At 39.4% G+C, this 144,179-nt stretch overlaps 2 protein-coding genes across 3 annotated transcripts; one reads left to right on the top strand and one right to left on the bottom strand.

Annotated features, from left to right (window-relative positions):
* Positions 1-30,596: 30,596 nt before the first annotated feature.
* Positions 30,597-31,190, bottom strand: LOC145985551 (uncharacterized). The gene has a single exon (XM_083119620.1). It carries the CDS (start codon positions 31,188-31,190, stop codon positions 30,597-30,599), a length of 594 nt encoding a protein of 197 aa, XP_082975746.1.
* A 28,822-nt stretch (positions 31,191-60,012) lies between these two features.
* LOC145985806 (venom allergen 5-like) lies at positions 60,013-100,264 on the top strand. Of its 2 annotated transcripts, none has more exons than XM_083119894.1 (7): positions 60,013-60,092; positions 85,018-85,130; positions 88,060-88,197; positions 89,942-90,047; positions 91,570-91,711; positions 94,840-95,045; positions 99,537-100,264. In XM_083119894.1, exons 1-7 carry the CDS (start codon positions 60,083-60,085, stop codon positions 99,680-99,682), a joined length of 861 nt encoding a protein of 286 aa, XP_082976020.1. In that variant the 5' UTR covers positions 60,013-60,082; the 3' UTR covers positions 99,683-100,264. The 2 variants fall into 2 exon arrangements, with proteins under 2 accessions (XP_082976020.1, XP_082976019.1); XM_083119893.1 differs by lacking the exon at positions 60,013-60,092 and adding an exon at positions 80,926-81,032.
* Positions 100,265-144,179: the final 43,915 nt, after the last annotated feature.

The raw sequence follows: 144,179 nt of genomic DNA, 5'->3' as shown, positions 1-144,179 counted from the left end.
TTGTGTTTTTGGGTATGCTGAATCCTAATATTATGTTTTGTAATCTGAAATTTTAAGATATTTGCTCCAAATCGCTAAAAAACAAAATGGCGGCAATACGAAATGAGGTCCTAATAACTTTGAAGGAGCAGAAAGAAAATAGTGTTCTTGGTGTCAAACATTATGTTTTTGGGCATATTGAATCCAAATATTATGTTTTCTAATCTGAAATATTAAGCTATGTGCTCCAAATCGCTAAGAAACAAAATGGCGGCCATACGAAATGAGGTCCTAATAACTTTGAAGGAGCAGAAAGAAAATAGTGTTCTTGGTGTCAAACATTATGTTTTTGGGCATATTGAATCCAAATATTATGTTTTCTAATCTGAAATATTAAGCTATGTGCTCCAAATCGCTAAGAAACAAAATGGCGGCCATACGAAATGAGCTCCAAATAACTTTTGAAGGAGCAGAAAGAAAATAGTGATCTTGGTGTCAAACATTATGTTTTTGGGTATGCTGAATCCGAAAATTATGTTTTCTAATCTGACATTTTTGAAAATTGTTGTTGTTTTTTTTCCTCTTTTTTAAACAAAAGAACCATAAAAATGACTAAACCTATAATATCTTTTTTTATTTTTTTTACTTTATTTCAGAATTATAGAAACATAGAACCATGGATCCACTTATAAATTTGAAAAGACCTGCACCTGTGATCCATCATCTTCAGTTGTTTCTAATCAGTTCCTCCAGAACATTGCCACAAACAAAGGATTTAGCTACTTCAGATATTCAAGATACTCTACTCATAGCTGAAACACTGGGCCAGGTAAAGCTAGACACCTTCGTGAAGGAAAGGATGATGGCCCCTGGTAAAAGTCACACACAAGTCAAGTTAAGTGATCCTCTACATAAGTCAAATGCAAAGACATTCAAGTCCCTCTATGAAGTTAAACTGGTAGTAAGTGGCAAGGAAACCATTTTGAAAACTGACAGGAATATTCTCCAGCGCCTCGTAACTGCCTATGAGGCAGGTTGTAATGTGGATCTAAATCGCATTTTGTTTCATGAACTAACGCCAATTCCAATCTCCCTTGCCAACACAAACAGAAGTCTGAGAACAGGAAACAAAGCCATTCTAGCTGATGTGATGACCAAGGATGTAATTTGTCCACCTGATATATCAATTCCTTCTGCGTCATGCCTTATAATAGATGTTCAAGCATTAGTTGTAGCACTTGGAAAGCCTGCAGGAGTTTTAAACTTTGGTCAACTGGCAGATGTATTTCTTAACCTTGTTCTTTCTATGGGAAGAAGCTTTAAGAGGATTGATGTCACCTTTGATCGGTATAACGAAACTTCAATCAAGGCTGGAACAAGGGATAGGCGCTTGAAACATGCTCATTTAGTAAGGAGAGTAATAGAAAATGGATCCGTGCCAATCCCCAACAAATTCGGTGACTTTCTTGCTACCTCGGAGAATAAAAAAGATTTGGCCTGTTTTCTCTCTAATCATTTGATCAACAATGCTCCTGAAGACAAAATATGTGTGGTTTCCGGTGGATTTCACAAGGAGGATGACGTACGAACAAACAATCGTGATTTGTCTATTGAAGGATTGCAGGCACGAAGAGGCGGACACGCGCATTGTAGTTCACTGTCTTAATTCTGATAACATTGTTGTCTCAGCACGTGATGCAGATGTATTAGTGCAATAGGTAGATTATATGTACGAAATTGTGGTTGCGAGCAGGAACATACATTCCAGTGCATGAAGTCAGGCAGAAGCTTTCATTTACGGATCCTGTCTTCGAACCTCTCATCCCATTCCACGCCATAACAGGATGCGACAGAGTATCCTACATGGCTGGGATCAGTAAGAAGGCAGCATGGAAAATATTTAACACTACTAAATCTTGGTGTTGACGAATTGAAACAAGAAACAGCACACAAGACAGAGAAGTTCATATGCAAGTTGTACAAAGCACTGCCCCCCATCCCCCACTACCGATGCTCTACGGTTACATGTACAACGGGTCCACTATCAAGCCATGGTGTGGAGGCAGTCGGTCATACCAAAACCTGTGTTACCACCACCTACTATCTTGGGATGAAAAATGGTTGATGGACAGCTCGTTCCATAACTGCCACCAATTCCACAACCCTGCTACGACATTATCACCTGTGGATGTTTGGGTGGTTGTATATCCGCTACATGTTCCTGCAGGAAAAGCCAGCTTGTATGTACTGCAGCTTGCAAATGTGCAGATACTGGCACTAAGGAGTGAATGAATATCCGTGACTAGAAAAATGTTATATTATTTTTGTAGGCAAAATAAGGTTGAATAAGGATAACGTGCGGATTTATCATACACTGGTACTGTTAATATTTCAATATGGTCTCATGCTTTGAATAATATTATTATTTTGCATCTTTACTTCAGAAATGTTCTATACTTTTTTCTACATTAAAAACCTACTGTTACACTGTTTTATTCCTAGTTCAAAAGTATGGATACGAAACATTGCATGGATGCACGTAGCCGCCATTTTGTTTTTTAGCGATTTGGAACAAACAGCTTAAAATTTCAGATTAGAAAACATAATATTTGGATTCAGCATACCCAAAAACATAATGTTTGACACCAAGAACACTATTTTCTTTCTGCTCCTTCAAAAGTTAATAGGTACTCATTTCGTATGGCCGCCATTTTGTTTTTTAGCGATTTGGAGCACATAGCTTAAAATTTCAGATTAGAAAACATAATATTTGGATTCAGCATACCCAAAAACATAATGTTTGACACCAAGAACACTATTTTCTTTCTGCTCCTTCAAAAGTTAATGGGAACCCATTTCGTATGGCCGCCATTTTGTTTTTTAGCGATTTGAAGCATATAACACCAAAATCGAGAGTGGCAAACAAAATATTCGTAATCAGCACATCAAATACATTCAGAAAATGATGTTTGCCCGCTTTTCCTCAAAAATGCTTCCTACAGTCAGAATTTTCGAAAATTGTCCCAGTCTATAAAGAAAATTTGCAGTCTGCTACAAAGGTATTTTGAAACGTCTGCCAATGGGTTCCACGTGTGAGGCTAGAAGTTTCAGGGTTAAACCTAGAAGTAACGAAAGGGATGACCTTCAGCCATTCCGCATGTTAATATGTAGATTATTGTGAAATAACTCGTGACGTAGGTCAAACAAATGTCAATGATCGAAAACATAGCTTTTATGCGTAAGAATGTAGACATACAGATCAATAGCGATAAATGCAACCAAATGCCTAAAAGGGGCATAACCTCGTTTTGAGGTATAAATAAAATGTTTTGACTGATTTCGAAAGCTTATGTTATGTACATTTTAGATCCGATTGATACCACTCTGTCAACATTGAGCAATTTGAGTAATTCAAGATGGCATCCAATATGGCGGACATTCCAGTTAATGGCATATATCTGAGTAACCAATGGTCGTAAACAGAAAATCTTTTTTAGTCTTGATCCTCATTAGATGGACTACGAAAATGATTATGTTTGGTTTCTCACTAATGTCAGTAGTTTTACCGTAATTAAAAAAAAGTAATCCTTAAAATATGTAATTTTTCTAGCACTTTTTGAAGTTTCTTGCCTTGTAACCAGTGGCGCAACCACGTGGAGGCAGGGGGCCATTGTCCCCTCAACCTTCGTCGGAAGTCAATTCTAGGGGGGCCAGGGGTCAAATATTGACGGCCAAGGGCACCTGTAGGGGGGGCCACAGAGGAGCAAATACCCCTTTCGATTTAAAATTTTATGCAAATAAAAATACATTTTGTAAGATTTACTTGCTGGTTTTGCTCGCAATAACTGGTTTTCTAATTTTCGTCAACTTCAGAGCCGTAGCTAGGGGCCGCTGGGAGTCGGCCATGGGCGCCGAATGATCTAAATGAAAAAAAAAGTTGTGAAACAGATAATGCCATGGCGTCCAGTGAAATTATTGGCACCCTATTAAATCAATATTGCTTTCAATTGTAAAACTTGAATATAAAAATTACCTTGCTCGCTTCGCTCGCAATATAATTGTTTTTTGTAATGTACTTAAATAATATATGTTGTATACGTGTGAACTAACTTAGAATACGTATACAATTTAGTGTTAGCATGTTGCATATGTGTTTTCTTATTTTATGTTGCTACATGTTGCATATGTCTAAAACATATGTTGTACAGTGTCTCTCAAAAGTTTTAGGACAACGACATTTTAAACTAGGCAACCCAATTTACACAAGGCGTTGGTGGGTTGCGTGTAGAGTTAGATTCAATTTCAGGGTTGCCACATGCACAATAGATTTTTATAAAATACGCGAAAGAAATAAAAACAAGTAATATTGTATAAAATTATTAAAAATATCACTATTATATCGCAAGTGACAAAATTCTTTCTGAAAAAAAAAAATAGGTTTTCTAGTATTTAATCGCTGATGAGTCTACAGAAAGGAAAGGAGGTGAGACAATACGAAAGGTGACAAAGGAGAGGAGAAAGAGAAAGCGAAAGGAGAAGAGGAAAAGTAGAAGAGAGAAGAAAGATAGGATAGACGACGAGAGGAGATGTAGTGAGGAGAATGGAAAAAGATTCTAGGATAGATGGGGAAAATGGAGCAAAGAAGAGAGAAGAGGGGAGTGGAGAGTAAAGTAAAGGAGAGAAAAAGAGAAGAACGAAAAGAAGAGGAGAAGAGTGCAGTGGAGTCGGAACTCTAAGAGACAGGAGATACGAGGAGTGGAAATGAGTGGGATGGAGATAAGATGCGAGAAAAGTAGGGAAGGCGATATGAGATAAAAGCAGAGCGAGCAGAAGGAGGGGAGAGGAGAATGAGAAGAGAAGAACAGAAGGGACTGAAGAGAAGAGGTAGTTGCAGAAAATATCGTATCAGCGTCAAGAATTGACGCATTGGTCAAATTATGGACATGAAACATTCAATAACATTTTGAAATGTATTGGAGAATGTATTAGATCGGTTCGAAATGCCTTTTGGCTTAGTTCAGAGCAAGGTAAAATCTTCCATGTAAGATCTTTGATTTTACCACTAAGAACATGAATGTAATTTGAATATTTATAAGAATTATCCAATTTTCGTCCACTTCTCGGTTCGTTGAAATGGATATTTTGTAATTTAATTAATATTTCCCCTCCCCCCATCGTTAATTCCAAACTGAATCATTCCGTTTCACATGGCGTGGACAATGAACACAATGGGATATGTCTAAAACTTACGAAAATTTTCTGCTACCAGAAGGGTTTGAACCTACGACCATCAGATTGACAGTCCTAAACGGTAAACACTACCCTACAAGCTTTCGCTCCTGAAAGTAAGTAGAAGGAGCTGACCAATGTGATATGTAGATGCAACTCTCCTCCTACATGTCATGTGCGAACAATACTTGTTTCTAACAAAGAAAACGAAAGTAGTACGACTCGGCGAAAACATTTAATGGAGGATTGCACATGATGAAAACTTTTCATTCGATATTTGCGGAGGTATCCTTGCAATGAACTCGAGTGGGAAAAGGGGTAAAATTAGTATGTTCTGAATTTCCACAAATGTAAATAGTTATTTCATTAATATTTGTCAAAGTCTTTGAAGCAGTACACAATTATCGTTAGAGTATCATAATTCACGATCTTATACATGAAAATATCCCTTTGAATGTGTGTAAATTCATTTATTTGTTTATTTTTTTATTATAAATTCCACATGCAGAACAATGTAGCCACTATACACTGCTATTACAAATAATGTTACCATGCTCTCCACACCTAGTATGGAGGATCGAACCTGGGACCGCTAGCAACCCAATCGAGAACTCTAACCACTACACCACGCCCTTACCTTCGATTGCAACAACAATTTTTAAATATTCTGTCCCTCCAATATTGTAAATGTCGTGGGATATTCTTGTAGTATAGCAGATATCTTCGAGAAATAATTTTCGAAGTGATGAAAAACGAGAAAATTGGTAGTTGTGAAAATGCGAGTAATTTCTTCTAACTTATTATTATGATTAGACATTATTAATGGAAAATATCTAGAGGCTTGAACATTGCAGGACGATATTATTTTCCTGTGATACTGCAACAGACAAAATGCTGTTAACTAACGCAAGTGTCGTGTTGAGAACAGTCTTATGAAATGTATTTGCTGTTGCGTAAGGTAACACGAAATAATTACACCGCTTGCGAACTACCAAATCTGGGCAACGTTAGACGTAAACAGACGGAAAATTTTATTCATAAAATCACTTCACATTTGACAGTATTAGTCAAGAGAGACTCGTGGGACACTGTGTTAAGGTGCTGGAGTAAATACTTCTTATTATCCTTCCTCGAAGAACAACAATTTTTAAAGTAGAGTAACAGTCGTTCTGCTCTTTCTTATTTCTTTTAAATTCTTCCACATTCCTTTAATTGGGTTAAAAATAAATAAAAATATTGCTTGCATTTCTGTCATTGACGTAGACCAGGTCCACACGCAGGATTTATATATATATATATATATATATATATATATATATATATATATATATATATATATATATATGAATGGCTTATTGCAGAGAGGGACCTGAGTCACATTTTTGAGGTATCGGAGTTAATTTTTTCATCTCCACTGTGTCTAGCAGCATACTGCAGGGGGGCGCATTGAGGGTTGCAAAATTAACTATTCATTATGTTGAATATTTGAGCCAACAACGGCACATTTCTTTCTTACACTATTAATATTATACGATTTTTCATTGTTTTTCTCAGAATTGTGCAAAAGTGACTCAGGTCCCTTTCTGCAATAAGCCATTCATATATATATATATATATATATATATATATATATATATATATATATATATAAGAGAGAGAGAGAGAGAGAGAGAGAGATTACAAAATAGTTCAAATAGTGCGATCGCCATTAAAAAGTCATGATAATTCTATGTTTAGAAAATAATATATTTATAAATTAAATATTGCGTACTAGGAATTATTATTAGAATATAGAACATGTATAATTGTGAGTTAAGGAAAAGCAATAATAAAGAGACATTCTCGCATCACGATTGTAGTTCGAAAAAGTCGGGACAGGGATTGAAAGTAACGCACTTTCCTGAAGTCACTGAATCGGACGTCTGGTAGCCTTGCATCAATGATTATAAAACTAAAACTACCCAATATTGCAGCGTGAAGACTTTTTCGCAAGAAACAGATTCATTTATGTAAGAACAAAATTGAAATTTCTACACATCTCTAAAATTGACGATGTTATTTTCGTAGTTATTGATAAGTTCACATTTAAATATTTTTTTCAGGGTTCGAGAGGGGTATGGCCCCCATGCCCCCCCCCTCGTGGATACTGGCCTGACGTAGACAGTGGGAGAGAAATTTTGGAGAATCTTTCTATTAAATGTATTATTTACATCCACCTTATGCTCAGATAGGTTTATTGAAAATCGTGAACTTTTCTTTTAATAGATAATATTTGGTTTTAAACGACAGGAGAATATTGGTCTAATTTTTTTCGTGCTCTTTTGAGAGAATATATACTTCTACAATAGCAATCGCGTTCGGAAACGGTGAAAAAAATGGACTTGGTTTTCAAAGGCAGACAAGGTTGGTAGCGTAGCTTGCTCGCGTTCAAAGTGACTCACTCGCGCTATTCAAGGCCGCTTCTTATCGCAAAAGTCTGCACCCAGCAAGTTACAAGTGACCAGAGTCGAATTTGAAAGAGAATCTGAAGAATGATAGATTTCATCAGAGGCGGCTAGGTGCGCACTAGCTCAACATGCAATAGTTTAAGTCATAATTTCTGACAAACAAGAAAACATTAATGAATAAGTATTGGGATAATAATACGTGTATCCGCTCCTTTTAACAATGTAAGCTCGAAGACAATCCGTATTCCATTTGTTTATATTGGCAACTTGGTCAACCGGAGGTTATTGTAAGGAACTATTTCGTAGATGTTCATGTAACCGTTATAAAATTACAAATAAAGTATATTCACAAACTTAGATATACTAACAACGAAGAAATAATTTCAGAGTTAAATTTCAAATGCATGTGTATAGAGTAATTCTAGAAGTACAGAGCTATATCAGAGTATTGAACTTCTTTTTGCAGGATAACGTTTACAATATTCACGCGACAGAATAATTAAGAACTGTTTCTCCAAGCGAAACAACGGGCGTAGTGTATTGGTTAGAGTTCTTGAAAGCATTGATCACGGTCCCAGGTTCGATCCTCTATACTAGGTGTTCTTTTTTTAATTCTCCTTTTATTATAAACAAGAGCATGGTAACATTACTTGTAATAGCAGTGTATAGTGGCTACATTGTTCTGCATGTGGAATTTATATTAAAAAATTAAACAAATAAATGAATTTACACACATTCAAAGGGATATTTTCATGTATAAGATCGTGAATTATGATACTCTAACGATAATTGTGTACTGCTTCAAAGACTTTGACAAATATTAATGAAATAACTATTTACATTTGTGGAAATTCAGAACATACTAATTTTACCCCTTTTCCCACTCGAGTTCATTGCAAGGATACCTCCGCAAATATCGAATGAAAAGTTTTCATCATGTGCAATCCTCCATTAAATGTTTTCGCCGAGTCGTACTACTTTCGTTTTCTTTGTTAGAAACAAGTATTGTTCGCACATGACATGTAGGAGGAGAGTTGCATCTACATATCACATTGGTCAGCTCCTTCTACTTACTTTCAGGAGCGAAAGCTTGTAGGGTAGTGTTTACCGTTTAGGACTGTCAATCTGATGGTCGTAGGTTCAAACCCTTCTGGTAGCAGAAAATTTTCGTAAGTTTTAGACATATCCCATTGTGTTCATTGTCCACGCCATGTGAAACGGAATGATTCAGTTTGGAATTAACGATGGGGGGAGGGGAAATATTAATTAAATTACAAAATATCCATTTCAACGAACCGAGAAGTGGACGAAAATTGGATAATTCTTATAAATATTCAAATTACATTCATGTTCTTAGTGGTAAAATCAAAGATCTTACATGGAAGATTTTACCTTGCTCTGAACTAAGCCAAAAGGCATTTCGAACCGATCTAATACATTCTCCAATACATTTCAAAATGTTATTGAATGTTTCATGTCCATAATTTGACCAATGCGTCAATTCTTGACGCTGATACGATATTTTCTGCAACTACCTCTTCTCTTCAGTCCCTTCTGTTCTTCTCTTCTCATTCTCCTCTCCCCTCCTTCTGCTCGCTCTGCTTTTATCTCATATCGCCTTCCCTACTTTTCTCGCATCTTATCTCCATCCCACTCATTTCCACTCCTCGTATCTCCTGTCTCTTAGAGTTCCGACTCCACTGCACTCTTCTCCTCTTCTTTTCGTTCTTCTCTTTTTCTCTCCTTTACTTTACTCTCCACTCCCCTCTTCTCTCTTCTTTGCTCCATTTTCCCCATCTATCCTAGAATCTTTTTCCATTCTCCTCACTACATCTCCTCTCGTCGTCTATCCTATCTTTCTTCTCTCCTCTACTTTTCCTCTTCTCCTTTCGCTTTCTCTTTCTCCTCTCCTTTGTCACCTTTCGTATTGTCTCACCTCCTTTCCTTTCTGTAGACTCATCAGCGATTAAATACTAGAAAACCTATTTTTTTTCTTTCAGAAAGAATTTTGTCACTTGCGATATAATAGTGATATTTTTAATAATTTTATACAATATTACTTGTTTTTATTTCTTTCGCGTATTTTATAAATATCTATTGTGCATGTGGCAACCCTGAAATTGAGCCTAACTCTACACGCAACCCACCAACGCCTTGTGTAAATTGGGTTGCCTAGTTTAAAATGCCGTTGTCCTAAAACTTTTGAGAGACACTGTACATGAAAGTAATATGTTCAAAAAAATTATCTTCGGAATGCATTTATCATTCATTTTCTGCCATTCAAAAATACAGTTTGTGTGCTTGTTTTCCATTATTAGCTACTGTCAATTGCTGCGACTAGGGAGCGAGGGGGGCAGTTGCCCCGCACCTTTCGCCACTTTTGCACCCGCACTATGCTAAATCGTATATATAGAAAATAAAATATACTGTCTTTTCCCCCTGCCCCCAGTTTTGGCACCTTGCCCTCTCCGGTTTTGGAAGCCAATCGCCGCCACTGGCTACTGTGAAATTGACGGTGTTGAAAAAATATTTCAAATCGTTCGTTCCAAACAAATGCTATAGCACCGACTTCTACCCCCCTTTTGCGTAATTTATAGTGTTGCCCACGAGACGAGACTTTGGCCTATCTCGTCTCGTGGAGTCTCGTGGAAATGCTGTCTCGTCTCGAAAATATTCGTTTGTCTTATGACACATGGTCAATCTCGTCTCGTCTCGAATTTTTAAAAGCCTGTCCCGTCTCGTCCCGTGGGCAACACTAGTAATTTAAGAGGATAATAACTTCTTTGATACTGCTACTATACCACTAGTAGTAGTAGAAATAATAATAAGTAAAAAAAGTAAAAGTAAAAAGTAAAGTGCTCCCCTGTGCTTAGCACCACGCCATGAAGGCGTATAGGGGGTGTGGGGGTAACGCCCCACACTTTCTTGATCCGGTCGTGAGTGGGGGTGATGTGATCATAATGATAATAATGACATTAATGTTTATGTTGTTATTATTATATATTATTATAACATTATATATATAAATGTCATTGTTAATGTTTTTGTTGTTATTATTAATAATATTGGTGCATTTATCCTGGTACTTGCCCGCCCCCAGCCCCAGACAAAAATTCGTAGTTGCGCCTCTGTTCTAAGCAGCACCAAATAGACAATATATTTGATATTTTGTTAATAAAAAGACCAAAGAGAATGTTTTTTAAAAAAGGAAAAAAAGGGAATGTAGGCTAAAAAAAAACCTAGTCAATAAAGGGACCAGAATGGAAAATGTTTTTGAAAAAGGGAATGTGGACTGAAAAAGGGGGGGAAGAAAAGTCAAAACCATGTTAACTTGTTGGTGGAAGATAATTATCAACACATGCTCTTTATTCCATGATGCATGTTGAAAGATAAAAACGGAATTCCCTTCAAAATGCAGTCTTTACTTATGAGGGGAGGCAGATTCCAATTTGGGGTTTAACTTGGTGGGGATTCAGAACTATTTTGCTAAATTACTGTTAATTTTACGAAATCATAAAAAATATCCATTACTTTGCTTCTCAGAATCTCTGTTCCGAGGAAGTTTAAAAAAAGAAGTACCATTAACTTGTACTTTCAATAATTCTGCAATTTTTTTGAGGGGGGGGGCAAGTGCCTATTTGCCCACGGCAAGTTACGCCTATGTGCTCGAATTCTGTTCGAATCTGCATTTATCGTTTTGAATATTTCTACGAACCTATACTAGCCTAGATCATGTTAACGTATATAACTAACAGATGGCAGGTTATCATTTAGTACGAATGAAAATAAAAATGGTACTTACTGAAGCCAGAGTACTCTACAAGTCGTAATCAAATAAATGTATAATAATACAGTACATTAAAAAAATATACTCTGTGTTTAAGAAAAGGTATTGAACAAATGTTATAAAAACATATGAACAACTTCTCACAAGTAAAATATTCACCTTTTTCAAGTAGGGTACGTGTTTGTCCATCTAATATCGATTAGCCTAAAAGTGAAATTATTTTCATCATTCATCCTCTCTTTTTGTAAACCACTGTTGTTTCATCAGTGGTTAATATATGAAATAAACAAAATTCCAATTAACGAGACCATAGTGTCCATTGTATAGAAATCACGTGGACGCGAATCATGAGTTTTCAAAATGTTGCTAAGTCAGGCGTCAAAAATTCTATCCCCTCAAGACTGTGGCGTAAAGGCCGCAATGTGTAGCAGTGGCGCAACTACAGAGGGTATTGCCCACCCCCAACCCTGGACGGAAATCAATTCTAGGGGGGCAAACATTGACGGCCAAGGGCAATTGTCTCCCCCCTCGATTTTTAATTTTATGCAAATTAAAATACATTTCGTAAACTTTTCTTGCTCGCAATACCGCAATTTTCTCATCAAGTTCAAAGCCGTAGCTGGGGGTGGGGTGGGGGGCTTGAACGATCCAAATAAAAAAAAGCTGTCATCGAGAGAGTGCCTTGGCGCCCCCTGAAATTATTTACGCCCTATTAAACCAATATTGTTTTCAGTTTGCAGAAAATTGGATCGCATCACTCTCAATATATGGCTGTTTTCTGTAAGGCATTGTAAATTACCAGAGAGAGAAGTAAGACTTCTCTTAATTGGTTTTTTCACAGATATCATTATTTGTGGTTTTATCTTCAATGCATGAACAATTCTTTTGAGGAAAAGGAGCGTGCACATTTGAGAGACAATTTATGTAATATTATGAGGTGAATGAATTGATTATTTAATGTATTTAAATAACATATGTTGTATAAAATATGTATGTATTAAAGAAACTTTGAATACGTATACAATTTACTGTTGTATGTTGCGTGTGTATTAACTTATTTTATGTCGCTCCATGTTGCATATATGTAAAACATATGTTTCACATGGAAGTGATACATGTTATGTGTAAAAAATATATTCGAAATGTATTTGTCATGCATTTTCTGTCTTTCAAAAATACGGTCTTTGTGATTGTTTTCCATTATTAATGTGAAATTGAAGGTATTGAAAAAAATATTTCAAATACTTTGTTCCAACACAATTGCTTTAGCACAGACTTCAGCCCCCCCTTTCTTGCGTAATTTACGAGGATAATAACGTCTTTGATACTATTACTACTACTACTACTACTATTATTACTATTATTACTATTATTATTGGTACGTTTATCCGGGTACTTGCCCCCCCACCCGACAAAAAATTGTGGTTGCGCCTCTGCTTGTAACTGTTGAATAAATTAAATGACAGGAAATTGTTTGGAATAAAAGTGATAGCCCAATTCATAACCTTTACAACAATATAAGACTTAATGCATTTGAATGTCCCAAAATTGAGGATACTGCCCAAACTGTGCATCTTCATCACAGGCCGGCGGCTAAGCCCAGAATCAGTGATTTTTTTTATAAAAGCAAGAGACTTGGTAGGATTAATTGTCCAATCGATATTTGCGCTCCGAAGGCAGTCATCTTGAAAATAATCCACCATATTGGATATTTTTTGATTTGATATACCGTATCTCTGGAACAGTGTCCTCCATCAACGTCCGGTTTCCTCACAAATATTCCAAATAGTGCAAAACTTTCATAATAAATCAATAAATCCATTTTTGAAAAATAAGAAATAGAAGTTTTGCAGAAAAACTACAAAACATTTTATGAGAGAAACTGCGAACTGAAAGTCTTAATAATTCCCTACCAAACAATGGTATTTTCTATTTTGTAAGATTACGAAGTGTTTATTAGAAGTCTTTCGATGAACTGAACCCCTATTTTTTCTTTTATAAATTTACCTTAAGTAATATTTTAAGATAAATACAATTTACAAACAAGTCAACAAAATTTCTGAAAAAGAAAGGAGTAATTGAAATTTATACAGTATTAAATTGTTGTATTATTTGAAAGAAAAAACACATCTTTATTATAATTCATGATACAAAAATACCAAATTATTTTGATATGAATCACTCTTTGGATCTATTTCCATCCCTTATTAGGTCTTCGTACCCTTCACATTTAGGTAATATACAGGATGTCCACATGAGACATCCCTGCTTTTAAACTACAATTGTGAGGAAATTCTTCGACATAGAGCCTTGCTGTTTGTGGCATTATCTAAAGCAACTCAAAAAGTTTTTTTTATAATTTTTGACATAGTGCGCTTCTATACGTGGGCTCCTTTCCTAACCTTCAAAATGTCTAGCCGGTACTCGATCTGGACTCATGTGCGCTCTAGCATGTCAGGGGTGATGGAGTTGATGGCATTTCCAATTCTCTTTCGGAGATATGAAGATCACATACAGGTGAGGTGTAGATTCGTTTTTTGCATAACCCCACAAGAAGAAATCCAGAGGGAGTTATGTCCGGAGATCGCAGTAGCCACCTGATTTGTACATCACGTCCTATGCATCGCTGTTGGAACGTTCTGTCCAGAAACTCACGAACATCCAAACTCCAGTGCGGTGGTGCACCATCCTGCTGGAAGATCACATTTGGCTGCAGAGGAAGGAGCTGAAGGACAGCAAATTCCTCAAGCATGTCCAAATAACAGTTCCCGGTTACGGTTTGCTCGATGAAGAAAAACGGTCAAAACCATTCTGTCTTTCATCAGTGCACACCACACATTCACCTTTTTGCTTTTCCTGACATGCTTCCGAACACTATTGGGTTCCGGTAGTCTGGGTCTTGCTCGATTCGGTCCAGCATCTCGATAGCGAATTGATCTCCTTGTGGTCTGCCTTGTGGCTGCAGCGCCTGATCAACCTTCGCTTTATATACATGCAAAACAAAGACGTTTATGCATCACCTTGTGAACTGATGATCATGGGATGTTCATCTCTCGTGACGCTCTGCGAACTGACCTTTACGAACTTCTCTCGCAGGTCTCCCTGATCACCTCTACCGTTTCATCAGACGTGCGTTTTCTGCCAGAACCTGACTGTCGGTTAGCACTCCCAACGGCTAGGAACTTCTCATGCCAAACCTTAGTTGTCTTTACATCTGCCTGTACCACCTCACCCACAAGGCTAAAAAAAGAATTTCTTTTTATTGAGATAGTCCACCATATTGGACGCCATCTTGAATTACTCAAATTGTTGGCAGAGTGGCATCAATCGGATCGGATCCACTTGACACCTGGACTAAGTCCCTAGGCAGGCGTCATTTCGGCTAATCCTGAACTGTTGTTCCGTATCGTGATGACACTCAAGGTATGATTCTTTATGGCGAATATTTACATCTTTTCCCAAGATATGTTAATCGTAGATACAACGCTGATGGAATGCGTGAAGATTGAGCTGTGCGTCACTTTATATAGACTCCGTTGATGCTCAAGTGTCATACTATGAGGTATTTGCACAACGCATCTTTCGGTATTATCCATAACTAAAGATTGCGTGTATATAATTTATGTAACCTTGCAGCGAGATCGAAAATAATTTGTACAAAGGCTTATACTGTATGTATATTTTTGTCAATAAAGACTAAACTTAAATAAATCACTTTTCATTGTAATTGCGACCCTACTGGCTTTACAGAACGTAGTTCATTACCTGAATATTTCCCTTGTTGCTAGTAAGATCTGTGACATTAAATAAGGAGATTTAGACATATAAAGCATATAAACTTTTCATTGAAAAAAACAGATCTGAATTTTGAACTACATTGTAGATGCTCACGCACACTCATTGAAAAAAAAAAAGATCTGAATTTTGAACTATATTTGCTTAGACTGAAGTTACACTGTTCCTTAATCCAATTATAAAGAATTGTTTTATATAAAATCATGTCTATTAAAATTGATCGAACTAATGGATCAAAATTAAGAACATGGAAAATTTACGTACAGAAGAAAAATAAAATAAAATTGTACTTAAAACAAATCTAAAAGGTGACCGCATTTGAGGTGAGTCGTGAGGTTAATATCAATTAAGTGCATCCGGTCTCGTCTCAAGTTGCAAACATCTGTCTTATTCTCAAACAACACGTCTCTTCTCGTCTTGAAATATATACGTAGTATCGACAGCATATGCGCAATATTATCACCACGAAAACTTCAGAATTTTTCGGTGTCTCCTTTCGAGCTTCGAACCTTCGGAAAAACTATATTATCCTGAATTTATGCATAACATACTTCCAAGTAGTACTAATGGATTAGCTTTGTTATTACTATAAACAAAGTAATTAACTTATGTCAGAACAATCGGGTCAATAGATATCAGTTTGGTATGTCCAAAGAAGTTGCATTGTTAAGTAGGTTAGGTTCACGTAAAATTTTTAAGTATCGTATCAAAGCTACAGGCACAAAATCGCTCTCGTCTCGATTTGCAAAGTCTATCGGTCTCGTCTCTTTTTTTTTTTAGGTCGAGACCGAGACCTGTCTAGTATTGGTACCAACCCTAGTCAAGTGTTCGACTCAAGTTCTTGGCACTGAAGGTTCCGGATTCGAGTCTCGGTTTGGGCACGGTTGTTCCTTTGTGAGTGTCCCTTCATCAATACCAGCCAATCACAATTCATTCTCAAATTTAGCCTATAGAAAGATGAAACCGGCGTGTTGTACTGCAGCGAGAAAATTGCTCGAGGAATTCACGCAGGCTGCAAGCGTCCGCCTGGCCCCTCCGTGTTTCCCGATAGGTGATTGCAATTACCGTCGCCCCTTCTGTTATTTCTCCACAATGCACCCAGTGTCAGGTATCTCCATGGGAACAGACTCGATGCACGACGGTCACGTGACCTCTGAGTCATCTGCGACCGCACAATGCAACTTCTGATGTAGTGTTGTCAACTGCATGTGATTTCCTCTACATAAGAAGGCCAATTTTTTCGCGTGCTTCGATCTCTCTAGTGTTGCCCACGGGACGAGACGGGACAGGCTTTTAAAAATTCGAGACGAGACGAGATTGACCATGTGTCATAAAACAAACGAATATTTTCGAGACGGGACAGCATTTCCACGAGACTCCACGAGACGAGACAGGCCAAAGTCTCGTCTCGTGGGCAACACTAGATCTCTCGTTTCGACAATGCACGCTACCAATTTCAAATCTCCGTGCGTACAGTCCTTGTTGGGATATAGCATAGCTGCTTCCAAATAGTTAGCACTCTCACCTTTTGGAGCGAGCTGTCTCGTGCTGGATTTCCTCAGGAAGGTCCTCAAAATTTCGAGAGGAGGAGGGGGAGAAGATATAGCGGGCTCCGGCCTTGTAAGCCAGGAAACAGCAACAAGGGGTCTCGATACGCTGACCACGCGTAACTAAATTAAAAAGGCAGCCGGCATATTTGGCGGAGTCTTTTGCATAGCGCGCTACAACGCCAGAGGTCCCGGGTTCGAAAGTATGGGTGTTCTTTGTAGTGGCCCTTCGCCGTATTTTGTGAGGTCACTTTCAAAATCGAAGGACTCTCCAATATATAGTGTTAAAGAAGGCTGGTTAACGAAGCAGAATAAACCATAAGTATAAAAAATCAGCCCAAATCAGTGGCATCAGTGAAGAATGGCGTTTGTGTGGCTCAAAGATGGGCAACGTCTGGATGAACCCCAGAGCCGTTCAATGCAGGGACATTGAAAAATTCCCCGCTGAAATCACCCACTCCGGTGATCGAACCCAGGCTTTCCACGTGGCAGTCAGACGCTCCACAGACTATACCACCGCGGTTCTTAAAAATAACAGAAAAGGAACGCTGAGTGGCAATATTTAAAACATACAATGAAATTTAGTACATGCCCTTTAATTCCTGTTTAATTTATATAGAGCATTGTATATCATTGCACTTAGGTGCTCTGAGATATTAGCGTTTCCGCGTCACCTTTTCATGTCAGTCCCCCACCGCAAACTCTTCTCAATTAAAAAAATATTATTTTCTTGTGGGAGCCAGGATTTATACGAGTCGACCAACTGGTGGTTGCACCATGACAACGCTCCATCGCATTCGTTGCACCTGGTTCCAGATTTCTTGAACAAACACAAAATTTCAAAGACTCTCGAGATTCATCAGGCTCCTTACTCTGTACACATGGTCACCTATCGTCCCAAAGCTGAAAAATACCGTTAAGTATACAAATTTGACAACTGAAGGAACATCATGGAGATGATTCCAGAAATGTTCCCAGCATTGGAGGAACCTGTGAGGTGAGTCACTAGGAGTCATTTCGAAGGAGATCAGATTTGAAACACAAAAGGTAAGACTACCTTTTCCAGATTCAAAGTTGGAATACTTTTTGAACCACCCTCGTATATTCTCAGAGGGCAGAAAACTTTATTTCGCCGGTTAGAAATGAAATTAGAAAGGAATTTTGGAAGGGGAAATTTCCTAGGTTCTCGACATTATTTCGAACACTGTTATGGCTCTTAAAGAATTTTATTTACTTGGAGTCTTTCAGTGGGAAATTAGTTACGTCACGCTCCTTGCTCTCCCTCGCCACTAGTGTACCTGAATGACTCAGTGGAAGAGGAGTTGCTCCAGCAGACAGAATTCCTAGTACAAATATTCCTTTCTCCTGGCGTTGTCTTGCACTCATCGTGAGAAGAAGTAGTGTTTCCATATCAAAAATGATAAAATCCCAATTTGCTATGTAATTTTACAGGTATACAACAAGATTATAGTTATAATTATCACAGTGAAATGTAAAAATATATCAGATTCATTTTACGAACAGGGATATGCTCCTGGTTTCTCTTAAGTATGCAGCTACAAGTCCTGTTTTCAAAATCAATGACGTACTTAGGAACATCTACAGGGGACTGTTATAAACTTAGGGGAACGGAGAATTTGCCACCAAAAAATGGTGCAAGCTGATAATTTACCATCGGATAAATTGCCACAATTTTATTTTAATGTAATGATTACGAGTTCATGAAATTAGTTGAAAGATAGATTTAACGTGGAAGCACCTGTGGCTAATTGAGAGTAGAATATTCAGCGTTCTGACGTCGAGTTTGTAGATAGCACTACATATTATTAAGCATGGAGACTGATTTAACCACAGGTTAGTTGGCCAACGATCGACTTTAAACTGTACGTCCAATCCCTATTATCCTATGTGCATAGGGCGAACTTTGTGAACATTTTCCCAAGGAAGTCTTTCAAACAAGTTCATAACCAAATATGTAATCCCGCACAACTTTGGTGTGAGTTTGGTTTCCTGCGCACAGGGGTAGCGGCGATAATTTTGATTTCATGCACATCTTATAAATGCGAAGATTTATCCAAAATGATGGACTGATTGGTTTGCTTCATTTTAATACACTTTTTTGTCACTTTTGGCTAATCGCGAAGATGAGGATGAGTGATGGTATAATGAAGTTTATGTTCACCTGTGCCCAGGCCGGGATTTGAGCTCAGGACCCCTGACGTCGTGGTCGGCCACGGCGATATCAAAACCGCAGTTTTAATTGAATATGTACAAAAATATATAGAGTAAGTCAGTACAGACCTAATATGTAAAACATTGAGAACATGCAATAATATTTTTCATTGACTTCGAACATTTCCTTGATTTCCTTGTTGTTTTTTTTTTTTTTTTGTTCGGGTTGATTTATTGGAAATTCCGTGAGGTGTACTAGAGAGGATGACTTGCAGTCGCTTTCCTCGAAATGGGTTATTCACGAAATGCAGTAATGAATAACATGGTGCGTACGATGCTTTGAATTTTTGAGGTATTAATTTCACGATTAAAACGAGATTAAGCGAAAGTAATAACAGTTGGGCTGAAAAGTTCGTAGGCTAACATAGTAAAAAATATTTTTTTGACAAAATTCGATTTTATTATTCAATATAGTTGCCTTCGAGGGCGATACAACGATTATAGCGGTCATACAATTTTTCGATGCCATTTTTATAGTACGATTTCTCTTTAGCCTCAAAATAGGCCTCAGTTTCGGCGATTACCTCTTCATCAGTGCTAATATTCTTTCCAGCGAGCTTTCTTTTAAGGTCTGTAAACAGGAAAAAGTCACTGGGGGCCAGATCTGGAGAATATGGTGGATGGGGAAGCAATTCGTAGTCTAATTCATATAATTTTGCCATCGTTTTCATTGATTTGTGACACGGTGCAATGTCTTGATGAAACAGCACTTTTTTCTTCTTCAAATGGGGCCGTTTTTTCGTGATTTCATCCTTTAAACGCTCCAACAACGCTATGTAATAATCGCTGTTGATGGTCTGGCCCTTTTTGAGGTAATCGATGAATATAATACCATGCGCATCCCAGAATACTGATGCCATAACCTTGCCAGCCGACTGTTGCGTCTTTCCACGTTTTGGATTCGGTTCATCACGTGCAGTCCACTCGGCTGACTGTCGATTGGACTCTGGAGTGTAGTTATGGAGCCATGTTTCATCCATTGTAATATATCGACGGAAAAATTCGTGTTTATTACGGTTGAATATGGCTAAACATTGCTCCGAATCATCAAAACGTTGTTGCTTTTGATCGATTGTGAGCACGCGCGGCACCCATTTTGCACACAGCTTTCGCATGTTCAAATATTCATGCACAATATGTCCAACACGTTCCTTTGATATTTTTAAAGTCTCAGCTATCTCGATCAACTTCACTTCACGATCATTTAAAATTATTTTGTGGACTTTTTTAATGTTTTCGTCGGTAACAGCCTCTTTGGGGCGTCCACTGCGTGCATCGTCTTCGATGCTCATTTCGCCTCGTTTAAATTTAGCAAACCACTTCTCAACGGTTGATTTTCCTGGTGAAGAGTCCGAATAATGTTTATTAAGCCAAGCCTTGGCCAAAAAGCAATGCTTTATTAACACACGAAATTCTTTTTTATCCATTTTTTCACAATAACAAAAGCTGCTTCACTCACAATGCTATATCTCACGAACTAATTATCCGGCAGCTGTGAAATTTATACACGTGTCTTTTGAAGGTTAGTACTAAGTAAAAATCACATGGATTTAATTCTAGTAACGCCATCTATGAGTCAGCCTACAAACTTTTCAGCCCACCCGATAAGACGGGCCTCTCACAACCAGTTAAAAATTACCGAACTATTGGCGAAATCATGTTTTCTAATGTTTGCCTCCACAAATGTATATCTGCATTACTCAATGAACTGCCGCTTGCCGGCCTCACGAGTTACGGAGTGACGATTGGTCAGCACGACGAACCCCCACTCGTTCTTGTTGGTTATGACCGGGTTACGCTACTAATTCGTAGTTGTCCAGTGGTTGACCACCGGTCCCATACACAGACCGAAATCTGAAAAGAAAAGGTGTTAGCTTCCCTCAGGAGACTCGAACCTGCGACCGTCCCGTAGCCAGAGCCCAAAGCATGGCACCTTAGATCGCATGGTCATGGAGTGGGACCTTAAATACCTCATGATAGGTAAAAATATGTGCTCTAAACGGAAAATATGTAATATACCTCGAAATATGTAACAAGAAATTCACGTGCAAGAGTAATTCGTCGATGGTTGTCATTTTTGGTTGCCTACGTACGAAGTAAGACATATGTAATTACATAAAAATCCAGAACCTTTTAATAAATTGTATTTAATAACACTCGAGTGTATTCATATTTGTCCCTTTATCTCTTTATTAATCAAAATATTCGCCTTATTTCGCCGTCTTAATGGCTCTTATCCCATAACGTTGTACTTCTTTCCACACCATTATCCTGATGAAAACTTCCGTGTAGCAGAATTCTTCTTGTCACGTGAGGAGGTCGTTTCTGACGCTCCCGGCGCATACCTACAGGCAACTAAGATTTCCGTGTTTTGGCCTCACATGCAAATGAATAATAGGAATAACGCATGGCTGAATTGTCACAGCAATTTCTTTAGTGTTTTATGTTATCTCCAATTTATTAGTGTCGCGGAGTCGCATGCGAAGAATTTTTACGCGAGATACGGAATCTGGAGCAGCATTCGGTAAATTTTTCCTTGTCAGATTGCCTGGAACACGCAGAGCGCGGTTTTAATTATTGCCTACGTGGCGACACTCTGTTTCGTTCCGTAACGTCGGCAGCGAGATAAAACGGCGCGATTTAGTGATTTGTGTGCGTCCTGGATACGCGTGTCGCCTGAAATGTTTTCGGAGCAATCGCGAAGGGAACTAGGTGCGAAAGTCGTTTCTTCTTTGTGCTCAGGGACGGTGCCGACACAAGGCGCTGTTTCATCACGAAATACGAGACCAAACCATGACACACTGGCACTGTGAGAGTTAAGCTTTTTGCTTGCGGGTGGGGGGGGGGGGGAAGGTTGCCCACTCGGTAGCATTATTTGCGATTTCATTTTGGGATGTAGTTATTATGGTTGATTTAGTTTATTTTTCTTCGCTTCTTTACCACTTTTGGCTAATCGCGAAGATGAAGATGAGTAATGATAAAACTGATGAAGAGACATTCATAAAGGATGCCCAGGCCTGAATATAAGTTATTTTGAGTATGTAAGGCTAATCGGGACTAGACCTACAGTTTAAAGTGGGATCCGAACCACTTCTGCCTCCACCGGGTATCGAACCCGGGACCCCTTGATTACAAGGCTACGACGCTACCACTGCGCTATTGGGGAGGCCCTTTGGGTATGTAAAGTTGTATATGTTACCAATCAGTAAATTAAACGACCCGGTGGAGGCACATAGTGGTTCGGATTCCACTTTAAACTGTAGGTCCAGTCTCGCACTTAAGAACTCAAAATAGAACTCAAAATAAAATAAACTTTTGCCTTGAAATTGTAAGTATTTTAGAACAGTGGCTCTAACCTGGGTCATTAAATTTAGTAACATTTACATGGAATTTAGAAACACTTTGGGTTTTCTTAGAATATAAATACACTAAGTCATACACAAAAGAGCTATGGAACTAGCAACACCGAAAACTTGACCAAATTTCTATTGCCAAGTTCAAACTTAACGTCCATCTAACCTACATACAAGTTGCTTGTGAACAATTTAATATATGCAAAGTATCATCACTATGTCATGAAAACAAATGGAAAAGATCTTCCTCCTGCTGTTGGCTCGGTGAGGTTGTTCAGTTGCAGAATGGTTCTCCTCTATTCCATGCCGGACCCTGTGGCCGAGTGGTTAGCTCATCGCGCTGCAACGCTAGAGGTCCCGGGTTCGAATCCCGCTCGGGCTTGGATATTTGTGTTTGCCCATTCATCAATTTCATCATTTCATCGCTCATCCCCATCTTCGCAAATTAGCCAAGAGGCACAAAACGCGAGTAAAATAAAATCAATCAATCCTTTATTCCATAAGGCTGCATACTTTTCGGAAGGGAAATCTTTGTGATTTTTCAGATGTTTCTGTTTTGTAGTTAAGAAGTGCTGCACTACAGTATATGCTTTCAATTTCATTTTCTTTGAGGGGTATAAAAACATCCCTGGCAGCAGGGGGGCGCGAAGGTGTGCTTGCGCACCCCGAACCTTTCTTCCGCACCCCCTTCAGCACCCCCTATTCAAAACCTATGTTGAAAACATGAACTCTTACAGTGTCATATGTCGTAGTCACATTGAGCCCCCGAATGTTACGCATTGTAGTGAGACCGCTCTTATTGTATACAACAGCCAAGCATAGACACTGTCGACAGTCTCTATAAAGCCGTCCGCCGTAGCGGATGGTTAACACAACGCACTACGACGCCAGGGATCCCGGGTTCGAATCCCGGCGTGCTCATTGATGTTTGTGAGTGTACATTCATCAATTTCATCACTCATCCCCATCTTCGCAAATTAGCCAAAAGTGGCATAAAAAGTGCAAGAAAATTATGCAAATCAATCAATCAATCAGTCTCTATAAAGATCAGAGGCGGTTATCTTTTCTTTCGTCAGTATTGTTCTTAAGTATTGTTTCTTCTTTTTGCTTTTTGCTTTACGAGGATAATAACGTCTTTGATACTACTACTACTATACTACTGCTAATAATAATAATAATGTTATAATTATTATTGGCACGTTTATCCTGGTAGTTGCCCCCCCCCCCCCGACATGCATGCATATTTCATGCTTTCTTTATTTTCAACATCGCACCCCCTTAGATTTTATTCCGCACCCCTTCAGCACCCCAGGTGATTAATCCTGGCGCCACCACTGCCTGGCAGGGATAAAAATAATTATCTTTTGCCGGGGATGAATTATTTTGTGTGTGGGGGGGGGACGGATCTCCGGCACACCCCTGTTAATTCACACTCTGTCCTGTAGTGGCAAGTCCGAAAAATATCGATCAGTTGAATCCAATGGTGTGTGCTCAAAAAAAAAATCTCATAAAACGTGTGTTTGTGTGTCTATTGTTATAAACATCAGCACTGAACTTTCCTAACTTACACATATCGTCCACTGACAATGTAAATGTCCTATGTACATTTTTTCTTTCTTCAAGAGGTGTGGCATGATACATTTATTGGACCTTTGTCACGATTGTGCTGAAAGTTTGTGCCATTCCAAAGGCTGATATATTGAAGCCTCTTTAAAAATATGTTGTTGTTTTGTTAGGTATTTATTCTGTAATTCATTATCGAAATTTCAGATAGCTGGTGTTGCGGGCAATCGTTCTATGATTTCAGATTGCCAGTATTCTATCTATCACATTTAACACTGCATTCTGGAAACGAGATGGCGATGAAACAATTTCATTATAAATTTGTCATTGGTAGCAAAGTCATATTTTTGTAAATCAATCAACTACTTTGAATCCACTATTATTACAAATTCTTGTCTCTTAACCACAAAAGCAAAACCCGAAGACCGTTACCATTGCTAAGCATATCCCACAAGTGACTGAGGTTAGAATGCGAGTGGTTTATTTCATACTCGGATGGCGCTTGTCGTTGGTTTAGGAAATTGTCGTAAGGTTTCATTGGCTGTTGGAGTTTGCATTCTCGTGGCTGTTTCCAAATTCTGCACATGGACCAAAAAGACTCTCAATATATCAATATTGGTTGTATGTAGGCACCAGACGATTGCAGAGATGGAACAATTACATCCTAAATAGACTACTGCCAAAAGATCTCCATTTGTTTACAATTTGGAGATAGAAAATTTGCATTCTCGATGGACGATATGTATATGTTTATAAAAGAAATCTAGATTTCAACATACTTTTTGTTCCTGTAGTGATTGTTTTCCAGTTTCTGAGTGAAAGAGCTGCATTGCCAACTATAAGATCCTGACACTACATTTACGATGACTTCATATTTCATATTACAATGTACAATGATGTACGAATACTATAGTCTTTGAACAATACGCTAAATGTACAGTCTACAATTTAGCAGTACTGTGGATTTTTTCTCTTCTCCCCCTTCTCTCTCCATATCTTTATATCTCTCTCTATCTTGTACAGTTGTTCTACCCTTCACTCTTTCTCACTCTCTCTCTCGTCAACATTTCGTAAGGAGTAAGCGAACTACCTTTTCTCAACAGGTTCCCGCCATAAAAATAACTTTACTAATAGATACGTTAATGACACCTAGTTTTAATTGAAAATATATGAAAATATATTTTTGCTATTACATTGTGGGCAATATGTTGTTATGTTCAAACACCTGCGGGGTGTGAGTCCACTCAACACTGTGTCTGTAAACAGACACCCGCAGGTGAGGATACTCAGAGGGGGCGGGGGCCACTCCGCGACTTGCACGGTATTGGCTAGAACTTGTAACGTCACCAAGAGGACACGAGCGGAAGAAAGTTATGCGGAGAATGTAGTTAAATGCTGTGTTTTCATACATCTTTTGATATTATACACCAAAACTGTTAATTTAATTTGATAACAAGAGATTAAATGCGCGATAGGAGAACACATTTATTCCAAAACAATGCATAGCTTATTTTTGAGACATTATTTCCGTGATATCTTGTCCCTGTAGGCTGTAGTCCACTGCCGGCTTTTCTTTCCAGCTAACCTATTGCATTTATTTTAAATATCTAATTCTGAGGTAAGTTCTTGTCCGGGCATATTGTGATATGACTTATTCCTGAATATCCTGGAATTTCCCTTTAATATTTTACGTTACTTTTCAGATTCTTCAAGTTGATCGTAACGATGAGGATAAATTTGTATTTGTGTGGTTTTGTAATTTAGCGTCGCTTTTCTTTCACTTTTGACTAATCGCGACGAACAGGGTGAGTGATGATTAGTTTAAATTCATGAATGGACACTCGCAGAGAACACATATCCCCACGCTGGGACTTGAACCGGGGAACTTCGGAGGCGAAATCTAAAGTCGACAACTTAACGTCCTCGGCTACCGAGCTGGTGAATGAATTAGATGATGGAGAAGTAAACGATGGCTTGTCGGGAAACATTCAAATAACAATATTTTTTCCAGGTAATATATCCTAGGAACTTCATTCTTGCCGGATAACGAGGCTCTGGCATGTGGGCCAACGCTCGTTGTCCTATCCACAGGGATTTGAGATCATCCCTTCATCTATTTCATCTACTCGCCATTCATTTTTATCGTTGCGATTAGCCAAGTGGTAAATTATACGTAAAATAAAGCAAGAGCAATACAAATTCAAAACAAAAATTATGGAACGAACATGCTGTTACGTCTTCCTGTATTTTAGGCACGTCGCACTTATCAGCCAACAGTCAGAGATTGCATTTCAATGAAATGATACTTCTAATAATGGAAGGTAAATGCAAGCTGAGAATTATAATTTGGATTTTATCCAAGTCAGTTTGAGGATCTTTATTTTTAGATTTTACTTGTAACAACATTTTAAGGTAAATACTAATGCGAGGAATTAAAGAAACGTAAGGCTAATTTCGGCACTGGCTTCCTATCATATTCTGTAATAGTTACATTTGTTGTAAGAAGATAACTAATACAGTAATTAACTTTATATAAATACTACCTGATTGCCCAGCGTTTCCCGGGTATTTATTTATCCCAATCTTCTCTTAGACAGGAATATAATGAATTCTAACTATAGTGTGAAATTAACTTGGAGTTGAACGTTATTGGGAGTGTCACTATTCATCTCAGCGGCCCCGAAAACTAAGGATTCCACACTAATATTGGTCGTTTTACATGTCACCCACTTCCCACCCCTACCCCTAGGGGTGCCAGGGGTGTCTTGGAATTGAATGGCATTGGGAGTGTCACTATTCATCTTAGCAACCCCGAAAACTATGGATTCCACACTAATATCGGTCGTTTTACATGTCACCCTGTAACGAGTGCACTCACGGTCTCCAAAATGACGTGTCATTCATACCCCGGCACGGGGCCAAACGTCGTTATGGGTACGGGAAACCGGTCGTGACTCACAGTCCAGGTTTCAAGTTCGGTACTGAGACGGTCGTTTATTGTCGTGCTATTGCGAGGCGGAGATAAATACCTTGAAATGTTACACTGTTTTGTTTACCTTTGATATGTAGATTCGAACAATCGTAACACACTAATAGCATAATATCCGGTACCTGAAAAACGTCAAATAACAACACTGACGAACGGTAAAAAGTGAATATATATATTGTAACAACAAAAAAATATTGCAATCAACAACTGTTTACAAAGCCTCCTCAAACGCTCACTCATTCACTCTTTCTCTCTTTCACACCTCTGAGGTATTTTTACATGTGAAGTATATATACAAATCACGGATCTCATTAACATATAATTCCTTTTTTTAAAAAAACCTTAATGTGAATTTAGGGCATTTGTCTGCCAGCTCCTGTGCTCTTTTAAATTAACTTAAGTGCCAGCCCTCGGAAAGCGGTTAACTAAGACAATTGGGTCGGCGTGGTTAAATCTTTCGTTCGAATGAACGTATGCATCCAGTCGTAAGCACGACATTTAACAAGTTTCTCGGACGGGGGTATTACATATAAGCCTCTCTCGTCCAATGAGAACAACTACACAATTACATAGTGATGCAAAAACTTAATTGGCTCCAGCTGCCGGAATACACAAATCAATCGTCGGCGCGAGCAAAAATTACCTTAATAACCACTATGCAACAAATAATACTATTTCACGCGCACGACCTTGCAACAAAAAAAAACTACGCTTTCCACAATTAAAAAGGACTCATCAGTCAAGTATTGACAAATTAAATGGCGCGACGGGGCGGTCGGTTACACAAAAAATGAAGCACACTTTGACAATTTACACTAAATATTAAAGAAAATGAAATGGAGCTTCTAACCCTGAATGCAGACAATTAAATTAGAACATCGGGACATGAAATGACGCTTTTTTATAACAATACCAAAAAATTATCAGACGGGGGGGTTAGGTTCGGGGTTCCTGAGTCACTTTGCAAATAAGTGAGACTTCGGCGTTAACAGTACGGTGTTGATACTAACGATGCACGTTTACATGGACATAGACCCTCTGAAGTATACTCTACCGGACTCTGCTACATTGCGTGGTCATTCATCTCTCCTGTACACGGGACTTGCACATGGTTCCTTTCTGGCGAAATTGTTCTCCGAGGTCGATTGCGACGAAGAATAATTGCGACGATACGGTGTACTTGCAACTCCTCAGTACTTCGGGCGTTCCTCTTGTCACTAGCGTCGGGTGTACGTGGTCACGCGCCGGTCCGGAATCTCTCTAGCGTCGGGCATCAATTGGGCGTCAATCTGCAATCATCTCTCTCTGGTAACGGGCTTCGATTGGGCGTCGTTCTGGAGTCGTCCTTATCTCTCTTTCTCTGGTAACGGGCTTCGGTTGGAACGTCGATCTGGAAACGTCCTTCGGGCTTTAAGCAGTGGTTGGTTTTGGCGTCGTCTAGCTGGCTTCTGCGTCGTTGCGGGTGCCGGGGAGGCGACGGCCCCCTTCTCTATTTTCTTTAGCCCTCCATTATTATGTAGTCCACGCTTGGCAAAAACAAATCACCGCGTAATCTTCACCAAAATAAGGCGCACACTGGTAACTCTCTATCTGCAATTCGCTCACGGTACGTAAGGAAACAAAGTTCACGGATACAAACAATAATCACGCGAGAGTGTAGCGCGGAGATGCTCTCTCTACGAAATCCGGGTAAAAACTGTGTCTGGAATCGTGGTACTCTTGTTTATATGTCACTTTCGAATTTGTCCATTGGGAAGGACGCTAAGGTGGCTTCGCTTCGGTTTCCCAGGGGATGCGAATGACCTGTGTCCATTGTCTTGAAACGCTGCCACCGAGGCGTCTTCCATCCTTGCAGGCTTGGGCTCCAGCTGATTCTCCTGGTCATCCGTGAAAATGGGTTAGCCCGGTCTCGACGAAAATAATCTTTCCACTTCTCCGTGTTGGTGCAAATATGTCATTTTCTAAGCGGCGGCTGTCACTCAGGAAAAACCCAACTCCCGACATCTGCCTCGGATACAAATTTATCCACAAAATAAAATCAAACCTCACACTTTCATGTTTGTGCATAAAATGAATTAATAAACAAAAATAATTTATATCGAACTGCGTTTCACATGTCACTAGATACCGTGACAACCCCTTCCCATCCCCCCTAGGGGTGTCAGGGGTGTTTTGGAGTTGAACGGCATTGGGAGTGTCACTATTCATCTTAGCGACCTCGACAACTATGTATCCCACACTAATATCAGTCGTTTTCGATTATTTTTACATGTCAGCCCTTTCCCACCCCCACCCCTAGGGGTGCCAGGGTTGTCTTGGAGTTGAACGGCATTGGGAGTGTCACTATTCATCTTAGCGACCCCGACAATTATGGATTCCACACTAATATCGGTCGTTTTCGATTATTTTTACATGTCACCCCCATTCCACCCCTACCCCTAGGGGTGCCAGGGGTGTCTTACCCCCACAGTATTTCTTTCCAGATTGTAAGGCATATGTGTATCAAGTTTGGTCATCGTGAATGTCACCAATTAGCTTAGAGACTTCGAAAACTATGGATTCGACACTAATCTATGTCATTTTTGACATTTTATTTTTCACCCCCTCTCACCCTCCATCCCAATAGGTGATGAACTTGGAGTTGACGGCATTGGGAGTGTCACTATTCATCTTACCGACCCCAAAAACTATGGATTCCACACTAATATCAGTCGTTTTCGATTATTTTTACATGTCAACCCCCCACCACCACCCTTAGGGGTGCTAGAGGTGTCTTACCCCACAGTATTTCTTTCGAGATTGCAAGTGATACGTGTACCAAGTTTGGTTGAGATCGCTCCAGGCGTTCGAGAGTTATGCCGGAACAAACACACACACATACATACACACATACATCCATTTTTGTATACCGGGTGGTCCAAAAGTCCCGGAACGGTCAAATATCGTGAGAAATACACATCGAATTGGAAAACGAAAAAATACGTGTTTAATAAGTGAAAGAAAGCTATTCAATGATATCACACTAGATTCCCCACACCGGCTCCCTGAAATTTGAAATGGAAACCCCCATTTTTTATTGTAGAATCGGATTCTACGTAAGAAAATAACCGGATTTCTGTACTACATTTCGCGTAACCCAGGAACAACGACGTGGACGTAGTAGTATTTTCTTCCCATCGGGGTGCTTGTTTTAGGTGAGTCCCCTCGCCTCTCACCATTCGGTGTTCTCGCCAACCTCAATTCATTTCCTGCTCAAATTGGTATCCCCCCTTTTCTTGGCACAGTCCCAACCAAAGATACACACCATTGGAAACATTCTGTAACATCTCCAGACTAATTGCATTTGACACTGTACGAATTCTGTCTTTCAATTCCTTGATATCGTTGGGTTTGGTTTCAAAAACTTTGCTTTTCAAGTATCCCCAGTAGAAATCGGGTGACCTTGGTGGCCACTCTATGGTGCCCCTTCTACCAACTCACCTATCAAGGAAAACGTTTTTCAGCACATTGCGAACAATTAAAGCAAAATGAACTTGAGCTCCATCTTGATACCAAACATTCGCGAATGCATCCCCAACGATAGTTTGTATTTCAGGTATTATCTCATTGGTCAACGAATTTACGTACTTTTCAGATGTCAAATTGCCATCAATGAAGTATGGCCCGATAATACGATTACACAATATTTTGCGGGTACTGTGTACGATCCTCCCTCATCCAGTGAGGATTCTCTGTGGCCCAATACCCCATGTTATGCCGGTTGACAGATCCGCTCAACTCAAAGGTAGCTTCATCGGAGAAACAAGTGCACGACAGAAATAGATTATTTCTGTCGAATCGTAGCATCATTTCCTCGCAGTATTCAAGTCTACGATCATAGTCGTCTCCGATGAGTTCTTGCAAGAGTTTTAATTTGTACGGATGATACCGATGCGACTTCACAATTCTAAGGATAGATGTTTTAGTTACTTCGGTTTGTTGAGCAACTTTTCGACTCGAAGTATGGGCGTTTTCTTGGAAATGCATTAGAACTTCCAAAGATTTCTCGTCGTTTGTAGCAGTTTTCGGTCTTCCACATCGTGGTTCATCCCTGACTGCTCCAGTTCTTTCGAAGCGATCAACGGTTCGATAAACAGTAGATTTTGAAATAGGTGTACGATTCAGGAACGTATCGTTGAATAAATGCGCAACGTCTCCGTATGATCGTTCCCTATCACCAAACCCCCGCATCATGAGAACTGTTAGCCTTTTCCTCTCTGACAATGCCATCATTGACAGAATACGAACAGTAACGGATTTTCTATTCTTTCGTAGACCTATTAATACTCCAGTACGATTCCCCCCTTCCCCACCCCCTTTGCGAGTTGCAAAGAATGCACACAGGGTTACTGAAACTAAATTTGACCACCCACTTTCACATTCTGTAAAATCTCCCCTCTTACACAACGATCGCCTTAAGCACGCGACCTTCACCGTGGTAGATTACAGGCAGCTCCTCACGCAGAACCGACCCGGTGGCACGATGAGTAAGCCCACTGTGTGTGTATCGTTGTTGGTTGGGAACTGCTCACGCAGCGAACTGCCGACGCACGTCAAGGTAATCGCATGCCCGCATAGAGTCGCCAGATTTCAGACCAGTCGCCTTCGAGCGGCCCTATGGGAGCGCGGAAGAAAAACAAATCTGGCCGTGACGTAAACAATGAACAATTCAGACGTTTATGCTTTTCGACGTTGGGAACGGAAAAAAGGCGGTGGTGAGCGGGTATTTAAGTTCCGGTCACCACAGAAGCGAGGGGACTCACCTAAAACAAGCACCTCGATGGGAACAAAATATTACTACGTCCACGTCGTTGTTCCTGGGTTACGCGAAATGTAGTAAAGAAACCCGGTTATTTTCTTACGTAGAATCCGATTCTACAATACAAAATGGGTGTTTCCATTTCAAATTTCACAGTTGCGCCCTGCCCCACCCTCAAGGGGCAGGGGTGGGGGATCAAGTGTGATATCATTGAATAGCTAGCTTTCTTTCACTAAACACGTATTTTTTCGTTTTCCAATTCGATGTGTATTTCTCACGATATTTGACCGTTCCGGGACTTTTGGACCACCCGGTATATAGAGATTACATTATCCGTTGCTTCTCCTAATTAAATGTCATACCATATCCAACAGACACATAAAATGTGTTTTATTAATAATAATAGCTGTGCGCAATATAGAAAATAAGGATTGCGAAGCAACACAAATAAAGCGCCGTTGCTTGTAATAAAGGGGTCCCGGGTTCGATATCCGGTAAAGGCACATGGCACAGTGGTTCGGATCCCGCTTTAAACTGTAGGTCCAGTCCCAATTAGCCTTTCTGTGCTTGAAGTGGACTTTAAGTCCACCAATTCAATCAAGCAACACAAATATGAAATATTAAATGTACTTCACAAACATACATACCCAGGCCGGGATTCGAACCTGGGACCCCTGGCGCTAACCACTCTGCCACGGAGGCCGGCTATCAAATCTACGTGAAAACAGTTTCTGCAGCATGTTTGAGTCAAACAAATTTCATAATGTGTCAGTATTCTCGCGGCATGTATCCAAATATGTACTAATACAGGGCTCTCTCTCTCTCCCTCCCTCTCTCTCTCAAAAAGAGAGAGAGAGAGAGAGAGAGCTAAGGCCTACCTAGCGACTGCCGGTCTCACTTCCACCTACCGAGGCGGGAGATCATCGAACCTGTTACGAGGTGACGTGTGGTCAGCACGACGAACCCCCAGTCATTTTTGTAAGTTTTCATGACGCTACTCATTCGTATCTCCCCAATTTCCTCACAATGGTAGGTGGCCATTAGTCCCATACACAGTCCGAAACCTCAGAAGGAAAGTTGTTACGCTTCACCCTGGAGACTCGAACCTGCGCGTTCCGTAGCTGGAGCCAAAGCATGACGTCTTTGACCGAACGGCCAAGGTGTGGGACTAAATATGTACTAAGTATTAAAAGCAAAAGCACCTTCTGCGCATTACCACATGCCATGAATGAATATAGAGATTATGATTCACAATCTCAGCCATTTATGAAGGTGGTGTTAGCATCACGTTCCGGTCTCCTCCTTTACCCCAAAATACTATTTTTTTTAGACCCGTGGTGAACCTCAAAGCAGTTTTCGTGCGATGACGTTGCTGAAAAAATCCGACTGAAGACCAACCACCTCGGGAACAGAATCCGCGCCTCCAGCGTGACAGTCAGACTATTTACCGACTGGTAAATAGTATTATATTTGTACGATATCTTTAAATATATAGACGTGTTTATAAAATATCATATTGATAATACAAAAATTATTGATAAAATTTTCCTCGCTTTGATAAGTATACGTTACATTGAATTGCTTCTTTAGGCATTATTTACGTGACAGCTGTTCTCATTGTTTGACGAGAAGGTTGAAAGGATGTGCAAGGGCAAAACGTCTATCTTGTAAGTCGTACATTACATTTACAGTACTATTTCTCAACAAACCCACATAAAATAAAGTAACACAGTGCAAGTGTTAATTAGTGTTGCCTACACACGAGATGTTCAAAGTATTATTTTCGCGGGAGATGTTTCAACTTCAAAGCTAAGAAGATCGCATCTTTCTCTCAATATTCAATAAAGCAATAATTAGAAACTGAGTTACGATTGTGTAATGGTTTTTGAAAGTTGCACACGTGATGATGCGGAAGGCCAGTGTGCAAGTAAGTCCGAAGTTTGGAGGAATAAATTGAATCAATCCTGCGGCGGAAGTGGATTTTGTAGCGGAAGTTTGTTGATTGCGTTGCTAAGCGACTTTCAGCTGTTTGAGGTAACCAAGGAGAAAATTTAGCTTTTAGCCTTTCTGGCTATTCATAATTTGCAAGTAATATATTAAGGTTATTCTTTAATTTTTATCAATCCTTTTAACTTTTAATTTTCTTTAATATCTGCAGCGTTATTTGTTTTATTAAAATATACGTAATTTCTATGTGTTCATATTGATCTCCATAACATCCTGAGATTTGAAAAGCGCCCGTCATATAGGAGCGTCCTGAACATATAAACTTGATAAAGCGGCGTTCCTATAGGTGAGTCCTTGTAACTATTGACATTAAAGTAACTCTCATAGAGGGGTACCTGTCAAAGACTAGATAAAATGGTTAGAGTGGAATACTTACTCACTAATGTTATTCAATAACTTGAACAACTTTCAATAATTAAAATTTTCAAGCATCGGTATTGGTTCAAAGTGATATCGTCTCAGCCATGAAATACAAGCATTTTTTACAAGGCATAATATTATTTTTTCAAATAATTACCTTATCACAACTACCTAACCAACTCTCTGTCATTTCTAAACCCGAAGGTTCATTGTCGCAGCAAAGTAAGTTTTACATCTACTTATCATGCGAAAGATAATCCATTCTATGAAGGTGATATGCTTAGACTTGGATTAGATACCCCTATTATTATCACTGTTAATTTAGCATGAGTAGTATTTGGCGGTGCTTTATGCTATTCAAAGGAACCTGCTTATTAATAGGTGGAGGTGGGTTACATTGTGCTGATTTGGATAATATATTGAACAATATATTTGAAATTGGATTTGATTGTACTTTTGTTTTAGAAGAATATTTAATCTTAATGCTGTCAATTCATCTTCGTCTTCCCACAGATCAGTTGCCATCAGGTTTCAAAACAACAGGCTCGTAAATATTTATATCCTGTCCCATGGTCTGCCCACCGAAGTCGTCTTGATTTAATTATTCTAATATATAATACAGATTATGCAGTTGCATATAGAAAGCTAAATCCATTCCACGAATAGTATAATTCAAGTTTTAAAGGAATAAATACAGTAGAATGGGAAAATGCAGTTTAGTTCAATAGATCCTTCTCCACTCCCCTGATCTTTCATCTCTTTTAGACCGAAATAACCTTCTTAAGATTTTGATTTCAAGCCTCTCGATCGTGGCGCTGCGACGGAAATAATTGCAAACGCTACTTATTTTCTGAGTACACCTCGTACTTTACATGGACATTGTCACGATCGGCTGAAAGCTGTAAACAACTACGACTCTTTCTCCCTCTTCCTTTCTTTCTTTCTTTCTCCGACTCTCTCTCTCTCTTCCTCTTTATCTCTTTGCCCTCTTTCTCTTTCTTTCTCGATCTGTTTCTACCTCTTCCTTTCTATTCTGTTTCTCTCTTTCCTTCTTCGTTTATCTCTCTCTCTCTCTCTCTCTCTCTCTCTCTCTCTCTTTGTTTCCTTCCCTTCTTCCTTTTTCTGTATCTATATGTCTTTCTTTCGCTGATCTTTCGTTTCTCTCTCGTTTATTTCTCTCCCTCTCTCATTTCTTCTTTTCTCTGATTCTTTGTTTCTCTCTCTTTCGTTCTCTCCTCTCTTTCTCTCTATCTCTGCTTTTTCTTTCTTTCTCCAATTCTGTCTTTCTCCACCTTTGCCTCCCTCGTCTGTTTTGATCCTTCTCTCTCTAATCTTCTTTCTCTTTCTCTCTCTCTCTCTCTCTCTCTTTCTGTATTTCTCATGTTGAGTTCGTGCCTCCGCCCGGTTGAGTAGATTTGTATTCCTAATTTTCTTAATTTTCACTTGTTTTCACAACGAACATATAAGAATGACGACGATTAGATTAAATTAATAGACATTTTGAAAAGACCATCCTTTCTAGGTTCGAACTCCAGCTCGGATCCTCCAATGGCGAGATCGTCAGACAAGCACCCAACGTCTGATCAGACTGTAGAGCAAAATGAAACTGCAGTTAGTTCAATGTGCATATCACTACGCCGTAAACAAATGTTCCTAATCGTACGTAACCATCTGAAATATTTCAGTTACTAAGTTCTCATTCGTTACATCTTATCAGCACCACTTAGAGCGTCAGCGCAATATTTACGTTCATATGCGCGTGATAGATGCGCAGAAAATCTCGAGGCATTTATAAGCACTTGATGCTCTAATTGATATGAAGGCCTTGACATGGAGATTGCGGTACATGGAACGTCCATTCGAGCTGTGTAACGTACAGAGTGATACGACTCATTCTTCTTCTTCTATATTTATGATAGGCCAAAGTGAGTCTAGAAAGCCTCCATTGCAATAACCTTGAGGTTTGTTCTCCCATAAAGGCCACAAGGTAAGGAGTGCTGCACAATCAACCTCAAACGAACTGTACATTGTCGCGAGCTGCTGAAAGCTGTAAACAACTACGAATCTTTATTTCTCTCTCTCTTTGATTCTGTTTCCATCATTCTCTGATTCCTTGTCTTTTCTCTCTCCCTCTCTCTCTCTCTATCTATCTTTGCTCTACTGCTTCTTTCTTTCTCGGATTACTTGTCTCTCTATCTCTTTCTTTTTCTTTGATTCCTTGCTTCTCTCCCACGATCTCTCTGCCCCCTTTTTATTTCTCGATCTGTTTCTTTATTTCTTCGTCTCTCTCTCTCTCTCTCTTTTCTCCTTTTCGCTAATTCTTTGTTTCCTTTCTTTCGCTGATTCTTTCTTTCTCTTCTTATTTCTCTCCCTCTATCTTTTCTCCTTTTCGCTGATTCTTTGTTTTCTTTCTTTCGTTCTCTCTTCTCTCTTTTTCACTTGCTTTGATTCTTTGATTTTCTCTGTATCTCCCTCCGTCTGCTTGTCTCCTTGGTTCGTTGATCCCTAATTTCTCTCTCTCTCCTTTATTTCTTTCCCTCTCTCTTCTTCTGATGCTCTACCTATCTCTCTCTCTCTCTCTCTCTCTCTCTCTTATTCCTTTGTGAGTTATTCTAGCTCTACTGTAAATGGTTCTGAAAATTCCTCATGTAGCTATTTCGACTAAAATGTAGGCGAAGACAATTTCAAGGTAGGCTCTACCTTGAAGCAGGGTTGCCAACCTTATGATCCTGACCGTATATGTACGGTAATTTTCTGTTCCATATGGATGTACGAACTAGTCTCTTAACCGTACGCTAAATGTACGGTCCTAATTTTAGATATACTGGAAAAATTGGCACGACGTCCTAATATTGAACCGGCGATACGAAAGTTTTATTTTTACCAGATGATGTGAGCGAAGCATCTGTAAACCTCAAATGGTGTCAACAATGAAGTCCTCTCAACACAAGAACATTTAAAAATTATTGTCTGCCTGCATAGAAATGCAAAGTACGTCAATCAGAAAATAAAACAAACTGTTCAAAATTTATCGAACACTATTCCACAATTTAAACGTCATTTGCATTCTGACAGCAACTGTAAGTTTGATCCTGTACTTCACATTCCAAATTTACATATTCTGGTGTTCAATACAGTAACAATCTCTTCAATCAGAAACGTCGTTATGCGGGGGGGGGGTTGTCCTTGGAAACTTCCACGTGCGCCCCCTCCCCAATTTCCTTTGGTTTAACGGAAATTTTACTTTAGAAGTTTTAAAACAACAAAGTTTGTATGTAGCTCAAAATCTGTTTCATCATTTCAGTCATCGTACTTTTTAGGATCAATTTTTTAAGTCCCCCATCAGAGATATAATGGTTCAAATTTTGAAAAGAAAAATGAAAATCGAGCATTTTCAAAGAGCTTTAACTAAATGAGGAAACCAGTAGCAGAGCTTAATTATTTTCAGCCAAAACTTTGGATAGGGTCAAGTCCTGTAATACGGCCAGTCTTGTAAAATGGCCAAAAATTATATTTAGTAACGCTGTGGCTCGACGACTGAAGAGACATCTGTTCAGGTACTACCGATCTGTTAGTGAGAGTTATGGCGACCGTCCTGTGGCAGTGAATATTGAGTTCCGTGCTTTGTTCAGCCCTACACGTGTTTTGATGAAACAACTGTGTCTGAAGGTGATTAAAGAACAGCCATATTGTTTTGTTTTTTTTTGTTTTTTTTGTTGTTGATTTATATTCTTACGTAGCATTAGTTTTAGATGTGTGTTGCAAACGGGAGCGTTCTGTGTCGGTAACGGTGCTCATTGTAGTATACAAAGCCACTGTGTCAAGGCAATAGGTGCTGCCATCTATGAGCCACAAACGAAACTGTGTATTGTTACATAGTCTTGTATAATGGCCAGGCTTATGCCTTATTCCTTCAATACCCAGAAAGAGAGATGAGATATACCAAAGAGCAGTAGCCCTGACGTCACCAGACCACATAAGGAAGATGTCAGAGAAGAAAGTGGATAAATTAAAGAAAAAGAGTAACAGAAAGCAGAAAGGGATCGAAAAATTTACCCAAGAAAAATCAAAAGATGGAGATAACGATTCACAGTGCACTTACTGTAACAGGTTTTACAGCGAATGATCATGGAGGTGGGTTTCTTGTACACGCTGTGGGAACTGGCGTAACGAGAAATGTGCACATGCTGAAAACGTGAGCATTTTCGTGTGTAAAGACTGTAATACTCGTTGAGAACATCACATGTAATAAATACCTTGGCCACATTGAATGACTGTTTTGTAAAATGGCCAATTTACTGTTTTTGTGAAAATATTAATATTAGTGTGTGTAGAAAAAGTTCAACATAAACCCTTTTCTCCGATTTATTACTTACTGTATTGGCTTTCATATTAAACCTAAATTCAAGGTATTTCCGATTATAGTTTACCATGTATTGTGGAAAGAAAATTTACATGGTCGTATTACAGGACTTGACCCTATATATGTTTCCTCTAAAAATTATAGCTCTGTTATTATATTACTTCCCTACTAAAAAAAAATCCTAAACTTTGATGTTTGTTTAAAATTGAATATTAATGTTGGCCTTAAATTTCAGCCATTTTCATTAGAGATGGTGAAAAAAGACACAGGACGTAAAATAAAGCTTGAAATGTACTGAAAACAATATTGTTTATCACAGCTTTCTATCAATGTTCTTAGCTGAGTTATCATAATTATCACAACTGTCTGCAAAGGTCAAAAATACCCGAAGTCATGAAACAGAAAATGGCCACCATTTTTAAGCAAAGTCAAGTTTTAGAAAATATAATGTCTGCATAGGGGTTAGAATAAAAAAATATTGAAATTTAGAAAATGGTCAAGCAACCAGAGCTGGACCATTCGGTATTGACTGACCCATATGCATTCTGGACAAAAAATCTGGTTTTGGTACAATTTCTGTGAACTAAAAGTGGATACACAACATAGTAATGCTTTTCCGACTTATTCAACATTTCTAACAATATTATGTGAACTCATATTAGTGGTAATTTGTGAGTGTTTCAGGACCATTTGTCAAAAATATAGCTGTATGCCAGTGGAAACATTAGTTCCACCCAATACTGAAACCTGTGATATTTTTACTATGAAAAATATTACCTTTCTGTTTTTTATATTATGTTTGACATGTATTGATTATGCTTGTAACAATTTTCATTGTGGTAAAACCTGGGATTCCCTATCAAACAATTACCCAAAGTTGAGTGCCTTTTTCATCACAAAAAATTTCTTTCTTTAAAGATTTTTCTACTTTCTGAGTAGGTAAGAGTGTCAATACAATCATTTTCTGTTAGGGCTGTCCTTCTTCTCTCCAAAAATACCTAAATCATCACAATGTTCCACATAGTTTCCGAGATATGACATGTTTTGTGTCACATGGTGCGTTTGTTTGTCCCAGCAATTTCTGAAAATCCTCAAATTTTCAAGGATTTGTAACTTTTAAAATATTTGTTGGACAAGTAATATTACATATTTGTCATACTGGACAAAGTATTAGAAAAAAATGGAAGCAAATCCGTGACTATGAAGCAACTTTTTGTCTTTCAATTGGATGATTTCACGTGAAATGACACATAAATGGTCAGTCTCGATTCGATAATTGGCAATTTTGCTTTATTGAAAGCAAGAAAAATTGAATTCTAATTATTTATTTCTGATATGGGGCTGAAGTGTCCCGATCGAACTGAAGCAGTGTTTCGGGCGAGGGAAATACACTGCTTGCCCCCTTAGAGAAATCCCTGCGGAATAATCTAGGAATGGGAAAGAATAGCCCGAAATGGCACATTCTTTAGTTGCAGCTTTGGCAGGCATTCCTTCCCGTTACTCTGCACTCATGTGTTCCCTTACGTCACGTCTTGGCAGTTACGTCACAGGCAAGGAAGACAACGCGCCTCCATTCTCAGCCCCCCACCTTTCGGTTTACGGTCCACGGCATCATAACGCCAGCCGCTCCATTCTATCGCCCCAGCTGCCTGGCACGCGACGCATAACCTCACCTGCCGATCTGTCGCCCCTCGCTTTTATCCCTCCTCCCCCCAACCACCGATTCGTACGGGGAGCAAATATGCAAAGTAGTCTGTGCCTGTGTGGGTCATCGGGCAAAGCGTGGCGTTGTTTGGTTGCCATGGCTACGCAGCTGCCGACCAAGCGGCTGAAGGGTGAATAAAACGGGACACTCGTCGCTGTCAGTGTTGCCACATGAAGGGAAATTTATCTTTCTGAAGGGAAATTCCAATCAAATTTAAAGCCAAAAGGGACAAGGGAATTTCGATGAAAAATACGAAAATTTCAGGGAAATTTGAAAGATATCAGACTGAATAAAACACATTATAATAAGATCTACTTCCACATTCACATTTTTTTTTCTGTCACTTCTTATTTCCACTTCATTGAGTTTAAGCCTTTATGGGCCTGGTCTGATTACGCAGTGCAACAAATTTGAACTTTGTGTCTTCCCGCGAGATGAAAGAAGGTGTTATTTACTATATCAAATACGCTGATTACGAAAATGAAATCAGAAATGTTTCATCACGTACCAATTTTTCTGGAAAAGATATGCCACATATACCACTTAGCCTATATTTCATGTAGTTAGCAATATATTGTAATTCATGAAAGACAAAGTAGCAACTTATACAGACACTTGGAAACTACTCCATTACAGTACAGGAGCATCCTGTAGCTGGATTAAATACAGATCATGGAACAAAATTAATTGTTTGTATTACAAAACATAAAAAAAAGGTACGAGAAAGCTGCAAAAAGCTTGAACTGTACCTACAAGTTAGGAACGTGTCCTGGAAACTTTCCGTTTGTGGGTGGATGGTGAAACTTCTTGTAGGAGTGTCCAGCAGTAATCTGCCAAAAAGTTTGGTGACCATCTTCCCGTATATCATCTTTCCATGACAGCGATATCTTAGTGAAATCGCTCACCATGTTGGTCACTTACATCTTCAAGATTAGGCGAGAAAAAGTCCAAATGAGAATGCAGGAAATGTACGTATTTTCAAAGACATGTTGCACCCCATAGCCTTGTAACAGTCCAGCACGTGTTCAGTCAGATCCCTGTAATTGTCAGACCTGTCGTTACCCAAGAAATTGTGCATACATCTTTGAAGACAAGACAAGCTGCCTTCTCCGTATGTCAGCAACTCTTCAAAGGTTATGTATTTCATCAAGTCACGAATCTGGGGCCCAATGAAAATACCTTCTTTAATTTTTGCAGTTCTAATCGCAGGAAATTTGGACAGTAAAAATTGAAAACCCCTCCCATCTTTGTCCATTGCTTTCACAAAATTCTTCATGAGGCCCAATTTCAGATGAAGCGGTGGTAACAGCACACTGTCTTTGCCAACAAGGGGTTCATGCGACACATTTTTTTCACCCGGATTGGAGCTTTCTCTCGAAGGCCACTGTTTCTCTACATAATGGTTTTTCCTTACCCTACTGTCCCAGTGACACAAGAAACAGCAATATTTTGTGTAACCAGTCTGCATTCCCAGCACAAGCCCCAGAACTTTGAGATCACCACAGATTTTCCATTTGTGGTTTGAATAGCCAATATACGTCAGAAGTAGTCTCATGTTCTGGTAGGTTTCTTTTAACTGAATGGAATGGGCCAATGGTATCGAAGGTTTCTCGTTTCCGTTATGCAAGAGAACAGCTTTCAGACTACTTTTTGAGGAATCTATGAATAGGAGCCATTCTTCCGGATTGTGAATCATTCCAAATTCTGTAAGCAGCCCATTTATGTCATTACAGTATACCAGACTCTCTGCCATTGAGAAAAAAGTGGAAAGACCAAGCTGTCGTGTACGGAATGATATACTAGTGTTTGGTTGTAGCAGGTTTTTTTCTTGAAAGATTCCGATCTCTTACAAGATCGTTCAATTCTGCCTGTGACAATGGCTGTGGTTGGGGCTGTGATGTAGATGGCGTGTAATCAAGATCTTCGTGATCATTACCATCGTCTGTTTCATCTTCCACTGGTGGTTTTGGAACTGGGAGAGAATCAGAAAGCAGAACTGGGCGCAATGCAGATTCCAAATTTGGATATGAAACTGTGCATTTTGATTTACTTGAGATTCCTGTTACTTTCGTTAAACAAAAGTAGCAATCTGTTATGTGGTCTCTAGGTTTCTTCCACAAATGTGGTACGGCAAATGGCATAGATGGGTGGGTTCTATGCAACCAACCTCTTAAATAGCGTGAGTAACGTGAGCAACAGTTCTGTGGTGCCCAACACTTACCCTCATCTACCTTTGATTCAAAATACAACTCGTACGCCTTTTTGACGAGCGGGGAAAGAGGATGTCTTTGCGACTTCGTCGCAAACTCACCACACACATAGTAAGAGAAAAGGTTTGGTAAATTAACACACATCCTAGACATCACTGAACACAAGAAACACGCGAACACGCATAAACATTATTCTTCACGTTAGGGTATTTTCACGACACACACTGCAGGAACAGACACTGGTTGATCCCACTAGCAACTGACTGATGCAAATAACTGCAACTCCACTATACCACAACCAAATCTATCCCTTCACTCTCCAACCCCTCTCCTATGCGATGTCAAGCCCTAGTATCAGGCTGGGCTGATAAGCGCCGCGACAACAATAACATGCAGTCGTGCGCTGATAAAATTGTGTTTCCAGAGAAAAGTTTAGGTGATAGTGAAAAACTGTTTTCACTATCGTCATCAGGGTACTGAACTACATAGGAAGCACATGTTTTTGTTCTGCGGCAATTTTCATTGTCGCACAGTGTTATGTAAGATTTCAGGATTGTTTAATATTTTTTGTTTATACGAACATGAAAATGCTAGCTACTACTACTTATTATTATTATTAAACATGATTTCTTAGTTGAAGGGAAAAATTATTCGAAAAAGGGAAATTTTGCTCCTTGCAGAAGGAAATTGTGCGAAGAGATTGTGCCAACACTGGTCGCCGTAGTCTTGCCACGCTCGGAAAGCTAAACATCACCTTCAGTAAGCGCAAAAAAAGCACCACTGACGAAACAAGAAGGTGGCGGAAAGGGATAGTATCGTGACCGAGAAGGACTTCAAAAATCGAGACGAGGACAACACCAGATGATTTGAGACTTGTCGAGACGAGGCCAGAAACGAGACCGAGATTTAGTATTCGAGTCACTCGAGACTTTGGTATGATATTGAGAATTTTACCTAAACAAAATTTACTTTGCGACTTCTTCATACATACTAAGCGTATTTCTGCTTGATTATTTTGATAAGTCATGTACTTTGGTTCAAAGTCAATCCATTACTAACAATTTGTGCTGCGTGGATATGTACATTCAGGATATTTTTTTTGCCGAAAGTTCGCAGCGCAGAAATAATGCTTCAAACAGAGAAACGTTACTAAGAAAAGTTGTTTGCCTTGATGACGTTTGTACGTTGTGAACGTCTGTGCGGTGACACGCCGAATATGTTGTTTATACTATATACAGGATGTTACATAAAAGGTAATTGTGTGTTCTGGATACTTTCCGTTACCTTTTATTGTAACACCCTATATTTCGAGACTCGTAATGAGACTGAGAGACGGCGAAGCTTCAGTTTCGTCTCGTCTCGATACCATTTCTCATGTTGTGACGCGGCAGGTCTCGGTATTATGCGTAAATTCGAGACGAAACGGATCGAGAATTTGGTAAGTGAGAGAGGAAGGAGTATGAATGTTTCACGTGAATCAAAATTTCTTTACCATACATCTAATTCTCAGATATGAAAGGGGGTTGTCTTTTGATTATTTTATAATACGTCGCCACAGAAAAGATATGCAAAGTGCTGAGGAAAGTTGGTATGAGAACTTACAGGAAGGGAGGACGCACTGTTTTAAGTATAGCCAGCAAGAAGAAGGAAGAAAAGAGAGAGAAAGAAGAGGAGGGGGTTATCTACGAGGTGAAGTGTAGAGTATGTGAAAGTGTATATATAGGGGAAACGAAGAAGAGACTTAAAGACAGGTTAAAACAACACATGGATGATGTGAGACTGAAGAGAGACAGGAATGCCATATTCAAACACACTAGAGAAACAGGACATGAAGTTGAATGGGATTCGACTAAACGAATAGGAAAAGAGAAGAGAGAACTAGTGAGAAAATGGAAGGAGGCCAAAGAAATAGAAAAGAAAGGAGAAGACATCATGAATTGGAATGGAGGACTCAAGATAAACAAGGAATGGAAAAGTGTGTTAGAGAAAGTTGAAAGGATGAAGAAAAGGAATGAAGGAAAAAGAAGTATGAAGAAGGAAGAAAGAAGAGAAAAGAAGAAGACGAGAGGAGGAGGTATTCATCCATATCCAAAAAGGCAGGAGGGGTGGGGGAGTGGTAAACAGGTCGTTCTAGACTCTTGCTAATCTTGAACTGTCAATCAGTGTAGTAGACCCATTAGTCAACAACTGTCAGGAGGTGATATGTTTAATTCCTTTGGAGAAATCTTCCTAGATAAGGACTATCAAACTGATTTGTTTGTGTGACTAGTGACCCTGCTATGTGTATGTAATCTTTCTGTGTGTAGTATACTTCATCATTTTAGTTTAGTTCGTCGTCTGAGGATGACCCTGATACAGGGTTGAAACGTCACCTGTTAAGTGTTTTTTTTATCTTAATAAACTGCCTTGGTCAGCAACTTAGTGTTCTTATGTATACTATGAATTAGCAGCCAAGGAAAAACTTCAAAAGCATTCAAACTCGCTTTGCTTTTCCTACATTTGTGGTATTTATCTATTTCCCAGATTAGATCGCGAGAAGAACGAGACGATAAAGAGAAAGGAGGTGTCTGAACGCGTTGAGTAATCTCATCACCGAAGGTTCCGAGTTAGAGTCTCGGCCTGGCCATTGATGTTGTTAGTCTCTGAGCAGGGTATTCATCAATTTTAACTTATCATCATTCAGCGTCACGATGAGCCTAAAGGAGTGGAGGAACGACGCGAAACAAGAAAGCCTACCTCATGGCATGGTGGTAGCATTGTTGCCTTGTAATCAGAGTTTCCAGGGTTCTGTACGCGGCGGAGAAACATCATGCAATGATTCGGATACCACTTTACACTGTAGTCCTTAGTTTATTTGAAATAGATTTAACGAACTTTTCTTTGGCAAAACAAGAAATAACACGAGACACGTACTTGTAACCTGAGACAGCTACCAATAAGATCCTAAACGTTCTTTTTATGTGTGAAAGCAATCTACATTTGGAAACTAAATGCGAAAAATGGAATAAATACTTAAAACAATTGTAAAGCAGTAATAGACGTGAGGCGAATTACCACGAGCCATAATCAAAACCAAGTACGGGAATAAACGCGCAGTTGTTTTCTAAACCATTACGTGTTAAAGAAATCACCATTCTTACACAATATAAATGTTGCTGTAAATTTTCCCTCTGGGGGATATTTCTCATAACTGAATATCCCTCTAGCGTCGCTGTGCAGGATCTATCAGTGTTTCTTTCACGACTCGATCTTCCATAAAAACGACGCTCCGTTGCTACAATGCAACGCAATCAAGATACTGGAAGAGCAGGTTGACGATGGTTCCGCAACGGAGCGTGCAGCCCAAGCGGTGTGACGAGTAGTGGCTTCTAGCGGAGCAGGCAGATGTTATCACAGACCAGCCCTGCAGATTTCTTTCTGGGTGGGGAATGATTAACCTAAAGATTCCTGAACCATTAATGTGGTTGCTGGGATAATGTGCTCGGGACGTCGCCAGATAGAACTTTAATAGTAGAAATAATGATGATATTATTATCATGCTTATGACTATTATTATGCAACAATAACAATTATAAACTACAAAAGAATATATTATTATTATTATTATTACTCGCTCCACCAAATGAGTGCATATCCAGCACAACTGTTTTCTTTATTTTATTATTATTGTTATTATTTATTTTTTTACATTTCAATGTAGATAGAGTACGGATATGCAAAGTTACTCTGTTTTGTTATTATATTTTACACTCTTCGTTCAAGAAAAGCTTTGAAAGCTAGGAGCAAATTTTAGCTCTTACATAAAACTCTAATTTTTGGAATTCTGAGAACTGTGAAACCATTTATTCTTTGATTTAAATGGCAGAATATGAAATCATAAACTGGTTATTGTATTTTACCCTAAATATTTTCGATTTGACGAATATTTATTTCGGTATTCTCTTCGAATAATAACTAACTGAACTTTGTATCCGTATTAACTATAAACATTACTAGCATTATGATTTTCTTGTAACATAAAATAAACGATTCCAATTTCTAGGGGTGGGTCAACGGACCCGTTCTAGCCCCCTGAAAGGGGCCCATGTTTGCAGAGATTTCCGAAGCAGTGATCGCCCCCCCCAAAAAAAAATTGCTGCTTGATTTTGAAACTCTGTAATGTCCACTTTCTAGTGGTGTGACCGTGCCCCATATTATTTTAGTGTACAGGAATTTCGTTGGTAGTTACGTTATTACAGTCGATTCGAACCCAGGACCTTCGTACAAAGAACCTGAAATGCATCAAAATCAAGGTTGATGAACTTTCCATGCATTAATTGACACAAATGAATTTTAGTTTTTTTTTTCGAAATGATGCATTTTAGTCCATCACAGAGAATGGCAGTAGAAATAGTACCTATTGTGATGCACCTCTGGAGTCAACATATTGTGTCAGTCAACACATTTTGGATTCTATGTGTATAGAATCTAAAATCAAGCAAAACATTTTGAATGCGTTGTTGTAACACATTGTAATCAAGGGGTCCGGGTTCGATCAGCGGTGGATATACATTGCCCAGTTTTTCGGATTCCTCTTTAAATTGTAGGTTCGGTCTTATTTACCCTATCTGAGGATAAATTGGACTTAAAGCAAATAAAACTTTGACAAACACACTTGGACGGGACACAGAGCACATCTCCTTCCCCCAGAAAATTACACACAGAACCCAAAACGTGTCAATTGACACATATATTTTGATTTCAATAACACGTTAACGTGCATAAACTGCAAATGATGCACCTTTCAGTGTGTCAAAATACACATAGGAATGTATTAAAGGGTATTTTTATGAGATGAAGTCCCGTGTGATGCACTAAAATGCATCAATTTGGAAGATCAGACAACATCATTTCGAAGATAACAAAATTACACATTTATCTGTGTCAATTGATGCATTAAAAGTGAAAGTTTGTTATCTTCCAAATGATGTTGTCTGATCTTCCAAATTGATGCATTTTAGTGCATCACACGGGACTTCATCTCATAAAAATACCCTTTAATACATTCCTATGTGTATTTTGACACACTGATAGGTGCATCATTTGCAGTTTATGCACGTTAACGTGTTATTGAAATCAAAATATATGTGTCGATTGACACGTTTTGGGTTCTGCGTGTACACTGACTGTAAGTCAGCATAACCTCATTTTCCTGCATGTTTACAGTTTCCTGAATTACTGCGCGGAAGAGACCCTTGCAAAAAAGGTCACGAACTAACATCTTGGGATGAGAACGAAACAGGAAACGACTCATTTGAAAAAAAAAAATCATCTCAAAATCTTTAAATCTGTAGCTAAGGTAATGCCTTACCACTCTCATACGAGTTTCCTTACACAATGTATAAAAATGTAGCGCACATAGTTTTCAAAGTATCAAGAGAGCCGATGTTCGTCTTAGACCAGTGTTTCTCAATCGCCTAGCCGCGACCCAGTACCGGTCCTGGCATCAATTGTATCAGGCCGCGAGAAATTATTTATTTATTAATATTTAATTTTAAGACTGCATAATAATTATGTGTTCCCATGTAGCCAAATGGTTAGCACTGTCGACTTTGTTTCGATTTCGAGAGGTGCCGGGTTCAAATCTTGGTGTGACCTCCAAAAATGTTGGTATTGTTCCAGCTGCTTGAATAGAACTAGTGGTCACCGGTCTCGAAGGCCAGATAACAGCGACGATGGGACTCGATGCACTAATAACGCGCCACCTCAGAGAGCTCATTCACCACGGCGTTTTGTTTAGTCAGTTTTACATATTATTTCATGTATATATTTTTTTAAAAAAATAGATAAGTATTTATGATACTATTAAAATCGGAACACTTGCTTTTTATCCCTCCGATAGGCGTGTGGGGGTACAGGTGCCCTCCATCGATATTTATTGGGAAATAGCAACACTGAACTATTCTGTGCATGGGTGCTTTTGTGTAGCTGAACGTTCTCTTTTTATTTTTGTTCTTTGTGTTGTTCTGTTGCACTTCTGAGCCACGTAATATTATAAAGTTAATGTCAGTCGCATACTTAGAGGACTAAATACATAACAAGAAAAATACCAAATCGAGAAAGACAGAGCACACAGCAGATTCAGATGTTATACGGAAGTGGGTTAGTGAGGAAAGAAAGGACACGTAGGTATGTGTTAGGGACGTGGGGGGGGGGAGGCAAGGTGCCATAACTGGGAAGGGGAGAAAGGGCAGTTTACTTGCTCTTGGTAGATAAGATTTAGCATAGTGAAGGGGCAAAAAAAAAAAAAAATGTCAAAAGTGACGCCCCCTAATCCCCGCCACTGGTGACAAAAGTGACCGTGTGGCGGAAAGTGAACACGAATTTAGGCGCGTGGGGCACGGCCATCTCCCAAGCACGCCGCTGGCGTTCAACTTTACAATATTATGTCATTTAGAAAGTTCAGCTGATCTTAGAAGAAGCAAAGAAGAACGTTTAGCATGTACTTCTTACCTTAAAGATAGTTAAAGTGTTGAGGGACAGGTGAATGCCACGCGCCTATGCATATTACAGAAAATGACGCACTTAACAAAGGGTTAACAATGGGCTCACGAAGGTTAAGAACCACTGTCCTAGAACGTTCACGTAGCAAGTGAGATTGCCACCCTCTCCAGCGTACGACCGCTGAAAACGATCATTGAACGTCGCATATACAGTATTATTCTTGTGCACGGAACAGACGGCGCTTCCCTACCCGCCAATTTAGTCCACGTTTCTCCATCCTGTATTTAAACGCAACGGCTTCAAACTTGCGCAATTGTCTTGCGAAATACCATACCTTTGAACTTTCAGAGATTCAGAAAAAATAACTTCATTATCCTCCAACTGAAACTTTTAAAGCAACGGAACTCAAAAGAAACGCAAAAATAGAAATCTTTTGACGGACCGTCAGGATCCTGAAAAACCAAGTTTCGGAGGCAGTGAGTGGGTCAAGAGCAATGTTAAGTTAGAATCGTTTCTAGGTAAAGCATTCCCTTTGAAGGCGACCGAGTAAATTTTTAAATGTTTCGAGCCACTCGAAGCTCTCCGAAGTGTTTCGCAATTGGAAACATTGCGACAGAATTTCCAACGGAACGGAGACGATTTGGAATCGAGGTTGCGTTCTCTTTCGGAATTCAATCATAAATTTTTCCCGCCATTCAACTCCGCCAGCTTACTTCCCGGAACTGGAGCTGAAGGAATACTTTAGGTAATTTTAAAAAGAAACTGAGAATAGCGGTAAAATGAGAAAGGAATACCGGAACATACAATAAGGAAATACCAAGAAATGCCAAGTTCCGCAGCTCTTGATTTCATTTCATGCAATGAAATTAATATTAACCGTTACGACTAAATTCCACATAGTATTCTACACCCTGAGAGCCGCATTCTTGCAGGTTAACGATGCTGTGGCGTCTGAGCATTCGGTCAGAGATTTTGTAGTATGTAGCTTAAGTCAGGGGTTTTCAAACTTTTCCGTTTCACGGCGCCCTTAGTGTTTCAAGATTTTCCCGCGGCGCCCCAAGTCAGAATGTAGGCCTATTTAACACTTGCAACGCTCAGTTAGTGTGGTTACTTTCCTTGTCTTAAGTTAAGTGTTTATTATTTTTTTATTTCAAATTCAGAAACATTTTATGTGTAAAAAGTACTAAATAAGCACATATTTGGAACAATCAAATCATTTCAGTGAAAATTTTGGAACATTTCGCAGCGGCCCTGTAAGTTAGCCAGTGCGCCGCGGCGCACCCTTTGGGAACCATTGGCTTATGTGATACAAAGGAACACAAAAACGTGTCAGTTTTAAAAAAAAATGTTGACTGCACCAACACGGGACCTTTCCGATGGTGTAGTGGTAACGTAATTGACTTGTAATCAATAGGTCCCAGGTTTGATACGTGGTGGAGGCACTTCGTGGTTTGGATTGCATTTTAAACTGTAGGCCTAGTTCAGATTACAGCCTATCTATACATATCGTTGACTAAAATGCATAAACTGCTAATGATGCAAACGAAAATGCATAAAAGGGTACTTTCATCGGGTGATGTCCAGTGGGATGCAAAAAAATGCATTAATTAAGATTACACATAGTCGTTAGAAAAACCAAAATTGCACTTTTATCTGTGTCGATTGATGCCCTAAGAGGGAATCAATCTTGATTTGTTTGCGTTTGAGTGCTGTGTGTATGTGTGAATTCACATCCATGCATATGCGAGCGTGTTTGATGTCTTGCTTTCTCTTTCAGTTATTTTACATCACTCGCCTACCTCTTGTATTAATCGCGACGATGAAAATTATCCAACACAATGATACAGCCTGGGATCTCTGGTTTCGTACCACGTTAAGCGGGCTGACCACTCCTCCATGGAGGCCGTCAATGTCACGTATACAATATACATGTATGTACAGAAATGTGTGCGTGTAATGACAACAAAGAAGAATTCTATGGAAATATTACTATCTATCAATTCAAAAGTATTGACATGCTAACAGCATGAAAATTAGCACCAACATTCTGAATTAGTAATAAGCTTTCTCTGAAAGAATATTCACTTTGTTTACTCGTTTCTTGAGATGGAATATTTCTATTCTAACCTGTTTAAATATTGGGCAACTCTTATAATAGCAGGGGGAGACACTATCAAAGGAAAGAATCTCATACAACAAGTAAGGGGAGGGGAAATGGGCTCGTGGGCAAAAGAAGTTAAAGGTAAACTATTCGAGATCGGGTTGGATTGGGTTGGGTTGGGTATGGGAAGAAGAGCACGTAGCCAAGAAACACTTGAACTCGTTAAACAGCGACTAGAAGATATAGATCGGCAAATAATAACACCATGGAACTAAAATTTGTTTAAGTGAAATTTTTTCCTGTTTCCGATGCAGTTTACTACAAAATACTATAAAAACACAATTTTACATGTTGGGAAATTGTTTTTAATTAAATGACAACGAATTTCTGATTTTTTAGTAAATTCATGTATTTGGGACAATGAGAGCTGGCTTACACTGATAAACAAGTTTGAACACATGTCAAAAATATCCACCTAAATGTGTCATTTGACACATTTATTTTCATGCATTTAGGTGCATCATCCAGTTTTATGCATTTTAGTGAATCATTTGATGCACTTAGGTGAATCTTTCGGTTTGATACATTTTCAGTGTGTCGTTGGTGTCAAAAAATGATGCACTTTTGTGTCTCAATTGACACACTTTGAGTTCTGTGTGATTCATATGTACCTACCTCTCTTTTCACCGCATTGTGTCTCCACCCCCAATCTCAGCCATACTACTCCCTTTCTTGCTTCCTTGCATACTTTATTCATATGATTCGCTTGTTCCCATTCCCGAATGTCCCTTGCCTGGAGGTCTAGTGATATTTTCGTTGCAGTTTCCATGATTACACCATGTAACAATTTTTTTTGTTTATGATAAATTAGGTCAAAACTAATATGTATGTGGTATTGCTACCTTCATGTAATTATTTTTCTGGTAATGGTGGTCAATTATATGAAATGTATTGGTTAACATGAATTAAGCATAGCAAAATTCATGATAAGATAAAACTGTGCAACCTAGTATTCTAAAATCTGTTTTGTTTTGTTTTGCAGGGTCGCAGTAAGTAAGGATGGTATCTTCCCGTCCTTGTAAGCATTATACAGACAGTTTTTGCTATGTGTGTGGCGTCTTCCTTAGTTCACAGGCACTAAAGCATAGGATAAAGGAGGGCAACAACTTCGGCTCAGCACTCAAATCTTATTTCGGTATGTCTGTGGGAGACCAAGACAAAAAATGGGCACTACATGTTGTGTGCGGATACTGTAGATCCACTCTCGAAGCCCTGGTGGAAGCGTCATGAAACTTTCTCACAATACTTCACTCTCACAGAAACAATATGCTATTGATACAGTGTGGATGGCCTTTTCAAAGAAATAGGGTTTGAATATAACCCAAGGGACTGGCGGCTCTTCATTGACAGCTCCTGCAGGAGTCTTAAAGCTGTCCTCCTTCACAATGGAAATGAGTGGCCATCAATTCCAATCGCTCATTCGACTCATCTAAAGGAAGATTACTCCAGTGTTCAACATCTTCTGCAGGTGGTAAGCTATGCTGAACATCAGTGGGAGGTAATCGGTGACTTTAAAATGATTGCATTTTTGATGGACTTTCAAGGGGGAAACACAAACTGTCCTTGTTTTCTCTGCCTTTGGGATAGCAGGGATACAGGTAGACATTTTGAGACTGTTGAGTGGCCATTAAGGCAGTGACGTGCACTGAGAAGTAGCTAGTCTAGAAGAGATAGATCAATCAATCTCAAATCTTTAATTATTTTCAAATCACAATATTATTGTTTTGTTGAAGCCACAGTTCACATGCAACACTTTTTTTCACGCGCTTCTCGTTCCTCGGTGCGTTCAGCGGCATAGCTCGCTCTTTCTCCGCCTCACAGTTCCAGGTAGAAACGGGTTTTGGAAGGGAAAGGGAAGATTTCTGCCTCTACCTTCCTTGCCCCCTCGCCCCCGCTCCAATGGTTGAAAGCCCGTGCTTTCAGGTCCTCCAGTCTATCTCCTATAGGACAGATAGGGGATTGGATTCCCTTCGCATCCTTTGCAAATCCTCTACAGAACTAAGGGAAAATGTTCTCTGTATTTACACTACTTTTTACACGTTGTACAATATGTATGTATAATGTGGGATGTACTTTTATTATTTATGCAATTGGAACGTCTTATGTGCAGACAAAAATGTTATGCTTTTTTTAAAATATGGAATATATAATAATTAAATAACAAATATTTGCTCACGCTCTCTCTTGCTCTCGATTTAGTAGTGTTCTATTTAAATATACTAATCTCCTGACCTCCAATAAAAAAAATGGATAAGCTAAACAATCATAAATACGGATGTACTTATTTGGGCAAGAGAACGCGCGTTCTAATTCTTGTTGTTGGTTTGGTTTATTTTACTTCGCTTTTCTGCCACATTTGGTTATCGCGAAAATGAGGATGAGTGATGATATGATGAAACTGATGAACGGACCTCACAAAGAACAATTCAGGCCGGAATTCGTGACGAGCGTGCATTCTTGTTCTTATGTGTTGTACTCTGCCTGCAGTGAATAATGAAAAAATTAGAAATGAAAAATGTATCCCAGAACTCAAAAAGCCAAATGAATATCATTGAAGAATGTAGAAAAAAGGTTTATTTAAAGGTGTGTTTTGTTATCCATCGCTTTTTCTAGCTGTATATATTTAATCGGAATAAGTAGCTATGAGCTTGGAAAGTCGAGAGGGACAATCATAAAGAGAGAATTCTAGGCTCCTGATTTCAGTGCCCTGCAGATGCACTGGTGGAAATTATTTGTATTTTCTTCTCTCTTCCATCGCTTTACCTAATTTCTGCCATGACGATGAAGGTTGATTAAATTAAACGGGTGAAGAGTGGTTGCAAATAAACACTCATGCAAAGGCCAGGGCTCGAGCCCGGATCCTTCAGTAACGATATCGTGAGATGGGGAAATTAGGGAAATCAAGCAATGCAAAATTTTTGAAAAAACATTAATCATATATAAAGATGGTATTTCAAAAATTCAATTGAAAATTACTACTCAGAAAAAATGCAGTTTGCTTTACCGATACCCACGTATCCGAATGGTTAGCGCCTTTCTCTCATGTTTGTTGTCGGCCTACCTCCGTGGGGGAGTGCAAGTGGTCCAGGATCTGTACCCGATGGAGGTATATAGTGGTTCGGATCCCACATTAAACTATATGCCTAGTCCCGATTAGCCTTTCTGTGTATAAAATGGACTTAAAACGTCAAATCAACCATCAAATCAACCATCCGGGGGGAGTGGTTACCACAGCGCGCTACGACAACAGGAGTTCCGTGTTCCAACCCCTACCTGGACCTGGGTGTTCTTTGTGTTTGTCCCTTCATTAATTTTGTCGTATCATCTTTGCGATTAACCAAATGTATCAAAAAAGCTAATCAAATCAAATCATTTAATAATAAGAGTCTCATTCCCTGAGTAATCTGATTTTATATGATTGTTTGATTTGGTTTATTTTACTTCGCTTTCCGCAATATTTGGCTAATCGCGAAGACGATACGATAAAATTGATGAAGGGACACACAAAGATCACCCATTGCCAAGCCGAGATTCAAACCCGGCATCTCTGGCTCGGTAGTCAAATCAAATCGTTTTTGATTTTCGAAATTGGGTGGAAGTTATGTGTACATTTTTTTGTAGTCATTCCTAACTTTGCAATTTTTCCTGTATTTGACGTTCTTCTTTTTGGAATACTGGACCCTAAAAGGGGGGGGGGGTTATGACCCGTTGGGCACACCACTCATTGCTACCCCAAGTGTCGACGTCACCGCACGTCACTGCATTAAGGACGGAGTTAGAGATTGGACAGAAATCCATGAAGTGGGAACGCCTTCTCTAGCAGGAAAAGATCCTAATGCCTCCCCTGTATTTTTCAGGAATTTTGTACCAAATTAAGTGTTTTTTGCAACCTATTTCAGGATTTTTAGAGCCTAATTTAAGTTTTTTAGAACCTATTTTAGGATTTTTAGAGCCTGTTTTAGGAACCTAAAAGAACACTCTTTTAGAACCTAAAAATCCGATGTCTAGTCATCACACTCAACAGCATATGGCAAGGATTCCTTTTGATGCATCTCTTAGTGCATTTTGAAGCACCAAAAGTGCATCCATCATTAGCAGTTTTGTTTGATGGACTAAAACGTGTCGTTGGAGTAAACAATTTTGATGCACTTTTAGTGTGTAGGGTGGGTGACACGTTTAAATGCGTCATTTTTTTCCTTTTCTTGCTCATGGGGGTTGCATACCTGCAAGGGAAAAGTTCCAATACATTTCCAGAAAGTCATTTGGAATAGAGGCGATAAACTATCAGAACGGATTGGCGAACAACACTATACTCTGTACCGGTTATCTTTGAAGCATGCGAACGAAAACAAATCTCTGCTCAAGTACTGACGCGAGATGGCTCCACCAATGAACACGTGAGAAGGATTGGGATTTCGTGGAGGGGGGAAAGCGACTGCAGTTGCCAGCATTCGCAGAAGCGTGTACTGCTTCGCTCTGTCCAATCGACCTACCCCCCTCACCCTTTCTCTGCTGCTATGCGCGGTCTTGTTCCAGAGAAAGCCTGGACATAGTGTAGAGACGTTCTTACTCCATCTCTGCCGTCCCAGAGTCCACATTGGCTGCAATGTATATCCTTGCGACATATGTAACACGCCTACTAGTTGTGCCGTGCGTGTTGCATGCCTGCAAGGGGACCGTGGGAATTAACTGTGTATATTTCTACATATCATTTTTTGATGTGTGCTGTACTGACGTGACATGTGTAAATATTAATTTACGCAAGGAGTTGAAGCAATGTTCGAAGCCCGCACAGAAACAGTATTTTCTAAATTCCGTGTCAACGCACCAGAACAGTGAAACGAAGGTGACACTATGTGAAAGGTGTGTCCGACAAAGGTCCCAGGTTTTCTGTGAATATTTCAAGCGAGGACTTTCGCAAGAGGAGAGTTTACTCTCCACTTGTCGAGGAAGCTGGCGATGGTTGCGAAACACCAGTCTCACCTCTTTGATGTGGAAAGTCCGCCATCGGCCTCCGGGGATTGACCTTACCCAACGGCGTCATGAATAACTCAATACAGTTTCTCAAGTCCACGGGGGGTAAACGTTTTATCAATACCAAGCCAAGTGGAAAGCTAATTCTCGCCCGAGAGTTTAGCAATCGTTCTTCAGCAGATTCCTCCGTGCGCTTTCTACGTGCAAACAGTGACATCGGATCGAAGGAGAAATTAGGTTAAAAGGAATTGTCCATTTCCTGCCTCACGAGAAATCATATGTCGCTATTCGAGTAAAGCGCCGATTCGCTCTTTTTGCACCAAGAACGATGCCGCAATTGTGCAAAGTGTGTGTGTCCAATAGAAAAGATAAGTATCCATCGCAAGGCAGATATTTACTCAAAGGTTGCATACATACAGGATACAAGATGTATGTTTCAATGTCAAGTAGCGTAGTGGCGCCAGAAAATAAGAGTGAGGATGCATGAATGGGGGTGGGGGGAGGAAGGGATATTTTCCCGTTCGCGCAATCACTTCGTGCTAACAATCGAAAGGCTAACAATCGATATGTACGTATATTTTACGTTGCGATATCTCCGGAACTATTCAAGCTATAAATGTGAAATTCGCTGAACTGAAATACAGGGTGCGGCGGAAATACTGAGACGATTTAAATTTGCCAAATCTATATTAAACATCAGAATAACAATGAAAACACTTACATGACTGGAAAGTACATACAAAAGCATTTCATGTGATGGCTATGTCTTGAAAATAATGTCACTCAGGTGGGCACCATTCTCCCTAAAACAAACCTCTGCACGTTGACGTACAGCAGTCACAGCCTTGTGCAGGCAACTGTTACGTCTCACCGATATGTGACCATGCTAACAGACTATCTGCAGCCAGAAGTGCGCAGGCTCGGTCTTCATAGGCGCCGTGTATGGTTCCAGCAAGATGCACACAGCGGGGATATCGATGATGCTTCTTCGTGGGATGTTTGCAGGAAGGATCATGTCACGCCAGGGAAATACCACATGGCCTTCACGTTCGCCGGACTTGTCTCTCTGTGATTTCTTTTTGTAGAGGTTGTTGAAGAAAAAGGTCTACATGACCCGACCTGACACGTTGGATAACTTAAATGAGTCTATTCGCGCTGTAATACAGCAAATTCCACTGGAGATGCTGCACAAGGCTTTGGCTGCTGTACGTCGACGTGCAGAGGTTTGTTTGAGAGAGAATGGGGCCCACCTGAGTGATATTATTTTCAAGACATAGGCATCACATGAAATGCTTTTGTATGTACTTTCCAGTCATGTAAGTGTTTTCATTGTTATTCTGAAGTTTAATATAGATTTGGTAAATTTAAATCGTGTTACGCCTTCTTTAATTTAATAAATTTGTTAGAACATTGATAAAGAAAGAAATAAAAAATGTATAAGGTGAAAAGTTAAAGGTTGTAAATTAAACGATATGTTATGACAAAAAAGTAGAGTTCATAGTTCCGATAAATAAAATATTATGACGTAATCGAAGGATCGCCTATCGAAATTCAGAAGATGTTAGTGTACTAACTTTTATGTAATAAATTAATGGCGGAAGTTTTAAATTTATCTATGTACAAGTATTTATTAACAGGAAAAGATGTATCAAAACCTTTTGAATTATTTATCAAATTCAACTTATGTAAATACTGCACTTTATAATGTAAGTGAAGAAATATTTTGTCTTTATAACTTACTGGTCAGGGGTTCGAGAGTACAGAAATCGGGTATAAATACGACGACATTTCATGGCAAAAGGAGTGGTTTCTTGATATCCGTTCCTGCGTGGGTCTGTTACCAGGCCTAGTGTTGAGTCACTCACACCCTGCAGGAAATGATATATAACTGAGCAAAGTTCCCTTGAACGATTTCAGTCGGATATTTAAGAAATTAAAATAGTAATCGCGTTTCTAAATCCGAAAGAACCCGACTTCTCATTCTCGCGCTCCTAGTTTCAGCATGTACGTAAATGAACTTACCCGAATAAAAACTAGATAAAACTCATGTCTTATGGTTCGAGTTTTTCTTCTACTCATCTAAGACGGTTCCAGTGTGGACTGATGGAGTCCTCATGATGCTGACTACAGGAGCTGTGGGTAATTAACTTAGTTCCTACAACTGCGTGTGTCTGTTAAGATACAGTGTCAAGTCACTCACACCCCGCAGTGGTGGGAACGTAACAATCGTCTCAATATTTCTGCCGCACCCTGTATTTACAGAATTACCGACCATAATTTTGCACCTTAAAATCCTTTCCCTAGTTATCACAATGTTACCCCAGAATAGAAATAATTTTCAATATATCCTGTTTGTATTCTGCCAAATTTTATGTGTAAATATAATAAAATTTCATTACAATTAACAGTCGCCACTGAAGTATTGCATGACTTCATCATCACTAAATATTCGAAGCGGTTGCCTGAAGTTCTGCACTCAGTTTTTTTTACCTCTGTCCTTCTCGTTTCATTTAACATTTTTTTAAAAGTTCAATGTTCAATATTCTGTCAAACATGTACCAGAATTGGCAAGAAATAATTAGTTCGGCTACCCTAAAACTTTACTGATTCTTAAGTGGAGTTGCTCGAGAACGTGTCCGTAACACGTTGATTGAAAACTAAATAATCAAATTACGTATTAATTAGTGCCACTCTGAATGTTATCGACACCGGTTCTTTATATCTTCTCTCGTTGTGGAGTAGTTAATTAGCGCATCGGTTTTTAAATAATCACAGAAAGGTGTTTAAATGAAAAGAGATACTAGAATTACTGTAGTATAGGTTAAAGCACTAGACAAATGGATTAAAAAGCGTATTTCCTGTTTCAGCAGAATTCAGAAACAATTGCAGAACTACTTCTTCGGACAATTTCGTTACTATGGTGTCCAGGGCTATTGATGCTGCAGCATTAGGCCCATTCCTGAAATAGGCCAAGATTGAAACAGACGAGAATTTTCCGAAAGCTGAACATTTTTCTTAGAATGAAATTCCCCAATTTCAGACGTCTAGGCACAGCGTTACTTATTATACAGTTACTATTATTCTTTGCGCTGTGACGTAACTATAACGTCGTTGTGTTTATTGTTCACCGAAGATTTCAAGCATCAGGCCCAATTTCGTCTTAATCCGGCCCTGATGGTGTCAAAGGTAGACGAAATCTTTACAGGTGGCTCTGCTTTGGCTAACTGTAACGCTCTCTCTTGCTCTCTCTCTCTCTCTATCTCTGTGTGTGTGTGTGTGTGTGTGCTTGTGTGCTAGTTACTATCCATTTCTATGTATTTACTTCTTTCCCATTCTTCTCTCTCTCTGTCTTTGTTTCTATGTATCTATCTTCATCTCTTTCTTTCCTTATATATCATACTTTCTTAGCATAAACTGCATTTAAAACTAATTTCTCTCTCTCTCTCTCTCTCTCTCTATCTTCTTTCTTGTTTCCTACCTCTTCTTTTCGTATCTCTCTTTCTCTCTTTTGCTTCCTCTATTATCTATTTCTTCTTCTCTTTCTCCCATTCTATTTCTTATCCCTTTCTCTCTCTTTCTGAGTATCTCTCTCTCCCTCCTTTTTTCTTTTATTTACTTCTCTCTGTTCTACCATTACTGTTTCGGGTCTGTCCGATTGAGTACTCGCCTTGTTATCAGGGAGTCCTGAGTTCGAACCACACAGTAGTACCATGGAATATGGAACGGTTACTTGATGACGTAGGCCGAACAGGGTCATGTAGCCTGCAACACTGAAAATGATATTATACGTCTGGAAACCAGTTGACGACACCATCGAAACTGATTCGTGTATTAGATTTATAAATTGAAGTTTAAGTTGACATTAAATAATATTAATTAATGTAAAATGCATTAAGATTTTTCCAAGCTTTATAGATACAAATTTTCCTTTAACTATGCTTTGTAAAGTTTTTGTGTAAGATCATAATGAGCTCGATTTTTATTTCTTCATCAAAGCAAACCATCATGGATGCCTTCTAATATTTACAACGAGAGAGATAATTTTCATAGAATTAGGTTGAATTTAAAATGATAAAGATGGCACTTTAGTATCCCTGAAAATGTTGAAAGGTTAGTAGTTTTATATTAATAATAATTTAATAGTTGTGCAATGTGTTCTGATATGTGGGTAATGATTTGCCGAAGTGAGTGAACTTGTAGGTTTTCATACGTGTTTTTCGTTTCAGTAGGGGCATGTTTGCAAGTTTGAAAGTCATATATTGTTAAGATGTATGAAGTAATTTATGTATGTTGATGAATAAACTTTGTTCACATCGCTCTCGCAGTAATTGAATTTTACACGTTCGAAGTAACGAGTGCAAGGGAGAGCAGGGACGAATCTAGATACGAGATTTGGCAAAATGAATAATAGTGTGAATGTGATGTTCATTTGTAAATTTTTGGTAAATATGTGATATCGCCCGAACGGATTTCTTCATATTTACAGGAGAAACTACTTACTGAAATCAGTTTCTGTAGCATTGTCGAAGTTCTTCGAGGTATTTTCTTTCGAGGAAACTGAAAACTTCACTATAGAATGCTGCAGAACAAGAAATAATAACTTTTTAGGTAAGAAACTTGCATTTTCTGTAAAGCGACAACATTTTGCCGTTGTTTCCATTATGTACCTGCAGATGGCGCGAGCGTCGAAAGTCACGCGGTCTCGCCAGTGTTTCCAAACGTGCCTTTTTTTACGAGAATTGTTTTCTTTTTTTTAACCATGCTTATCTAACCTAAACCAACCTAACCTAACCTTGCCGGAAATGGTCCGTGGGGCTATCGTGAATGGTTTTTGGGGATATCCGTCAATGGTTTTTAGGGCTATCCGTCAATGGTTTTTCGGGCTATCCGTCAATGGTTCGTGGGGCTATCGTGAATGGTTTTCGGGGCTATCCGTCAATGGTTCGTGGGGCTATCGTGAATAATTTTTGGGGCTATCCGTTAATGGTTTGTGATGTGATGAGATAATGAACACGTAAGTAGGTATTTTTCGGTTAAGAAGGTTGAAACACTGCATACCCACTCCAAATCGACAAAACACAAGCACGACGCACGATGATCCATGACGAGTGCACGCCATATTGTCTGTTACCCAAGCGGAACAAGGAAGACAAATAATGACTCGCAATATGAATAGTTGACACTATTTTATGGAAAAAGTCATAACTTTACCTTAAAGAATCTTCCGCAATGCAGAATAGGTAAGTATCAATGCTAAAATTAACGAAATAAACGAGAGAGAGGTGTTCTGGCGATATCGCATAATTACCAAATTTTTAAACTGCCGTTAACTAATACATTGTCAGTACTGAATTGCGGAATCGTATTAATAGTTTTTTATTTTTAAAAGCGCTCGATAGTGAACTTAGAAAGCATGTAAGAGTAGATAAATATGTTTTATATTCACTGTAAGAGGAGCAAAGTAATTTTAGTGTGCAATGCACACCGAAATCAGATTAAGGAAAGCTTTGGCACAAGTTCATTTTGTTTCATTGTGATAACATCATGCTACGAATGCAATTTTAACATGGTTCGATTTCGATTTACTTCTGTTAACACATACTGCAGAGTTTTAGCCATTACTAAAGATTTTGTTCAATATATGCTTTTATAGTTCGGTTAGGCAGGCAAGTTTGGTTCTCTTAGCATTAAAATAAAGTCTATAAATGCATTCTACTAAGGTTCCGATTTACTTCTATATTAATTCCCACTAGTTTACGACACTTACAGTCGCTTGTCAACGAAAAATACATTGTCCATGAGAAGCACGCATGCTTGCGTAAGGTAAGTTTAAGTTGCTTTTTTTCAACATAAATAGCTTTTTCTAAATCCAAAAAGTGCTCATTAGTGTAAGGAAAGATCAAATTTCGCGTGACAGTGATTCCGAAAACTCTAAGATAATTAGTTTTCCTGTTAGGAGAATTTGAAAAAAAAATCATAAAACAATCTGAACCGTTACCCTTACATAATATTGAAACCTTGAAACAGCTATTCATTTTTTTGTTGTGCAAAAGTTGCAAATTTTAGCTATTGTTTACTTACAACACAGCCACATTAGGTCAAACAATGATATCTAATTACCAGAGCGGACAAACACATATGGATGAATGTGAAGTAGCAACGGTTGGCAGATCATGCTTTCCCATCTTAGATACAAGTGAGTATGTTTGATTAGTTTAGAAGAACAAGATGAATTGAAGACTAAAATTGGTAAACAATGTAAGTGCCAAAATAATTCAAACACAGTTTTCCACGATAAACTGTGAAATGTGCCATGCTTTATAATGTGGTAAACGTGAAAAGTGGCTGGTAGCCCTCTAATGGCCGTGTGCAGGAACGAAGATCAAATTTTAAACTCGGATCGGGAAAGGATCACTGGAAAATTCCATTGCACCAAGACGGTTCAACACTTGATCGCGATCTAGGAACATCAAAACGAGTTTATCTTCTGATCGGTCATTCGCCACCGTTTTGGTGTCTGATCCTGGTTCACGATACTGACGCTTCGACTGCAGGCAGTTGTTTTTCAATATAAAAAGAGCGGAAAGTGATATCGAGGGCGTGCAAACGCTAGAGATGTTGGATGTACAATGCTGATAATTCGAGAAATGTGTAAAGTAAACTAAAAACTGCCAAAATAATAATAATAATTTGTGGTTCTGTGGCACAAAGTCGAAATGTTTCTAAATACTGTACTTTCTATCCCAGAACACAAAACATATGCATGTGCAAGGTAAATTACAACAGAGGAAATATGATTGTATAAATTTACGAAAATACATGTTACTGGCTATTTACACGACACGACAATATAAATATAATATAAGAATTAAGAAATGAAAAATTCAAATACTTACCACAATACAGTAATAATAATAATAAAATATCTTTATTGAGCGGGCGAGCGTACCATATGAGCGTACGCTGTTCTCTCGCGAATGCATTTCGTAAGGCATTGAAGTCCCGTAGAAGAAGGTTCCATGCTTTCTCCTTATCCTTTTGTCTTGCGCCGTCAGTTCTTTTTTAAGATTATTATTTCTTTATACCCTACTACATCCTTGTACTCGTCGACAAGGTTGATCAGTACATTTCTCAAATTCAGATAAGTTTGCGGCCCGAATTACTTTCTTCTCCTACACGTTGATACTTTAACACATCACACTACTCTGTGGGGTTCTTGATTGTCATTTGTTTTAGCCAACCAATCAGGTATAGCCTTACAAATTAATCTCGGATCATTTGAACAGAATCTCGTGAACGTCGTTTTTCGTTGGTGCAATGCAAATCTTTAAACCAAGTTCATTTAGAGTGGATTAAAATTGATCTCGTTCATCTGAACTTCGAAATAATCGGCGTTGGTGCACGCGGCCATAAGTAGTTCAAAGGGCGTGTAAAGAGGTCACTAGTGAGAAGTTGTAGAGCAGCCACAGGCTGAACTTCGCCCATGAATAAAGAATTTCTAATTCTAATTCTAAAGTTCTTACGGACTCATGTGCAGAACGATGCGATTTCCCAACACTTTCGCTTTTGGCACTTACAACGTTTACCACTTTTAGTCCTCAATTATTGTGTTCAATTTGAAGAAGTTACTATCATATGTGAATAATAATATGATACGGAATTGTATTATTTGATGACATGTAACATCATCCGTATTAGCAGGAAGAAACAATACCTACAGGATTCAAATATTTCATCCTCCATCAAATTCCAAAATTAAGTGGCAAAGTTCAGCATAGTTTGTAGTTACTGTTACGAAAAATCACATAATAAGTCTCAGTTCCTCACTATATTCGAATCCTGTATCCCAATACTTGCTTGATGGACAACAGAGACAGACTTTTGTATAACCATGTTAATTGTTAGATTGTAATGATGACATTCAAACAGCCCAGCATTGCCACTTACTTATGTGTGTGTGTGTGTGTGTGTATTAGGTATTTTACTTGCAGAATGTTCGTGTACATACCTATATTTTTTTTCAACACTCTGCTGGAGAGTTTATGGTTTTACTTTTAGGAATACAACTTGGGGTATTCCACAGAAAGTGGTCCTACTCCACGTAAATAAATAATAAATTAATCTAAAGATTATTACTGTTTCTAATCACATTAAGGTTTAAATATTTGTGAATGCATATAATTTGCATATTTCACCACCAAAAATTATTATCATTTGCAGCCTATATGCTTCACAGACAGATGAAGTCAAATTTGCCATATTTTTAACGTGTCACATACTTAACACATTTTTGTTGGTGCTTTTCATGCATTCTGGTTTGTGTTTTATTTAATTATTTTGAGGAGAGTAAAGCACCGCCAAATTCTTCGATTTTCAAGATCATAACCAACACTACTCAAGCCCAATTAACTAGCTATGTCATCATACTCAAGTTATTTTTTTCATTTGTTAGCAGATACCACAAAGCACTTCTAAGAAATCAGTTCATTATGAATATTACATTCCAATCTCATGTATATAACCTTACATTTTGTGTGTGAGATTATACACACATAACGCTGGAATACCCCAGTTATGACTTCAAGAAAGCATTGTGAATTTTCCAAAAGGAGACCAGCCGGACCCTGTGGTCGAGTGGTTAGCACATCGCGCTGCGACGCCAATGGTCCCGGGTTCGAATCCCGCTCGGGCTTGGTTGTTTGTGAACGTCCATTCATCAATTTCATCATTTCATCACTCATCCCCATCATCGCAAGTTTGCCAAGAGGCACAAATACTATATATACACCTATACTTCTCTCACACACACTCTCCCTCCCTCTCTCTCTCTCTCTCTCTCTCTCTCTCTCTCTCTCTCTGCCTGTCAATAGTAAGAATAGTGGCCAGAGGTAGGAAAGTAAAATTTAATGCCAGAATGCATATGCCGAAGCTGTAACTAACGTCAGTTAATAATACAGCATAAATGTTACATGTATTGGTATTGATGTGCTAAGTTGTGTCATCCATTGTACAGTTTCTGTGGCAGGATGTTTCTCGCCCTCCTCCCCTCTCCGCCAACTTATCGTAATAACATATTTCTCCAATTTGTGTCTTATCATTTAAAATGAGATGATGTTGATAGCTTACAGTGCTCATGATGCATGTAAAACTACGCATTTGATATTATTGTAAGTACAAATCCCAAAGTGGTAAAACTAAGCTATCCATCTACAGGAATGTTGATAGCTACAAAATATTAGACTTCCTTAAATTTCGCTATGAAACTAAATATAATCTTTTTGTATAAATGTTTTGTGCAGTAATTTTCATTTAGCACTCGCTGCAGGTACAGTTTCCAAATAATTATGATACATTTTAAATTTTAAAGAAATAAAACACAATTAGAAATTCTACTGAGATGTACTAACTGCTGTAGGCACAAATTACACCATTAGTGTTCTTAAAATGTTGAAAAGCTCTTATGCTTAAGTAATTACTACTAGTCATTGAATTTCATGTTTCTCACCATGAACAACAACTGTGATTTCTGTGCTTTATTTGTTGCCCATGCTCCATGTTTTTTTTCTTACTCTGTACTTGATGCAATGCATCATTTTCATTTCTTATGTTCAAGTAAGCAGGTTAACACTCAATGATCTATTTTTCATTTACAATAATGGAAAAAAAAGCCAAACAGTTCCTTCTATGTTGAGTGAAATGTGTGATGTCATGTATATTTTGTGCGTTAATACAAAATTCTTAATTGTAGGTGAACAGTGTTATTTACGAGAACTGTTTCTACATTTCACACCTCAAGTTATTGAACAGTGATTTGATTTGGGAAGATCCCACTAGTTTTGTTAATGGAGAAGACACACACACACACACACACACACACACACCCATACACACACACACTCACACACACACACACATTGGAGTTTCCATTCAAGAAGTGTTAAATGCTAGGTGATTTTGATGTAAGCAGTGTAGATTAGAGCAAAAACGCTGGTAATACAGTAGTTAGCAAACTCCTCGTATCTGATTGAAACACTAATTTGATCCTACCATGTCAAGGTTGCAAGCCCAGTTTCATAGAGCAAGGATGAAAGACATAAAAATATTGTCTTAGGATTTAATGTGAAAGGGTAAAACACTTGTCGATAATAAATGTGGTGTATTGTGTCACGTGCCAGTTCCAACGACACAATGAAAAATACAAGGAAGAACTGTTTCCCGAGAGCAACGATAGATGGCAGCGCGTCATATAAAGAAGAGCAGAGCTCATTGTAGAAACCAGGAGCGGAGAAGAGTGATTATATATATATTATAGTAAATGCAAGATACATAAAGGAAGAGTATAAAAATTATAGAAGGAGTGAATAAAATGTTGTAAGTAGCCAATTAAGATAAATAAGAATATGAAACAATTATGAAAGTTAATAAGTGAGCAAATGAATTCAGAAATGTATCTCCTTTTTGATCCTAGTGATCAAAATTTGATTTAATACCTCTGACGAGGAGAACGTCGTCAGCTTTTGTGTTTGTCCGTCCCTCGGTGCCGCTGTGTTAAATTAGACGCCCCGAAGCACTTACGGTTGCGCTCCTTATTAGACGCGCTAGGCCATAGGCAGCACTTGCTGTTAGCGATCCTGGGCTATTCCCCTTTTGGTCGTTACGTAGGAGGTGGCGCTACTGTCAGTTTAGTGGCCCCTAATCTTTCTGTTAGTATAGCTTGTGTCGTTTGTATAATGCCAAAGAAGCGGGAAAACGAGCGCATACATGTAATAAATAAGATTACGCTTTAATGGCAAGGACAATAAATTAGAAGAAAGAAAGGAAGAATAAGCCTTTACCAAAAATAGAAGAAAGAAGAAGCCTTTTCCCTAATCAAAGATAGAAAAGAAGATGAAGCCTTTTCCCTAATCAAAGATGGAAAAGAAGAAGAAGCCTTTTCCCTAATCAAAGATAGAAAAGAAGAAGAAGCCTTTTCACTAATCAACGATAGAAAAGAAGAAGAAGCCTTTTCCCAAATCAAAGATAGGAAGGAAGAAGAAGCCTTTTACCGAAATAGAAGACTCGAAGAAAAGAAGAAGTAGTCTTTTCCCCAAAATTGTGAGAAGAAAAGAAGAAGAAGATTTCCTTTCAATTATACATATATTTATAAGAAGAATATAACCGACGAAAATTTGGAATCAGAATATATATATATATATTTCAATATATATACAAGCTTCGCTATATATTTTCGCTGTATTGTGTACAGTTTTCAGAATATAGATCCGCATTTAACTATATCCTCTTGGCTATAAAACGCTTTCTCATTTGGAATTCTCGAATAAAGAACCTATCCCCTGAGATTAAGATATTTCTATAGCCGTGGTAAATAACATTTAAGTACGTACCCCCAGGGTCGTAGGAATTGTAAGTGCTGTTTTTAAGGTTTTTTTTTTGTAGTACAATATATACAAACTTATGTATTTTCACACATGCAGTATATCAAGAATTTGACTGTTAATAAAAAATAAACCATAGCAATGTGTTTTTTATCATCCTTTAGATCTCCTGCATGAATTTTATTATATTGACTAAAAAAGACAAGTGCGACAATGAGAAGAATGCTGTAACGGATGGATTTTCAACCATTCCTTACAAAAAACCAAATTAATATAAAATATATTTTATCTTTCATGAAATATTTGAACTCGTGGTATTTGACTTGGTGCTAGTCTTAACAATACTGGAAGTATACTTTATTATGCGCATATCAGCGTGCGACACTAAAGCATACAGTGTCTGTCTCTTTGCGAATCACCAGCATGGAAAGAGGATAAGTCCAATTCATTGGCCAAAGGCCAAGGTTGGAATAAGGAGAAGAGGCTAACCCATAAAAGGGTGAACTATTAGTAAACAACTTCAAGGTTCTCTGAAATAAGTAAAACCGTGATCTTGTGATTTCCAATTTTTGGATAATTGCTCTAGGACTAAATATGGGAATCTGATGATTACCCATCATGAGCAAATTGAGGAAATGGACTTATGTACAAAGAGCCACTAAGATCGAAATGACTTTGAAAGGTCACTGGTAAGCTGAAGGACAGGTAGACACTTTGCTATAAGCCCCCCCCCCCACCCAAATATGGAAAAGCATGCCAGTCCAGGGAAATTGATGCTCGACACCAGACTGCACCAGCCAATACCTCTGAGTAAAACTTAGCTAGTCTAGCATAGGAACTTAGAAATACTGTACCTATGTAAGAACTGTGTCAATAAACTATATGAAATATGATAGAATGTTTTATATTTTCAAGTGTCTAAGGATTTCAGCTACATACCCCATGTAACGACCCTTATTCACCAAAAGAGCGTTACAATGCACAGGGTGAAAAATAGTTGTTCTGTGTTACAGTATTTGAAAAGTGTGCAAGTGTATATATTCCAGGTCATCTTTCCTATATAGTTTGTTTAATGTACATATTTTGCCTGAAATTCAAATCTAGATCATTGTGTTCTGGAAATATGTGGTGTCTGATTTGTTCTATACAAATCTTAATTTTTTGGGTGTGCATCTTCCCTGTCCCTTCTGCTTTAGACATCCACAGTTGCAAGGATATTTTCAACTGAGACTTTCACCTTCAAACCAAACTTACGAAATGTATACTCTCTCAGTGTAGAAGGCTTTGGTGGTAATCCTACAGTAGTTGTCAATGTTGACAAATATGTGCTGTATATGACTCATGGGCAAATTACCGAGCAATATTTGTGATTCCACTGTTCTTGAAGATCTCAACTTGTGAACATTATTGAAGCAAGCATGAGAAGTGCATAATATATTATTGTGAAACTTCGGGATACACACTAAACTTCTCTTATAACATAACATGAATACCTTGCACTTGCTGGCTATTTTATTATTTATATATGGAGAAGACATCTAGCAATATGTACATCAAGCATCCTGTACTTCTTTTAACTGCTCCCAATGCATGGTTCACTGCAAACAATCACCTCATAATTTCTGACCATCAACACCCTCTAAAGTATGTCACTGTAATCATCTTTTAGAATACTGATAAGATTTTTACAGTCTATTGACACTATGCATCCAAGGTCCAGGTAATGGCTGTGAAGTTCATTGTAACAGCATCTTGCAATGTAAATATTTCTCAACCTCCTCTTCGAGTATGTCACTGATAATCTTTGCAGGGAACATAACATGTTATCATTAATATTTTATGCCATTCTTTCGACATGCCATGGGGAGGAGGAGGTGACAGGGTCAGAGTGCAGAATCTGTGATGGCAATTGCCCCATCTATGTTTCTGCAAAGTACCATTGGATCTCGCCGAACCTCTCAACAGGAATTTAGGATCTAAATGTAGCCAGAGTATGGTGCTCGTAACATCATTTTTCATCAAAACACGCGCACACACACAAAATTGTCAAACATGATAAGCACTTAAATTACTAGTATATGCATGCTACAAAACGTTAGTGTAGGTAATTGGGAGACACAATTATTCCTCTCATAGATCTGTACCTGTGTGTAATGTACAGAGGAAGTTTTATCTCTTTTTCTATTGTAATAGAATTTCCAACATACCTTGAGATTTCCTTGTTTATTTTTGTTATATCTTGGTAGGTTAATAGTGACAATGATGGTGAACGATTGTCAAAATATATGAAACAGGGCTCAAATCCAGAACTTTAGGTTGAGCACCTCTCCACTCAGGGTGTGAAATCCTTGGGGGAGAAGCTATTGGTGATTTCACCCACCAAAAATATTGTTCTTAAGAAATCTCCACTCCCCCTCCCATCAAAGGTTCTCAGAGCAGAGTTTTTGTTATAATAACAAAGATAAGCAATTAGATTTGACCTCAAAACAAATATCGTTTTCTGTGTGTTTGTGAGTGTTGCATGCATTCCCTCCCTTTCTATATCTCAATAAAAAGTACAACAGGAATGCAAGACGTATATCAGAATTAAATCTGATTTACGTTAATAAAAAGCCAAAAATTAACATAAAAATTGAAAAGTAACATAATTTTGCATCATTATATAATATATATGTATGTGTGTGCCGATCCTTGTGGCATAGTGGTTATCACTTCGTGCTACGATGCCAGTGGTCTCGTGTTCGAATTCCATCCTGGGCATGTATGTTTGTGAGTGTCCCTTCATTAATTTCATCATATTGATATGATCGTCCCGAATCCTATCAAAGATTCAGTCATATTTAATATTATTCTTAATTATTTTGCTTTTTATATTCACTATAAACGTTATGAAAGTTAAGATATATATATAATGGTTGACCTAATGACATAATTTTGTCATTCGAAAAGTTTCGTGTTTGTTATTTACAAGCTTCATGAAAGCAAGATTTTTCATTGTTGACAATTAGTTAAAAATATGTTTTTCTGTTTTAGAATTAAACTATTATGAAAGCCATAAGAGCTAGATTTCAGTTGAAGTTATTAGTAACATAAGCCTTATGGACAATGGAAAGCAGTTCTTTAAGAATGTGACAAAGTTTATGGTAGAGAATATTATAGAAACTTCAAGGTTCATCATTGTTGTTTTAGACATAGAAAAATGAACCTTATGGAACATACTGTTTAATCTTTAAAATATTGCCATTATACACAAATTAGTTCTACAGCTGTAGCTATGTTTACCTTTGTGTCACGGGAGGCGCTCTGCTTGACATGCGGGGTATAAATACAGCCTCGAAACCTAATTCTGGGGAATTTTCATCACCGACTCCGATGGATTAACATCTTAAATACTCAGCTCCCTTTATGGCAGGGTTCAAGAATTCAGTCTTCGTTCTCAGATTGACTTACAGACATAGTTATTTTGTCGTATGGGTAGGTTCGCCCTGTGGACATGCTAACATGTCACCATACGAAATAATAAGTTTATTTAAATTGTACTTTGAAGTTTTCTGATATTTTAAGTCAATCTTCTCATAATAATGTTAAATTTCGACACAAATCTCAGAACTTACTGTTATTCTGACTCATGGTTAGGTTCGCCCTGTGGACATGCTAACATGTCACCATGCGTGAGAATAAGTTAATTAAAGATATCTTTCAACTTTGTGATAATTCAGTTTGATTTCTTCGAAACTTATACGTGATAGTAATATATTTCCAGTTTTGCATAAAGCACAGGACTTAATGTTATTCTGCCGTATGAGTAGGTTCACCCTGTGGGCATGCTAACATGCCATGATACGGAATAATAAGTTCAGACTATTTCGTCTCCTTAATTATTAATTATTTATCAAGTTATTCATTATTGATATCTGGCATGGTTAGGTTTCGCCCTGTGAACATACTAACGTGTTGCCATACCCGATATCAAGTCGATATCTCTAATATTTTACGAATTCTCGCACTTATGTATTTCTTCACGTTTCTTGAAGCCAGACCATAATGTCCAATTAATAATAAATCGGAGTCAATACCCAAAGTTTTTCCAGTCATGTCAAAGTTATACTTCATTATGTCAGACAGCGTTCAGAAAGTTCCAAGCAAGCACCTGGTCGTCTTTATATAACGGATAGGACAGCGTGATCTATGTTCAGTAAATGTAATGTAAACTGCACGAGGACGTTGACGACAGAGGGTGGCATAAAGGTTCGAGAGAGGAACCGCCACGAAGCCTAGTTCAGCATGAGAGCAGCCTAAAGTGTCGCGATGGATGTTTCCGCTCACTTTCTTCGTCTCCTTCGAAGTTTAGAGCTGGCGATCGAGCGCAGGTCTCTCCCCAGCCACGCAGCTAAGCTATGATATTTTTTAAAGGATGGTATTTGTTCTATTTTGAGCGTTTTCTCGCATCAGCATCCCGCAAGTTTGTTATGTTTTCCTTCCTAATTTTGCGTAACTGTATGCGTCGCTCTTCCTCGTTATTCACCTGGTGATATATGTTAATTAGAATGATAGAAAGTTGAAAGGACAAGGAAGGCACCTTTCAATATCATCACTCATCCCTATCTTCACGATTAGGCAAAAGTGGAAGAAAAGCGAAGTAAAACACGCGCACGTGTTTGTGTAATTTAAGATCTTCCTCCACCAACCAGTCTTTAATGATTTCGCAACCTTTCTCCACCAATGATCTAAGATTTGAATCTCATTGGATTGCAAAAAGTTTCCTACATTTTATTTTTATTATTATTTATTTTGGGATTTTTGCAGTTTTTACCTTTGCCAATCGCCCTATACAAATATTTATAGTTTTTTCCTCTCCTATTTTTTCTTGTGTGTGTGTGGGGGGGAGGGGGGGGCTGGTCATGCTAGCCAGTTCTCGTCCTACTCTCGATATTTTCTAACAATAATTTGGACATTTCTAATATCTTTAACGCGGAAAATCTGTAAACACAATAGGTGTAAATTGAGCAATGGTGATTTTTTAGGCATCTTTTTTTCTTATTATTTCCGATTTTCTGCATTTCAGTGAGACCCAACACACCAATTTCGTCCTTTCTTTTAACTCAAACTCAGAAAATCGGAAAAAAATGAAGGTAAAAAGTGCTTTAATAGATCATCATTGTTTTATTCCTATTGTGTTTGCAGATTTGCCGTGTTAAGGTACGAGAAATGCCCAAATCATTGTTAGAAAATATCGAGAGTAGGACTAGAACTGGCGGGTTATTGCGCGAACACACATTCAACTGTCACAATTGAAGTAGGATGCAATTGGCTGTTACTATGACAACCATATGAACGCATAGATCGGATTGGCAAATAAGTTGCCATGACAACGAGCAAGTTTCAGAGCAACTACCAGGTGGCTCTGCACGCTAAATTTCATGACGTCATGGTGTTCGCAAAATTTACATGGGAAACATACCAATCCTGTTTATTCTTGGTAGTACGGACTCACTTTAAACTATAGGAGCCGTCCCGAATTATCCTTTCTGAGCATAAAATGCATTTTAAACGAATTTCTTTCTCTCTTTCTCTCTCACACACAGGTTCTAAAAATTTCTCATACGGGCCAGTTGGATGGGCCAAAACTATTTCACGGTGAGCTGCAGCCCATCCACGCCCCCGATGGTACCCCTCCTCAAAGCAAAAAGTTTAATTACACTCCCGTCTCTTTCTTGAGATTTCTTTTGCAAGAAAGGACAAACTATAGTAACGTATAGAAATTGCATATACACAGAAAGTCACAACACCCCTTTATCTTGTGAAACGCCACTAGCCTTCCACCATATTTGTTCATAATCAGTGTGGTTTCCACGTTAGAATTTCCCCGAATCAGACCTCAGAGTTAAAGTTCCCTTACACCCGCAGTCTCTTCCCTGATAAAAGTTATTTCACAGAAATCAGCAGCCTCATTATCTTGGCAATTTTCCTTCTTTATTTAACGCCTAAACAAAGGAAAGCTGTCAGGAACACCTGTTGCACACGTAATCCTCATTTGCAGCTATATCTACATACGGGCAGAGCGTTGCCTTGGAGAAGATAAAAACCCACGCCACACATGCTCTCATTCCTTTGCCATTTTCAATTCCACGACACATTAGTGTTTCGTCATTTAGACAACAGATGGCCGTGCTGTTGCACGCGGAATACTTTCACATGTTACAACCATGTGACTGCTAATATTTCCTTTCTCTTTCCAGAGTTATCTTGGTATATAAATATTATCGTTTCCATGGTTTAATAGATTAGGCTGAAGTGCACAAAATTGGGTTATATTGGCAGCGTATTTGGCCCCGCTAGGAAATTATTTTGGAACCTCTGTGTTTCAACACGGATAACTACAAAACCCACAAGTTCGAATATCTGGAACTAGTGGCGTATCAGAAAAGAAGAGCATTTCGAAAATTGTTCACCTCCAAAATACTATTTCAACTATCAGTTGCTCAGTGTAAATCATTTTGTAAAGTTCCTAAGGCATACAACTGCGATCCAATTGTACACTGTGAAGTGTGTATTTCAAACATATCCGGCCAGTAAGAAGGATGTTAACGAGTTACGCAGCTGTGTACTTTGGGCATGGCAAAGCATGAACTGGAAACTTATAGGCATAATTACCCTTTTCTTCGGCATCCATTGCTATTTTTTCGTAATGAATGCTCCAAGCTTGGGCAGAAATTTCACGTAGACTGACAAGTCAAAACCTTCTCAAGGGTTCCATTAAAATGGATCTTCATCTTTCCTGAATTTGGTGAAGTAGTACACTTCCATCACATTATCTTTCCCGCAAGTTTGATCAATAGTTATAGAGCAAGTTGTAAATGCATCAGGATCATCTTTAAATGGATCCAAATTTGAGACGTTACTACTAGACTAACTACATACTAGGGTGAATCAAATATAAACGGGAATTTATTTTTCATAATTTATTGAAACAAAATACAAATACGAAACAAAGTAATTACTTTTCTACATAGCTCCCTTGAACTGAAATGCACTTTTGCCAGCGAATAGGGAATTTGGCAATCCTTTTGTCCCAGAAAGTTCTCGGTCGTGTGTGCAGCCAGTTGCACACGAACTATTCCACCTCTGCGTCATCCTGAAAACGCTTACCTCCGAGTGCTTTTTTCAGGGGTCCAAACAAGTGATAATCACAAGGGAATAAGTCTGGACTGTATGGAGGATGTTCAAGTGGTGTCCAATGAATTTCGTCCAGTTTGTCACGTATTGCACTGTGTGAGGTCTGGCGTTGTCATGAAACAGCAGAACACTTCTGATGGGTGTACCACGTCGTTTGGTCCGATAAGCAGCCTTAACACTTTCCAGGAGTTGACAATAGTAAGCAGCATTTACTGTTCTTCTTTCATGAAGATAATCAATAAAAATGACACCTCTGAAATCCCAAAAAACTGTGGCAAGAATCTTCCCAGCTGATGCGTGGCTTTTGGTCTTGAATGACTCAGCCTCTTCTTTTTTCCGTCACTCCTTGCTGGCCTGTTTTGACTCTGGTGTGTAGTGGTGGACCCAAGTTTCATCACAGGTGACAAGATGGTGCAAAAATTAATCCCCTTCTCTCTCATAACGAACCAGGAGCCTTTGAGAGATTTGCAGTCGAACCTTTTTCTGCTCCTCAGTGAGGAGGCACCCACCTCGAAGCGATTTTTCTGTAGCCCAAGCTCTCATGAATGATCGTGTGAGCACTACCATAACTTATGCCCACTGCAGATGAAATTTCACTGACTGCCAAGCGACGGTCACCTTCAATCAAGTCCTGAACAGCCAGAATGTTTTCTTGAGTGATGCTTTTCCTTGGCCGCCGTTGGTCTTTCATTTTCCACAGTTTCCCATCCTCCCAAAAAACATGTTGTGCCATTCATACACACGGGTCTTTGAAAGGGTGGACTCACCAAACTGTGCTCGAAGTCTGGTCAAAATTTCACTTCGTTTGTAAGAAATTTGATAATGATGCGTTGCGCAATGGACGGGTGTACTTCCTGCTCACTCATTGTGCTACTGACTGATGATAAAAGTTGACAAGGACTCCAGGGAAGGAACAGACTCCAGATACACCCACTATCATCACCTCAAGGCCACAGGACTACACCACACTTTCCCTGCAATTAAGCAATAAATTCCCGTTTATATTTGATTCACCCATGTAAATGGCCAACTTTTATGAAATGCTCAGCACTTAAACTCCAAATAGATCCATACGAATCATCTCAAGACCTGATTATCAAGGAAAAGAAACCAAGCACGAGAACCGTCCATGGTCGCCTTTCTGTAATCAAGGAGTCTCGTGTTCTATCACCGCAGGAGGCACATTACACACTGGTTCGGGTCTCACTTTGAACTGCACGTCCAGTCTCGATTAGCCTGTCTGTGTATAAGGTGTAAAACAAAGGAAAACCTTCCAAATGTACTGCATTTTATCAACATAATACTCCATTAAAAGTGTACTAAGGTTTCATCTTCGGTTGTCGCAATGTAATCAAAGGGTGTCACTTTAACTATGGGAGCAGGGTTCGTTTCTTCAATTTTGGATGACCACATCATTGACTTGTGATAACAAAGAAGGAGGAAATTAAACATTGTTGGACTGTCTTGTGGGAAAGCTGGTGTTCTCCGAGGAGCATGGATGTCCTAAACTCAGTTGAGTGTAACAAAGATTTTTAGAGTGTAGCAGATCGCTTTGCACTGAATATTTTGGACCTGGAGGCTCAAGTCTGGATTGTACGAGCGAAGAAGATGGGCTAGCCTCCAGAAACAGTTCTCCAGCGGTTGCAAGTGTCTGGAAGATAAGTGTAGTATGAAATTTTGAAGAAACTGATCAGAACGTTTTCACTGATTTCTGTAACACGCTTCTCACGCGAGAGAGAAGTTTTCCCAATTATGTCAAGTCAGAACTGAGGACAAGAAAGACTCAATTCCTTCATGTTACCTTCTATTGAAAAGTAAATTGCATTGAGCAGTATACGGTGTTACTGAATGCTTCAGTGGTTCAGTTCACCAGAAGGATGTCTTTATGAAATCTTTTGTGTTGTTTCCACTAAAAGATGTTGTGTTGGGAAAATGTACTGTATCACGATTTTTGTAAGTTTTTGAACAATTTTTATAACTTCTTTAGCCTATTTGAGCAGAGCGTCTCTTGTCTCGTGTCTTGATCGCCCATAAGGACGCCTAGCACACTTTCCTCCATGGCATCATTTGTCAAAAAGTGTACGATTTCCAAGCTCTAGGTTTGGTCCTCCACGCCACTTCTTGTCTGATTCCGACAGACAATTTACTCAAACGGGAGGGGGGTGTCAAAATCCTTATGTGGGAAATATTGACGTCATTATACCAGGTACAGCAGGGAATGATCCAATTCAAGCAAATACAGCTTGTATATTCTCAGGCAATCGAACAGACATCAATCGAATACGCTTCGGTCCCAATACAGTTCCTTCCTTCACAAACTTTTCACACTGTCTGTGGTTGATATTATGTCGCAAATCTTCCTTTGTCCGCCATGTTGTATACATTAGCCCTCTAGCGGCAGCGATATGAAGCACGCTTTACAAGTTATTGCGCTATTTTTCAACGTGCTGCTGGAACTTCTGTTGAAAGACATAACGTGATTCCTCATGAAACTCATAAAATATATCATATAGCATATAAAATATAAAATGATATCAATATATCAAATGGTTGAATATTTCGTGCATCACCGTAACTTAAGAGAGAAAATAAGATATAGGAAATAAGTGACAGAGAATGACAGAAGCGAGAAAGAGAAAGAAAACGAGACAAAAGACAGAAGAAAAGCCATAGAAAAAATAATCAAGAAGGGGGAAAGTGAGCGCCAACAAAGAGATATTAAAAAGGAAAAACAAAATACAAGAAAAGAAAAACAGAAAAACGAAAGGAGTTACAAATGAAAGAGAAAGGGGAATAATGGGGGATTAAAACTATAAAAAAGACACGCTCATCATATTTATGAAGCACACATTTCGCACCATTATTTAGAGGTACCCCGAAATCCCATGCCCAAATTGTCGCAAAAATCCAAAGATTGAAATGGATCGAAAAACAAAGACGTCATCATTCAACAACTGACTGTATGCCTTCAGAGATAGAAACAAAAGTTCTTTTGTTATGGCAGCCGGACGCCATATTGCTTTGTTTGCTTTCCACTTGACGCTGTTATCTGCACCTACCAATCAGTGTTGCTAAGTCGTGCATCGTAATACCTCATTATTTACAGTTGAGAACAAAGGATTGGGGCGCGGGGATTTTTCTGATGACTCCCGTACGCCAAGATATGCTTGCAGAAACAAAGTGCTTACGAATTCATAATGGTCTATACCGTAACAGAGTTATAGCTATGTGGTTTGTGTCAAGGACTCGTGTGCGATAATCCGCAAAGCTCTGAGATTTTTCAGTGGTTATCATAAGTTACTGGGATGGTACAGAGATTAGAGATTAGACTGAGACTTATGCCTAGAGTAACTGTTAGACGGGACTAGATCGAGGTGACAGGCATATCTAAGAAGCCTTCCGTAGCGAGATGATGAGTCGAAGCTTTGAATTGAGATACCGTGCTTTACCTTTTACCCTATATTTCCCAACAGAAATAACCTTCCAACGTCACTAAAATTTTCATTTTAATAGGAGAGGAAGTATTTTGCCTATTGCTGAGACATTCTAAGTAGACAAACAAAAACGAAGAGGGGGTTATTATTATTTTAACGAAGTACTACCTATATTTCATATTTCCCGCATGTTGTAAATTATGTAAATAATAAAAATTAAATTGTACATACCAGCGTAGTGATTCTTTTAACAAGAAAACAGAACATGCCTGAATATGTACGAACAAAAAATCAGGATGCAGTCGAAGAAAGTCGGGCGGAAACTTGAGAACCTCAGATATCAGGTGATTTTTAGAAAAAGCGTGACTTGTGAATTAAATTATACCTGAAATTTTGCGAGAGTGAACGCTCCCTTGCTCACCTATCCTCCCCAAGTGACGTCTATGGACTGTCCCGACTATATCGGGACATCTGGTAGCCTTTGAAAGTATGCAGTGGGTGTTATCGGGCCTGCTGGGTATGGTTTCTGGAACATGGCGCTTAATGAAACCCCCGAAATAAGCATAGAGTGAGTAACAATGCCTCTAAAGCCACGTGTGTCCAGTCGGTAATACGTGTGACTGCCACGCGGGAGACCCGGGTTCGAGTGATTTTAGGTGCGAATTCTTCCATCGATATTCTGGTGTTCACCCAGTCTCTACTACATTGGTACCAGGGGACAACCTTGGTGGGTAAAAGCTGCCTGAGAATGGTGCTGATCACATCACGTCCACAATGGCGGACATCGTTAGTATGTGGAGTCCTACCTCCACCTCCCCCTCCCACAACGTGCATTCACGGTACATTGCAATGTGTAGGAGGGGGCTTTATCTTTTCTATAGGAATGCCTGTTCTATTTTCGCCAGTACGACTGCAATCGGAGGATCATTGTCTTTATTTTCCCCTGTACTTTAGTTCACGTGCGACGAATAGGATTAGAAGAAGAAGAATCCTAGTGGATCCTTGGGTTTGGCAAGGAATGAAATGTTGACGGAATTGGAAGCTTTAGTCCTTATTGAAATCCTTCCGGATTTTTTAAATACTGAAATCATAACCTTTTTACGTGCGATACGATATAAGGTTTGCTAAATAACAATGAAGACTTCGCTATGAGTCATGAAGCTTTTCGGTGGCTATCTTGATGTTCACTAAACTGACAGCATTAGATAGATCTGGCCATCTTTCTTTCAATTTTTCCAGCAATATAAATTATATCAAAATTCTTAAAATATCTTAGTAATTAATTATTTTCAGCATGTATACATTTTCTTTATAAATTGAATGCACGTTATGCCATTTTTAAAGCACGGGCTGGTATATTATGGGAAGACTACAGCTCCATCAGCCCCCGCTCGGATCGCAATTTATGCTTCAGAATACCTCGATCCTGAACGTCTTGATTAGGCTCAAAGAGAGGCAAATGCTAGAACTTGAAAGCTTGATGGATCTGTGTCCCTGTGATGTAACGTGACCTCTGAGTTCCGGCGCCAAAAGTTTCCTAATTTGTCTGAGGATGACGAATGACGTGTTGCGCCGTAGACATCTCGGAATCGGCCCCTCCCGTGGCAGCGCCTGACGCCGTGGAAGTCGGGAGTCGCCACATTCATTCTCTCCTGTCTCCCGACACTTTGTAATAGGCAAATGAGGTCTTGGCATATTTCCCTCCGAAACTGTCGACAACTTTGAACGTGATTAAGCATGTAAGGGTTAGCAGCGAAATTTGCCGCTCTAAAATATGACTGACGTGCGAATTAACGGAATAGCGACGAAACTTTAAGTATGAATGGGAGCAAAAGGTAATAGACATGTAAATTTGGAAATTTGAAAAAGCAAAAGGAAATAGCGACGTATGTTTGGGGATAAAAAAAGAGCAAAAGGAAATAACGAGGTAGGTTCTAGATGAATCAAAGCTTCAAATAATAATAATAATAATAACGTTACCGGATTCAGAAGCCCAAGTGTATACATACCTATTTGTGTGTGTGTGTGTGTGTGTGTGTGTGTGTGCATGTGGATGTGCATGCATACAAATCCTACAAATGTTTGTGTTTTCCTTTTGGTACAAGAGGGAAGTAAGAAAGTAGCCGCTAGCAGAAATGAAGTTTCGGACCTCATATTTTGCACCGTCTTGGTGGCCTAGCGAGTTAAGTTATCGAGTTACAATCCTCCCACAGAAGGTTCCGTGTTAAAGTCCTGGCCTGGCCGTGAGTTTTCTTTCGAAAGTGTCTTCTATTTCAACGAATTTCAATCAATTTCATTGTCACGATTATCCAGAAAAGATATGCCAAATAAGAAATATGTACGTAAATAATACATTTGCATAACATTGTAATAAAAGGTTCTGGGTTAGATTCACGGTTGCAGCACGTATCAGTGCTTCGAGTGTCGCAATATGGTATTAAAATGAACGTAAAATCAAACTTTTCTTCGCAAAGGTGACATCGTGGCATTCAGGATTCGCCGCTCGACATTACACGTGCGTACCCCAGCACACTTAGCAAAAATACATATTAAAACTAAAAAAAATTGAAAATGTGGTAATGAAAATCCTGATGCGCAACATTTATTCTTAGAATGTCCAATTTTCTCACTTCAACGAATCACACTATAAAGGCATACAACGTTTGAAAATTCCATTTCCCATATTACTCTCTTCCCTTCTATCATAATTATCTCATATGACATCTGTTCGGATATGCACGAAAATTTAGGCTTGAAATATAAGATGATTTTATAAAGTAACAGCGCAAGGATAAAAGTGAGTTATTTACTCATACAATCGTTTACGTTTGTGATACTGGTGAACTTGAGTGACTATCTACCAACTTCAGAAGAAAAACATTAAAACAAATACAAAAACAGAAACGCTGACCAAAGTCCACAGGATATTGTTGGCAGGGTCATGTAAAAAGAGAAGAAGATCTATCTTAATTATTAATCTGTGTTGTTAATCGCAGTAAAGTGATCGCAGCTACGTTGGACAACGACATTTAATGAAAATTAATTTGAATTCACCATGATTGCGAGTAAGTAGTTAATAGTTAACGATTTCTTTCCTATAGTTAGTTAAATGTATATAAGAATATTCACTTGACATAGAGATTATTAAATTTGGCAAATATTTACCGCTATACTTCGAATCATATTGATGGAGCTGACTTACACATTAAACTGCGTAGCTTTTATTTGTATTATGCACATTATAAAGTCAAGGACACATTAGTTATGCTAGTTACATCACAGTTTAATCGAGAACAAAATATCGTCCAAGTCTTCACATTGCAAAAGCAATATGCTACATGGAGAAATTTGTCTATTTTTAACTATTTACTTGTAAATGTTTACTTTTGAATACCATGTATGTTCGACGAACGTATAGAGATTATGTTTTCACTATACATTTTACTTTAATCATAGCAGATATGAACCTAACCATGTAAGTGATGGAAAATAATGAGAAGATTAATAGGTTTGACTGTGTTTGGATGTGATGCGTTAGTAAGGAGTTGCAGTTACCTTTTTCGAGGAAAGCTAACCGTAACTACGGAGATTGGTATTTTACAAGGAGTAACTGTGAAGTTAATCGAGTTCCCCATTGAGCCAAGTAACTCTAACTAGAACTCAGTTACATTGAAAAAGGAACTTTCCGAAGGCTGATGCTTGAGTTTCTGGGGAGCAGTCACAAATTAGCACGCAAATATGGGTGTTATCTACGTAGTTTACGTCTACCTCCCGTGAATTCGCTACTGCAATCGGATATTAATGATTTTGTATGCATTCAATTACATTACTCATTTTTACAAGCAGATAAGTTTGTGTCGTGTTTCTTATATTCCTAAGCTAATAACAGTACCAATAACCTTTTTTGGTACCAGTAGTATAAGCCGGAGACACATTAAACTCGTTTGTTTTCATATAAAAATCATTGCTACTTACCTCATATGCATAGCGGAAGATTTTTCAAGCTGGGGATCACTTTTTTCCCATGAAAAAAGCGTTATTTTTAACATTATAATCATTTTTTAGTCGTTGCTAATTCGGCGTGCAAATTTTGACTCACGTTGTCTATCGTCAGCTGATATGCAGTATCGTCAGCTGATGTGCAGTGTTTCCAAACTTATGAACCGATAAATGCCGCACAAACTATTCACAAAAGGTTTTTAAGCGAAAATTGAGGCTAGACTCTACTTTACGTCCTTATCTGCATGGTGATTGCTTCTTTGCGTTCGCGGTGCGCGATCGTTGTGCGGCACCCGGCATCTCTTCGGGTAAGTACCTTTTTCTTTTTACACTTTCTGTTCACGATAGCCCCACTATCCATTCACGGGGTCGAGGTATGCCTACGAGGTTAGGTTAGGCCTGTTAGGTTAGGTTCCATTAGCACTCATTTCACCCCTAAATATGTGCTTCATCATCTAAAAAATTCCTCAGTACGTTCAATTGCGCATATCCGGACAACATCCGTTTTTCACGATTTACTCCTTCAGGAAATTTTTGCTCGCTTTGGGATTTACGTTGTTGAATTCCTTATAAAATAAGCTTTCCAACGATATATGACTAGAGTCTTACCTTACATTGGAAAAAAAAAACTCTCTCACATGTCATCTTGTCAAACTACCGCGTGGTTGCTACACTGTGAGGGGGTTACATAACCGAACGCGCAGAACATTTGATTCACGTAGTCGACGGTAATGGCGGCACGAGCTATCGTACAACGGAGGTGCATGATTGACGAAAAATACCTTATTTGCAGGCAAAATACGTTGCACGATTCTAAAAAACAATTTCCCCGGCTTCAGAAAGTCCCCAAGAACGCAATTCCTTAAGTACTTTCTCGTCTTTTCTCCTGTAAATTTTAAGAAATCCGTCTCCGGCTTATACTACCGTTACCCATTTTTTTACATTCTGACTCTTACGCAACACGATATATGCATAGTACAACCATGGCCTTAAATATATGATGAGTGGGGTTCAACTTTGTAGCCCAAGCACGGGCGTGTATATATAGTTCACGTAAGGGGTGGGGTTCAACTTTTGGTATGATTAGGGTTGCTATATTTCATAAGGGAAAATCCGGAAGCTTGTTGGGGAGCGGGAAGGGAGGGGGGGTGCTGGACCCGACAAAGTTGTGTGTATGTACATATCCATTATCATATTCTTTACACTTCTTAAAAAGAAACAGAAATCTACTTCGAAGTATATCATTGACATCGAAATTCCTTTTCCGTGCCATAATGAATTAAGCTCCTATCTCACAAAGTCGAAACTTTATTTGAGAACTGCGGACTGAACAGTGCGGACGCCCAAGCACTGACTGTTTACAGTAAACCGATTACTATGCAATGGAAGAGATTTGCAACTGAAATTCAGTGCTGCTAGCAGACGGCGGCGCTATCGTGAAGTCATATCTTTGCAGCATGTTCTTGTAACCCGATAACTCTTGTATTATCGAGGGCGAGCGGTTCAATGTACAGTTAGATTGTTTAGTAAAATGAGCATTTTAATATTGCGCATTTACATATAAATAAAGTTATTATCTTAATCATTTCTTCATTCCCACCCGATTCCAGGACATTTGTCCATCCCGAAGAAACTATTCGGGACACCAGGACAAATGATATAATTCCGGGATTGTCCCGGACAATCCAGGACTTATATCAGGATTAGGTATGATCAGGCTATCAAAATCCAATCTATCAACCAGGCCATCCAACATTTTGACACACTGTTCCAATGAATGAGGGATAGCCAGTTCTCATTTTTGGAATAAGTTTTTCCAATTTTGCAATGTGTTGACTGTGTTCAGAGAAACGTGAGTTCAATTCTATTACAAAATGGTCCAAAAATGGACAACGAAGGTTTACTTCGTAATATTATTTTGTGCTCTCAGCTGGTGCATTATTCCCTCAGATTTGACGGTTGGGTGTTCTAGGTCTCTTCGTTTGTTTATCATACTCTCTAAGAAGTTTCTCTGCTTTGGAATAAATTTCATTAAAGTTCTCTGAACTCTCTCTTAGTTTTTCTTTAATATCTCTATTAGAATACTGACATGTTCACAGTACTGAACAGTCCACCTTTTGAGGTGCCCAACATAATCTTGCACTGCATGAAAACAATTTGGTTAGAACAAGTGGAGATGCTCAAACTCCCCACAGGTTACACAGTGACGAAACTGAAGCGCTTGCTGAAATATTTCTCTACATTTCCGTCACGCTACTTAGTATTGATACTTTGCTGTTCATCTTGTGTCAAACAAGTTGATAATATTACGGTGTTTCCCTGGTTTTCTTGCAGTGCGTTTTTAAAAAGCAAATTCCTTTAAGAAGACTCAAGGTAAAAAAAAAATTATAACTGATTTGTCAGTCCCAATGCAGTTTCTTGTCGCAGAAATTTCGAACCTATCAGAAAATTGCAGACATTTGGTCTGCAGTCCCAGCTGGTGTGTGAAATTAAGTAATTTCCTTCCCATCCGTATCCCGTCCTATACGTCTCGAATTTATGAGAATAAAATAACTCCGAAGTAATTTTTATGAACAAGCGGATAGAACAGGTAACCTGATAATTTTACTGAACCATAAGGGGAGGGTTTGGACCCGTTGAACCCCCCTTAAATACGCCCTTGAGGCCAAGGTTAATGCAATTTTAATAGTTCAAATTTATTAGTATTTATTTACTTTTAATAAATACTTTTAAAATTTTGTCTCTAAAATAATTTGGCTAGATGTACATTAATTATATTAATCATAAGAATATAATTTTTTCATTTAAATTTGGTATTTTTAAAACTCTTACATTTCTGTGTAAGTGTGATATTAATATCTTTCATAACTCTTTCAACCAATTTTGAAATGTTTTTACTTTGATTATATACTTAATGCAAATATTTATTAAACCGATATGAGTGGTTTGGACCCGTTAGATCCTTCCCTTATTTACGGCCATGGCTACAAGCCCCGCATCGCCTCCTTCAAGAATGAACCTTATCGCTCACGTCTTGAGTTTATTTTCCAGGAACGTGTTTCTTGCTTTCAATCCTTATGGGCGCGACTGCTATTCCAGACTCCGAGTATTGCAAAGGATGTGGAGAGAAAAGTGAGAGTCATCCGATGTGCAAGTACAAACAGGTATGTGCTTTCACGTGTATCACATATCAGAAAATTTACAATTTTTGCCGTGTTCTCTATACAGAATACATGACAAACGTGGTTAAATTTACGACATGCACCAAAATATTACACATATTAGCATATTTGCATTATTTTGTAACTTAGTGATTATGAAACCGTGTTTAGCATGTAATTGTATGCATTTAAATAGTATAAACAATGTGGGCAACGATGCTATTGCGATTGTGAAAATAAGATTCTTACATATTGGGAATAAGCTCTTCAACGCTTACATGTGGTTTCAGTCAATTTTCCTTGCAGGACATGAAAATATGGCCCAAGCAAAGAACGTTAATATTAGTTTGGAACTCAGCACCCCGAAATCTACAAAGAAATCATAATTTTGTATTGTAAAAAAGAAACCATAATTTTAATTGTAAAGCATTTAATTTGGCAACATCGGAAGGAGGTTTGGCCCGACAACCCAATGCCTGGCTACGTCATTGGTTGCAAGAGCATAAAAATAGAATACTGCAGGAAGCATAAACTTTCAATTCAGGAAATTAGGTCTACCGTATGATCCGAAGTAAATTATACCGAAATATAAATATAAGCCGTAAGTTGAATTCAAAAAGAAGAAAGAAAGTAGTTCATTTCTAAAGTCCTCAACTTTATTTAACTTACAAAAATCTGACCTGTAGAAACAGTCAAAACTTTGACGATCGCACAATCTTCTCTGGCAGCCAGTTTGCTAAAAGGGGGAACGGGAGTTACTGTTGATCCTTTGTACGTTTCGAAATACAAGCCGAAACGCTCCTCAACCATAGTGAACAATTTGAAGTGTGGTACGTACAAGTAGAGTTTGCTCTATAAAGCACAGTGTATCTCACAATTGTCAATGTTAGCATCTTATATCTTGTGGCCTACCTGAGTGGAGGAGTAGTTTGCTCAGCACGCTACGACGTCAGGACACACGGGTTCAAATCTTGAGTGTTCTTTGTGAATGCCTCTTCATGAATGTCATCACTTATCGTCACTGCCGCGATTAGCCAAAAGTGGAAGAAAAGCGACAATAAATAAAAAAAAATCAAATCAACTTATATCTTGTAGATGGTATCGTAAAGAACAAAAATGATTCAGCTCTTCTACAATCATGGGAGTGCACAATTACCCCCCAATCCCCGCTAAAGCGATGCGCATATTTATGTATACGATTGCCTTCTTCCAAAACTATTTTTCGTTGACAAAGTTCCAGTATTCATTGGCGAAAAGAGAATTAATAACAATACTGTTATCTTTGTTTCCGGCGTGTTACCTTTTAGAACAAGGACATTCACGGGGGGGGGGGGGGATTTGGGGTTCAGCCTGTTCCCGAAATATATGCGAAATAGTGGTATTAAGAATAAAGCATATGAAATTCATAAAAACAGCATTAATCTTTATTTTATTACACATACTTGGAGTAGAACTGCTTCGTTGTAAAAGTTAATTGCACTATGCTGTAATAAAAGATCTTAAACTTTATACCCACTCAAATAATTGCAATATTGCTCGAAAGCACACTAGTTCTCGTGCAAAGTAAGTGAAAACCAATTCGATTTGCATGGTTAGTGACATAGAAGATGTCACCACGCATTCTAGTTTTTGCAAATCACTAAGGTTCACTTGTTAAGAATTATAGAAGCATCCTAGCAGACAGAGCAGTAAACACTTTCGACCAGCAAACTCTGCACTCCGAACTCAACAGTCTCAGAACAACGCTGCGACAGAACGGAGACGCCAATAGGGCTCTTACTAGGGCCGCCGCATCACAGCATAGACCAGACGGGGATACCAGCATCGTCCATAGAAGGTCCGACTCACCAGATCCCGGCCAATCTGTAGAGGAGAACGTGGCCCTTACCAGAACCGATTGTTCGCCGCATAGTCTTTCCACTACAAGCAATGTAGGTCCTGGTTTCGAGATACGTTGTTCTAGTTCGCTTCACTTTTGAATCTAGGTGTGCAGGTGTATCCCGGTGTCAGGCTGGTGCAAGTGAATGACGTTCAACCAAGTAGACGCGTGATCGTAGAGAGAGTCAAAAAGTGCAGCCAACTAGACGGGGCTAGCAATTTGGATCCAACTTTGAACTCTAGTGCCAGTCCCGGTTACCCTTTCTGTGCATCAGGCATGCAACCTAGGGAAGGGATACAGATATCACAACAGATACAATTACTGGCAATACATCGGAAAAAATTAAGCAGAGATTATAGTTCCAAGACCATGCACAGGCCGCCACCTAAGATCAAGTCTCTCCTCTGCTCAGTCAATGATGATCTTGAGTTTACCGCGTCCCTTTAGAATTAGGGCTACTATAGCTTTTGGATCAACAGGACGTACAGTAGAACAGCTCGGAAAAGGAACGACAAACTTATATTAAACCTTTTCAACCTAAAAAAAGACAGGGGTAACAGAGTACACCATCATAGACGGCATAGAATTTTATTCGTAGGCACCAAAATCATATCCAGACTGGGACAGAAGAGTCACAGAAGCCACAATCATTGCAGAGGTTGGATTTCTGCGTAAGAGCACGAAGCAGACTATTTTTATACTGTTTCTTTGTCTCGGATTAACCTTTCCTGATTATGAGAACAATGTATGCCCACTTAACGTTGAAAGAGAACACCTACTTAACCTGGTTAATCTCCTCAGAATGCTTGTTTGCATCAAGTCGCTAGGAAAGCTTCATTTCCTACTTTTCGAACTTCAACAGTTTCTTTATTGAGCCACCTTGCACCTTAATACACGTAAAAGCAAATGCCAGCAGCTGGTCAATTCGTTACAGTTTTATATCATAACAAATTGAATTGTAAATTCAACGACTATCGTTAGTTTAACTACTGTCGACACTTTCGATGGCTCTTATAGAGACCCTTTGTTAATGCAGGGCTTTGGACTTTTCAGCAAATTGGTCCAAATTGCGGCGATAAGATATTCGTCCACGCTATGTTCTATGGCTTTGAAGATGCGCTCCAGGAGAATCTCAATTTGGCGAGGTCGACGTACGCAACACTGTGCAGCATCTCAAATATGAAGGGAGTGGTAAGTGCACCCACATAGCTGGTGGTAATGTAGCATAAACAGTTATAGTATATTTTATAGTTTTATTCCATTCTCTCCACAAGAGCAACCTGGGAGGATGCCAGAGGATTTCTCCCCTAACTGACAGGAATGGTTTCATCCCCCAACCTCTTAAAAAATAGTAGCACAGATCTTACCATTAGATTTTCAAGCACCAGCTTTTCCATGAAGAAAATATATATTTTCCTGTTTTCAAAAGTATTAGTATAATTCTTGAAAACACTGGTGAAACTTTATCTACCTATTTCGTTATCAAGAGATATCTAATATTGTATTGTTACTGTTGGCTAATATGTTAACAGCATTCAAGCAAGAAGTTACAGGATGGGGTAACCAACACCTTTAAGGGCTCCTGGTATAGTCATTTTCAGATTAAATGCTTGCACAAGAAGATGGCTTTGATTAACTCTTTTCGGAACATGTATTAATTCAAATATTGGTTCCATGAAACATACAGGGTGACAATTAATGAACTATATGAAATAAAACAGTCATAATTTCTGAACGGTTCGCGTGATGACTTCCAAACTGCGTGGCTGGCCACAGGGCATGATGGGAATTCGTATGCGTATGCGCACGCAACGTGTTGATGTCGGCCATTTGCAAGTGAAAATGTCCTGGAGGAGTATTTTGGGGACCGCCACTGGAAGGGGGCTATGTTAAGGACAAGGTGTACAGAAATAACCCCAAAACCATTGCCGAGCTGAAAACTGCCATTCAGGAGGTCATCGATGTTTCGACACTTCAGCGGGTCATGCAGAATTTTGCTGTTCGTCTGCCCCACATCATCGCCAGAGATGGCAGACATCTCGAACATGTCATAACCTAAATCCGAATGTCTGTAGTGCCGTTTACATGTGCAATACAGTTTGTGTACTACGTGGTTTGTCACTAATTTCCGTTTTATTTCATATAGTTCATTAATTGTCACCCTGTATGTTGCAGAACCAGAAACAAACTAATACATCTGTTGCAAAATGCAATAACAAAGAGAGAAAAATGACAAATCGGGATGATGATGGTAATAAAAAGCTAATACTAATAAGCATTTGACATTTGCCTCTGAATTCAGCAATGGTTAGTGTTTCCACCAAAGGAAATTGTGGTTCTGATTACATTCATTCTAGCTGACTTATTTCAGGACCAAATTCTCTCAGCTGGTCTTGTTCTTTTGTGTCCTGGGACACAGTTTTAACGTAACATGACACTGCTTTATGTTTTGATTATAAATTGTGATATGTGAGTCTTGGAAGAGAAAATATGACGTATGGCGTCGCCTCGTATAAGAAATAATTTATGAACCTTAATAACTTCCTTATCATTAGTAAACTAGTACTGTAAGTAACCCTTCGCCGTACAAAGAAGTAAAGCGATGGGTTGGAAGAACAACACGTAAAAGAAAGCAATATGTTCTGTTTCTTTGTTTCCTGTCGTTGGTTGATATCGTAAAATTCTATGAAAATTCCTATTCCAATTGCTATTCATTAAGATGTGGTGACGATTATGTCAGCAAACTGCTGGTCACCGTGTTGATTACGTCATATTAGTGGACGCAGATATGTAATTTTGGGGCATTTTTAGAATGTTATTGAGACGGATCTAATGTGAGGCTCCACCATTTTTCATCTTTAATCAGTTTTGGCAAGGTAAAATCCTACAATTGCTGGGCCTTGGACTTTAAATCTCCTCCCTGTTGTCATTTTAGAGGTGGAAATCGGAACTAGCCGTGGTGAGCCAGAGAATCTGCGACCAATGTTTCGGGTCTGGAGACGTACCGGGCGAACTGGAAAGCTTGTGCTTAATAGCGATGGGTAAGTGCTGTCCATTGTTCTGCCATTATTGTAGACTTGTAATATAGTGTTTTGTATATTCTTTGAAGATCTACCGTATGCTCTGTAGACGAGAGACCGAGCCAGTGAGCCTCAATCACGTGATTGCAATACTAGCTCTTTTGATTGATTTAGTTTACGTCGCTTTTGTGCCCACTTCTGGGTAATCGCGACGATGTTGTTGAATGATGATAAGATAAGATAGACGAAGGGACAGTGGCAAACATACGCGTATATGGACGACACAACACGAACCTCACAGATGATTATGGCAATGGTCCATAGGACAGAGCCTCGTTATAATGCTGGTTCGTGTAACTTCAAATGAGACATAATTTCCCACCCCCACCCCCATCGTGCTTTGTGGTGAGAGACAGAAAAGTCTGAATTTTTCCGGGAGTGTGGGACAATACCGAACACACTGCCCACAGCTAACGTGTGATAAAATTTGTAGCAAGAACATATATAATTATCGTGAAGTAGTTTATTGAAATGAAAAAAGGAATTATGAAGATTTTACAATATCAAAACAGAATAAAAAGATACTTACTTCGTCATCATCTAATTGTTACAATTATAGTTATCATGAAATGCAAAAATACGTATATAAATACCATTGAAGCTATTAAATCAAATGAAACAAAAATATCAAACCTGATTTTTCTTCCAATCCTCACTATCAGGCTTCGTTGGGGAGCGGGAGGGGGGGGACACTTTCTGCTCCACCAAAAAAAAAAAATCCTCGAGTGTATTAGATTTTTTCAAAAATGTCATTTGCGTAGATCCTTCCCCTCAAAAATCATTTGAAGTGACTATAGTGTGATTCAGTGTGAAATTTGTTAGTTTTGTTAGAAGAAATTTTCTGTTTAACTGTTCTGGTGCCGACTGTTGAAAAATATACATAATTCCTTTATTATTTGCAATAGGGAATCAACAATACAACACATGGACGCAAAGGAGACGGTAAAACTAACATTTTATGTAAATAGTTTTGGTGTGGAGGGTTTAATTAACAGAGGAATCGTCAGGGATGTCATATTTACATGAAAATTGATTATCTAAGATTGGCAATGCTCAGTTCTGAGAGGTTGCAAGCAGGAACAGAAAGCTATATTACACCCCAAGGTCAAGTCTCTCCCGTAGGGCATGACTGTATGAACTGCTAGAAGTGTGGATTTCTACTGAATTTGGAATGGATGAAGTTTTGTGAATCATTTTAATTAATTCTTCCTATCTTGCTTTCCATTTCTTGTACTTTGCATCATATTTTACCTCCTTGTCTAACTTCGACGATGAGGATGAATGATGAACTGATGAAAGAACAAATACAATGATACATTGGAGCAGAAGGCGAACGAGAGACTTTTGGTTTCGCAACGCATGACGCTGGTGATAACTCCACATCAGCTTATACTTGGAATAGGTGTGTGTGCTAGTTAAGACAGCAATACAAATAAAGCAATGCAACTTAATTAAATTAATGTTATATAATATTTACTTACAGATAACACCACGTTTTACGTAGTACCCAACCTTAAGGCAGAAGAAACTATCGTTTTGCAATTGTTCTTTGAATATCTAGAATATGCATACAATCAAGAATACTGCCCAGTTGACGGAAAATTTCCATTGGCCTCGAAATCTTCGTAAGTGTAGTTTCCACTCTAGTCAACAAGCTATCTTTATTTGTGTTTTATCCTTGTTGAAAAAAAAGGTTAAATTTATACAAATATACGTCTTTCTGAGAGAGAATTGTGGTATGCTGATCACTAAAAACGTTCAATAGTAAGGTAAAGATTGTAGCCCATGCTCATTGCACTGTGTCATGAATGCACATGAGGCGTGTGACGGTAGGGCTCCAGACATTCACGATCTCGGCCATTATGGGGACGGTGTGATCAGCACCACGCTTCTGCACCCAATTATTGGAGACTGCTAAGAACTCATCATCTAAATCCATTAGGAGTCTATCCAAACTGGACTCCCCGATGGTGTAGTCGCTTTGCAATCAAGGTGTCCTTGATTCGATACCCAGATGCACTTGCTGGTTCAGATCCCACTTGAAACTATAGGTCCAGTCTTGATTAGTCTGTGTATAAAGTGGAGTTAAAACCGAACTCAACAAACATGTAAAATGTCATTAAGTGCTTTTGTGCCACGGGCATTAATTTATTTCAATTAATTCCACTATTCTCCATGCGAAAAGGACATGATTTTCCTAGTCATCGTAAATTTCTGAAATGTATTTATCTGAGCACTTCTGCAGCACGTTAGTTTAGTTATTACTATCAGATGAACTGCATTACCTTACCTTACCATATGGCGCTACAGCTCCTCGTGGGTTTTGGCCTCCTCAACTATGTGCCTCCATCTGTCCCTGTCCTCTGCAATCTTCCACCATCTTTTCATCTTCAGGTGAACTGCGATTTCGAAGGAAATATGTAAGGGAATTGATTGTAACCAACTATGCCAGGCTTAGCAACTCTTTCAACTGAAGGTCACGTCACGCAAGTTTATTAAACATGACGGTACATCGTATGAGTAGACCATTACCAAATAGCATCTTGTCCACTGAAAATAAATTTTGAGAAACCACGAAAAACTGATTTGGACGCTATTTTGCACAGTAAGATATTCGTTTGTGAATATACGTATTTATAAACCTTTCCAAATTTATCTAGTAAGGTATGACTACAAATAGTTTTCTCAAAGTAATGAAAAGAAATGTGGACAAGAGCGTATTTGGAACTCAATGCTTTGGACAAGAGAATATCTGAATCTGTAATCTGTAATTCTCAAACAGTACTGCTTTATTTTTATACTAACGTTAGCATTCTTTCACAATGAGATATTTTTGTGAAAATGATATTACGTTAGAGCTAATGATGTGTTATTAAGTAAACCAACAAAAAATAGTGTAATTAGGATACAAAGACAAACATCCTCAATATCTGCAGTGTCAAATTAAAACATCTGTATCTTCCAAGCACTCATCGGCACAAGAATTCTCATCGTCAGTAGAATCATTGTAACATCCTCCCTCACTGTGGAAAATAATATTTTTTTTAAAGAAAGAAAGTTGCATCATTTCTTGCCACCCATTGCCGAAATGAAGCCTCAGGAGTTTTCCACATCGTCTTTCTTGCATTGCTTAACTGATTGATTGATTGATTTCGTGTTTTAAGTCCACTTTATGCACAGTATGGCAAATCGGGACTGGACCTACAGTTTAAAGTGGGATCCGAACCACTATGTGCCTCCACCGGGTATCGAACCCGGGACCCCTTGATTACAAGGCGACGACGCTACCACTGCGCCATCAGGGAGGCCCAGCATTACTTAACTGAAAGTGGACCCCTAATGACACTTGCGTTCACATCACTTATGTCTTTGCTAACACGACAAACTTTCTTGTTCCGTCCAGTGTCAATAAAATATCCTGGTTCTACCCTTACAACAACTGAAGATGTTGGTGTGAAGAATCCTCTGCTTGTAGTGTACTGAAAAGGAAATGCCAGTTTTGGGGTTTCTTTAGAACAGAAGCAGCATCAGTTTCCCAGTCACGAACTTCGAAGTCCTCCCCGATTGTCTGTACTGTGCCATACCTTTTGAAAACATCATAATATTCTTCAGGTCCAATAATAGTGTCCATTCGTTTTACGTCTTTCTCAATCCTCCCAAACACCCTATCAGGGAGCATGTAGGAGTGACCTGGAACTGGAAAAATGAATTCGATTGACTGATTTTTTTAAGTGGATACGCACTGCAACCATTATAACATGCTCCACACAGACACTGGACGAAACACCACACACTGTGCTTATTATCAGTACTGCTAGCAACGACTTGTCCCATAAAAAAAAAAAAACTAAAAAAAATCGGGCAACCAACACGGCAATGTAAACGGTGGAAACAATGAAACCATTCGTTAAAGTTTATTGTTGTTATGTTTTTCTGAATTTACAGTGTTGCAACATTATATTTCATCCGTATTTAATTCAAGCGAAGTATTTTTTCAAGGCAAATATCTCTACAAACATTATATTCCTGAGTTTTGCGTGAGAAGGACAAGAAGCCCTTATGAAAGTCGCAACAGGAGCTTCCATAACAAATGTATAAGACTTGAGTCACTTGTTTCCGTATTACGTGTCTTTCTGTTCTTCCATGTTGAAATATTTTACAGTGGACAAGATTCCGTTTGTAAATGTGACTGACTTTCCCAGTAGATTTTAACTCTCATAAAACTCCAATAGGAACTGAATTTTGGTGGATTCAGTTACCTCTATACCGACTGAAGCCAATGAAACTAAAAAAAAAAGCGTTTCAGAAGAAACTGGACAAGATGCCATTTGGAAATGGACGCCTCGTATATCACTTTGAATTTTCACTTTACTTCGACTGCGATATTCCGAATCACTATCCGCTATTGATTAAAATGTCTAGAAAATATAATTAAATGTACAGTTGGATCCATGAGTATTACCGTGCAAATTGTCCATCCCCATGTTCTTGCACTTTATTTGACCCAATAAGAGCTTCGAGATTTAAAAGAAAACTCAAAACAAGGTGTTGAGAACTTCTGCATCAGTATACATAAAAATCCATCGCTTAAAAATACACAGGATGTAAGAGAAAAATTAATTAAAATAGTCATGGACAATTTGCACGGTAATACTGTACACTACTAACACGGATCCTTTCCGAAATATATTTTTACGATGTATTTTTTTAAGCGTATTAAATATTATTTTCTTTTCTTCCTCTTTGTTTTCAGAGATGCTGACAAGATGTTCTTTCGTCTAATGTATCCCGACTTGTCGAGAGTAGGATGTGGTTTTGCTGAATACGAAGCTGGGACACGCACCTGGACTCTGATGTGCAGTATTTCTCCTGCTCCAGATATCGAAACCGCTACAATATTCCAGAACGGGACCTGCAAGATCTGCCCGCTGGGCACGGAATGCTACGGCGCTCTCTGCGGTGAGTCATTATACGCTGCTGCCGCTCCTAGGGAGATTTCACATCGAAGCGACACGCGGCACATGTCTCTCGAGAACTTTCCAATCAACAGCAAAGTTTCACGCCGTAGCGGCACGACAAGGCTAGCAAGCCTGCCTTCTATTGGTGAAATCCTCAGGCGACCCGCTTCGGTGTGAAATCTCCCTCAGGCTACAGTTAGACACGCCTTAGATGGAAGCATTTTTTTAAAACATTTTTGCTAGCGTAAATGCTACGTAAATGCTTCCAAAAATCTTAGAAAATCAATTTTCACGCAAATATGACAACCCTAAAGATTCCCCTGTTAATTAATCTATCCAAACGAAAACTATTTGCATAAGATGTTTGAAGTTCTCACTCTGATAGACGACATTCGTCTTACACAGTTTTACGGTCTCCTGTGTCTTGTACTGTTGATACCCTATTGCAAATAATAGACAAACAAGTGTTACGCACTTTTTATAGCTGCTAGTACTTTACACGAAAGCATTCCACGTAGCATTCTCGTTAGCATTTGCAATTTCAATGCGAAAAGTGCAGAGAACATTACATAGCATAAAGCACGAAAGGCATGGCGATATACGCGGTTTTCATTTAATAACTAATAAATTTAAAAAGGAAGAGATGTAATTTTAAATATATAATGTCTAATTAATGAGATATAGTATAAACAAACTGAAGCTTTACACATTTTTGTGACTTAAGTAACAATCAACCTCAACTATAGATAGTTCTGCCCATGAGCCATGGCCCAATTGAAACAAAGAATGCATTCTCTCGTGCGTGTACTGTATGAGCTACAAAGTGTGTATGTAAGCAGCGCCGTTGATTTGTACAGTCACCGGCAATAAAAATGGGACATGCAAATTCTGAAATATTCGCTCCTCTGCAAGGCGATATGTGTGTTGCCTAACTCTACGGCTGCGGTAGAAGTTCCCATCGGAAATTTGCTATTAAAATACACTTATCGCCGTAGTTCTAGGCAACACACATAACGCCGTGCAGGGAAGCGAGTATTTCAGGATGTAGGTGTCCCATTTTCATTGCCGGTGACTGTCCATAAATCCGTATCGTACGAAACGTTATTCCTCTCGGTTGAAAAGTTTTCGGCATTTAAAACTGTGCAATGATGCAGTGTTAACATCGCACTTAGCACATTTGCACTTGAGACGCAGAACTCTCTTCTCATTAGTTATGCTTCGCGAGATGTTAAGAAAATTAGTACCGATTCTATCTGTGAAATATACCATGGCATAGATAAGGCATCAAAATAAATGTCTTCACTTTACACGGTAGAATTCGATACGAAAACTGCCAAGGAGATTGCGGGTCTTAGGCTGCCGAACGTTAACACTTGGAAGACCAATGCAAATCAGGAAAGCATCCAAATATTCAAAACAAAAGAACACGGTAACATATCCTATTATAAGCTACAGGAATTGTGAGTGTGCTTTAAACCGACTGAAAGGTATGTAGGTTAATTAATAAGAATGCGCAAAAGTATTTCTGATTTTTCTTCATAATTGTATTTGTATTATTCATCGTCGCTTTCATGCCACCTTTGGCGACGATAAATATGATAATGATTTAATGACACTGATGAAAGGACACTCACAACAAACACCCGTGCTCGCGGCGGGATTTGAACCCGGGATCTATTCGATGGCGAGATCTTAAGTCAGCTGCGCTGCGCTTCTGACCTAGTTGAAAGTTACAAGAAATAGCAACTTTTGGTTACATATTTTAATGTAACATATGCTTGGAGGAGTGAGGGGGTAATTTCATGAACCAGGTTACAGGGGAACAGGAACGATAGCTTACGGTCACGCAGGGGTGCCCACAGGGGGGATTCATGACGCGCCTACGTCATGGGAATTTTTGGGGGGGACAAAATTTTATAGTTTAGCTACCAATTCCATATACAAGAATAGGGTGGGTGGGTTCGTTTGATTGACTTGTTATTGACTTTTAGTTATGGTTATTATGTACAGTTGTTCTACCTGCCGGTGGTGATCGCGGGAATGGGCAGGCCCGTAGTAGAGGGGGGCAAGGGGCGGGCAACTGCCCCTCCTGACAGCCTGCTTTGCCCCCCTGTGAAAATACAGAACACGTTTCTACCTGGAATTCTCACTAATCTTTACAATTATATCATGTGTTACTCTAGCAAACATAACAAAGACACTTATTGATTTTGTGATTTATTAGGGTGTATGGGATTTCGTATAATGTCCTATCAGGATTGGGGGGAATAATTCCTTTCCAGATTCAGACTTCGGGAAATGATTTCGCAGTTTTCAGTATCTAGAACTGTTGTGATATTTTGAGTAGTCTTGTATTAAAGATGGCTAATGTGTTCGGATGTTTTCTTTTATGTGTTGCTATGAACTTGGAGGGTATCCCCCCCCCCCCGACCTTGGACGGAAGTCCATTCTAGGGGAAGCACACATTGAAGTAAAAAACCAAGACTAGGAGAATCTAAGAATAGCAGTACAATTGGATACTTATTAGTTTAAACGTGTTCCTTGCATTTTTCTTCCAGACGACCAAGGGCACTTGCAAGGGGCACAGAGGGGCAATTGCCGTTCCCCTCGATTTCAAATTTTATACAAATAAAAATAGATTTCGTAAATTTTTTTTGCTCGCTTCGCTCGCAATCTCTCCTATTCTTATAGTCCAAGTTCTGAGCCATAGCTATGGGGCGGCGAGAGTCACCCTGGGAGCCAAACTATTTTTCTTGCATAATACAACACAATGGTGTTGTTGGATTCTCGTTAGATTCCTTTGTGCGTAAAAATCGTGCATAATGGAAACTAGAGGGAATCATTATAAGCATGATTTATAAAGGGCTCCCTTAATCAGTTTTGCAGAGAGGCCCAAAGCTGTAGGTACATATTAATCGTCTATTAACATTATCGACCTGTAAATATCAGTCCCTATTAGCCTATTTATGTTAAACTTTATATTCTTTGGCAATCCGGAAAGGTCATTATCGAAATATTGCTATTTGATGTTTGCTCGAAGTTTTTTTTTGTTCGTTGTTCTTTCAAAATATCATCCCTTTTCTGTTACTTATCTCTTTTGGGGGAGGGGCAAGTGCCTCTGTGTACCCTGCTATATCTGCCAATGCGACACAATATATTAAAAATTTGCCCCCTCTAGGATTGACTTCGCCCCCCCACCCCCCATACAAAGAATTCCCGGCTACGGGCTTGGGAGGGGTTGAAATGAACCACCACCTCTTTACGCCTTTAGAATCGGTTTGGAAAGGGGGAGAACGTGCTGCTCGTATTAATACAATGTTAATCAAGCAGACAAACTTTTTATGAATAAGGTTCAGCACACTAACAATTTTAAAAGTGGTGCAACATTAGGAAATTATCAATACGATTGCTGCAATAACTTTGCAACGTCAGAAGTTATTATCAATTGTGTAAAATGTTACTTCAATCAACGTCAAAACTCAAAGTAATATACAATATACATTCCTTAAATATATCTGTATTATATTGTTCCGCAAATTTTGGCTGACCAAAAACAATTGAGTAAATAATTCGGCATAAGGGGGAGGAGTGATCTTCTACCTTTTTGGGGGGAATACATCATAGGCCTGGGGGGGGGGCACCCCTGCGGTCACGTATTTTTTATCCCGATGTTTTTAGGTTTTAATTAAACACTGGTTAAGGTGAAAGTTCACTGTATACCACCATTGAGGTCGGCACTGCAGTATCGCTGACTGTATAGTTGCAGAAGTTATTATTATAATGTGATTGCCACTTTGATGGCAAAGTATGTTGTGTGCCAAGCCACTGTTACGAACTTGTGAGAAACACATACTTCAAAATTAAAACAAATTCACATCCGAAAATTTCATCTCCCACGCCTACTTTGTAGTCTAAAGCAACAGAACTTCTGTTGTCTGCTTCTATTGAAATCAAATAGTGTAACGCCCACTACAGGGAAACGCGCGGAACCGAAGCGGGAATTTCTGTGCCAGAAGTCTCCAGGTTATCTTAAAGGTTATCGCCCACTTAGATGCCCGAAACGCGTTTCTCCACGTCTCAGTGGGCGTCAAGCTTAATTCATCGAAGAAAATCTATCTTGATAATGTGTTTAACTGACTTTTGCAATGTTTTGGAAGTGCGTGATGAAAATGTACCCGTATGTGGCTTGACATTATTTCGCTCCTTGAGACCTGTGGGCTGTCCATATGTGTTTGTGATTGCCCTTCCTGCATTTCATATTTGAATCAAGTCCATTTTATGCACATATAGGCTAATCGGAACATTTAATTCATCATTCATCGCCATTCATCGTCATCTTTGCAATTAGAAAAAAGTAGCAGAAAAGCGAAGTAAAATAAATCGATTCATTTATTAATTCATCCCTCTTCATTGTCAATTTTACACTTGCAGGACTTACCTTCCAGAATTTTTATTATTATAAGTGCTGAGATGTACATTTTTTCATTTGCAGATGAACTGGTAATGATTACCAAATCAACGAAAAGCTACTCTCCGAATATCTACAATGGAGCAATGGCCGCATCCTATTCCTATGAGTATTTAATAACTTTCGGATTCCTTTTTGTATGTTTCTCGTTGGCATGTGATTATTCTTGAAGTTTTAGATAATTGTGGAATACGCTATTCCTTCATTTTATGCTTGTCTTGTGTTAGACTAAGGCAGATTATTGACAATAACAATCATAATTGTTTCTTTTATTCCATAGACTAATTAGTTTTTTCACGTGGTTCCATGTAGTTCAGTATCTTCTTTATTTCCTGAGTATTGTCAGAATGTCAACTTGTTTCTGATTTGACCAATTGATTCGATTAAAGTCAGAATAATAAAACAGTCATTAAATTACTGAAAGGAAATTATATTTCTTTAGTCACATTGTATTCATTTTATGAATGTTTGAGTTATTTAAGTAATGTATTTTGTTCGGAAAGAACCAGAATTACACATAAAAACAGAAACAGTAAAACCGCGACTTATTCTTCTGAAATTTTAAAAGTTTTCAAACTGTAAATCTTACGTGTAGATCCATTTCATTAAAAATATGTTGAGATGAAATTGATTGATTATCAAATTGCATAGATATCTCAATGACTTTATAAATGTAATCCGTGTTCTTAGTGCAACTTAAGTTTATAAAAAAAGTTAGTAATCTCTTGGATGTATGTAATTTTAAATATTTATTTTTGTAAGTTTCATTCAGCTTATAGTTAATAAAAAAATAGTGAATTACGTCAAAGAATTTACTTTGTTTATACTAAGTTTAAACATTTTTATATCGACAACATTTCTTACCTTCTTAAACATTAATGAGCTACAAGACTAATTTCTCTAATAAATTACAGTTATTGTATTTCTTCTTATGTAACTCCCGAGGAGATAATGGTAAAAAATAACTTCATAGCAAGGCAGAAATTACACTTGTTTCCCGTCTGTTAACGAATAGATTTGCATGCGAGACTATTTGGACTATAAAATCATTTCAGGAAAAAAAACTGAAATTTTGGAGGAGAAGCATTGAATTGAATTCAGTGGAATTATTGTTTTAAGTACACTTTATGCACAGAAAGGCTAATCGGGACTGGGCCTACAGTTTAAAGTGGGATCCGAACCACTGTGACCCATGTGCCTCCACCGGGTTTCGAACCCGGCACCCCTTGATTGCAAATAGAAGCAGAACCATATGCGAAGCTACAAATGTGGAAAAGGAACGCAAAATGAATACCCAGAAAATAGCTACAACGTTGCTATCCGTTTCATGGAGCTGTTATTGAGAAATTCACAGACAAGTAACTGGAGGCAGGTTGCGTTCAACTCTTAATGGTTCTAGCAATAATAATAATAATAATAATAATAATAATAATAATAATAGTCCTTTATATTATATTTCACTGCTTTGGTAAATCGCAGGTTTGTGGATTAGTTGCTTGTTAAAGCCAACATACGCCATTGAATATGAATGAAACTGCACACTTAAGATATTCAATGAGTTGGGTGTTGGAACTCGTGTATTTTAAAGTCTCAGTGCTCTGGTTCAAATTCCTTTTAAGAAGAGTACATTTTATTGAGGGGTTATAGGATCATGTATGTATACCTCATTGTATGCCTTTAAATATTCTAGAGGCGATCATAGATACAAGCGTGACTTGCCCTTACGATATAAATAAATAATATATATGTAAGAAGGCATCTTTACGTCTGTTATACAAGTTTAAAAATTTTCTTCAGTCTATTATTATATAGCGGATTTTACAAACCGTATTCTTCCGTTTCGCCGAATGGCCCAGAGGCGCATTATATCAGACTTCTCACCTTAAGTAAAATTTTCGGCGAAAGGGGAATTCCAGTTTCGCCGAATATTTAGAAGGATGAGAATTCTCTCTCCGCTGGAAAATTTCAGGAGTTGGAGGCCAAAGTGCACTTCTTTCATTTTTGTAAACAAACAAAAAAATATTTAAAAAGGTGTAGCTACGTAGAGAAAGGAAATACTCGTACTATATTAGTATTTATGGAATATATCGCAAAACTCAGTTTTAGGCCATTTTGGATCTAAAGTTGCCCTTGCGTCCCCATCCTCAACAAACGAACTTACACTCCAGGTGGAAAGATTGGGACAAATCTCTGCGCACAGGACCTCGCCTTTCCTAACGGCGACCCTGCAAGATGAGACAGGTGGGCTAGCGTATGTTGACGTCATACGCACGCTTCTGCATCAGCACGTGTCCGGCCACGCCGAAAGTTCCCCCTTCCCCTTACACATGGAAGCCCCCGATTCACAACACACCGGTTCTGCTTCTTCGAGTATTTAGATGCTTCAAGGCACACATGGCACGCGCTAGAGCAGCTGATTTTTCCCCTCGGCATCAGAACTCGCCCAGCGGCCACGCTCCGCTGCTGCAGACAATGTATGGCCCGTTCGCAAACAGTGTTGCTAACCTCTGAAAGGGGGAAAACTCCACTTCCGGTGTAAACATTGTGTTTGTATTCTTATTTTCGTTACTTAGCGTCACTTTTCTACTACTTTTGGTAAATCGCCACGATGAGGATGAATGGTGATTAGCTTAAATTAATGAAGGGACACAGAACACACATACTCGAGCCGGGATTCGAACCCGGGAACTTCGGTGGCGAGATCAACCAAGGCGGCTGGTGTGGACATCGTGATAAATGCTATTAAACTGTGCTACGTTTAATCTTTGTGGTTAGGGCCTTGTACTATGTAGGTCTCCGATTCGATTCCCAGTGAAGTGTTTGAGTCTCCAATAGTTTTTATGGTGGTTCCAGGTCTTCGGTACATAATTAATTGCATAGCCTAATAATAATACCAAAAAGAGCCTCGGTGCTCAAGTCGGTAGACTTCCTGATTGTCGCGCGAGAAGCTCAGGTTCGATTCTCGGAGTGGGTGATTTCAGATAGGAATTCTTCCACCAATGTACCTGTTGGGGTTCGACCAACCTGTAATAAAATGGGTTCCTGAAGCAACCCTGGAGGCCGGAGTATGGTGCTGATCACGCCACACCCACAATTGGCAGAGATTGTGAATGTGGGGGCTCTACCTCCACCCTCCCCCATATGCCTTCACGGCATGTTGCAATGTGCAGGGCATATATTTACCCTTTTGCCTAACATTTAACCTTTCTTCTTTACATATCTGCTACTTAAGGCTATTATCGAAGATAACTGGATTAAATTCATGAAGGAGTACCCACAATAACAAGCGTGATCGTGAGTCGAACATGCAACTACCAGAGTTGGGTAAGTTACTCAAAAAGAAAGCGTTACCGTTACTTTGCTTCCACAAGTAAGACGCCACATCAGCGTTATTTTGCTTCAAAAAATATAACGACACCGATTGTTACTTTGCTTCTAAAAGTAAACGATTTACCGTTACATTTACTTTGTCAAGAAATAAATACGTACTTGTGACTGTTTACACAAACATTACATCCAGTGTATGTGGTTCATGCTTTCCCAGTGTAACTTTACATTCACAAGTTTAAAGCACCAGAACAAACGCGTTCCATCTTGTTAAAAAAATCTCCGGTTGTAAATTTATCAAGGTAAAGCAAGTACAGTAATGTGAACTAACGAAGCACCGTAAAAATTACTCATGTAATATCGGTGAGGTTACTTGTGAGGTGTTATGTAAATTGTCAACTACCACCACCGACCAAGGCGGTGGAAAATGCGATTTTTTAAAATTTTCCCAGGTATTGCAATATTATATCTGGGTTAGTATCACTGCTTCTAAATAAAAGAGCTACCAGGTGATCGCAAATGAACGCGGTTGCATGCGGGCCTCACAGAACTGGATGCTTGGCGTCTGTTTCACACAATGTCTCTTGACCTGCCGCATTCAGCCCTCGTATTCACGAGATACGAGCGTGGTTGCAGATGGAAAGGGGCACATGCCTCGGGAGATACAATGGATACTTGTGCACTTTTTTGTTGTGTCGCAAAGCGCGAATTAAAACTTTTGCCGAGAGGTATTTGGGGAAGCGAGAGGGATTACGGGGCCAACTATAACCGGAATCACGTGCCAGCTGGGAATGCAAATATGCATGATTCCTTTCACAATGACGCTGAGCTTGTTGGAGCAAGAATACTTGCAATTCTCTTCGCCCCCCACCTAAAATTACTGACAAACATCCGACAATTTTGGCGCTCAATTTACCTTCCCGCCAAAAACGACCCACCTTCCCTATGGATTAACACCTCAGCAGCAGGGCTTAGGATAGCATAGGGTTACCTGATGACAAACTTTAAAAAAGAGGACATTTTTAGATGCAGCACTTCGAACACAAGTTTTGTGTTTACCACTGTTTTGGCGAGCTTGTAGATCACACACTCCTGTTAAATAATTTTGCACCGTTTCAGTATAACTAATAATAGGGCTCATTCTAATATTTATTTACTATGCCGATAGTATTATAAGGTTGTGAAACTTGGTTTCTAAGTTTAAAAGAAGAACATAAATTGTGAGTTTATGAAAAAAAAACTTAGGAGAATTTTGTCCCTAAAAGAGATGAAGAAACACGGGAATGGAGAATATTACATAATAATGAACTGCATAAACTACATCCATTCTTTGTTGGAAGAAAAAGTTCTTGTCTTTGCGTTGCAACTGAGAGTGTTGTATTTCCTTACTTTGAAATTGAACACGGAAACAATATTAACAATTATTTACAAATATAATATTTTGTTACGAATTTTGAAGTTGAAGCAGTTGTCTATACCCCGAAAAAGAGGACATTTCCCCATTTTCCTAAAACACGCCCGGACCATTTTCAGGACCCGAAAAAGAGGACAAGTCCGGGTAGAAGAGGAAGTCTGCTAACCCTAATGAAGCAGGACTTAGAATAACAAAGGAAACAGAAGAAATCCTCAAGAGTGTTTATAAAATGTAAATTTTTGCTATTTTTGGAGAAAAATAACGACCGGTAGAAGATGCAGGAAAGAGATCAGAAGTAGGACAGCACAGGATAAACAGTGAGTTGAGAAATTGGGGGGGGGGGAGAGGAGCGGTATCGAATTAACAACCTATGGTATGCCGGTCACAATTTCGAAAATACCATTTTGTCATAATGTTACGGAATATAATGAATTCAAAAGGAGTAGAAAATTTACGAAGATTTTCACAGAATATGCTTAAAATGTGAACGTGATATACTAACAAACATTATTTCGCAACTTAGCATGCATGAGAAATATGTTTATCATGTCCTTCTTAGAAACGGTAGATGTTTAAAGAAAATCATTGCTAAGAAAGCCTCAACATCTAGTGACAACTTAAAAAAACATTAAAACTTTCATTTTACACAAATAATATATTATTTTCGTTCCGCGCTACTCTTTAAAGACCTGCTACAAATAAAGTTATTTTTGGTAGATTATGGTGTACTTCCTACACGCAAATAAAGCACACAAAAATTATTTGTGTCGCTTTGTCCGATATTCCTTACCTTAGAGAGTACAATCTACAGTGAAAAATATGATTATTTTCTTTAATCCTAATACGTCACAAAACAATCACACAATTAAGATTTTTATGTTTGGACAGACGACGTCGAAACATACATACTACAAGATTTATATCTGCTATAGACAATAGGCATAGGAGCTATGAGACTCGAAAAAATAGACTGCATAGTTGCAATAAAGGAATCTGCCTATATAATATACTGATCAGAACACCGGATGAATATTTTAGATAGACATTCAAATGGCTCCAGACTTTTTTAAGCACTCTCCAGAAAATTGTCTTTTCTACTCTTTTGGTGGTGACCAAGCATAAAGAACTACTGTTTTCTTAACCATCAACTAATGAAGGACTTTGTTCTAGAAGTCACTCTTTTCCTACTTGGAAAGCGCCGGATTATCGCCGAAATCGCAATAAATTTCCTCAACATATGGTGCGTTCTTCGTCTAGCAGAAGTATGTTAAACTTTAACAACCACTTCTTCTAACAACTGCTTTTTTTATCTGTTCGAAAACTACAAGCTCTTCCCTTGTTGGCGTTTTCTCCGAAATACCGAAAAAATCCGCTAACAAGTGAACGACCACAGCTTGTTTCATTGTGTATAATGCACATAACAGCTCGCACTTGCATCTCAAACGCAACATACAGAAACGGTTCCGTATCTCGTCTTCTCCTCCTACGTGCACAGCTCTCTCCTTTCTCCAATGTCAAATTGGGCCACGTGGCTTTCTTATGCTCTGAAACAGAACTAAACTGGTCTTATTCACATATCAGCGACAAACACATCGACCCTTCCTTGTAAGAAGATAGAATATTAAGAAAAATTTGAGTTGGGACACTTTCCTCTCTGATTTTACCATCTCGAGTGTCCAAGATCTGATAGAACCTCTTGCCGCAGAGGAAACAAGAAATACTTTGATTTGGCGCTGCTGCTGCTGTGCAAGGAAGCAGATGGTAGATTAGCATTAAACCTCAAAGTAGAGGGAGAACCGAAAGCGGGAACATTCAACAATGTCGCAAGAATGAAAGAAAGGATGATCAAAAGGAGACGAGACATGCAAAAGAGCGCCGAGGCATAAAGGTCCAAAAAGATTCCTTTCATATGTTCACTTAGAACCCGACCGTTGCCGTAGAAACCACATATGAGAGGATTTCTCCCTCGTATGAGCACGTTTATCTTGCCTCTATATTCCGTGGAAGGTCGCGAATAGGAGCCATTGAAGACACGTGGTGTTCCCGGCGTTTCAAAGGGAACAGAATCGATGCATCCAAGATTACTTGGTACGAAAAATGCTGGAGAATTTTCCTTTCGCGATATTTTCTCCCTAAACAGACGGTATAAGGAAATGGTGTGTTAGATCATATTCATACACTGAATTCTTGCAGAATTACAGGATCATATACAATCTTTCATGGTTTCTTACAGGCTCAAGGTTTCAAAAATAGCATCAATTGGAGATGCTGCAACTCTCCATGAAGAGGAATATGGAAAAGGATTGAGGCGACAGGAGCAAACACTGGGGATATCGCCCCCCATCCTTCTCAATATCTAGCAAATTCTCTAGCTTTCAATCATATTTTGCCATAGTTTTCGTTTCTGTTTCCTCCCAACGTGTGTTCCTACGCAGCACGCGCACCTCTTGATCGACTGATTTGATTCATTTTACTTCGCTTTTTGTGCTAATTTGTGCTAAATTGATGAATGGACACTAACAAACACCCATGCCCAGCCCGGGGTTCGAACCCGGGACCCCTGGGGTCGTAGCGCGATGTGCTAACTGCGCGCTCCTATCTTAAGCGATGAGTTAGTATAGGTGGGTCTCGTGTGACGTCAGAATGCGCACAGCCGCCATTTTCGCGGCCAATTTTATTTGTCGTTTGCAAGGAAATATCCAACACGTAGCGTTCGTTACTCTGCACCTACTGCACGTTTCTTGTAAATCACGAATGCCTGTGTTAGTATCTCCCGCCCGCCCGCTTCAAAACACACCTATAGGAAAGACCCTTACGGAGGTCGGTGTCCATTGTTGCAAGAGGCTTGTACAGCAGGAGTATTGTCGTAAACAAATCTTCATTCTGTTATTGGGCCGATCTCCGTGACTGAGTTGTTGGCACAGCTCGATACGACGCCAGGAATCTCGGGTTCGAATCCAGTCCTGGGCATGGGTGTTCTTTGTGAGTGTCCCTTCACCAATTTCATCATATCGTCACTCACCGTCATCGTCGCGATTAGCCAAAAGTGACAGAAAAGCCATGCTAAATAACAAATATTAAAATTAAAAACCAAGGGGATACCTTTTCCACCGGATGAGGAAAGTAATGGAACTCGTAGGGTCTACATCCCATACCGAGGAGAACATCCTGTCCCGAACATGCTCCTCTTATACAACTTGCAATATTTACTAACCAGTTAACAATATGAACACCACCAGACAAAAACGGCGCCAATTGTAAATTGAGGGAGTCTCCTTTTCAAGTCCTTCACCCTTATTACGCATAACTATTGGTCCACTGAACTGGCTTCCCACCATAATCATTTGAGACGAATTAATGATTAACCAGGGAATTCAGTTCGTACATTCTTTCGCTGGTAATATATCCAACAATTACAATATTGCGTAAATGAAACGATCATTTCTAGTGGAGGCGTATTCCCTTAAACTAATAACAAAGCTCGGATGGTGCCAGTGCCACTGGATTATTATAGGTGTAGATCTTCAACACAGATGGAAATTAGTGAGAGGATTAGTGCATTAATTAGAAGCATTAATATTTGAAAGGATCACGTGGTGAAGAAAATGATACACTGTGAATGATAAGAAAAATGCGAAAATTGCTTTCGATTAATGAATGCTTATGCACGAGTCCACAGTTTTCTTAATCTTTCCTTAAACTAAAATAATAATAATGAAAATATCTTCAACTACATTTAATCAGAATTAAGAACTAAAAGAAAGCCATCGCCGTGTTTTGGCTACGGAGACAGATACAAAAGTCCGAATGCATTACTCGCGGCTGTTGACCAAAGTTTTTGAAAATAAAATCGTAAGAAAGATATTTATACCTGTACTCTGTCCCGGCTATCTCTGGAGCGATCGAAAACAAGTCTCTGCGTAAGTAGTGACGCCAGACGGCTGCACCAATGAACACGTGAGAGAGAGAATGGGATTGCGTGGAGGGGGTAAGCTACTGCAGTTACCAGCCTTCGTAGCAGCGTGCAGTGGCGAAGCGTCCTATGAGGCCAGGAGGCCGGGCCTACCCACGCCATTACTCTTTTAAAGGTGTATTTACTTATTTCGTCAAAACACATGTGATGCAATGGAAAAGTTTGGAATTTTCATTTATGATAATTACAAAAAAATTCTAACCCTGTCCAGTATACGAACTTTCCACGGAGTGAGGCACATTTGCTGGGGCCTCTTCTCTTGATATTCTGTCGTACGGTCGTATATGCGGGAAGCCTAATCTTACGAGTACTGTACGTATGCTTATAACGTGCTCCTGAGGCCGGCCTCGCGGTGTTACCTACTAGGACGAACAGAATATCAGCAACACTGCATTTCCGCCAGGGTTGGAAATTTTTGGCGTACCGGCATTTTTTGTAAACATTAGCATGTGTTCGTGTAGAGATATTTCTATTTCATTGTACATTCTCCATATTTTGTACGAAACTTAGGTTTTCCTTCCTTTCATCGACAAGTGTAAGTGAAATTGAAAATTACGGAGAAGGTGTAGTTCTGACTTCGTTTTCTGGTCAGAGTGCTGATGGTCTTGTCGATTCACCCAACACCGTAGCGTAAACAGAAAGTCCAAAGAACTTATATGTGTAAAGTAAGTCTTCATACCAAATTATGTAAATTAATATGCTAGTTACGCCTTATATTTACAAAGTAGTTTTACTTTCACTGGAAATAGAATAATTTACTTTTATCGTGAACGGGGATTTCCCCGCTCGTTCCCTCTCTGTGAAAACTTGCCTCCTGCTCAGGACGCTACAAGGGAGCGTGGCTCAGAGCGCGAGTTTCGTGATGGTAGAGCTTTGTTTGTGATTCGTGTCTTGTGCAGCGATCAGATTTATGCAAGAAGTGCCGGACTGAAATGCAAGAACAATCGAGTTCTTAATTGAGTGAAGATGTAATCATCGGTAAGGTAGGACCCACTTTTGGTCTTTCATGTTTCCTTCTTATAACAATCATTTCTAAAATGTTTTCAACTATATTTTCCTTTGCAAGTAGCAGCGGAAAGTGACAGCAAAATATTTTTAAAAATTCAAAGTTGTTGAAACGTTATTTAATGCGTTAACACTGTCGTTGAATAAATATTACAAGCAGACATTTTTTTTTTATGCAGGCGACACAAGCGAAGAGGTAGGCAGTTCCGTTTACCCTGAAGGGATAACAAGAGAAGAGGGCGTTCAATGAGAGTACAATGCAAGGGAAGACTTTTTTTTGGGTTTAGGACAAAGGGTGTTGTGTTATGGGGTTATTGCGCGGGCCATTTCTGTTTCAGGTCTGGCGGAACAGGCCAGTGTTGTCACATTGGATTGGCAGAAAAGAGCTGAATTGCGCCTAAAAATTGGGATTCTATTCTCTCAAGCAACTACATTTATTATAACCTGTTTATATGTTACATAGTAACCTGTCGTGTTGCCGGGTCCCAAACAAGGATCCTATGTTCTATTATCACGTAAAGGTGTCTACTAACACAAGGGGTAGAACAAAGTAGGATGCGAAGTATACACACTGAATGAGAGAGGCCACCTTTACTTATGTTTTTTTCTATAAAGCCCCGTGGTGGTCATCCTAACACGTTACGAAGACAGGTGACCTAATTGGGGTCATGCCAATGTTTCCTGATCATCTTTAATTCATTCTCCATACATTCTCGTCGTTACGATTAACATAGAGCAGAACAAATGAGACGAAAATATTCAAAACTTAAATTATGTTTACTTGCACATACAGGTGTCAGAAATTCATTTATCTAGAAAGCCAAGACCGGAATTAACTACAACCATTCCTTTAGTTAGACAACATATATGGGCTTCCCCCATGGCGCAGTGGTAGCGTCATTACCTTGTAAACGAGGGGTCCCGGGTTCGATACCTGGTGGAGGCACAAGTGGTTCGGATCCCACTTTAAACTGTAGGTCCAGTCCCGATTAGCCTTACTGTGCATAAAGTGGACTTAAAACACCAACCCAACAACATATAACAATGGTGTTTTCCTCGGTGCGAGGAAGTGTTGCTAAAAAAACTAAGTTGGCAGCAGTAGAACATACCAAACTGACAGTCGCTGAAAGTGCGGAATTCTGTCGTCTGCTCACGGCACAAACGTCAGACTGACCCGAAAATTATGGGGGGGGGGTTCCACCCCTTTTCACCTCAATTGCAAAATAAATTTAGAAAAAAAAGTGATGAAGAATTGACAACAGGGCTCGTGTAACTATTCGTTGGATTTTCGCGATGTCCCATGATTGGTAGTTCTTTCTGGAGGTGTGTGCATAAATCAGGGGTTGAAAAAATACAAACAAATAAAAAAAAACGAAATGAACAAAATCTATCGATGACATCTGGTGGGCGGGAGGAGAACGTCTAAGACATAATTATCGTATTGATGGCCGGTAACAACACATTTGAAAACGTCGCGCCACAGGCAAGTACAGAAGCGGTCTGGAGAGACATTGAACCACTCTCCATGACATAGCCCCCCTCCCTTTCTTTTTACATATTTAAGCAACTAATGGAAATTATCGCACTTTTGTGCCTACCCTGCTAGGAAATCTACGCTTCGCCACTGGCAGCGTGTACTGCTTCGCTCTGCCATCTCGATCCCTATGTGCAGCCTTGCACCAGAGATAATCGGGACAGAGTAATAATAGATGAAACAACAGGGGGGGATAGAGAATGTTACGTAATACTCAGCTGCACAATCTATATTCCTCCCCTCATATTTATGGGAATAATTAAATCAAGGAGACTTCGCTGGGCTGCTGTAGGGCGCATGGGAAAGAGTCGAAGAGTTTACAGGGTTCTTGATGGGAAACCTGATGGCAAGAGACCTGTGGGAAGACTAAATGACAATACTAAGATGCCCTTGGAGGAATGTAGTATAAAGATGAATGGATTGATCTTGCCCAGGATAGGGACAGGTGGTAAAGTTATATTGCTGCTGAAATAAGGTCCTCGGATTTTGGAATATCGCTCAGTTGATTGGTTAGTTATTCTTTATTTGCATTGATGACCTCTATGCACTGCGAAAGTTTGTGGGATATCACGCTGTATATGTTGTTTATAATATTTATCTCCGGACGAGACCGAGACGAGAATAAGGGGGATGATCGAAACTGCCAAGGAATCGCAACCTGGAGTTACACTACTCACTACACTCTGTCACTCAGTGGGGTAATGCCGCGTATAACGGTAGAGAAGGGGGGGAAGCGAGAGAGCGGAGCAAAGTTCGCACTGCTGCAAACGGCTGGAAGCCGCCGTGGTTTCCCCTCCATGCACACTTCCCCTCTCGTGTGTTCATTGCTCGAGCCTTCTAGAGTCACTATCTGCACAGTGACTTGCTTTCGCACGCTTCCTGGGACTCCCCGATGAGCAGTGGTAGATTCGTAGCCTTGTAATCAAGGTTCCTCGGGTTCGGAACTTGGTGAAGGAAAATGGTTGTATACACTTTAAGCTTGCAACGTCCCCCGGTTGTACACCAGGCGTCAAAAAGTTAGTCCGCTACTCCTTTAGTCGGGAACATGAGAATCTTTGCAAATCATCAGGCTTGCTGGGTAGAAAAGAAACACAACACAGTATTCAAAGTTACACGCAGTTTTATAATCACTTATATTTCCTATCGTATGTGGACTTACAAGCAAGGTACAGATTCGCTTACATTTCTGCCTGAAGAGGAACAATTATATAGCATGTTAAATCACATCACAATCACTAAACACACTTGCATATATAATTAACGTTGGACAAGACAAACGTAAATACACGAACGTTCCTGTACTTAATTGTTATTTCGAGTATAGCCAGAATGAAACGAAAATAGTTACCAATTACACTATTCGGGTATTCCATTAACTGTTACCACCTTTCTGTTGATTTCTCACCTTCACCTGTTTTCTAACTGAGTGTGTCGTCACGTGGAAAACATTCAGGTGGGTTCACTTCCTCTGCTGAGACGAGAAAGTGACGTCAACACGAACAGATTATGACGTATTTATAAACATATATACAAGTTCCAAACAAAACTGTATCAATCTAACTATAGTTGTCTGTGACAGCTTGCACATTATTTGAAGTAACAAACATTTTAAAAATCTTAACTTCTTACAAGTATAGAACCGTAAACGCTCAGGTTCGTTACAAGCTATAGGTTAGATTAGTCTTTCTGTGCATAAATTGGTCTTAAAAACAAAATCGCTCACTTGCTCCAGAGATTCCCGAGACAAAGTTAGATCAGGGAAACCAACAGGCCAGTTCCTTTTCCCTATACGATTTGCTCTTTCGTTAACTGTTGTGTGATAGAATCCATCTGAGTTTTTAGCGATTTGAAGGAATACCGTTATGTAAAATGACAACGAGTCAAGTGGGGACTAAATTAGTTTTAAACCTTTCCATTAAAAGTCACAGTACTAAATATAATTTTTACTCTCTTCTTCTTCCATAAGTGCATAATTACTATAGCCTATCTCATTTCTCAGTTTATTTATTTTTTTTAAATAATGGATAACCTGTGTGGAGGACTTCAAAATTACTCTAGTATTTGAGCTGCCGACTCAAGAAGCAAGGGTAGATTGGTCCGGCCTCGGATGGATTGGAGGTAAATATTCAGTGAGTGGGGATCGCCAATAGTCAGAACATGCATGTTGTCACGTGAGCCGATATGCTCCGTACTTGACTTGCAATAAGTCAATTACGAGGGTTATTAGTAACGTGCCCAAAGCTGTGCAAGTACTCCATGCAGAATCAATCATTGAAGTCTCGCAGATCATGTGGATTCCGAGTGAGCACTCGGTGGAAGAAAGGATTTTTGCGTCACCGTCGTCACGCATGGTTGGTTCTTTACAGAATTGTCACGTGAAGAGGGAACATGAATTCATGATGGGTCGCGTACAAAGAGAATTCATATCTTAAGTACTTCTTAGATTTATAATTAAGGCAGTTGTGCAATGGAAGAAGGTGCCATTTGTTATAACAGTCTAACGAGTTATGTGATGGTCTTCAAGTTGAGAAAGCTCTGAAAGTAATGTGTTAATTGTTACTTCTTGAGAAACTGTTTGTAATGACGTTGCTTTTTAGAGAGAAAGAGAGGTAGTATTTGAGAAACACAGAGAGGAAAAAGGGAGGAAAAATAAAAGGAAACAGTAAAACAAGAAGAAAGATAGGAAGATGGAAAGATACAGAGAAAGAGAAAAGGAAAGAGAGAATCAATGAGAAAATGAAATGTAGAAAGAAGAGGACGCTTCAATTTTTTTTTAAAAAAATAAATAGACCTGTACAACGGTTTTACCCGGAGCCCTAAAACAGAAGTGCAGCCAAACCTTTAATAATGTCCACGAAATATTTAAATGAGCACATTCGCCAAAAATAATGATCCCCTCTGAACATGAAAATCCCCCAGGTAAGTGCGAGTTAAAATTACAGGAGAATTGCAAAACGTTAACTACATTTTTTTGTTAGTTAAAACACGCTCAAATAGCAAAATTAATCAACATATTATTAGTCAATTCAGTTTATTATCTACAAGAATATTTTCAGTGAATTATTTTCCAACACGAAAAAAAAACCGCCACCGTGGCCGTGCGCTATGGCGTCATGCTTTGGGCTCCGGCTACGAAACGCGCACAATTTCGAGTCTCCTGGGGGAAGCGTATCAACTATTCTCCAGACATTTCGGCCTGTGTAAGAGACCGATGTCCACCCATCACCGTGAAGAAATTGGAGAGCTACGAATGAGTGGCGTAACCCGGCCATTGGAAACCTACAACAACGGCTGGGGGTTCGTCGTGCTGACCACACGTCACCCCGTAACTGGTTGGATGATCTCCCACAGTCGGTAGGTAGGCCCTGGCTCTCAACGCCTGTTAGGCCACGGGTTGTTATTATTTTTAAAGAAAACAAAAAAACAGTAAATGTAGTTTTCCAATGTGTAAAATGAAATAGAATAATAGGAACATAATGTATAGATTTATTTTCTTCTTGTGCAAGCCATAGGCTGTACACACTACATAGTTTTGATTTTTCTACAATATTGTGTTACATTTAGTTTTCTTTTAAGCTGTCTCTTACTTTGTCCCCTACTTACTTTACACACACTTACTTTATAAAGATGGCTCGGCTGGAGCATGATCACCCATTTCGCTGCCTTCTCTTATAACTTTCCCCCGCCGTTCTCTTACTTCTCCCAGGCATTTCCCCACTTGCTGCCCCGCTTCCTTTATCTTTATTCTGTCGTCTACCACTTCTATCACCTCCCTCCCTGTTACGTTTTTCATCCATTTGTCCCTTAGGTCACGTGTAGAAGGGCAGTTCAGTAGGATATGCTTGTCCGACTCCTCCCCATCGCACAAAGAACATATATTTTCCCCTGCTTCGTTTATCTTTCTTAGTTGTTTCCATCCCCCTAATCTGAACCATGCCAGCGCGCCTCTTTCATTTTTCCCCCAACCTGGATATATTTACTCGCAGTAGCTATATCGCAGGTTACAAAATACTTTGTGAAAAGCAATGGAGGGTCAATTCTTCAAAAATATATATTACTAATTTAACATGTGGTTCCTTCTAATTAATTTTCCTTTTTTTATTCACACTTGCTGAGGCTGTAAAGAAGCATTCCGCAAACAGGTGAACAGAGGCTGTGGGTTCAGGTGCCACAGACTCGTTGGGCTCCAAGACTGCAGTTACCTCAGTCTACTACGTGGAAGATGTTAGGGTGCCTCCGGAAATCAACACCCTTTACAAAGAATAGATAACAAGAATGCTGTTTACAATTGACCTTGAACAAGAAACGCAAGTAAATAAATATTTTATGAACCACTTCCAATGCATAGGAAACTTTGTTTGAGTTTTGCGAATTCACTTGCATTAGTTGACCGCAAGTGTCATTTCCTTACGTCATACCGAGAAAACATTTCCTTTCGAAAGGAAAGGGTAAGTGAAACATATGTAAATCAATAAAACAGACCTTGAAATCGATCGATGCCGAGGTGTCAGACGGTACGGAGAGGGTGTCATTACAATAAAGAAACGGTCACCAACTTCTCCTTACGTGTGGGAAGTTTCGTAACAAGGTCAAAAGCTGTGACGCGAAGTCGGCTCTTCTTAATGGGATAGTCCATTGGCGTCCCTATCTTTGAGTTATAGGGTACAGAACGTAAACGACAATTCATCTAAACTCGGTCACTTGTTGCTGACTCGTTTCAAAACTGCAGAACACGTGCATTTTCTTTTATCTGCTGCGACATGGAGACCAAGTGCTCCCAGGAGACTTCAGTTAATGATTGCGTCATGCTTCTGTTCTGGCATCCACACTTACTTGGTATCGTCAACAGACAGAAGCATTCTGCTCAGCCCACGCTCCCACTCAGGATTTATATTCTCTACAGGGTGCCCCCAAAAAAGTAGCCGAGAGTATTAAGTTGTCTGTATTTTTCTTATCGTATTTACGTATTAAATTGAAAATGAAGATGTCAAGAAAGAGAATATAAAGGCGAATCTAACGTCCTGGTTTATTTAAAGGTACCAGGAAATTACGCGCATACCCTCGAATGTATGCAGGTAGGCTTACTACGAGGGTTCCTCCCTCCCGTTTTTTTGTCCGTATTTCGGCTACCTTTTATGGGCCACCCATATACAGGGTGTTGTCGTAGAACACCGACTAACTTTCACAGAGCTTAGAGAAGATGAAGACAGAAACTTTTTTTTAGAACGTCTTGCTCGTTGAGGGCTCGTATCGACTCTACGAACTTTCGAAAAACAGTATTTTGTTCCCTGTGTGCATGTAGGTGCGCTGTAGATTCATGCTTGGCACTTGCATCTATTTCCTGTCGGATATAATAATAATAATTACTATCTATTCCATTTGTACCAGGAGAACTTCTATTGCGAGATCGAAAGTCGACCTCTTGCAGAGCTCAGACACGGAGCCAACGGATAACATAATGGTAAGGTAAGGGGAAGGTAAATTTACCCGTGTGCATGTACACAAATGCCATGAAGGCATATGAGAAGTGACAATGTGCTTCGGAAACAGCATCATGTCGGTAGACACAGGCAGTTACCCTGTCGCTAGGTTTATCCACCCCTCCCCCCAATCATGCATGGCTCTTGCAGAAACAATTTACCCAAAAGTCTTCACACTCATGAGGTCGTATTTTGCCATCTTTGGTCACACCGTCTCTCCATAGCGTTCTAAAAATGGCTTTCCGACATTAAAAATAAATCCCAGCCGCGCCGACCTCCGTTGCGGAGTGGTTAGCACAGGAGCTACTACGCTAGGGGTCCCGGAATTTCATCATATCATCGCTCATCGTCATCTTCGCGATTAGCCAAAAGTGGCAGAAAAGCGAAGTAAAATCAATCAAATTCCAGCCGCAACCGTGAAACTGTGCCTCACGGCTGCATACATACAGGATAGAAAATGCCCCCTTTTCCCCTTCCTCCAAGGCTTGTAGTATCGAAACGAGGCCTTAGCGACCAACAGGTTACTTAGACAAGTTCTTCTGGCCGGAAATGTTTGCTCGTATTGAACGGTGACTCCATATACAGGATGATCCTAACTTGTTAGGGTCAAGTATCTCCGATAACGTACTTCCTAACGCAGTTTCCCAGAAAGAAAATTATTCTCGATTTCATTCCAACCGGAAACGGTAGCATGGTGGTTTAGTTTTCCACCAAAAACTGTATTGGTGCTCCCAGATAGCGTAGTGATAAACGGACCACTAGTTCGAAAACCTGTGGAGACACATAAAGTTCACATCTCACTTGAAATTACATGTTGCCTCGCAACTTTTACGAAACTTTAAACAGTAGGTCCCCGAGTATAAAGTTGTCTTAAGATTTACTAGAATTTTTTGGCTATTTCCTATTGTATATATATATATATATATATATATATATATATATATATATATATATATATATATATATATATATATATATAATTTTAACATTTTAATAGCTTATTTAGGACGAGAAACCTATATAGTATTATGTTACTCGAAGTCAACGCTGGAAACCGCTTAGCACACCATTTCTTTTTTGGAGGTGTTGTGTTGTTGTAGGGGGGAATGTAAAATGAACCAGATATAACCTTTCATAGCAAATGTGTGACCTGGATTAGAAATCCGCAACACTCTGCAGGCAGAAATCGAATCTACACGGGGTTGTTAACACAGCGCGTTACGATGCTAGAGGTCCCGAGTTCGAATCCCGGTCTGGGCATTGGTGTTCTTTGTTCGTGTCCCTTCATTATCTTTGAGATTAGTCAAAGGTAGCGGAAAAGCGAAGTAAAATAAACCAAATCAATCAATCAATAAAACCTTTGTGAAGCATGGTCGAAATAAGCTAAACTTCTCTCACAACCTTCTATTGGTACAAAGGCAGAGAAAAGCTTAAAGAGAAAAGAGAGAGAGAAAAAGCGTGCGAGAAAAACAGAGAAAGAGAGCGAGAGGAACGCGAGAATGAAACTTAGAGAGAGAAAGAGTAAGCAGAGAGAAACGGAGAGAGAGAGAGAGAGAGAGTGAAGAGAAAAATAGAAAAAAGAGGAAAGCAGAAAGAAGAGAAAGTATGTGAGATATAAAAATGGGACAGTTAAAGAAAGAGGCAGAGGAAGGAATAGAAAGAGCAAGAGAGGAGAGATTCATAGATTGATTGATTAGGTGTTTTAAGTTCACTTTATACACAGTAAGGCTAATCGGGACTTGACCTACAGTTTAAAGTGGGATCCGAACCACTACAGTACAGTCCGGCCAAGGGAAACGAAACTAGCCGGGAAAATACGATTCCAAACGCGAGAGGGGAAGCAGGTTGAACACTCACCAAACCACCCTGTGGAATTTTGCTTGTATGGATTCGCTTGTTGTGTTTATTACTGCTTGCTGTGTTGTGTTTGGATGCCTCTTACAATTCGTAACAAACCGTTTCGAAGTGGAACAAAGAAAATTGTGACGTTATGGTCCCTCTTGCACATTCTACAAAACGCCCTCGGCATGTTAGACAATTCCACAATCCATTCAGTTATTACATTTACTTTATTATATTTATAATACTACGTACAATAATATTATTATTAGTGAATACTAATTATAATATTTACTAAGGAGATCAATTTAATTGAATGATCAAAATATAGTTACATGTTTACAAACAAGTTTATCTACTAATGTAACGTGATTAATACTTTCCTTGGCTATTTTTTCATTCTGTACACTTACATAATTCATAAACATCTCTACGTATTTTGGCGGCGATGTAATTACCTTTGAAACTTCATTGTTGTTTCTACTGCAAACCATTTGACGGAACACGCTTCCTAACCAAAGCGCCGTCACCCCTATTTTGCCACTTCCAGTTGGCGCATGCGCACTTCCGTCCATGGTCTCAGCTAAGGCAGCCAGGCTATATGTGCCTCCACCGGGTATCAAACCCGGGATTCCTTGATTACAAGGCGACGACGCTATCACTGCGCCATCGGGGAGGCCCTGAGAGATACATAGAGAAACAAGATATAAAGGGAGGGCGAGAGAAATGAAGAGAGAAAGAGCGGCAGAACAATAGAGAGAGGGGCAGAGAGAGAAAGATGGGGGTGAGTAGATGGAAAGAAAGACAAGAAGTGTTGGACAAGTAGAGAGAGAACTCTCGCCTACGTAAAAATCGACCCCTGCCTACTCCAGGGACGCAACCCGCGTCACTCAAGAAATTTTTCCCAAGCATTTCTCCACCACGTGGCATCAGCAACTGAGCCACTTGCAGACGTCGTGACATCACGTGATCCTGCATGTCCGCCGCGTGGTCCCCATCGGAATGTTCCTTCAATCGATCTGAGCGAATTCCGATATTTGGAGAAAGGTGAGAGGGAACGTTCGACGAAAAAGACAACATAATTACGTCACCGTGCTATTGACTTCCCGTCTGCTGCCGCTAACGATTACATCTTCAGTTCCGTTTCCTTTTACACCGGAGTACAGTGTTGCCATATTTGACCCCAAAATATCCCTTCGGCACCATTTACCCCGTCCGTTCATGTTCGCAAGACGTTTCGACTCACAATCGCAACTCTTAGGTTCTGGATTCGATTCTGGTCCAGAATATGGGCGTTCACTTTTTTATATAATTTCGTCTCAATCATCAGTGGCGAAGGAACGCTTTTGGTTGGGAGGGGGTTTAAAGTTCCTTATAGACACAAAACAACGAACATAGGTCATTCCATTTTGGAAATAAATGGAAAATGTAAACAAAAATGTAGACAAAAAATACAATTTTTAGATGTAGCTAGGCTTGCGCAGGCTACAAGGGGTGCATTTTGGATCAAAGGATTTAGGGAGATACTGTTTCCCCTCCCCAACATTTGGGGGGTATAATATACCCTGTCGCCCCCGTTTATGCGTCACTATCAATCGTCACTCATTCTCCTTAAAAAGAGACAGAGAAAGAACGTGAAGAAGAGGAGAAAACTACATTAATCCTCATAGATGATGTAGACGGTCAAAAAAAAAAAGAAACGTTAAATAATTATATACAGGATGTGAACGAACAAAATAGCGAGACTTGCGGAGTGCGTCGAAGACATCGAGGACAATAACTTTTCTTTAATACAGTTTTCTTCTGAATAGTTCATCAAACTTCTTTCTAAAACCACTAGATGCTCAGAGAGACTAATCGTGACAGGACCTATAGTTTAACGTGGGATCCGAAGCACTGTGAAGAGTTCCTCCACCAGGAATCAAACCTTGCACCCGTTGATACAAGACATCACTAGCCACTAAGTCACCAGCCTCATTCCAGTGGCGTAGCGTTATAGTACGCCCGTACGCCCGGCGTTCCCAGATTTAAAATTTCAAAAATGCTTAAATGCTGTGAATGTAAAGTAAAACTTGACTAATTTTATATATGTTTGACCTTCATGGCATTATAATAGCTATTTTTCGCGATCCGCTTGCAACGCTTCACTAACAACACTCGTTCTAGCATCTTTTTTCAATGCCTTTCCTGGCCGGACGCCGAGCAGGTTCGGCGTAAAAGACTCTATATTCCTTGCTGCCTTTCTGGAAGGAAAGCTTTGAAGTCTACAGCACGCGCGTAAATGCTCTCTCATACGCCAGCATACGGAGCAGCAGAGGTCTACCGTGATTGGTTCACGTGACCCTTCCTGCCTTCTGAAACAGACGACAGCGGTAGAATTCCTACCTGGGTCTTCGCGCTCATGCAACTCGTGCTATGTGATGCTACAATACGCAATATTGACTGACGTAACTTTACCAATCTCAAAATATACCGATTCTTAATGACCACTGCATTGTATAATTTATCGCACGAACAGCGATGTGCATTAGAAACTAAAAGATCAACACAGTTTTTGTCAAATAAGTTGGTGAAGTCCTCATGGTAGAAATTCAGCCTGTGGCTTCTCTACCACTTAACCCGCAAAACTATTTTTTTTATTGTTATTATTTTTTCGTTATTATCTAACTGTTTAATATTGTGTCAATGGAAATGTTTACCATTCATTTGAAAACTCTTAACATCGAATGGTCTCTGGACAAAATTATTTTAAAATGTTCATCAGCATTCTCAAGATGTAATAAACAGTGGTCTGAATTACTAATCGGCACTGTTACGTCAGTAGAGTGTACGATATTTGGACCATCCACCCACCTCCGTGTCAGAGTGCTTTGCACAGTGCGCCAAGACGACAGAGGTCCCTGGTTCGAATCCCGGCGTGAGCACGGGTGTTCTTTGTCAGTGTCCCTTCATCAGTATCATCACTCATATGCATATTCGCAATTAACGAAAAGTGGTAGAAAAGCGAAGTAAAATAAACCAAATCAATCAGTAGTTGGATCATCCACAACAATGACGTCTACTGTTGTTCAGAGGCGCTTGTGATTCAGGTAGTTTTTTAATGACTTGCGTCATGCAGAAAGGTATAAAAAAGGTATTAAACACCAGAGTTCAAAACATTTGTTGCATAGTGAAGCATCTCATTTTCTATCTAAAACATGCATGGATGATGTTTTATTGAAATAAACAATACCTGTGGCGACTAATACCATAAGTAAATTATTAAGCAAGAAAGGGCCGACCCTTCCTTCGGACTTGGCGTTCCCACCCGAAATGTCCATGCTACGCCACTGCCTCATTCTAATAACAAATTATCTTAACATTAGTTATAATTAGGTAAAGCAATTGCTTAACAAGACAGTAACAGAAGCGTCAACTTCAAATGAATTTTGAGACGGCAACACTGACACAACCAATACTTCATGGGCTCTCGCGTAGCCAAATGGTTAAGGCGATTCCCGTTATGTTGACCCAGCATCGCCCTCAGGTCTCAAAAGCAAGAAAATATCGGTGAGGCCTTGTTACAAACATGAGGAGACTATTCATTGGAAACTGCACGGAGGCTAACGTCGGAATCCACACGTCTCAAGTAACCAGAGACTTCTCGGGATGAGAAACATATACTTGCCGCCCAATTTGATTTGGTATATTTTACTTCGCTTTTTGCCCACTTTTGGCTAATTGCGAAGATGGGGATGAATAATGACATAATGAAATTGATGAATGGACACTCAAACACCCATGCCGGGATTCGAACCCGGAACCCCTAGAGTCGTAGCGCGAAATGATAACCACTTAGCTACGGTGGTCGGCGGCAGGAATGAAATTACTTCTGTGCATTTCTGGGTGTTGACATTTAGATTAGATTTATTTTATTTTCATGATTCTGTTTAAAAAATATATTTATTATTTTTTTAAATAATGGGATGGCTTCAGTACTAGGTCAGAAAGGGGTGTGTGGGGGTTTCCTGGGATGCGAGCATTGAAACGGATTGGTCTGCGAGATGCATCAGGAATGGAATAGCTGATGAAGGATGAAGTTTGGGGTCGCAATTGATTTATCCAATTCGGACTTCATCTAATCATATTCCATGTGATTAGTGTCCAAGTGATCCAGGTTTTTCAGGATTAGTTCAATAATTCCTTTATTGTAAATAAATATAAAAGTTAAATGTATACATAAATATTTCCCTGTGAGGTAAAAATTATACCTGAACTTTCCCTAAGTGTGCCACACTGCCATTACAAGGTTAGGCATGATTGATGGAGGAAAGTAGGCTACTATGTTTGCTTTGTGGAAGAATTGCCACGCGGTATTTAATCCTATCGCGTCATGAAATAAACAATTGAAGAAAAGTATACTGGCGTGGGCTAAGACCCTTCTTGTTGAAGGTTAAAGGAGACGGGGGAAACAAAACAAGTTCCTTTGTAAACGGGGAGTAATGTTGACGTCACAGTTGCGCAGGTTAATTTAGTCTATGTATTCAGGTGGAACACGCAAACATGTCGATGGATGTATTCAATACTCAGTAGAAAGAGTTACTGCCGTGGTCTTTCGAAAGTAAACTCTGTTACTTTTGCAAAATAAAGAAACTTATCCTTGTACTCAATGCAAGAGCAACCATTTCCTCAACGTAGAGGTCCCGGGTTCGATCCCCGGTGGAAACTCCAAAATATAAGTGCTGACTCGGTATTCATTTTAAGTCCACTTAATGAGTAATCGAGACTGGACCTACGGTTTTAAAGTAGAACCCGAATCACTATGTGCTTCCACCGGATATCGAACATGGAACCCTTGCTTACAACGTTACCACTACACCGGTGAGTGGAAGTTCAAAGCAACAGTTGTGTACCGGTGCTAGAAAACAGCGGCGATGGGATACGATGCCCTGTCCAGGCGTCACCCAATGAAAAAGATCCTTTGTGAACCTTGGCCCTCAAATGGATGTTGCACCACCCAGTTAATTAGTTTTAAAAGACTGATGACGTTGTCAAACCCGTGTCCGGTTTTCAACGTGAATTTCCACAACTGACAATATTATTTTCAAATGCCAAATAGTAGAGTTGAAAATCATTCATTGGTGGCGCTAGCTTAATGTAAATTTTGAAATTTCACCGAATCTATATTTGCAGAAGAAAAGAAAATATTTATTGTTGCAATTGTTACATGTATTTAAGTTTTTTTTTAGAAAAACAGAAAATATACTTATCTTTTGTTGTTATTTTTTTTAATGTTTTATGTAAATACATTTGAAAATAACAGTTTATTGTATCTTCCTACAGATACTAGCTAGAGAGAGCGATAAGAGATATGATGCAATACAATCCTCAAACACGGTCAATTATCCCTCACCAATCCCATATCTGGTTGTTGCTTTATCTTCACAATGCATTATATAGATTCATAAATGCTTGTTCTCTTAAACAGTCTTTTAATATTTTTTATTTGTTTACCTTTATGCACTACCACTTGGTAGTTGCTTTACCTACATTGTTATTGTGTAACGACTTTGACGGCACATTGGTAAAGGAATATAAGTTATCTCCCTCTCTCATTCTCACCCAACACGTTGCCAGGTGTCTGGGCTTCCCGGAGAATGAGTCGTGCAGGTAGAAGTATAACATATAAGAACTTGTAACATCTTCGTTCATCCGAAGTTGCTCTATTCGCTTCTGGGTATCCAAATGGCAGTAAAATTCAACCTGATCTGGTCCACGCGATAAACCGTTATGTGAGATATGGGTTTTTGCACGTCATGGCCTTGCTAAACTTTCCCTTTTCCTCGATTCTCCTCAATTCCAAGAACGATTGTCTTATATTGATTGACCGGGTAATGGTTCCAAGTCCACATTCCAAAACACGAACCAACACAGCTGGCGCCTACGGGACACAATGTCTCGATATTTTTAGACCAGTCAGGGCAACGCTGAGACTGTTAAGAGGGCTGTGGCAATTCTCATCAACTAGTTGCCTACTTCAACAATGTATAGGCTAGGATTGTAATAGAAATTTGTAGCAAAATGATGGAAATTTTGTCCCTACTGCAATGCAATAAATCTCGACACAAAACAAAAAAAATAAAATCGAAAATGTGTATCTGACATTATTCACTCCTGTGATGTATTGGACAATTAACTACATAGTAAATTGAGTACAATTGCTAATTTTACAGTTTACATAAAAATTATAAGAAAATAACATTCCGGTTTTCAAATACAATTACATATAGTAATTGGTAAATTATATTGCATCTTCATTAACAAATCAAGGCTCTAGGGTTCGCCCAGCCCCTAATAAAATGGGTACCTGGAGGCAAAAGGTCGCATAAAGCTGGCCGGTGGATTACGGCCCGTTTCACCGTATTGCGTTTTCACCCCCCCCCCCCTCACCAGTACAATTTCGCGTGATTTATGTGGCACTAACTTACACACAAAAAATTTCCCGCCAGGCAATATTATCGACATGAAGGGTCATTATTATTAATGTAATAAAACACCATGCTACATTGATATAACGTGAATTTATCGCGTGTTTCTTGGACTCATACTACAAGTATAATTGTATAATTTATTTCAATTTTCAAGCTGGAAGCAGTATGATGCAGCATCTAACCTAACCTAACCTAATTACCCTTCTTCAAGTCGATAATATTCCCAGGTGGAAAATATTTTTTGTTTGGGATGTCCCGTTTCGCCTTAGAAAGTTCGTGTCACATAAATCATTTGAAATTGTATCTTGGGGGGGGGGGGTGAAAACGCAATAAGGCGAAATGGGATAAGACGAAACGGGATGACACGGATCGGAGTGTGGTGATGATGGCCGAGATTGTGAATGCGTGGAGCCATACGTCCTTCACACTTCCTGTGCGCCTTCAAGGCATATTGTAACCATTTTAAAGTAAACTTGTAACTCTTACAGGAACAGTCGCATTGCGAGAGAAGTGAGAATTTTACTAAATTCATTTCTTTTCAAGCAGACAAAAATATTAATGAAATAAATTAATTAACTTTCACAGGACGTTGCGACAATCACTCTTTTCCATCTTTTTCCTCGTTTTACCCATTTGGAGACCCTTTGTCCGAGAGTTCCCCCAACCCCCAAACTACGCTTCTCAGTGGGACAAGAAAGAAGATGTTTATTCAACGTGGCTGTATCTGTGACCGATTGCGAGTGGCTGGCTACGGCTATAGCAACTTGGATATATAGCTGACAGCACCAAACCTGACCTGCATAACCTACTCAACTGTGCATGTAGTACGAGACGCCGCACGACTGGGCCATCGCATCTGTCAGTTTTACTTCCAATTTATCAGTCTTATAATAATTAACACCAATTGCTGTGACTGAAATGGAATTATACGTGTGAAATATGTGAAGCTCGTTCCCAGGGAGGGGGGACAAATTCCTTCATGCCCCACCGAATGCCCTTGAACCCGCTATTTTTCTGCCACCAGTCACAAAAATTCTAACCAGAATGCTTCGTGAAAAGGACCGCCTGCAATAGAAAGTCGCATAAGACTTTCCTTACAGCTCAACGTGTAATCTACAAATCGTATTTCAGTTCAGAAATGCAAAATCAGGGAAGCATGTCTAATTGTCTGGGTTCCAAAGAATGAAATGGCAGGATACCTTATCACCCCCTCTACCCACTTGCCGAATCCCGCAAGCTTTGCCCGAAATCCCACAATAGACGGGAAACCTACTTCCTTCCGGAGAGAAGCGAGACAGCTGTACCGACAAGTGACGTCACGAGAGCCACCCTCTCGACAGGGGTGAATGAGCTTGCGTGGGGCAGAAGTGAGAGGGAGCCGTGTCGGGGAACTTCGACGAGCAGCTGGTCGTGACGTCACACGATGTGCAGCTGCGTTGCTTCACGCGTGGTGGTTGTTATGCAGGGCGCAAGCCGACTGTTTGTCTCCAGAGCAATCCTCTGCAACCACTTTGCGCGACTCAAGAATCCGGAAGGGAAGTTCCATTCCTTTAAAAGACGTAGTGACGTCATAAGTTCAAGGTCGAAGCGAGAGTAGCACGACAACCGGGGAAAGGATTACGAACTGAAAGTGAATTGTGTCCTTTCATTGATTGATTGATTGATTGAGTTAAACTTTTTGGATGCTTCCGCACGTATGGCTATTTTGCACGAGGAAATATCCTAAACCTGCCAATAAAATTCCGAAATTTTTCCTTATTTCCTGAATATCAGATCTGTGGTCTTGCTACTGTGAATACAAAACTAACCAACCTATCAATTGCAATTTGTAAGTAAACAAAACAAAATCAACACACTACTGTGGTCTCCCCATTGGAGAAGTTGTAACGCCGTCGCCTTGTAATCAAGGGATCCCCTGTTCGATACCCGGTGAAGGTACATAAATTCAGATCCCACTTTAAAATTGTAGGTCCAGTCCCGATTAGCCTATCTGTGCAAAAAGTGGACTTAAAACAACAATTCAATATACTGATGCATACTCTTCTGCAGCCGTGGTACTATACCCTGCATCTTGGATGATGCACTTAGACGTTTGGTATGAGCTAATGACTTTATGTAGCTCAGACGAAACGTTTAAGTGCATCATCAAAAAGATGCATTCTGGTGCATCAAAACGCATCAAGGTGCATCAAGCGCATCAGCTGATGCATAAAAGTGCATCTCGACTGAAAGAAATCCTCACTTGAATCAAATGTTGCACTTCGGTGTTTCTTTCACGATATACCAAAATGCATCAAATGTGAATCTGATTCTTTGAAAAAGCTACAAAACACACTTAGTGCATCAATCGATGCATTCTGGTGCATCAATCGATATGATGCATTTAGTTCTCTGAGTGCATACATACGTCACTATCACCTTCTAAACAGCAATTATTTGTCTAATTCATTATTTTCAATAACAGGGCCCTGTTGTCGACTTGCCACGAGTTGAGAGACCACGTTCTATTCGTGTGCCGAGCAAAGTATTCAGCAAGATGCAACATCCACTCGACATCCATCTCGTGGGTTTGGTATCTCCAGAACGTCCTTGTAGCGACTCCAAAAGGATTTGCACGCGTACCCATACAGATTTAACTGTTCCAAAATATTTTTTGTAGGGATATCTATGTAATCGTGTGTACATTAACAAATTCTGAAATGTCCATCAGCTGAAGTGGACATTAGATATGCTAAAAATAAGTTTCCAAAAATAAGGTGCGTCTTACGACAGTGGACTATTGGTAATGTTTAAATCCATTTTATGCTCATGCAGGATAAGCCTACAGTTTAAAGTGGATGAAATTGGGATACACACTGCTCAAAGGGACGGTATCGCGAATCGACAAAAAAATTCCCTTTTCGTTCTCGGTTTCTAAATTTCAATATCTTTCTCGTTAAAGTTGTGCATAATAAAGCAAGATTTGTTTAGGTGAAATTTCCAACATCCAGCATCCTAACGTATTAGCCTCGATCAAGATTAGAGTCTAGGATAGAAAGTCTCGGTCTCGTCCCAAAATTTTGAACAGTGATTTCGCTTTGGTACAATTCTTATGTGCTACCTAAGTTCCATACTAAATACTTCAGGGTAACATGACAAGACCCAAATTGCTTTGAATACTAACCTACATCCTTGTTCCCTGAACAATGGGTCTATTCGTCGCGTGTATCGGGATGTCTATATATAGCAACGCTATCTCTACGTTTAATTTCATCACTTTGATCTCAATTTAAGCATTTTTATTTCCTTATATCGTTTCTTATAAGAACACATATCAAGTGAGGTAGACAGTACAACAATTTACGAATAGGTAGGCTCATGGTGGTTTTCATTCTTTTGGGTAGGGAGATAACGTAGACAAGAGCAAGTTCAGTTTAGATACTAAAAGCAAGAGTCTTGGAACTGCAGCGTCTCGCGTCTGTCAAAATTATTTTAGGTGGAAACATGGGGCACAATTCAGATCAAAGAATTTAGGGCATGCACTATCCCGTTGCCAAAATTTGTGGATATAATGTACCCCTGTACACTCCTCTGCATGCTCGCCACAGTCTCGTTTTCGTCTCTCGAAATATAACGTGTCACCGCACAAAGTTTCCCATCATAAAGGTCACCAAGTCAAAAAACTTTGGTCAATAACGTTCTTGTGTTTGATACCTCCTGTTGTGTTGCCCCGTATAGGACAGGTTCACAGCTGCCACTAACGAATTTTCTTTTAAATTATTGTACTACATACAAAGTAAGTCCTCCTCCGTGGCCGTGCGGCCTAATAAGGTGCTGTGCTTTGGACTCCGACCGCGGGACGGTATGGGTTCGAGTCTGCCTGGGTTCAGTCTCTGGGTTCTCGGCCTGTGTATAGGACCGGTGGCAACCCGCCATCGTGAGGAAATTGGGGAGCTACGAGTGAGTAGCGTAACCCGGTCTGGGATCAAGACTACTAGAAGGAAAGGCTGGGGTCAGACACGCCTCTTTTCGCGACTGGCGTGCGTGTGACGTCATCGGCGGAAGAAACCCAGATGAGTCTTTACCCCATACGGTAAGAAACGTGTAAAGGCTGATCTGTTTTGTTCTTTTCGCTCCTTTTTTCTTGTATTTCTGTATTGTTGGGTTGTTGCCGTTTATAATGCTTTCAGAGTGAGGCGTGAGACATGTGATCTGCGACGAAAAAAGGAAACAGCGAGTTATAATATATGACTGAACCGAACGCACATAACGAGACTTGTTAGCGAATTGCGATACCAGTAGCCTCATTACACATCAGGGTCCATACACTTCAATTGGGTTATAATTATTAGAATAAAAGAATGAATATTGTAATTTATAATAAAGATTCTCCCGAGTTCAGTTTTGGTTGGGACGGTGGTCCGCAACAACAGAACATCTTAATAGGGTCCGTGGTAAGATATTTAAAAGAGTACCCCTAGCACTTTTAGGAAAATAGCGAATCAGTATACAAATTTTATACCAAATCGCTAATTTTCCCCCCGCCAAAGTTTAATGTTCGACCCACTTCATTACAGAAGTCAATTAACCATGTAGGATCGGAGCTGCATATCCCCCTCCCTCCAATTTAATATCCAGTCCGCCACTAAAATTTCCATACCAATCTTATGTTCACTGCTGGCATTGAAGAGTTGAATATCGACCTCGTCCAAATAATTTAATTCTCAATCTCCGCACCAAACTAAGCGCAATAGTGATACTCAAAACTTGGATATCTCCTAAGCTAGTGCTAAATTCCCTCACTAAAGTTGGGTCCCGGCTTCGATACCCGGTGGAGAAACATAGTGGTTCGAAACCCACTTTAAACTATAGGCCCAGTCCCGATTAGCCCTTCTCTGCATAAAGTGGACTTAAAACAACAATTCAATCAATCAAACCTTACTAGAGTTGGAAACTTCCCCTACCAACTGTAATCCCCAACTAGAATTCACGTGACAATTTAAAGTTTATTACTTAATAGCTGGACATTGTGCACCTCAAATTGTAGATAGTGTTGCCCAAAAACGACACTTTGGTCTGTCTCGTCTCGCGAAAATTCCATCTCTTCTCGTGTCTAGTCTCGTAAACAACATAGTAACTGTTATAATTCCCTTGGGAAGCCGCAACTTGCTATTTATATACCAGTGATGCTTAAATGACAACGTAGTCAACTTCTGTCCTCCATTGCTCTGTTGTTTCTTCAGTCAAATTTTCATCACAATCCCCCCCTCAAATGAAAGTTAGATGGACGCAACCAGCTTCCACAAACCTCCTGGGGGCACCCGTATTTCACAACCTGCTGATTCATTTTTTACAGATGCAAAGAAAGTGACCCCCCACTTTCTTCAGTATGTCTTTAAAAGTTTTCGTTCAAAGTCGAAAGTTTCTTTAAGTGTTTGTGAACTTCCTCACATCCCTCCTAGTGTAGTTCAAAGATTCATAAGATTCCGAACTGGAATCTTAATATGGAAAATTAGTGAAGATCTAAATATCAATAGTCGAAGCAAACTTACCAAATTAAAGATGTTAAAGTGAAAACAGCTCCTATTTTCTCACTCCTAAATACGAGCAATAGATAAGTTTTTTCGTATTAACATATTATACATATCCATAACTAAAAGTTTTCTATGGTTATTCGTTTAACAAAACTCATGGTCAGGCATATTAACTTCAATTGTACATGAAACTTTACGTTTCACTGAGAAATGTGACAACGTAAATCAACCGAGGCAATACAAATGTTAATAGCTCCAATTCTGAAGACATGCCTTACCTCGGATCCTAAGTGAATCTGTATATTCAGTCCCAACTAGCTTCTGGGCATAACGAAGGATCTTTTTTGTCCATAAGTTCTGCTTTGGTTCCGCTGCGAAACCAGGCCCCGAAGCGATCTGTTCGCCGGGCGACGTCACGCTTTCGTCAAGGACCACGTGATCAGGTATAGCCCCAGCCTTCTCCTTCTAATAGTCTTGGTCCGGGATATCTCCTATAACGGTTGGGTGTTCGACGTGCTGGCCTCACGTCACCCCATTTCCGGTTGAAAATATCCACACCTCTAGGTAGGATTGTGGAAGTGAGACTGGCAGTCGGGAGATTGGGCCTAGGCCCTTCAAGGGCTGTCGAGCCACGGGTTATTATTACAAACAAAATATGCAAACAGTAGATATAGCCTTAGTTTGTCTGAAGAAGTTTAGATAGTAGAGCAAATACATTGATTTAGTTTATTTTACTTCGCTTTCAGCCACTTTTGGCTAATTGCGAAGATGATGAACGAATGCTTATAAGATGAGATGTATGAAGGGTCTCACAAACATATAGGGACAGAAAATTATCACTTCTTACACTCCTAAAACAAATTTGAATGATATGATGAAATTTAGGAAAGGACATCAGAAACACACACGGACAGGACGCCACACAAGTCTCACAAAGGATTATACTGGTTGCGAGACCAGACGCCAGATGTTCATTATAGCTCTCTTCCAGTCTTACGGCGGGCGCCCTGTATGCTGACAAGGGAAGTGGGGAGCGGGGAAGCGACCAATCCAGCCCGATAAGAAACGCAGCAGCCTGTAGAACGAGGTGTGGGCAGAACTTCCTCCACTCGACATCGTAACTCTCGGCGCCACCGCCTGGTTGGTCTGCGGCGTATTTCCCGCTCCCCACTTCCCTTGACAGCATGTAGGGCGCCCGCCGTAACGGTAGAAAATACCTTTAGTCTGCAACAATGGAGTCTTCCAATATCATACCAAAATATGTAACGAAGGTTCTGGTCTCGTTGTTGTCTCGATTTTTGCAAGACCGCATCTGTACCATCCCTAACAATTTCCATTGAACTTCTGCGGTTTATGAAAATTTGAAGTAGGTATGGAGATAACATGTTTGGGTCCGCAGACCTTACGGGAGACACAGGGACTACTGCTGCAACTTCACATTTGAGCGTTTGGAAACCTTACGTTCGGGTTCCTTTACACCGTTAGAGTGTGTAATTTTCTGCACCATCGCGCTGATATAGAAATGGAAAGCGTTTCAGAAATTCTGCTATCAACAATGGAACGATCAACAATGCGTGTGAAAGACCAAACAATTGTCTTCCCCCATTACTTCCCCAGCGGATGCGACTGCGAATGAGTTTGCGTGCTAGGGCTAGCGCATATGCTCCAATCTCTTCCCGTAAGCAGCCAAGCAAAAAGGGAAGCTGATCGTTTCTCCCCTCTCCCGAACGCTAGGTTCTTCCTCGTTGAGCACGATTATGTCGCCATCTGTCGCAATGTGCAGATTTAAAAGAAGAAAAAAAAACGCGAGGCTTCCCCGAGCATTGTCTCCGATAATTGAGACTCGCTACGAAGCCAGCAGCTGTATCCATGGCAACGTGGCGGCATAGGATCATTGGCCGACGACACTGGCAGGAAATTCCGTTGCACGGCCCTCTCTGGACCCGGATCTTGGACTTGTAATTGGCACGCGACTCCTGCGGGGGTGGGACCCAGGGAAAATGGAGGCTGAGCATCTGTCGCTATCGCGTTTCCCATTCTACAAATTGCTTCCGTTTCCTTGTTATGTTGTCTTTTTTTATCTTGATGAAATGTGCACGGGAAAGTTTGCTGTAATGGATACACGATTCAGTTTCCCCTACGAAGTACGAATAGCCGAAGGAATACGAGATCTACATGGCTGGTGTCGGACGGAACTCTATTTTACATGGGCACTTTAGAAGTATTATTTTTTAAAAAAAATAATCTATAGGATTGTGTTAGCATGCAATATGTTAATTGGACATTATCCATTGTCTAATGCTTTAAACTAGACTTATTCTAACATTACGTTTCGTCTTCAGATGAAATTTCTCTTGCCGATAGTGGGAATCGAACCCACTGTGATTTTTGCTACAAAATCCGTTGCTCTAATCAACTACTCCACTGCGAATAGGCAACCGGAAAGCGTTACTTTTGGAAGCAAATTAACGGAAACCGTAACTCGTTACATTTGGAAGCAAAATAACCGAAACCGTAACGCGTTACTTTTGGAAGCAAATTAACGGAAATCATAACGCCTTAATTTTGGAAGCAAGATAGTACTTAAGCGCGTTACACGTTATTAGTACGTTATTGATTTTGATTGATTAATTGAGTTCGTGTATAAATCCACTTTATGCACGGTAAGGATAATTGGGACTGGGCCTACACTACAGTTTAAAGTGGGATCCGAACCACTATGTGCCTCCACCAGGTATCGAACCCGGCACCCCTTGACTACAAGGCGACAGTGCTACCACTGCGCCATCTTGAGGCCCAGTACGTTATTGGATATCTGATTACAAGTCAGGCACGATAAATGCACAAAGAAGAAAGGAAAATCAAGTAAGAGGGAATTATCCAATACAAAGTTCAAGGTTTCGTAGTTTTATAAAACTTTCTTGGTTAACGAGTAATTTATATAAATAATTAAAATAAAGTTTCTACCGGTGACAAATCGCAGGGTTTAAATGTCAGAGTTCAAAATTCACTATTCTACATGTGTACATCTGCCCTATGGTATGCTTCGGAATTAATCATTGCTTTCCAAGTGGTGGCATGCCTTCCACGAGCTCCCACCTGCCCTCCCGTACGGGCCAATTTGCTGAAGGTCTCATGCGGGTGATTACAATATCTTCCAAAGGGCGCGCTTCTGATGCGCTATCTTGTTAGACCTGCTGGTAGGTTGTTGGAGGCCATTAACATTTCGAGCATTTACATTGTTGCGCATCAAGCAGGCTTTGTTGTTGCCCCGATGAGTAGACAATGTTCAGAACAGCGACACTGATTTTGAACTTTCGACGGGTCATTCAGTGATCAAATAGGTCGTTTACTTCCAAGAATGTCTCTCAAATATCAAAAATAGGGTCTTAATAATACGTCCCGAATTATCCCTTTACCCTCTCCCCTCTAGAGCTGATCCGGACCCCCGAATATGCTTTTCCTTGTGTACAGTCACCAGCCATAAAAATGGGACACCTACATCCTAAAATACTCGCTTTCCTGCAAGGCATTATGTGTGTTGCCTATATTTACGGCAGTGGTAGAAGTTGCCATTGAAAATTTGCTCTTAAAATCCACTTATGGACGTAGAGATAGGCAACACACACAACGCCTTGCAGGGAAGTAAGTAGTTCAGGATCTAGGTGCCTCATTTTTATTGTCGGTGACTGTACGTTTAGTGTAATTTTAGGCGTAATTACATACATGATATACTTTTGGTGCGTAAAGGAACTTACATGTACTCCAAGTAAAGAAAAGTCGATAGCAAGGAGAAGACATGGCCCTTCTTAAACTAAATTTCACCACACACACTATCTCACACACACACGTGTGCTAAGTGAAAAGTCTTTATGTACATTTGTCCAACATTAGAGTGAATTTCTGCAGTCTTTCGAAAATATCCTGGCCTATCATATTGTTCAGTTCCAAACTCCTCCGCTACGTCACGGACACATTCGGTTACTTAACAAATAATCCACTTCTCCTCTCTTTCCTTGGACCTTTCATCAGACTGAGAAGGCTTCATCTTTTCTTGAAGGGTATACGATTGTTTTAAGAGCTCCCGGGTAGCCAAGTGGTTGTGAGCAGTCCCGAGTTCGATTATTTAGCACAGCTGTCCATAGATGTGCGCTCGGGGTCAAGGTGGGCTACTGCCCCTTTAATATATTAACTTTTCAATTTTTTTGTACAGGGATCTTATCACCAATTAATAAACAATACTGATTAAACTCTAAAACTAAACTCCGTTGCGCAACAGCCCTCTGAGTGCCAGAGCCCAAGCGACTTTTTCATTGGGTGGCTAGTGGTCAGTGCATAGAGTCTCACTTCAACAAATGTTTGTGGTAATGTTTTAAATAAGTACTACCTTGAGAGAGCTTAGTTTAGGCACTGTAGTTTATATCCTGTATGTATGCAACCGAACACAACACACAAATAATGACACCGATATAACTTCAAGGATATTTGACAGGGTTGCTACTAGCACTATTTTATTTTTACTTAGCAGTAGCCAAACGTATAAAATACTTCAGAAGTTCGAAAAAGTTTGTAAAGTTTATTCCATTTTTTTTCTGTCCTCAAAGATTTTTTGTGAAAAATGTGTTAAGGTAATGAGCTGTGGAAATTTCTGAATCTCCATCCAATGGTGTAGTTTTCCTGTGTTTCATCATCCAAATGTGTTAACGGAACTTTTAGCTACCTGTTAGGGTCAGTACTGATGGATGTTTTCTTCCGCTTTTGGATCGACTCTCAATTGTCGTTTCTGTGTCAAGGTGAAATCTTATTGACCGCAGGTTTCTAGAGCTCACCTTGCATCGTTGTATATAGTGAGTGGGTGAGTGGTTTGTGAGGTGAACAGAGATTTGTGCTAAAGATCTGTGTAACTCTTGGAGTCTCCAGGAAGAGGAAGATTTTAAGCAGGAGCGTAAGTAACACCCCTGCTCGAGGCTTGAGATTTTATTGCTGCTTTTAAAAATAATTCATAAAAGATTTTACAACAAGAAATTATATACTCTATCCCAGGAACATAACGGTAGAGAAGGAGAGAAAGCATGTTGCTGCAAACGGCTGGTAACAACAGTCGCTTTCCTCCTCCATGCAATCTCGTTCCGTCTCACGAGTTCATTGGTCGAGCCCTCTCGAGTCACTACTTGCTTTTCGCTCTCTCCGGAGACTCTCTGGACATAGTATGGAACATTTACCACCACAAATAGAAAATGTTAATCACTAAAAAAGTAGAAAGTGAATCACAAAATTAGGAATTCTACGCGTATTATCATCAGAGAGGTCTTCGCTCTTGCGCAACAGAGAATGGTGGTCATTGCAATTTGCATGACATCCTCTCTGTCATTGTTACTCTGCGTCGGTGCTTTATTTGCTAGAGCGGCTTGAACCTCTCGCGTGCACTTGTGGTTGTGTGCGAGCACTCCATGCGGAGCGAGCTTTCCTCCTGCACACCTCACCTCAAGGGCCTGTAAGCATCATAGCACGAATGTGGAAGCTTTTACGTTGAGAGGCATACCGCGGGAAATGCATCCTTCTTTTAACGGAACCACCTCCTGTTTCTTCATGATTACAGTGCCACCCGCTCTGTACAGTTACTAACGAATCACATGGCGAGATATTTCCGACTGCACGAACGCGACCGACGAAGCCTTCTACCTCGCTTACTCCTTCCTTTACGCCCCTCTTACAACGGTACAGTAGCGCTGCTTGCTTTGCAGTACAAACGTGCATTTGAGAGCTCTTCCATAAATACGGCGGACTAATTCGGTCTGCGCTAGCGTATTCTAAAATGTGTTTCTCCTCCTTACGTTTTGTGTTTCGGAGATGGGGTTGATATCCGACCCGTAAGGTCAACATCCTAGGATTTACGCTAGACCTTATGTCGTTCTTTTACACTTAGATTCGCCGTAGGTGGTGACAATACGAAGATAGAAAACAAGTTAAAGTACAAAATGGAAGGGAATACTTCCCAAGCATTCACGTGCAGTGACCGCAAAAAAACTGTAACCCCCAATACCGTAACCCCTCCAAAAAAGTATCGCCAACAATGTAAAGCTACAGGAATCACCTACCAGGCACCAACTTGCATTCTTCAATTACACTCTTATCAATATTTTAAACCTTCGTTTTTGTTAACTAAAAAGAGTAATGTATTAAGAAATTCAATGCTATAAATTAGTAGGATGCGAAAATCCACACCACTGAAATCATTTTGCTCTCATTCTTACATTAAATCTTTCCTACAACATGAAAACATCATTCATATACGAAGATGTAACAAATGCTATTTTTATAAAATATTCTTTCTGCAAAGAACATGTACATTTCGGATAGATCGAGAAAACTACTAATAAGCGATAATGAAAAATCAATAGAGCTAGCAGTGAAACAGTAGATTTCTGGGAAATACCTTTGTGTCAGGAAGTGAATAATGTGTTATTATTATTAATAATAATAATAATAACAAACATGTATTTCTTGAAATAAGATTATTGAGAAGAAGAAAATGTGTAAGTGTAGATTGTGTTATGTAATTGAATTTACCGATTTTGAGATTGTAACATGGAGCCACGTATAAGTAGAAGGCAAGATATGAAATGAATGTCTGCTTTTGTGACTTTTAATTTCTTATTCCGACACTTTAAAAATAATTAAAAGTAAAAAAAAGCATACACCCCTTTCATATCCTGTCATGTCATATCATGTTACAACCTGAAAATCAACAAGTTCAATGACAAAAGAAAACGCAATCTACATTAACAGTCTATCTTCAGATTTACTTCTTCTTCTTCTTGTCAACATTTGTCATAATGAATTCAAAGCTATAATTTTTGTATTTACATTTCTGCACAGAGGCAGTGTTGACAGCTTTATATGTATCCCAATGTAATATATGCCACAGACTCTCAATGTAATTAAACGCTACATTTTCCAAATATACAGCGTGGCAGCAACTGCAAGTAACCAACAATCTATATCTTTTTTAATCTTAGATGATAAACATTTATAACATTTAACCGTTTCAAACTTCCAGTGTAACTTTTAATAACAGCTAAACAACTTTAAAAAGTAAATAGTAGGGAATAATTATATTCTGAAAACAACTACATTAATTTGGACTATTAGAATTCATTTTATCACTATGACATATTCGGTTCAAGGCAAGTTTATAATCAAATAAACCAGGGTTAATGTTACGTTGAAATTAAGTTCATAGCTGTGTTCCCTATGAAATTCTAGCCCATTTTTATATGTCACACGACCACCATATCGTTTTTAAAAAAGTAAATTGACTACACGATGGCGGACTTCAAGATGGCCCCCACGTTTGTAACACACTAAAAAGTTTCCCCCTTTCCTATAAATTATCATGTATCAGGACATCTAAATCGTCTCTCCTTATCCATATTTGTTTTAAGCGGTTATTTCCACACGCATGGATCATCCTGTATCATGTATTGTTTTTTATTCGTTCTTTGCCGGACACCCTGTATTTGTAAACATGAGTTTCCAGCTCAAAAGTTTTCTCTGCCCGTAAAGAGTTACGACCGAGCGTGACCCACATGGGAGGCAGAACAACCTGTGGCATGCAACGAGGTAAATATAACGCGCCGACTCGAATTCATGCACGGTCAGAGTGAACTCCCTGACAGTGATTTGTGCCGACCGAAAATACCTCAGGGTTGATTGCGGCTAATAGTGCTGCCGTATCGTAAGGTCCATCGCTGTTGAAATTGGTGCAACAGTGCCGCTCGATTAGTAGATTGGATCAGAGATGGCGCTGTCAAACTTTCGGCACAGTTTAAGGTCTGCTTTATGCAGAGATAGGCCAATCGGCAGATCATTACAACAGTCTTTGAGGATTTAACAGCCTTCGAAATGAGAATATCATTGTTATTGATGCATTATTTCAGAGACAAATTTCTTTACTTCATTAAAATTTTGTAATTATAGAAATGTATAAGCTTTCATAAAATATGTATGTGCGTGTGTGTGTGTGTGTATGTGTGTGTGTGTAGACATTTCTTGAAAACTTCCCACGCTTTCTGCTGCCAATTTCTTCTTTTATTCTTAACAATGGCCAGTGTATTGTTTTACACAAATAACAAATAATATTGCACGTTTATTTGTCTTTTGATGCTATGAAGAACAGAAAAAAAAATTAAAACAAATTTAAACATAAATTTTCAAAAAAACATGCAAGTAACCACAAACTATGAAACATCATGTATCAAAATGAGTTTTAATCAAATATGAAAAACATGTTTCAAACACTTTGTTTTAAACATTTTGTAAAAGAAAACAAAGCCATGTGTTTTAAATTTTTCAAACAAGTTGTTCTCGAACACATTCAACACTATGAGGCGCTCTCCTGAATGCAGAGTTCCCCTAGACTTGCGAGCTGACATGTTTACTACGGAACTACTGGACCGCGAATGAGCCCCCTCCCGTGGATGCCCCTCCCCTCCGCGCGTTCATTGGACGAGGCGCACACCCTTCAACATGCGCACAGAACGCGTTCGCGTTCACTTACTCCAGAGAATCCGGGAAAGGAATATACACACATTGACAATCTCGGCCACTTGTGATGTGATCAGCACAACGCTGTGGCTGCCTTTACCCCACACAGTTGCCCCCAGACACCCATTTCTTGGAGGAGGATATTTAAACCCCAGAGGCGCTCCATGAGGAGAGGAACGTTTTCGAGAAAAATTCCCAACTAAAATCACCCACTTCGGGAATCGAACCCGAGTATCTCGCGTCGCAGTTATTACCGACTGGACCCCGCCCCCCCCCCCACACACACAAACACACACGCCAAGATCGACAGATGAAACCAACTTCCATTCCACAATACGTGTCGCCACAATATAATAGTGTATTTTCCAAGCAAATACACCAGACGTCAATCGCGAACTTCAAACATTATCCGAAATGGTTGCAAATTCTGCAAGATGGCATTGAACGGTCTAGCTGCGAAACAAAATGAATATACAAATTACTTAATTCCGTTTTGGAAAGTTCTTTTGTGAGGATGTGTGCTTTGTAGAGAAATGTTAAATGGTTGAAAGAATTCCCTTATTGTCTCCGATTAGGTAAAAGCAAGAGATCGCCGAACTCGCGAAAGTGAACGAGATTTTTGTCGCGATAGTGGTCACGCCAACCGGCGGAATAGGTCGTGTCTGAAAGAAACGTTAAAAATAACCATGAGGTCGAAAATGTCATTCTTGGAAAACGAAAGCGAAAGCAGACCACGACGCAAATGTCCTTCTTAACAACAATAGAATGAGCCATTGTCGGTTTGGTGGTGGTAAGAATTGATGTTAGACTGTGGTGTGAACAGAAATAGATGCTTCTGACGTTTACAGCCCACAATTTAGCTCTGTTTCCTTTGGAAATAGTGCCATGTCTTAATTTTCCTGAACGAATATCACCATAGTCTTATGGTTGAAAGTCATTGGCCATCTTTTACAGTGCTGCAACTATTGATAAACCAGCAAAGAACGATTTGTTTTATCTGTGTTATATTCTGTGGCCTTCCTCTAGTTGCCGACGCTAGCGACGTCTAATAAAAGTGGGAACGAGTTATTTGCTTCCCAAGCACGAAGACAAAGTAATTTTCACTTCGGGTGAACGCTCTGGATTGTCCTGATTTCTGATGAACGAAAAATGACTTCGTTGGACATGAAATGAAGCATTGATTCCACATCTTCCTCGGGAACTACTTCAGCACTTTAATAAACTTTCATATCGTAAGAATTAGAGAAGATTGCTATTTTTGGGTAATGTGGATTGTAACATTATTAGCAAGTCGTCTGTGAGGACTCTTATTCAAGCTCAAATGAAAATTTAATAAGTTTGACTGGTTGATTGAATTAAATTTGATTGCTGCGTCAGTACTGAACTATTTGCACTCGATACATTAAAAACGTAAACAGAGTGTATAAAATGCTTCAATTTCAAGATAAAAGTGCAGGGTGTAAGGGGTGTAAATGGCCCTGGACAAGAAAAACACATGACGCAATAGAAATGTATAGAAATACTAATAAAACATTCTCAGAGGTTCTAAAAACCCAGGCCTTCTCTAAAACTTAAATAAAACTAATAATGAAACATTGTCATCATCTCCCAACGTAGATTAAAGAGGTTTGGGAAGATGAAAGTGGTCTCTAAGGACATGGAAGTGTGTTCTTCAACCAGGCTTCAATACTTGGCTTAATACTTAGGTTACTACATAACCGCGGTATCCTGCATGGGTAGTAATCTGTATACTGGAATACCCCTCACCTTTTGGTTTATTGGTTATATACTTTTTTACGAAGTGCTGATGAGGATAAATTATATCACAATAAATGAGCATTTGCATGCGATTTTCATTCCGCAAATTTGTATCTTTTTAACAAAGTTTCACAAATATCCAAATCTCAACAATTAACATATTAAAATTATCTTATGTATTTATACTTCTATTTGCTACGGATATCACTATAATTCAAACTTTTGTCCATTTTTTACTCCCATTGATCGATACATTATGTACCCCACTATACCTGAACCTGTTATTCTTTCAGTTCACAGAATTGTATCTCGGTATCTGTTGTATTTTCCGAGCAATAGGCAGATATCGAACAGTTCAATTGTTGACATGAATAGACAAATGGGCGGAAAATGTTCTAGATTTAACACACATGCATGTTCCTAGCTTTATTTAATTCTGATATATCGAAAGTTAGACACATATCGATTGTTTGAGTGTCCTTTATATTTCGAATTTTGTTGAATCCATCTTTGGTATTTTATGCTTAAGCAGTAAAGGGAACTGTCGGATAGTGTGCGAACTCTCAAGACATACTTGATAAATACGACGTTCAAACAAATCCCACAAGTCGAACATGCTGTCTCATCTAATTTCTTGCTCGAGCCCAATAGCATAAGAGCCCGTTCTTTTCCGGTCCCTTCACGCCTAAAGTATAGAAGATTTTCCATGAAAAACTAAAGGTGTGATGTTTCCTGCGGCTGTCGCAGTGAGCGATGTTGTTGTAGAGTAATACACGAAAGTACCATCTCTCATTTTAAAACTTCCACAGTTGATTTCTGGTCACGTCTAAAAAAGCGTCTTGTGTTGCAGACAAGAGTAGATGCAAGTAGTAGAGTGATTTGGTGCACTTTCCCATTAGCTGTTCCAGTTTGAGAACGGTCTCCTTTACAAGTATCGAAAGACGTTGAACTGGCACTCTTTAGCAACATAACCACTAGGTGGCACCAGAGTCTGGAGTATACGGGTACAAAAGGTGTGTGGACCGTACTACGAGGGGTTCATTCAGTTTTTCATCATTAAAACATAAATACTGCTTAGCCTTACACAAAGTGCTTTTTCATCTTATATTATTATTTTTCTTCTTTATAGTAAGATGATAAGCAATAATCCACTATTGATTGTGCATCGTTTTTATATTTTTACTCTACACATATTAAAATGTCATAGTTACTAAAAGAAGTAACAAGTTCATAGTTAGAGATGGGTTAGTTCATCGAACTATCCAGCCTAACTATTGCCTATTTTGGGGGAGCAGGAAAAGGTTTATAGTATCCTTGCCTTGCCTTGCCTGATCTCATCCAACAGGTCGTTAGGTGCCGGGGCTTGCCCGGAGTTGATAGCTTCCTGGAGATTAGGCCTTGCCGAAAAGATTTTTAGTAAAGAACAATGACAATACGTATATCTTTCGCTAATTCTGTACTAGAAAATATAGATACTGTAAGCAATAATAAGATCACAAAAATATACGATTATCAAACAAATTTCGTAACTAATTAATATAGGCCACTGGCATTTTAAAATCATAATGAAAATTTCGCGTGGCTGCTTTAAAATCGATCGTATTTTAATGGTAGTTAAAGAGTGGTAATATTACACCGAGCCTAATTGAAGCTAGATTACATTTTCGACGTGCCTACTGCCATCGAAAACAAAATACCTTGTTGCAATATAAACTATGGAAAACTGTAATGTATATACGCTTGTAATTTTTGTTATTACAATTAAGTTGACAACTGGGGGTGCAGAAAGGAAGCGGAAGTTTCTCTGTTTCTTTACTTGTCTCTATCTTCCTTTTTCTCTTAGTCCATCTCTTTCATCCATCTTCTATTTCTCTATTTCTTCCTCTATCTCCCTTTCTCTGTACTATATCTCCTACTACCTTCTCCTGTTTCTCTCCTTTCTTCCTTCCATATTCTATATCTATTTATTCCTCTGTTCCTTCATATCTTTCTTGTATGTTCGTTTCTTCTATTTCTTTATTTCTTACTCTATCTTTCCTTCTCCTATTCTTTGCGCGTGCGTGCATGCGTGTGTAGGTTGATTCAAAAGTCCCTTAATACCCTCTATAAAATGTAGAGGAGTTAGGCTGGGTACAATTGACCATGACAGAAACAGATTAGGCCTAGGGGAAACCATATTAGTGTATTCCACCTCACTGCCCATCTTAACTTCTATACATTTTATAGAGGGTGTTAAAGAACTTTTGAATCACCCTGTGTGTATATATATATTTTTGTCTCTACCTTTCTTCCTCTGTTCTACATATCTCTTATTTCCTTCCGTTATTTATCTTTTTCCTTCTCTCAATCTTTCTTCTTGTTTTTCTTCATCTTTCTCTTTTCTCCGTCTTCATCTTTCTTTTCTGTTTCTCTATCGCTCACTTTCTGTATGTTCCCTCTGCTTCTAGCCTATAGAAAGAATAGGACAGAATGTGATATATTTCTCTTTCCCTCAAATTCTATTTTTGTGTGTCTATGATTCTTGATATACTACAAATATTTCTGAACATTCGTCATGCAGGCATTTGAGTGGTCGGACTTCACGACTGGTTGCAACAACGATTCTGTGCACCCAATGACGCGAAGAGCACGACTTACTGGAAACGAAAGTCTAAAGCGAACGTCATGATCGGGCAGAAGACAATGCTTCCTCAGGTCGCCACTCCATATTTTATCTTGCGCGGTATCGATCGATAATAAATCTCCATCCACGTAGCATGAAACACTCCCCACCCCTCCTTCGGCACCCGCAAACAATTTCCTCCCCCTCCCTCGAGCCTTCGCGACGATTTGGCGGCAAGGCAGGCGTCGACTACCCACTAATTAGCCAAACGGCCGCCATTTTCCAGAAAGTGATTTCCTGAAAACTGCTGCCCGCGTTATTAAGCCAAGCTTTTTACTTGCACTTTTCTTCGGAAGAAAGGGGGGAGGGAGAGGGGAACAGCGTTCCACGCAATTTCGGGATTCCGCAATCTTAATTCGACCCCAACGAATCTGTTTTTATGTTCCCCGGAGATAAGTTCCCCCCCCTTTGTAGAGTTCCTTCCGTGACCACCAACCGCATTCCAGTTCTTCCAGGAAAATGCTTTCTTTGGAGCCACAAAGGTTAGCCTAATGGTTGAGCCCTGCTCGGGGAGAGTGATTAGCATCTATTAGGGAAGGATGTTCGTGGTCATTCTCGGGAGACAGAGTGTCTTACGTGGTTGTTCCGTGACTGCAAGCCATCAGAAAATGCATTTCATAAGGAATATGTGTGTAGTTCAAAGCCACATACAGGGGGTGCTGGGGGAGAGTGAACGAATTTTTCGAACATAGTGTTTACACAACTACGATATGCAAATCGATACTTAATCACCATTACGCTCTCTCCCGCTCTTTCCTAGACAATAAGATACATTTCAAGGTTTTTATTGTCGAAATGAAAGACACCTGATGACATACTTTCACTATTAGTTGCGTATCATACGCTCATAAACTGTAGCCCATACAGAGATTTAAAAATCTCAAAAATGGCCCCGAAACTCAAAAGATTCCATTACTCGACATCAAGGCATAAAGAGGGGTTCAGATTCCATCTTCCTTATTGAAAACAAGCAGGCGTCTTACTAACATCGCAACGTAAAATATTATGTTCACTGCACCATTCAAATTGTGTTCATCTGATAAGTTTCACAACTCAGCACTTCCTCGTGAAAAGCAGAAAGGACATCGAGACACTGGGCATAATTCCAGGGTGCCCTCTCCTCACCCCTGTGCCCTGCCTCAGAT

This window comes from Lepisma saccharinum, chromosome 3 (assembly GCF_977018435.1).
Source record: "Lepisma saccharinum chromosome 3, izLepSacc3.1, whole genome shotgun sequence".
NCBI lineage: Eukaryota > Metazoa > Arthropoda > Insecta > Zygentoma > Lepismatidae > Lepisma > Lepisma saccharinum.
This window is presented reverse-complemented; position numbering and strand designations above follow the sequence as displayed.

Excerpts from the sequence above, each read along its gene's own strand:
- LOC145985551 (XM_083119620.1), bottom strand. The coding sequence starts at position 31,190 with ATGGCATTGTCAGAGAGGAAAAGGCTAACAGTTCTCATGATGCGGGGG.
- LOC145985806 (XM_083119894.1), top strand. Across the intron at positions 85,131-88,059 it reads CGATGTGCAAGTACAAACAG|CAAATTGGTCCAAATTGCGG; the intron begins GTATGTGCTTTC and ends TGGACTTTTCAG. Across the intron at positions 88,198-89,941 it reads TCTCAAATATGAAGGGAGTG|AGGTGGAAATCGGAACTAGC; the intron begins GTAAGTGCACCC and ends TTGTCATTTTAG.